At 46.1% G+C, this 128,506-nt stretch overlaps 2 protein-coding genes and 1 long non-coding RNA gene across 5 annotated transcripts; 1 reads left to right on the top strand and 2 right to left on the bottom strand.

The window, feature by feature from the left end:
- The first annotated feature begins 7,075 nt into the window (after positions 1 to 7,075).
- On the top strand, positions 7,076 to 66,746 carry CDCP1 (CUB domain containing protein 1). Its single transcript, XM_003894558.5, has 9 exons — positions 7,076 to 9,398; positions 38,026 to 38,235; positions 41,023 to 41,385; positions 42,590 to 42,958; positions 56,214 to 56,435; positions 58,113 to 58,493; positions 60,223 to 60,588; positions 62,611 to 62,698; positions 65,732 to 66,746. Exons 1-9 carry the CDS (start codon positions 9,317 to 9,319, stop codon positions 66,159 to 66,161), a joined length of 2,511 nt encoding a protein of 836 aa, XP_003894607.2. The 5' UTR covers positions 7,076 to 9,316; the 3' UTR covers positions 66,162 to 66,746.
- A 2,446-nt stretch (positions 66,747 to 69,192) lies between these two features.
- LOC103882097 lies at positions 69,193 to 97,113 on the bottom strand. Of its 3 annotated transcripts, none has more exons than XR_004182182.1 (5): positions 96,377 to 97,113; positions 94,190 to 94,288; positions 83,471 to 83,651; positions 81,723 to 81,809; positions 69,193 to 69,461 (listed from the first exon to the last, which is right to left on the bottom strand). It is a non-coding gene; the product is annotated as an uncharacterized LOC103882097 (long non-coding RNA). The 3 variants fall into 3 exon arrangements; XR_004182181.1 differs by lacking the exon at positions 96,377 to 97,113 and adding an exon at positions 94,975 to 94,989; XR_643786.4 differs by lacking the exons at positions 94,190 to 94,288; positions 96,377 to 97,113 and having other exon boundaries at positions 83,471 to 83,730.
- A 19,168-nt stretch (positions 97,114 to 116,281) lies between these two features.
- On the bottom strand, positions 116,282 to 126,044 carry CLEC3B (C-type lectin domain family 3 member B). Its single transcript, XM_003894564.2, has 3 exons — positions 125,761 to 126,044; positions 121,316 to 121,414; positions 116,282 to 116,825 (listed from the first exon to the last, which is right to left on the bottom strand). The coding sequence occupies exons 1-3, from the start codon at positions 125,867 to 125,869 to the stop codon at positions 116,425 to 116,427; spliced, it is 609 nt and encodes a 202-aa protein (XP_003894613.1). The 5' UTR covers positions 125,870 to 126,044; the 3' UTR covers positions 116,282 to 116,424.
- Positions 126,045 to 128,506: the final 2,462 nt, after the last annotated feature.

Here is a 128,506-nt window from a genome sequence, read left to right on the forward strand (position 1 = left end):
CTAAACTGCACACTTAAAAATGATTAAAATGCCAAATGTTATGTTATATACGTATTCTACCACAATTTTTAAAAAGGGGACCAGGCACACGCCTGGTGAATTTTTAAAATTTATTTGTAAAGACAGGATCTCACTATGTTGCCCAGGCTGGTCTCAAATTCCTAACATCAAGCTCTCCTCCTGCCTCAGCCTCCCAAAGTGCTAGGATTATAGGCAAGAGCCAGAGCACTCAGCCAGGAACCAAGATTTTTCAGAAAGGAAAGCTCATGAACTACTGGATGGACACCTGGCTTCTGCTCTGAAGGTCACCTTCTATTTGACTCAGCTGTGTCACCCTTCCCAGGCCTGCATCGATCAGGGAGGTGTCAACCAGATGAGTTCCAAGTCCTCCTGCTCAACAATGATATGACTCAATTCCCTCTCCAGGGGGAGGAAAATCCCTGAGATCCCTACTAAAGCTGTGTTCCTCCCAAATTTCAAGGAAACACATAGAAAAGAAACAAGCAAGGCTGGCAAGCAGAGGCCTGACATGGGGATGGATCATATCCGAGGGTGGTGCAGACTCCAGGGATGGGCAGGGTATGGCCCTCTCTACCCTGTGGGCAAGTGACTTACTGAGAGCTGGTTGCACAAGCTTAAGAAAAGAGTACACAGCTATACTCTTCCTCTCTTTTTGCCCCTGGGCATTTCAGCTTGACCTCTTAGATGGTATAGTTTGGGGAGGTGATGGTGCATGGATCCCAGGCCTCTGGTTGCTTTGGGGTGACCTCAGTAGGTGCTCAGCTGCCTGCTGCCGAGTTCCTGAGTCATGCAGAACTGAGTTCATTCAGACCCCATCCACGGCAGCATGACTAGCTGCTCTGCAAGGATTGTTCTTATTTGTCTTACTCATCCTAAGACTGAAATTATACCTTGTGGTTACCGTTGGGCAAATTACTTGGCAAAGTCAGTCATTCCCAAGGAACTTCTATCTCATTCTAAGACAATGGCAAACTCTTCTGTTTTGAGGCTCACAAAGAAGCTCTGCTCAAACTGTGAATGGGAAGTTTTCTCCTTCAAACAGTAGTTGACATTGACAGTGACACTAAGAGCTATTTGTGCACTGAAAGAACTTTAACTTTATTAATTTGCTTAATAACTGGAAAGCAAAGTTTCCAAGAAGTTACCTGATTTGGACAGATGTTTCTTCCACCCTCTGTTCAAACTGGATAAAGTCGTGGCCCACCGGACTCTGGCCCATCCTACAAGGCCAGGGAGGCTGCTAGACACCCAACAAGGCCACAATGACCTCATTCGACCAGGGGCCCTACCCCCTCTTTAAAATGAACTGTGCATTCATCTTTCCAGGGTCACAAGTTTCAAAGAGCTCCCTGGGCTCAGTGGCCCAATTGGTGGGGTAATCCACACATCCTTGGCTAATGAGTTCATTCATTCCCCAACTATTTGTTAAGCATTTACTCAATCCCTATCTTCAGCTCCAGAAATATAAAGATGAGTAAAACAGACACAGTTTCCTGCCTTGAGGAGCTGACACTTTCAGATTTGAATCAGACTGTGAAGAAATTTGTCTGTAGCCTTCTCTTTCCAGAACTCTGCACTCCACTTCCACAGCTTCCCTCCCCACTAAGCTGATACCCACTCCTTTCATCCTTTGCTCACGACACAGGCAATCTCAGCTAACTTTACTGTGCATTTACCATGTGCCAAGCACTGTGCTAAATGTGTTACATATATATAACACCTCATTAATCTTTACAACACCCTATTCATGGACCCAGTTCATGGATGAGGAAACTAAGGCACATATAGGTGAAAGGTGTTGGCATAAGCCAGTAAAGTTGCAGAGGCAGTATTTGTATTTGTTTTTGTTTGAGATGGAGTCTTGCTCTGTCACCCAGGCTGGAGTGCAGTGGTGCAATCTCAGCTCACCGCAACCTCCATCTCCTGGGTTCAAGTGATCCTCTGGCCTCATCCTCCTGAGTAGCTGGGACTACAGGACCATACCACCATGCCTGGCTAATTTTTGTATTTTTAGTAGAGAGGGAGTTTCACCATGTTGGCCAGGCTTGCCTCAGTCTCCCAAATCACTGGGATTACAGGCGTGAGCCACCGCGCCTGGCAAGAGACAGTGTTTGCATCCAGGACATCTGACTGCAGAATTCGCATTGACAGTCGCGGAGCCATTCCATCTCACCCATTTAGGTCAGGTCCTGTATCTGCAGTGAATCATATGGGTTTGCTCTCCCTTACATTTTCCACAGCACCAGAAAAATCTCCTATGCCTGCCTTAGGATGAGGTTCAGGCTGGAAACTGAAAAAAGAGACGTTTATTCTTCTCTCATGTAAAAAGCCAGGTAGGTATCCAGGGCTGGTGCAGGCTCCTTCTCTGTGGTTGCTCAGGTGTATGTGGCTCAAGGGTATTTGCAGAGCACAGGTTTGTGTCGGGGGCCGGGGGGTGGTCTTGACCAAGCAGCATTATTATTTGAGAATCTCATTACTAAAAGCAATGGCTCCATTTGATTTAACTCCGCCCATCTGTTCACCTGGGAGAGAAGGGTGGCTATGGAATTCTGGGCCCTGCATAGTTGGCCGTATGTTTATGGCTTGACTCAGTCTGGATGCTGGGCTCTCTAAGTCTGCAGCATATCACCCTGGGAGTTCTTTGACTCTCCCTTGGGCTGTATCTGTACTTCATATATCTAGAGGCAAATACACCAAGAAGCTAAATCTCCAATGTGCTTCCCTGGTCATAGGTCTTTGTCAAATTTGCAAAGGCACGTATTTTGACTGCAAAAAAGCCCTCCCTCCACTTTCTCTCCATCAAACTCCCCCTTATACAATGTAGCATTGAGTGGCTGTGGGCATTTTGGGATCCGGCTAAAGGGATGTTAACTCAGACACACATTAATTTTAATTAGGGTTTGGTGGGATATATTTACTTGATTCACGGTCACACTCATGTGTAGTTAAGCCATTGCTTGTTCTCACATTGTAGTAATGGCTTCCAGGAATACTCCTCCCAACCACTGGGCTGACTCACAAGGTGAGGTGACCAGAAGGAGCAAGACCAGAGGTGGTATTACATTATGAACCTGTGCTACAGTGTCCAACACCCAGAGTATGTGCATAGTGGAGGAAGAGGAATAAAGTGAAATGTACAGATCCAGAAGAAGCTAGTTTGTGGAAAACTTTTCCAATTATCAAAGCTAAAATTTTAAGCAGAACATGCAACTCATCATGGCTTATCAAAAATGATGGACTTTTTTTCTGTAAGAAACAAATTGGTAATCAGCAGTATTATTTTGAATGCACTATACTATTTTGATCTTTATAGTTAATAGGACTCACACAAATGGAATTTATAGGAATTTCTGTATTTATAGGGCACAAAACTATAATGGTTCTGTGGACAGTGAGTATTTCTGTGTGTGAACTCACATGTCTTACGCATCTCAACATATCAGTTGCATCTTATCTGATGCATCTGGCAAAATGACCTGGAGAATGACTTAGAGTTGAACCAGGCAATTAACAGTAAAAATACTGTGTTATTTTTTCTGGATTTTGGAACATTTTTTATATTTTTCCATTTGTAATTCATTAAGATTTCTTTCCTCTGTCTAAACACAGTAATCATTTTTCACACCTGATTTTCTTTTCTTTTCTTTCTCTCTCTCCTTTTTTTTTTTTTTTTTTTTTTTTTAAGACAGGAGTCTTGCCCTGTCACCCAGGCTGGAGTGCAGTGGTGCCATATCGGCTCACTGCAACCTCTGCCTCCCAGGTTCAAACCATTCTCCTGCCTCAGCCTCCCAAGTAGCTAGGATTACAGGCATGTGCCACCATGCCTGGCTAATTTTTGGAGTTTTAGTAGAGACACAGTTTTGTCATGTTGGCCAGGCTGGTCTTGAACTCCTGACCTCAGGTGATCTGCCCATCCCAGCCTCCCAAAGTGCTGGGAATACAGGTGTGATCCACCATGCCTGGCCCCACACTTGATTTTCTATTTGCAATTTTGTATTATTTTTCTTAAGGTGATTATGTTTATCCCCAAAAAACCTGTATCCACTCTTCCCTGTGTTGCATGCATTTTTTGATTTTAATGGAACACTTCTTCCAGTATATTCTTGAGAAGAGGTATGTAGGAGGTTTGGAGGTTTTTTAAGATCTTGAACGTTTAAAAGTGTCCTTTTTCTACCGTATTGTTTAATTGATAGTTTGGCTGGGTATAGAATTCTAATTTGGAAGTTATCTTTCTTCAGAATTTTGAAGGTATTGCTTCATTGTTTTCCAGATTCCAATGTTGTTCTCGAGAAATCCAAAACCACTTTGATTTTTGTTCTTTTCTGTGAGACCCTTTTCTTGCCTCTGGAAGCTACAGAATCTTCTTTTTTGTTGTTTGTTGTTTGTTTTTTGAGACAGAGTCTCATTCCATCACCCAGGCTGGAGTACAGTGCTGCAATCTTGGCTCACTGCAACCTCCGCCCCCCAAGTTCAAGTGATTCTCGTGTCTCAGCCTCATGAATAGTTGGGATTACCCAGGCGTGAGACACCACGCCCAGCCTAGAATCTTCTTTTTGTTATTGGTTTCTGATATTTCACCATGATGTGCCTTGACGTGAGTCTGCCTATATTATCCATTGTGCAGGACACTCCATGAGTCTTTTAATCTGGAAACTCATGTCATTCAGGCCTGGAGAATTTCTTGAATTACATTATTGATGATGTCACCTCCTCTGTTTCATCTGCTCTCTCTTTCTAGGAAACATATTTTTCAGATATTGGATCTTCTCAACTGGACTGCAAATTTTCTTTACTTTTCCCTCTACTTTTTATGTCTTTTGTCTTTTTGCTTTACTTTCTGGGAACACTTCTAACTCTTCTGTGTATTTATTATTATTATTTTTATCTACAATCACTTTTTTCATTTCCAAGAATTCTTTTGTGGTTCTCTGAATTGGTTTTTGTTTGTTTGTTTTGTTTTGTTCTGTTTTTGAGACAGAGTTTCGCTCTTGTTGCCCAGGCTGGAGTGCAATGGAGCGATCCCGGCTCACCACAACCTCCACCTCCTGGGTTCTAGAGATTCTCCTGCCTCAGCCTCCCAAGTAACTGGAATTACAGGCATGTGCCACCACACCGGCTAATTCTTTGTGTTTTTAGTAGAGACAGGGTTTCTCCATATTGGTTAGGCTGGTCTCGAACTCCCAACCTCAGGTGATCCGCCCACCTCGGCCTCCCAAAGTGCTGGGAATACAGCCATGAGCCACCACGCTCGGCCTTGCTTTTGTTTTTTATAACATGCTGTTCCTGCTTCATAAAGAGAATGTTGTCTGGCACCAAATTATAGTTGCCAACATCACTCTAAGAGTTAGTAATTGTTTTGTTTTGCTTCCTTTTATTTTCTTCTCTTTGTATAGTCTCTTTCAGGTTACTTCTTTCTTTTTTTTTTTCCAGTTTGGTTACTTGGTTGGCTTTGACTCTATTATATTAGAAGCTCTCCTCAGATATCCTGAAATCCTGATTGCTCATGTTTAAAAGTGAGATATTGGCCAGGCACAGTGGCTCATGCCTGTAATCCCAGCACTATGGGAGGCTGAGATGGGTGGATCACATGAGGTCAGGAGTTCAAGAACAGCCTGGCCAATATGGTGAAACCCCATCTCTACTAAAAATACAAAACTTAGCCAGGCATGGTGGTGTGTACCTGTAGTCCCAGCTACTTGGGAGGCTGAGGCAGGAGAATCACTTGAACCCAGGAGGCGGAGTTTGCAGTGAGCCAAGATCGTGTCATTGCACTCCAGTCTGGGTGACAGAGCGAGACTCCATCTCAAAAAAATAAATAAATAGAAATTAAAATTAAAATGAGATATTAAAAAGCTAAATTGGTGGGGCTTAATCAATTGAAAGCTTCATGGTAGGAAGCTGGTTGGCCTGTTTATGAGGGTCAAATGTCCATATGTTTGGGTCTTTCCTCCTGTGCTGGTCAGACTCCCCAGAAGAAGACTTTTTCCATCCCCAATATGGATAATAAAGCCCTTTTGTCTCATCCTCGGAGGCAGGTGGGGCCAGACAGCTGGGGATATCAGGAAGATATCAGAATGCATATATTCCCTTTATTTACCTACTTTTACAATGTTTCCTATACCTTCAGCTATGCCTGGCATCCCTCAGCCCACATCCCTAGGTTTTAATCTCTCCAGAAAACGACACTAAAGTTGTTAAACTTACCAACCCTCTAACTTGTCAAGATCTAAAGATGGATAATATAGGCAGACTCATGTCAAGGCACATTATGGTGAAATTTCAGCAACCAATGACCAAAAAGAAGATTCTACAGCTTTAGAGGCAAGAAAAGGGTCTCACAGAAAATAACAAAAATGGGAATGGTTTTGGATTTCTCAGGAACAACACTGGAAGCTGGATGGATGAGGGACTGTTGCCCAGACAGGGGTAATGGTGGATGGGTTCTGGGATCTAACTACAGTACTTCTCAAACAGCTTTCTCCCAGCCTTTCTTGTTGTAACTCCTCTTTCACCCTCCAGTTCCAGAATACCTTGTGCTGCCATTTCCTGAGGATCTTTTTTGAGGATTTCCATGTTAATCATGTTATTTCTCAGTTTCCCCACTACTGGCTTAGGGTTCTGCCATCTCCAGGCTTCTAAGGCAGAGACCACTAGTCCAACTGCTGTCTAGCTTCCAGGGTGATTTTTGCTGTTGTCTTCTCTCTGTTCTTCTCACCTTTGTGGGCTTATGTAATTTTTTTTAAATCCCTATTTTATAGCCTTTGCAGGGTTTCAGAAGAGGTCGAAATTAGATGGAACAGTCTGTTTTAAGACTCACCTTCTTACCTTCTTCTTCTTTTTTTTTTTTTTTTTTTTTTTTTTTGAGAGAGAGTCTTACTCTGTCGCCCAGGCTGGAGTGGAATAGTGCAATCTCAGCTCTGTGCAACCTCCACCTCCCAGATTCAAGCAATTCTCCTGTCTCAGTCTCCTGAGTAGCTGGGACTACAGGAGCCCACCACCACACCCGGCTAATTTTTCTATTTTTAGTAGAGATGCGGTTTCACCATGTTGGCCAGGCTGGTCTCCAACTCCTGACCTCAAGTTATCCACCCACCTCGGCCTCTCAAAGTGCTGGGATTACAGGCATAAGCTACTGAACCCAGCTGAAAATTTACCTTTCAATCTGGCATTTTTCTCTAGCACTAGATTATAGTTACCTACACTGCTTTCCAGTTCAGACATAACCTTTTAAAATTTACTCCTTCCATTCAGCCATGTTTGTAAAGACAAAACATGTCCATCCTTGGCAATGCTTTGTTCACACTCCACTTGGAGGACCAGGACAGTATGTCAGGACATCTGTACTTCAATTATATAGTTGGGTTGTCACGCAAAGGATGCTGAAGTGCCTCCCTGTTTTTCTTCTTTCTTGTTGCTGCTACTTTCTGGAACCCTCGCTAATACTTCATATTTGGGAATTAGTGACCCTCATTCCATTTTTACAAAGCTGGTGTCAACTATCCCAAGAAAGACAGCTAAGCAAACTTCAGAGAGATGAAATAGTAATGAAATAACTTGCTCCTTAGGCTTAACTTGTCAAGCAATATTTCTGATATTTTGCATTCAATACACTGCCATTCTAGTACTGTTGTGGGTGTTACTCTATGTGGGAAACAATGGTGTTATGGATGCTAGGAAAAGATGCTGGGATATACATACCTGCTTAGAATGAGGAGAAAAGACAAATCTGCTTTCACCCTCCTGGTCAGCATAAATATTTTTAAAGAGTGTTTAGATTTTTGTCAAGATTTCTTTCTCTTGATGAATTTGTCCTTGATTCAGTGGGGGAGAACCAAGAGCCTCCCTTTGTTTCTCATCCTCTCCCTTCCCTCTAGTTCTCAGTTTTCCCATCTGTCTGCACAAGGACAGAAGTGGACTAGAAGATTAAATCTCAGGTCCCCTTTAGCTCACACTACAGGCCCTCCCAGAGGTGGGGGTGTGAGCAGGGTCATGTTCCAAGTTCTGCCTCCCTTGATGGACTGTGGGCTCCCAGAGGGCAGAGCTACCTCTATTCTCATGATTAAGGACACAGAGAAAGAAGGTGTGACGCTCCTAGGAGATGATTTCCCACTCTTGTCCACAAGAAGGATTGGGGCAGCCTGGACAGGCTCAGCCTCCCCAAGAATTAAGCAGAAGTTGGGACTGGACTGTAAACTGATGCTGTCGCACGTGCTTTGGTTCCTGTCCCAAGCCTCCCAGGTTGCTCTGGGTGACTCTGGCCCAGCTTCTGGCTATCCATGAACACAAATAGTCCCAGGGAGTCATTTTGGCAGAACCCAGGTCTGCTAGCTAAGAACTCCTGAACCATCGGTAATCTCTCCCTGTGGCCTGGACTTGGTGTATGGCCTGCAGGGTGGAAGGAGAACCCACAGGGCCTCTGGAGACAGGCAGGTGGCACACCTGCGGCTGGAAGGATTTGGAAAAGGAGTCCAGCGCCATTCATTTTTCATTCATTTTCCAGCCCAACGTTTGACCTGAATGCTTCACGCCCACACTGCAGACACTACTCTGTTTATAATACAACTCGAGAAGGGCATATACTATTCCATCCACAGCTCAGGGAAAGCATACATACGACTCTACTCACAATTCAACAAAGTGGTGCATCTGCCTCCAATTTTCTAGCTACCCTGGGGACCTTGGGCACGTTGTATGTCTGGAAATACTGCAGGTGATGTGTGTGGAGTAGGCTGCAGGCTCAACGTCCTGCAAAGACTAGCTGTACCACCACCGGCTTTAAAGTCCAATAGACCTCTGGCCCAAGTCAGGTAGCAGAGGATTCAGGGCTTGGGTAGCCCACAAATAGGATTCTCCTCCAAAACGAGGCGCATAATGACCTTTGTCTCCTGGGCAGAAAAGGGAAGGTAGACTGGCTTCCTCTATGGGCGACCTTCGCGACTCTGGACAAAAAGACTTGATCGTTCTCAGACTTGGGGAGGAGGACTAAGCCCGGAAAGGTGGGGACAAGTCCGCCCCAACGCCGCAATGGTGAGTAGTAGGGACCCAGCAACCCGGTGCCGGGAGCCCTGCACCCTGGGCAGCAGAGGCGGTCGCTGACGCAGGAAGAGGAGGAGGAGAGAGAGGAGGGACGCACCGGGTCAGCTCGCGCTCCTGCTGCGCAGGGCGGGGCTCGGGCCGGTCCGCCCGCGCGCAGGTGAGCGAGGCAGGGCGGAGCGCAGCTGCGCCGGGCTTGGGCGCCTGCGGCCGCCGCTCCCCACCGTCGCTTTCCCCACCGAGGCCGAGGCGTCCCGAAGTCATGGCCGGTCTGAACTGCGGGGTCACTATCGCCCTGCTAGGGGTTCTGCTGCTGGGTGCGGCGCGCCTGCCGCGCGCTGCAGGTAAGTGCCGGGCTTTGGAGGCGGGTGGCGCGGAGTGGTGAGCGAGCCAGCCAGCCTACGCCGGGCGGAGATGCGGCGGAGGGACGCTGGGCGCGGAGGCTGCGGAGGGAGCGGAGGGAGGGCGGGGGCGGCATAATCAAAATGCGCCTGTGGCTCTGGGTCCCCCTGACTGTCCGGTTCCTGCGCGCGCCGCGTCGGGTGCGTGGGCCTTGCCCTCCTGGAGTCAACCTTGCCCTCGGCACGTGAGAGTATCCCCAATCCGGGAGCCTCCCGGTCCGGGAAGATGAGCCCGGTGCTGGCCGAGAAGGCGGGAAAAGGAGCGCCCTGTAGCCGATCCCAGGCGACATGTCCAAGGTGGCGCGCCGTGGGTCCCGGGGTCTTTGCCGGGATTCTTGAAGACACCCAGGCAGGGTGTAGGAAGAGATCTTTCCTCTCCAGACTCGCCCTCTACCTCCTCGCCTAGTCCAGAGAGAAGGTGCAAGAAAAGTGCTTTCATGTCGGCATTTCCCACCAGATCCCCTTTTTCCCGTCCGCACGCTGCATCCCCCCTCTCCTAAAGCTGAAGAGCAAAAATGAAATTAGTGCAAAAATGAGAGCGCCCGGATTTCTTTTCGGGGTCCCAGAGAAAGCCGCCAGGCATCTGCGCCGCCGCAGAGACTGGAGATTCCCGCGCCCCTCGCACTTCTTGGCAGTGGACTTTGACGACAGGAGGCTGTTGTTCCGGGGATGTGTGTGAATTTCGAGTTGTTTCGGTTGGGGAAGGGACCGCCACGTCCCAGCAACCTGTGCCAGCCAGGAAATGCCCTGTGGGCCCTAGATGTATTAGAACATAGTAAATAACTTGGTTTCTTCATGTAAGAACTTGATGTGAGGCTAGTACAGGTTTCGCGAGATTAGTACAGGTTTTGTGTTTTTTAAATAGAGCTCTCCAGGAAGTCGTGTGGGTTTGATTCTGCTTGCTGCATCTAAGGTGGGTTTGTGTTTGGCAGGTGTAAATTAGATTAAGGAATAAAAGGACACAAGTGAGGTTGAATTTGGGCCTCCCGGTGACTACCATCATTACAAATACAAGACAGGAGCTTGTAAAATATCAATATAAGCTCCAGGAATACTTCCTGGTTCATTCTCCAACATCAGGCGACATATCGCTACATAGTAGATAGAAAATTTAAAACTTCATTTAAACCATGGCATGGATTTATATATATATGTATATATAAATTATATATATAAAAGTAGGGACAGGGTTTCACTATGTTGCCCAGGCTGGTCTCGAACTCCTGAGCTCAAGTGATCCTCACACCTGGGCCTCCCAAAGTGCTGGGATTACAGATGTGAGCCACTGTGCCCGGCTGATGAATATTTACTATAATTTCTTAGGACTGAATTTTCAAGATTCCCTTTGAAGAAAAAGAATTAGTTTAAGAATAAAAAGGAAGTGAAAATATGTGTAAATGTGTGCTGAGAAAAATGTGCGCCTGCCAATCTTGGAACTATATTGAAACTCTGAGAATTGTTTGAGATGTTTTTGGCTTTCTGTGATAACAGTGGGGGAACTCCTCCAGTAAGAATAGGGTGTAAATCAACGTATTGCTAATAATGAGAGCCTCTGTTTCTGGTCTCATTTCTTCCTGTGATCTGGGGTAGCTGCCATTTTGGTCGAGTAGCTCCAATGGAGTCCCTTCCAGGAAGTCCTTGACTGGCTGAGCCCTGTCTCATGGTTCAATGTATAAATACGTAGAAGCCTAGGAACTTTCCCTTTCACTTTCTTAAGTTCCTCCCTATGGTCTCAGGAACTGGCCCTTTGAGGCTACATCAGGCTGAACTGAGAGCTTTTGTGGTTGGAGCAGTTGCCTATATAGTCTTGAGGATCTAACTGGCAAAGGCCTTTGAGAAATTCCTGGAGACTGTCCTGAAAGGATGCAGAAAGCCAGAGCCCCGGCACAGTGGATTTGTTTTATAAATCTGTGAAGTCTCTTAACAAAGAAAGATTCAGCAGCAGTAAAAATGAATTTGGTGTCACTGCAGAGATGAAGAGTAAAGGAAAGTTTGTGTCTTGGTGTCGTGTGTTTTTGTGACTTTGGTATCCCCACCAACGCCCCCATTTCCAAGAGTGAAACACTGGTTACATTGGGACCATAGCCTTTTGAAAACCTCAATTTGGTTGCTTTCTAAGAACCACTCAGATACCAGAGTCTGGGTCAGTGACCCCAATCTTGCCACCGTTGTCTCTTGCCAAAAATGTGAGCAGACAGATCAAATGATGTGTACACACTCCCTGGGCGAGTGTGGGTGTTCATTCTGTTTCCGATTCAAATGAGGAGCTACTGGCTGTTGTCTGGAATGTGTAACTGGCAGGGCTGATGAGTCTCCCCCAGCTCCACCCCCACATCCCCACAGATTTGCATGACTTGGAGTCAGACCTGCTAGCCCTAGGGCTCACTTCAGATGCTGCCATTTCATCTGTGATGGTTGCACGCCTTGCATGTGCACACACACACTCTTCTGGGCGTTCTCCCTGACTATCAGTGTGGGGGAAGGAAATTAATAATTAAGATGGTTTAAGTAGCATATAGTTATTGTAGAAAAAGTGGCAATAAATATAACCAAAATGAAAAAAATTATCTATAGGCAAGCTGCCTTATTCACTTTGATGCAGTCTTCTTCCCGTGTATGCATGCACGCTCATGGGCGCAGACCAAACATGGGATCATCCCATTGTATGGCTTTAACCAGTCCCCAGTTGTTGGACATTTAGGTTGCTTCCAGTTTTTCTTATTAAAAATAGAATATGTCCAACAATAGTCAGCTGCTTGTATCAATTTTAATAGGTCTATTCAGGGAAAAGGCACTTGAAATTACATAGCGCAGACTAGAAAATGACATGAAAGGATGAACCATTATCCTCATGTTGCTGAGGTTATAAAACAGTATGAACTGGATTATCCCATTTTGATATATCTGAGAATGTGTTCTTTGGCTGTGTTGTTCTGCACACTCTTTTTTTAAATTTTTGAGACAGAGTTTCACTCTTGTTGCCCAAGCTGGAATGCAATGGCGCAATTTCGGCTCACTGCAACCTCCATCTCCCAGGTTCAAGCGATTCTCCTGCCTCAGCCTCCCAGGTAGCTGGGATTACAGGCGCACACCACCACACCTGGCTAATTTTTTGTATTTTTAGTAGAAACGGGGTTTCACCATGTTAGTCAGGCTGGTCTTGAACTCCTGACCTCAGGTGATCTGCCCACCTCGGCCCCCCAAAGTGCTGGGATTACAGGCATGAGCCACCGCGCCCATGTTCTGCACATTCTTAGCTATTTTGTCCAGCTACAGTTCTGGAAATAGAGTTGCTGGTATGAAGAGTAGAGGCTCTTAGGGCTTTGGACATGTATTTCCGTATTCTGGAAGCAGAGTTGCTGGGATGAAGAGTAGAGAGGTTCTTAGGGCTTTGGAAGTGTATTTCCGTGTTCTGGAAGCAGAGTTGCTGGGATGAAGAGCAGAGAGACTCTTAGGGCTTTAGATGCGTATTTCCCTGTTCTGAAAGCAGAGTTGCTAGGATGAAGAGTAGAGCGGCTCTTAGGGCTTTGGATGCGTATTTCCGTGTCGCCTGTGGAGAGCCTGTCCTGGTGTACCTTCCAGCCATCAGTTTGTTAGTGCCTGTTTCTCACATTCTCCCAGGCTCACTGTTGTTTCACCAGCATCTACAGAGGAAGTATTTTTCTGCCTCCAATTTGGCAAATAGGATCTGGACAGCGTTGGTAGAGACTCAAGAGTCTTAGAAGCACCACCCTAGCTGGATGGTACTAATGGCTCACCAGTGCTTTTTTGCCGAAAGAAAACAGAACTGGGTCCCTTGGCTTATAGCACAAGCCTCACCTGCGTTTTTGCCTGGCAGTGCTGACTTGGGTTTGGATGGGATGGGGTGAGGTGGAAAGTGGGTAGGGAGAGAAGTCTGCTGGTCAGAAAGACCCCTGATTGAGGTCAGGGTGGGTAAGACAGTGGGAGATAATAAGACCACTGATGTGGGGGACCGGTGGTTAGGGTTCTCTGCCTTGGTGGTTAAGAAAAGTTTATACCCGGCCGGGTGCGGTGGCTCACGCCTGTAATCCCAACACTTTGGGATGCTGAGGGGGGAGGATCACCTGAGGTTAGGAGTTCAAGACCAGCCCGGCCAACATGGCAAAACACCGTCTGTACTAAAAAATACAAAAATTAGCCAGACATGGTGGTACACGCCTGTAATCCCAGCTACACAGGATGCTGAGGCTTGAAAATCGCTTGAACCCAGGGGACAGAGGTTGCAGTAAGCCTAGATCATGCCACTGCACTCCAGCCTGAGCGACAGAACAAGACTTTGTCTCAAAAGAAAGAAAGGAAGGAAGGGAGGGAGGGAGGGAGGGAGGAAGGAAGGAAGGAGAAAAGAAAAGTTTATACCCCTTAATTATCATTCTAAATTATGAAAAGTATGCCACAATGAAATTATTTCAAACTATTTCACAAAACCTTGTAATTTGCCCATCATCTCCCGGGCAGCTGGCAGCATTCTAGACAACCAGGTAAGGAGAGCCAAGTTCCTTTCCTCACCTCTTTGTAGCCTTGGGTTTGTATCTGGTCCATCAGTTCTTAAAAGTATTAACTACTACTGCTGCTTGTAATAGCCAATACATTGAGCATTTGCTGTGCCAGCCACTCCTCTGAGGATTTTACACATAAGCATCTGATTAACATCAGTAATCCATTCCTGAAAACCAGACATTCTGCATGAAGACACTAAGCAACACTATACATCTCATTATTTTGTGTGGGAAAAATTATAACAATCCACTGCACAGCAATACAAAACCTCTAACAGTTTCTGAAGGCGTGATAAAACACAGAAAGATACCTGTATATAATTAACCAATCCTGTTAAGCATAAAGTGCATAAGACATCACTTGAGGACTACCAAACCATTTACATGGTTGTTTGCAAACAGTTGCTTTGTGTGCAGTAACGTAGGGCACCTCCCTTTGTTGACATTTTTGACACTTGGGGTGTCCTCACTTGATCCTGGCATTCTTTTTTTATTTTATTTATTTTTATTTATTTATTTATTTTTTTTTTTTTGAGATGGAATCTCACTCTGTCGCCCAGGCTGGAGTGCAGTGGCATGATCTTGGCTCACTGCAACCCCTACCTCCTGGGTTCAAGTGATTCGCATGCCTCAGCCTCCCGAGTAGCTAGGATTACAGACGTGCACCACCATGCACAGCTAATTTTTGTATTTTTAGTAGAGGTGGGGTTTTACCATGTTGGCCAGGCTGGCCTCAAACTCCTAGCCTCAAGCAGCCCACCCACCTCGCTCTGCCAAAGTGCTGGGATTATAGGCGTGAGCCACCACACCCAGCCATACCTGACATTCTTGATCCTAGTGTATTTGGAATATAAGTTAAGATTTTTTGCACATAATTTTGTTTAGAATGTGTTGAGGTTAGAGATGTAAATATACACATTTCTGAAATAGACCTTGGCCAAAAATAACTTTGATAGATGAAACATAAGTTCTACAGTGTTCAACGATAAAAATGAAGCTATTTTCTCCTAAGAGAATGTAAATGGGGGAAGTGGTCTTGAGTAGGTCTGCATGTCATTTAATTCTCCATCCTCAAACAAGTACTCTTACTAACTTCCTGTTAGTAGGCACAGAGAGGTGACGTGACTTGCCAGGGCTCCCTGGCTGGTGTGTAATGATGCTGAACTGGCAGCCCCAGGAGTATGACTCCAGAACCCAGCTCAGTAATAGGACTACAAGGCCAGTAAATGCCTCCCCTCAGGGTGTGAATATTCTTAAATCATAAATTTGAGAATGTCTTGAAAAAGGAAATTAAAAGTGTTCCCTGAGCACAGATGGCATAGCTTTCTTTAAGTTTTAAATGAAATCAAATGATCCTACCCTCAATGACAGAAGATCATAGGGTTCCAGATGAAATGTGCCAAATGCAAAAATGTACAAGGTGACAATCTGCTGCCTTTCCTGGGTAAATACAGTCTCCAGAAATGAGTTTTATCAACTCCCTGAGTCCAAAGATTATATAGAGTTGAAGTCGGGCTGTTGTCTTTATTTTGGGTCTGCCTAATTCCTTGGCATCTGCCATGTCACAAAACCCTTGGAGCCATGAGAGGGCTTCTTCAATTCTTGACAATGTGTGGTCCAGCTGGGAGCTGAGCTAGAATGGTGTACATCCAGGCACATGCCATGTGCATCCAAAGAGATGCCTTATCTTCTGTTACTGATCTGAAGGCAGGAACATCTGGCCATCTCAAACAAGGACATTTGGCTAAAGCAATGTTTAACCCCAAGAACAGCTCAGAGCAGGCAAGCAGTTTCTGGGACATCACAGAGAATGCAGAGGTGGTAAGATGAAGCCTCTGAGTTTGAAGGACTCACGGCATCTCTTGGACACAGGTAGATACTCAACTCCTACACAGAGTGACCACCAGCCACAGTGGAGAGGTACACACCAAAAACCAAACAACATAGTGGGACGAGTTATTACACACTGCTGCTCATACTGGAAGTCTGTGCTCTGCTGGAGTCTGCCCAGGGACACTGTGTCAGGAGGGTTCAGCCTGTGCTGATGGGCTATTTTCACATCAACTGCCCTGCTGACAAGTCTCACTGGAGTTGCATCCTGGGCCACCTTCAAGGATACAAACACCAGGCTCTCTTTTGCCTCTGAGTTCTTGCTTACTGCTACATTTCCCATGTCCTCAGACTGTACATCCCAAAGGGCTCAGCTTCCCAGCTGGAAATTGGTGGAGGGAGGAGGGCAGAGAAATGGAAGGACTGGAGCCAAAGACCTCACTGGACTCAGAGTTGCCTTTCCAGCTTTTTGGAGATAGCGTCACTCAAACAAGCTTTGGAGTTGGTCAAAGCTTGGTTCAAATCCTGCCTCCACTGCTTATTAACCAGGTGAGCTGGGCAAGTTGTGTAACCTGTAGGGACAGCAGCACCCTGAGGCTGGCTGGCGGTCTGAATGAAATGATGTGTGCACTAGTCTGGCCTAGAACAAATTCCCCAGTTAGTGAGAACTGTCATGACTTTGTGCTATAGTTTGGATGATTGTTTCTTCCAAATCTCATGTTGAAATTTGATCCCCAGTGCTGGAGGTGGGGCAAAATGGGAAGTGTTGGGTCATGGGGGTGGATCCCTCAGGAGTGAGTGAGTTCTTAACTCTATTAGTTCCCTAGAGGGCTGGTTGTTAAAAAGAGCCCAGCACGAACCCCCTGCCCTTGCTTCTTCTCTCGCCATGTGATCTCTACACACCAGATCCCCTTTGCCTTCTGCCATGAGTGGAAGCAGCCTGAGGCCCTCACCAGATGCTCAATCTTCAACCTTTTAGCCAGCAGAACCATGAGCTAAATAAACCTCTTTTCTTTTCTTTTCTTTCTTTCTTTCTTTCTTTCTTTCTTTTTTTTTTTTTTTGAGATGGAGTTTTTGCTCTGTTGCCCAGGCTAGAATACAATGCCACGATCTCAGCTCACTGCAACTTCCGCCTCCGAGGAAGCGATTCTCTTGCCTCAACCTCCCGAGTAGCTGGGATTACAGGCGCCTGCCACCACCCCCAGCTAAGTTTTGTATTTTTAGTAGAGATGAGGTTTCACCACGTTGGCCAGGCTGGTCTTGAACTCTTGACCTCAGGTGATCCACCCGCCTTGGCCTCAGCCTCCCAAAGTGTCAGGATTTCAGGCATGAGCCACTGCACCCAGCCAAACCTCTTTTTCTTTATCAATTACCCAGCTTTAAGTATTCCTTTATAGCAGCACAAAACAAACTAAGACACTTTGATTATTTGAGTCAGGTCCAGGAAGAACATTTAGATATTCAACAGGCAGACAACCTGGGCCAAAATTAATAGGCTATCGTAGTCTGTATAACCAGGTCTGCAGTGGGAGACATTAAGATTGTTTTCAGACTTTTGCCACCTACACATTGTGCTTTGGTTATTATCCCAGTGCAGTCGACTTTGGGGATGTGTAAGGATATCTGTGGAAGAAATTCCTAGAAGTGAAGCTGCTCGTTGAAAAGCTGTATGAAGTTATTCTAAAACACACTAGAACAAGTTTTAAAAAATATTTTGTGAGCAAGTGCCTGCACACACATGAATTTCCTGTTAGCCAAGGAACTGACTGGACCAGTTTTATAACAACTTAAGTATCATGCTCAATTACACCTGAGATGGGAATGAGAATACCCAAGTGGTCTCCTGGGGATTGCAGCTATCTTCCTGACCAGGTCTTATTAGACAAGACTGGGCTGGAGTTTGCCAGTCTGTGAAACCAGAGCTAGATCTCCGTGGAGGGAAACCTGGCAGGGCTCTGGCCTTTAATCTCTGCTGAGAGATGGAGGATTATTCTGGAACTGGCTCGGAAGTTTCAGACAGTCTTATCAGGCACTTCAGCCTTGGGCTACATCTATCAGGGCCACATTCTTATCTTCGTAGAACATAGAAGACTTTTTTTTTTTTTTTTTGAAGCAGTCTTGCTCTGTCGCCCAGGCTGGAGTGCAGTGGCACGATCTCTACTCACTGCAGCCTCTGCCTCCCAGATTCCAGCAATTCTCCTACCTCAGCCTCCCGAGTAACTGGGATTACAGGCACGTGCCACCATGCCCAGCTGAATTTTTTTCTTTTTTTTTTTTTTTTTTTGTATTTTTAGTAGAGATGGGGTTTCACCATGTTGGCCAGGCTGGTCTCGAACTCCTGACCTCAGGTGATCTGCTCACCTCAGCCTCCCAAAGTGCTAGGATTATAGGAGTGAGCCACCGTGCCCAGCCTAAAAGACATTTTTCAAGTTGTAAACAATGCTTGGATCATCTTGCAGAAGCTCACCACAACCTGAATGGTGCCAAACCCTCAATATAACTTCTTCTAGCCTCACTGGCCTCTGCCTCTATGGGGAATACAACTCAAGTTCCAAGAAGGAACCTGGAATGCTGGTGGGAAGGTATGTCCCACTGGCATCTTCCCCTCCTTGCCCTAGTCGCTAGAGACTGGAAACAACCCAAATACTCATCATTAGAAGCAGGTTAGGTAAATTATGCTACATCCAAACAATGAGATGTTAGGCAACCATTTAAAAGAATGACGTAGCTCTCTGTAAACTAATGTGGAGTAACCTCCAAGATATATTATGGAGAGAAAAACACAAGAATCAGAACAGTATGTATGACATGCAACCTTTTGGCAAAATAAAATGAAATAGGGATGGTATATAAATACACACTTACATATTCATAGATTACTTCTGGAAGAGTGCACAAAATCTGGTAATAGTGGTTGCCTATAGGAACAGAACCAGATTCAAGGGTGAGAGAATGACTTTTTACATTTTATTTTACTTTATTTTGTGCTTCATGTATTATTTATCTAAATGTAAAAGTATTTTTCAGCTCTACTGAGATACAATATACATACCATCAAATTTACCAGTATCAATTGTATAATTCAATGGGTCTTATCAAGTGCATGGTATAACATTTCTATCACCCTGCAAAGTTCCTCCAGATTCCTTTGCAATAAACCCATACCCCTTAGCCCCTGGAAACCACTGATTTGCCTTCTATCATGGTAGTTTTGCCTTTAAAATATTTTAAAAATAAAAACAGTTTAAAGCCAGGTATGAATATAGTACTCACTGTTTTTGTTGCATTAAAACAAATTTCTCAAGTATAGACCCCATCTTCAAAAAAGCCTGAAGTTACTTCCTGCAGGAATTTGGTTGTATAGAAGGGATGGAGTAGAAGTGTTAAGTTGCTAGGAATCGAGGAGCTGATGACCAAAAAACTGCCTTCTCGACTTGCAGCAGTTTTTCATGAAGAGCAACTTGCTGTGATTTGTTTTGTTTTGTTTTTTCCCTATCTACTTTTAGGGCCTAGCACTGAGCAGGCCTAGAAAATTTGATTTATTATTTGATTGATAACTGGAGATCATCTATAAGAGCAAAGCAGAATATAGTGGAATGAGAATTAATGCTTCATTGCCCCAAATTTTCTAGCTGAGTTTTGTTCCCATCCTCCTCTTTCTTCCTTAGCAATACTCTTAGCAGTAGGGCTAACTTGTACTGTAAGGAAGGAATATGGTTCATGAAAAGGAAAGTACTTTGACCCACAGTCTTTCTCCCTTTCAGGAAGAACCATCTGCTTTTTTTCTTCCACCCACCTACACAATGTGCTTTGGAGCCAGGCTTCTTAAAACCCCCAACTCAGCATTCTTGGTTCCTCAACTTAGTTTTTCACATCCCTGAATTCTTAGAAGGTCTTGAAAAGATCTAGCCCAGTCCAAGGTCATTTTGGTAACAAATTCTGTTCATTCTGGAGATATTGGAGGCCCCTTGTGCATCTAGCTCTGTGCACCCTTATCCCTTGCTCTCCAAGGACTCACCATCTGGAAGGGATTCTAACATGTAAACCAGGGGCTACAAATTGATGGCCTGGGGGGCTTGGCCTAGTTCTGTTTTGTATGTTTTGAAAAAACCTAAATTACAAAGTATTTGGTAGAGCTGGCACTCTCTGATTCAACAAAGACTCTCTTCCCTATGTTGCCTTTCATATTTGGGTTTGCGACACTTTCCAGTGTAATAAGTACAGCAAAAGATGTAGGTATTAGAATTGCAATATAAGCTTCTATAGGCAAGACAAGAGAAAGAGGAGGACAAGATATTCTCCTGGTCGCCTGAGGTCTGTGGGACATCCTTAACAAAACCCTGAGTTTGGCCCTGGAGCAGAAGTATAGCTCTGTTATTAATTACCAATAACCTCACAATTTTTCTTTTTTAATATTTAAAATGGCATCTCCCACCATCTCTGAAATGACAACTTGCTAAGTGATCCACTATCTGGAAAGAAGCAATTCAGAGTTAATTCTTCAATATCTGATTTATAACTAGAGATCACCTACAAAAGCAAGCAGAATATAGTCTAATGAGGATTAAATTCTTGATTACTCTAAATTTTCTAGCTTGGGTTTTGTTCCAAGCCTCCTTTTTCTCCCTTGGCAATAGCTGTTAGCAGTAGGGCCAACTTCTACTGTAAGGAAGGAACGTAGAAAGTGCTCTGCCCCACAATCGCTCTCCCTTTCAGGAAGAACCATCTGTTTTTTTTCTTCCATCCACCCACACAATGTGCTTTGGAGCCAAGCTTCTCAAACCCATCTCAGCATTGTTGGTGCCTCAACTTAGTTTTTCATATCCCTGAATTTTTGGCGTATTCATCTTAAGATCACTGGCTGGTCCCAACGTTGACACTGTCTTGTTGCCAATAATGACCATCCTAGTTGATGTAACACCTTCCATAATGACTGTCCTTGTTCCTGTAACTTCATTATGATGCCCAAACACCTTTTATAATAGCTGTCCTCATTGACTTAACACCTTCCACATCAGTACCTTTTACTGCAGTCACCCTTGTGGATGTATCTTCCACCATGACTATCCTTGTTGATATAGTATCTTCCATAATGGCCTTCCTCATTGACATAACACCTTCCAAAGGTACTTCTGATGTAGGTTATTTTGGAGAATGGTCTGTAATGGCCATCCTCATTGACATAACACCTCCTGGAGGCTGCCCTGGGCCCTCTGGGTGAGGAAGGCATGTGTCTGACTGGCCCCGAAGATCTCCTGGAGTATGCTGCATTGTGTTGCTGATCTGTTTATCCTGGGCTGCCTGGTTTGCTGTGGAATCATGTTATTGACCTGACTTGTGGTCGCTTGCAAGGGCTTCATTCAGAAACCTGTTTGCCGTCTCAGGCTGTGTGGTTTGCTCTCCCATTCCCCACTTTAAGATTGCTGGACATGACAACAGCAACAACAGAAATGGTGTTAATCCCTAGTCCCTAAAACAGAAGGTTTAAACTGAGGGATGTATTCCTGGTTGGCTGCCCTGGCCCCTGGGATGGCAATACACCCACACTCCCCAATCAAGTCCCCTGGAATGATCAAGAGGTTGGGGCTTTGCAGTTAAGAAAGAAGTAGATCTAGGCTGGGCATGGTGGCTCACTCCTGTAATCCTAGCACTTTGGGAGGCCGAGGCAGGCGGATCACGAGGTCAGGAGATGGAGACCATCCTGGCTAACACAGTGAAACCCTGTCTCTACTGAAAATACAAAAAATTAGCCAGGTGTGGTGGCAGGCACCTGTAGTCCCAGCTACTCGGGAGGCTGAGGCAGGAGAATGACGTGAACCCAGGAGGCAGCGCTTGCAGTGAGCCGAGATCGCACCACTGCACTCCAGCCTGGGCGACCAAGCGAGACTCTGTCCCCCAAAAAAAGAAGAAGTAGCGCTAAGGCCTCAAAAACATGGGGTTTCTCCCCTTGCTCAGCGGGTACTTGGTGGAAGCTGACATCCCAAATGGTCACTTCCTCTCACATCCTGGCTGCCGTGGGTGGGTGCTGCAATCTGTCTTTCCAGGACAGCAAGAAAGGAGCAGGGAGTGAGTCAGCTGGTGGTCATCTTTCAGACCACAGTGAAGCAGAGGATGGATTGCTGCCAAAGTATCGGAAGTAAAGTCAGTGACGGAGGTGGTGAGGACAACAGAGATGGGGGAGGAGCAGATGCTGTTCCTGATTGATTGCCCAGGGCTTGTGATAATGAGGAAGAGTTCCGGGGACTCAGAGGCAAGATTATAGGCCAAGGGAAGGGCCCACGCTAGGGAGAGACTCTCATCTTGGAGGGTTGCTAGCCTCTTTCCTACCTACAGAACATTTTCTGGAGCCACTGCAGCCCCCTCACTAGTGTAAAGGGAAAGGCGGACTGTCAGAGTGGCGTTTAGGACAGAAATCTCCAGCACTCCTCTGCTGCTGGTGTTGAATGGTACAAGCTGAAATGCGTCTCTAACCACTGCTCTTCTCTAGCTGGGGTTCAGAGCAAACACTTGGTCCCAGGCTGCCCAGCTTGTGACCTTAAAGGAGCAGAAGGTGCATGGGCTTTGGAATCAGGCAGGCCTGGGTTTGAAGCTCAGCTGTGTGTCTTCCCAGTGTGAATTTAAGCAGTTTACCTAAAGAAAATATATAGAAAGTGCCTGGCACATGGCAGAGGCTGAACAAATGGGAGCTGCTAAATTATTGCCGTCATTCCTAGTCGCCCTCTCCCACCTGCCTTCAGCCTTGGCCGGTGCCTACACAGCCTACCTTTTCTGGATTCTGGATTTTAAAGCCAGGCTCCCCACCGGGTTGCCCTTTGATCTCTGGTTTTTGTCTGGGGCTCTTGCTCAGCCCACAGGTCTAGGTGAGATGACCAGCCATAAACTCTCTTGGCCATATCGTCACCTCTCTGACCCACTCATTTGCCTCCCTCCTGTCACCTTCCAGTATCTGGATGTTAAAGTTTTACAGTAAATCCAATGTTTTAGACATCCTTGTTGATCTAATATTTTCATAAAGGCTGGCTTATCTATATAACACCTTCCATCTGGTAATTCAGCTCAGAAGGGGAGGCTCAGCATCCCAAACAATACCTTGTATTTGTCCAAACTTCTTTCCTTGAGCAGCTCGGCAGGTCCATAAAAACAACCCCATCTTTCCCTGCCTGGTACCCCATCTAATTAAGAGTTCTGTATTGGTTTTCTTCTTTTAAAAAGTATATATTTTTTTTCTTTTTTTTTTTTTTAGACGGAGTTTCACTCTTGTTGCCCAGGCTGGAGTGCAATAATACGATTTCAGCTCACTGCAACCTCCGTCTCCTGGGTTCAAGTGATTCTCCTGCCTCAGCCTCCCATGTAGGTGGGATTACAGGCATGCACCACCACGCCCAGCTAATTGTGTATTTTTAGTAGAGATGGGGTTTCTCCATGTTGGTCAGCTGGTCTCGAACTCCTGACCTCAGGTGATCCACCACCTCGGCCTTCCGAAGTGCTGGGATTACAGGTGTGAGCCACCGTGCCTGGCCAAGAGTTCTGTATTGGTTTTCTATTGCTGCATAACAAATTGCCAGAAACTTGGTGTCATAAAAACAACACCTGTTAGCTCACAGTTCTCTAGGTCTTCTGACGACAACATGGGTGGGTTCTCTGCGCAAGGTCTCAAAAGGCTAAGATCAAGATGTTGGCCAGGCTACATTATCAACAGGAGCTTGTGGTTCTCTTCTAAGCATGTTGGTTGTAGCAGAATTCAGTTCCTGTGGCTGCAGGTCTGATGTCCCCCTTTCCTTGCTGCTTTTCAACCAACACTGCTCTCAGCTTTAAGAGACCACCTGCATTCCTTGTCATGTGGACCCATCTTCAACACTAGCTACAGAGACTCTCCCTTATGTTGAATTCCTTTCACATGTCAACTCCTTTTCTCCAGGAAAAGTCCAGCCTCTTTTAAGAGTTCAGCTGATTAGGCCACACCCACCCAGGATAGTCTCCCTTTCCTAAAGTTAACAGTACCGTTCAACATAGCCTAATCAGGCGAGTGATATCCCATCCCTCCCACACTCAAGTGGAAGAGATTCTACAAGGATGTGAGTCACTGGAGGGCATCTTAGAATTCTGGCAGCCCCTGGGTGCCGTGGCACAGAGGCTCTGCCCCCTCTGCCAGAATGGTAATGATCATGGCCATCACTCTTTGAGGGCCGGCCATGTGCCTGGCTTTGCACATGTGGTCTCATTCCAATGCTTGTAAAAGCCCTGCACAGTTGATGTTTTTAGCCAAATGCTGCAGATGAGAAACTTGTGGTTCAGAGAGGTCAGGTGGCTTCTAGTGGCCCAGCCAAGTGACTGAAGTGATGAGGCACACAAGACAGGGAGTATTACACATGTGAGGTCAGGTGATGGGGGCCACAGAACAGGTCTCTGTCTTAATAGAACCTCTTCCCCTGCTGCCTTTTGCTCCTCCCCAGTGAGTGGATTTTCAAAACTACAGGCTGAACTAACCTAGAGCTGAACATTTTGGTAGTGAAGTGTTTCCCTGCTACCACGTCTCTAGTGTTATCCTTTGAGGGATGATGAATGGTAAGGTAGAAATAGCCAGATATAACCTTCTGGAAAAGCTCATTTTAAACTGAACTTTATTTTTAGTTTAAGCAGCTCATGGCTTATGTTCAGACAAGTAAGAACGTTTTCTTTTATATGGCTCTTTTTTTTTTTTTTTTTTTTTTAGACGGAGTCTTGCCGTGTCGCCAGGCTGTAGTGCAGTGTGATGTCGGCTCACTGCAACCTCTACCTCCTGGACTCAAGTGATTCTCCTGCCTCAGCCTCCCGAGTAGCTGGGATTACAGGCATGCGCCACCACACCTGGCTAATTTTTGTGTGTTTTTTTTTAAGTAGAGACAGAGTTTTACCATGTTGGCCAGGCTGGTCTCGAACTCCTGACCTCAGATGATCCACCTGCCCTGGCCTCCCAAAGTGCTGGGATTACAGGCGTGAGCCACCACACCCAGCCTTACATGGCTTTTAATCACCAAAAAAGTGCAGTCCTATCAGAACATTTTTCGCAGGCCTGCCCCCAGCAGTGTCCCTCATTCAGTGCGTGGCCTACAGAGACCAAAGTAAGGTCTCTGAATGCAGTGGTCAATGGGCTGCATGAAGTGCTAACCAGTTTTTCACTTATCAGGGAAATCCTTCTTATTTTTCATGACCTTTTGCCATCTTTTGAGTTTTCTAGTTATGACATCATTTTTGTTTAAACAAGTTTCTCTCCCTCCCTTCCACAGTAATCTGGGGGATTACTGTGAATATATATGAATTTCAGGCTATGCAGTTTCAGTCAGCTTTTCATTGGCATGCAAATTAGTAATTAGCAATTAATTCTCACCTACATTATGCTAAATGAACTAAGCCAGATACGAAAGGACAAGGACTGTCTGATTCCACTTAGATTAGTAGTCAAATTCATAGAGACGAAGTAGGATGCTAGTTACCAGGGCTGAGGGGAGACATGGGAGTTATTATTTAATGGACATAGGGTTTCTGTTTAGGATAATGAAAACATTCCAGAGGTGGATGGTGGTAACTGTTGCACAACAATGTGAATGTGCTTAATGCTTCTGAACTACACACTTAAAAATGGTTGAAATGATAAAGTGTGTGTATGTATGTTTTACTATAATAAAAAAGCAAAAAGAAATATTTGCAGGGTTTATTCATAGGTGTTTTTTCCCTTTTCTATTTTATCGAGTTGGGTTTTTTTTTTTTTTACCACAATAAAAAAAAATGTTTTTTTTTAAAGAAGTGAAGCATAGGCCAGGCATGATGGCATGCACCTGTCATCCCAGCATTTGGGGAGGCTAAAGCTTGAGCCTAGGAGTTCAAGACCAACCAGGGCAACATAGGAAGACCCCCGTCTCTACAAAAATAAAAACAAAAAAATTAGCCAGGCATAGTGGCATGCGCTGGTGGTCCCACCTACTCAGGAGGCTGAGATGGGAGGATTGCTTGAGCCCGGGAGGTCAAGGCTGCAGTGAGCTGTGATTGTGCCATTGCACTCCAGCCTGAGCAACAAAGCAAGGCCCTGTCACCAAAAGAAAAAAAAAATGAAACATACCTTCCAATTATATGGCTAGCTTTGTAAATGTACTATTGGTTTCTAATGCTAGACTCTGTCTCTGCTAAAAAGGAAGGCTTGACACACTTAGGAGGCTCCTCCCCTTACAAGGCCCAGGGACAACACTTGTAAGCAACTGCCCCAAGCATAACTCACTGCACTTAGGGTTCAGATCATGAGGAAGGACCAACAGGTTTTTCTCCTCAATTTTCAGAGTTGTGCAAACAACAATTTGTTGTAACAAGAACTGTGAAGCCCTGTAAGAACCTAGTACCTTGAGGGCAGAGACTTTGAATCATCTGTGGATGAGACCTTATGCCCAGGACCTTACAGGCACAAAGAGCGACTCAGAAGGGGTTTGGTGTATGCCCAGAAGGATGGCGGGAGAGGAGCTTCTCAGCATACAAGAAAGTTTCACATAGCTAGCAATGGTTTTTCTGAGTTTTAAGAATTGTTTTATTGTGGCTGGACACAGCCTCAAGCCTGTAATCCCAGCACTTTGGGAGGCCAAGGCAGGAGGATTACTTGAGCCCAGAAGTTCAACACCTAAGCAACATAGTGATACCTTGTCTCTACAAAAATTAAAAAATTAGTCTGGCATGGTGGCCTGCGCTGGTGATCCCAGCTACCCAGGAGACTGAGGTGGGAGGATTGCTTGAGCTGGGAGGCCGAAGCTGCAATGAGCCAAGATCACACCACTGCTCTACAGCCTGGGTGACAGAATGAGACTATGTCTCAAAAAAAAAAAAATTGTTTTATTGAGACTAAAGTATACAAATCTTAAGTGTATAGCTGGATAATTTTTAGGGGTGTGTGTGTGTGTCATGCGTGTGTGTCTAGTACTGCAGAATTTTCTCTCTTGCCCCTTTCTAATCACCTGCCCACCGTCCCCACCCCAGGTTCACTATTCTGACTTACACAAGCACAGATTGGTTTTGTCTGTGTGGATTCTTGTTTAACCACCCCTCTGCTGACTTTTTGTCAGAAGAACTTGAACAACTATTTAATCTCTGATGGCAAGGTTGGACCATTGGAATGAGGTACTCTGCGGGGAATACTAAAGACACTGGAAATTCAGTAACTTCTAAACATTTAGCAGGTGAGGGAGGGGCTGTGGGCCTTTGCATGTGTGTCCCTGAGTGTACATACAGATGGGTTTTTAAATCTACTCCTTTGATTCTTCTCCAGCCATCCTTGTGATCCTCAGTGACTTTCATGGTCCTCGTGACTCACACTTCAAGGTCTAACAAAATAAATCTTGTTAACATTTCATAAAATGTTAATGTGATTTAAAGTAGCCTTGTGGCATTTTAGCATCTTGCATGAATTATTTACAGTGGTCATAAGCTGAGTTATATTTGTTATTTAATTCTGCAATTCCCATGTTCAAAGTCTGTTATTATGCAGCTTTCTTACCTCTGTGGTCCTCTTGGAAACCGTTCGTCCACTGATACGGTGTGATTCAATCTGGAATTAAATGTTAACCTCCATGTTTTGGACTGACAAGGAGCCTTAAGATGGCCTCAGTCTCAGAGGGGTTTATATGCAGATGTGTCTGTTCGCTACAGACTGTGACCCAGACAGGGCCACCTCTTTCCTATGGCATGTCTTTGATCATAAAAGGGAAAAACGCAACAGAAGAGTTTGGACGGTTCTATGCAAACCTGTCACCACTTTAGAAAAATGATTCAAAGCATAAGCTCTGGAGACAGTGAACTGCTAGCATTGCTTTTGGGAAATGGTTCAGTTACTTTAGAAAATGAATAACTTGGCTGGGTGCGGTGGTTCACGCCTGTGATCCCAGCACTTTGGGAGGCCAAGGCAGGCGGATCACCTGAGGTCAGGAGTTTCAGACCAGTCTGGCCAATATGGTGAAACCCCATTCTACTAAAAATACAAAAATTAGCTGGGCGTGGTGGTGGGCACCTGTAATCCCAGCTACTCGGGTGGCTGAGGCAGGAGAATTGCTTGAACCTGGAAGGCAGAGCCAAGACAGTACCACTGCACTCTAGCCTGGGCAAAAGAGTGAAACTCCATCTCAAAAAAGTAAAAGAAATAAATGAAATAACTTGCATCATTGCATGTAATTTTCTTCCCTGAGGACCTTGAGAATTAAGAGTCAGGAGTGAATGAATGTACACAGCAGTCCCCTGTGTTGATAAACTGTTCCAACAAGTTGAATTGACTAAGCTGCACATGGTTCTTTTTAACATTGCTATTGGAACTTAATTTTACTCTTTTCCGTAATTAATCTAAGAGCTGTGGAAATAGTAAACTATTTTAATGGGAACTATGTGTGTCTCTCACTGAGGGGGTGGGACCCTGATGTCTCTTGAGCCCTGAGGTCCCTGGATGTAAGTCTGAAAGTCGGAGCCCAGCCTTGTTCATCTTTGTATGCCAGCACCTGGCCTGGAGGGTAACTCATGGCAAAATGATCTTGAGAGATGTGGCCAGAGTCGGCCTTCATCAACATTTTGCAGCACGTTGTCTCTGCACTTCCCACCTGCACTGTGCATGCCCTTGTCCGATTCCCTCGGGCCTTCTTCCCTGCCCTGACCTCCCAGTGCAGTCCTGTGTCCCAGTCCCACTGTGGGTGGGAGGTTGTGCTTGATCACTCCCCAGGTCCTTTACTGATAACTAGGGTCTGTGTCCAGTCCTTCCTGGGTGTTGACTGATCACTGCAGTGTTTAATGTGGTCCTTTCCTTTGGAGAGCCTATAATGGTAGAATGGCAGGCAAGTTCTTGTAGCCACCTGTGGCACAGTATCTTTAGTTGGGAGGTGCACCTGCCATTAGGGTTGGGGAATGGGATGGTTACCTGCCCTGCCACCCATCCCTTTCTCCAGACATGCAACAGTAGCCTGAAGGCATTTCCTCAGCTTGGCCTGACTGCTGTACCTTGCCCCAGCTTCTTTCTAGGGACGTCTGGTAAGCAGCCATCATTTCACATCTCTTTACTTCTCAGAAGGTGAATGAGAGATTTGCCCTGCTATCTTGACAGGCTCTTCCCTGAAACCAGCCATGGGAATAGGTGGAAGGAGTGGGGTGGGGAAAGGGGATTGGCAGGTCTTGGCAGGTCCTACTTGACTTCCAAACCAGTGGATGGAAGGCTTTATAGCCAGATACCCAGAACGACAGGTCGGGGTCTCTTTTAGGAAGAAGCATTTCCTGCCAAGCCAAGCAGAAGCCTGGTTGAAATTGACTCAAACTTGATCGGATTTTCCCATGAGTCTCACTGACAGCTGTCTAGAGAAGTGAGTCCTGCAGGCCAGGGCTTCTACAGCATGCTTTTCTGCTAAAACTTGGCGCTGGCCTTTCATTCTCAGTACTTTGTTCTAGAATCATGGCTGCTTTTCTTTTGCCACCAACTCGGCCACATTAACCTCCCATGCCCACACCCCCTGGGCAGACCTGATGAAGCTGTGGAGCCATCAGCAGCAGAACCATGCCAGTTCCCTTTCTTAGAACCTTACACCTGGCACTGCCAAAAAAGAACAATACTAAAGAACAACCATGCCGCAAACATTTCAAATTCTGTGGAATTTAAATATTAAGCTTAAATTCCAACTATACTTTCAAATTACTTTGACATGAAGGAGGATTTGCAGTAATGCAGTATGTTTGTTGGACCATCTCGAACAAATATGTTTTCCTTTTGATATCCTGGAGAGCCAGCAGCTTGGAAATACTTTATTCTACCTTGATTGACTTTGTTGGTAAGAACAACCCACCACCATCAGAAAGTTCCTCGTTGTGTATGGAATTCTTCAGGTGGGGCTAGCTCTGCTGAATAGTCATTTATCATGCCCCGGGCACCGGTGTCAGAGCTGAGCTGGGGCACAAAACTTGTCCCTACCTCTTATTAATCATATATGCCTGGGCACATTACTTAAACTGCCCAAGCCTCAGTTTCTTCATCTGTATAATGGGGATTAATATTAGAACCTACTTTATGGAGTGGTTGTGGGGATTTATAAATACTTATAAACATATGCAGGGAGGCTGCCTCGTATTAAGGAATCATTAAATGTTTGTTGTTTTTGCTATTTAGACAGGCCTGGTGTCTAGATTCCAATGGTTTTTCTCCCATCCAAGAGAGAATGGTTAGCCCTTGAAATGGCAATTCATGTTCTAGTTCTTTCTTATGTGAAGGTGGAAATGAACTATTTCCAGGTAGGCAGATCAGTGGTCTTCCTGTTGTTGGCAAGACTTACACCTCAATTTACCAGTCTGTAAATGGACCAGGCCAAGTCAATGACACATGGATTTTGAGTGTCTAAACCAGTTGTCTCTCTATTCCTTTAGGCCTCACTGCTTCAGGTCCACTGGACTAGGAAGACTCCAAGTTAGGCGATGTGACAGTCTGGCACCCCCACCCCTCACACAGCAGGCACTGTTAGAATGAATTCTGTTGGAAGTGACCCCCTACTTCTTGGAATCAGCCAACAACTGCATTCACTTAATAAGAATGGCAGTTTCTGTCACCTCCAGGGTAGACAAAAAAAAGAAAGAGAGAGAGAGAGACAGACAGAGACAGAGGAAGGAAGGAAGGAAGGAAGGAAGGAAGGAAGGAAGGAAGGAAGGAAGGAAGGAAGGAAGGAAGGAAGGAAGGAAGGAAGGAAGGAAATAAAGAATGGCAGCAGTTCCTCCTCTTCTGCTGGGTGACTTGACCAGTCTTGGCAGCTTCTATGAGGGCAGCTCAGTGTGGTACCCTGGATGGGTGGAGACTGCAGAGGTGCCAGGGTTGAACCAGAATGTCCCAGTTGCCTCCTGAGCTCAGCAAACTTGGAGAAGTGAGGTCACTTCTCTGAGTCTCAGTGAAGGTGCTGGAGTCACATGAGTCAACAAGTAGAAGGGCCTATTAATAGCCAATGATCAGGGCCAGGGCCATGGCTAGGTGAGGCAGATAAGGTGTGCAGTATTTAAGGAGGCACTCACTCTTGCCTCCTTAAGTGGCACCACCCTGACAGTGAGTGCCTCCTTAAGGTTTGCCTGTTCGGTGCCTTGCCTGCCTTACCTAGTCCCCACCCAGCCAGACAGGACTGTAGGCTTTAGACTCAGAGCCAAACTGCTGCTATCGTTGTCTGCTTAACACCCTTCAATGGTGCCCCATCACTGCTAGTAGTAGTTGTAATATGCTATCATTGATAATATGAACAATACTAACAGCCAATATCGATTGACCACCTGGCACCATTCTAAGCACTTTGTAGGTATTAACTCATTTAGGCCTTACAAGGAATCTCATTATTATCCTATTTGCAGATGAGGAAAGTGAGGCACCGAGAAGCTAAGGAATTTGCCCAAGGGGGGGCACATCTGGGTGAGTGGTAGAGCCAGTAATTGACCCTAGACAGTCTGATTCTAGAATCTGTACTCTTCACCACCACACCAAGCTACTAAGGTGTGCTGGTCCCAGTGGGTGAAGCCCAAACTCCATGGCCAACAACCAAGCCCTTTCCCACTTCTCCAGCCTCCTCTACCCACCCAAACAAAACTCTGGCCAAATCAAACTCTCCAGAGTGGCTCCAAGGAAGCCACGATTTTCATATTTTGGCATCTTTGCACCTGCTATTCCTTCCATCTATCCTTCCTGACACTCATCTCACTGTTCCTGGTTGGCACACTCATATCCATTCTATAAGACCCATCTTAAGTCATGCCCCTTCTGTGAAGCCTTCCTTGACTACCACCCCCAGGTGGTTGATAGCAGACCCTCAATGTCTTCAGAGTACCTTGAACTTCCCTGGTGTCCTAAAATTACTATCTGGGTCTAATGAACAGGTAGACAAGCAAATGTACATTCAATGTATGTGAATTCAACACTTGCTCCCTGCAGGGAATAAAGGTTGGGAGAAATCATTTCAATGGTGTGTGTGTCCCCTCGGGGTGGATATGAGGTAGGGTATACATTTGCCAGTCTGCTGGACATCCTGAGGCTCTCATGGTGTGCACATCCACAATTTAATGAAATATGTTTTGCAAACCTGGCCCCTAAAAGCAAATTATGACTTACCTGATGCTCAGTCTGAAAAGCAGGGATCTGCCCCATGGATGGAAGAAACACCAGTTGCTGGACTTGTTGAGAGTGGAATGTTGGTCTGCAATGTGACCTCTTCCTAAGAGAGGACAGGGCTATTTTGGCCAAAAGTGGAACCTGACTCGCATGCAAGCCGTGACGGATCAGCCACAAACTTCTTGGTTTGAGTCTGCCTCCCTTGGCATCCTGGGCACTCCTCCAGGGCACCATGCATCTTAATATGTATCTCCTGGTGCCCAGGCTGAGCCCAGCGCTGGCTGGGAGCTGCTCAGTCCATCTTCCTTGGATGGAGAAAGTGAATGAGAGCCAAGTCCCACAGGCAACCACACCCAGAATTGAGGCAACTTGTTCCAATTCATCTACAAATTTTAGATGGGTTGCCAGTACTTTGCCAGTCTTTTAAACTGTATTCGACAGATCTGGGAGAAAAATGACTTCCTGGTGTTTATCACATGGAATTCCCTCCCCTACAGTAGTTTCCCTTACTAGAATCAAGAATTGCAAAGAAATAGAATGGCAGGGAGAACAAATAACAGGGATGTGTGATATGGTGATTAATGAATGGTGAATCATGAATGATGATTAAAACAAATGGAAATTCTTCCCCCATCCCTGCCTGCCCAGGAAGGAGCTGGTGAGGCAGATACTCACAAAGGTGTCCTAATAAGGAAAGGTCAGGAGGCAGGAGAGCTGAAGAAAAGAGCTGTGTGTGACTCAGGAGCCCAAGCCTGTGCCTTGTAAGCTTTTCCAAATGCGCCAAGCCCAGGAGCCCACGCACTGCTATAGTGAAAGCTTGGATGTCTTTCAGCCCATAAGACCTCAAAGTCACACCAGAATCTGGAGCATTTCTGAGTTTCTCTGAACCTGGGTAATGATTTTCTGAAATATTAGACCAATGAAATACCAAATTCCTGGGGAGGCAAAAGAAAGAGATGTGATCCAAGCATTTGTGATCAAATGAGCTGACAAGTTACTCTACTTAAGCAGTGGGGATTTTACCACTGTTTCTATTGCAGTGAAATAAGTGCCTCTAGAGTGGTAGACTTGGTGGGGGTCAGGAGAGAGCCCATATTTCAAGTGTGTACAAGGTTGAATCATTCTCTTCTTGCTCCTGTTCACCCCTTCTGGCTAACTTATTTATCATTTAGGATGAGGGGCACCATTAAAAATGACAGCCATGTGGATGATGAGTCCTTGGCTGTGACCCTAGAAAAGAGCCTATAAGTCATCTCCTGATGGAAAGGTAGCTAAATTCAGCTTTGCCTATCATGTGTCTTTAGCTTAGTTGTTTCCTCTGAACTATGAGCTGGACACCAGGTGGGGATTACTCAAGCCCAAATTCTCTGGTCTGGTACACCAAAGAATAGTTACAAACTACAGCTGGACAGTAGAACGTGCTGGGTTGATCATCTCAGCCAGGGCAAAGAAACATATTAAGATGTTAAACGTCTACCAGGAGTGAGTCATTTAACCTTCATAAGGTTTCATCTTCCTTGATTGCAAAATGAGTTTGCATGAAAATCTGGGTTATTTAGACCCTAAATAAAAAATATAAACAACAGAAGTAGCATTAGTAATTCATGAAGGAGGGACTGGTATATTCAATGCTGAGAGTTGGAACATTGGGCTCTCCATATGGAAAAAAAATAGAAGTGAATCCCTACTTCTCACCATAGACCAAAAAAAAAAAAAAAAAAAAAAAAAATCCCTACGTCTCACCATAGACTAGTACAGATTCCCAGAGTCCTTGTTACACCTGCTGGGGCTTAGAACTTTATCACAGACCATTCGTAAGCCCTTAGTCTAGGCTATTAATTCCCTAAGGGCAGGGACTCTGGCTGTTTTTATCATTAAGGCATTTGCACCAAGTGTGTCACTAGAATAGATTATAAACCCAGAAAATGTTTGTTGAATGAATACATAATTTCCAAAATTCTTTAAAAAATGAATTTCTAGGCCAGGCGTGGTGGCTCACACCTGTAATCCCAGCACTTCGGGAGACCGAGGTGGGCAAATCACTTGAGGCCAGGAGTTCAAGACCAGCCCGGCCAACATGGTGAAACCCCCTCTTTACTACAGAATACAAAAATTAGCCAGGTTTGGGCACACCTATAGTCCCAGCTACTTGGGAGACTGAGGCACGAGAATCACTTGAGTCCCAAAGGCAGAGGTTGCCAAGATCACGCCATTGCACTCCAGCCTGGGCAACAGAGGATAACTCTGTCTCAAAAAAAAAAAAAAAAAGAAAAAGAAAAGAAAAGAAAAGAAAAGAAAAAAAATTCTAAAAGAGATTATATATTTTTCTGGCTGGTCACAATGGCTCACGCCTGTAATCCCAGCACTTTGGGAGGCCGAGGCAGGTGGATCACCTGAGGTCAGGAGTTCAAGACCAGCCTGGCCAACATGGTGAAACCCCATCTCTACTAAAAATACAAAAATTAGCTGGGCATGGTGGCACGTGCCTTTAGTCCCAGCTACTCAGGAGGCTGAGGCAGGAGAATAGCTTGAGCTCAGAAGGCGGAGGTTACAGTGAGCCAAGGTTGCGCCACTGCACTCCAGCCTGGGCAGCAGAGTGAGATTCCATCTCAAAAAAAAGAGAGAGAGATTATACATTTTTCTTTGGCTGTTATTATAATAGAATAACTTGCTGTATACCCAGAATTATTTTGGGTACTAACCTGGCTAAACAACACAGAAGAACTGAGTGGAGAGATTTTGGTGAGATCGACTTTGGTCTTCTCTGAATCTAAGTTAAAGAGATTTAAAATATTACATATACCTAGGCCCCCCCCCCCCAGTTATTATTAAACCATATTTTAACTGTGGTAATGATTATTCTTTTATTAATTTATTACATGCCTACTTTGTGTAAAAACATGATCTTTTGAACACTTTTTTTCTTTTTATTAAAGTATAGCTTACATAAAATAAACATCATCAATTTTAAGTGTACAGTTTGATGAATTTTGGCATTTGTATACAAGGTGTAATCACTGCTATAGTCAAGATACAAAACAGTCCCCTCACCCTACACAGTCTGCTTGGCCCCCTGGTGCTCCATCTCCTCTCCCCATCTCTAGCTTCAGGCAGTGCAGCTCTGCTTAGTGTCTAGCACTGATTTAAAATAATGATCATGGGGGCAGGAATGTTTAAATAAAGGGTAAAAAAGCTGACAGAAGGGGAAATGGGAATGAGAAAGAAATTGGTAACATAGCTAGGCGGGCTGTAGCCTCAGATTGGACTCAGCTTCACTCGATGGTAAATTAGCCCGACTTGGAGAGACTGGGTGCTCCAACAATTTTTTTTACAAATAACACAGACGTTTTCATGATTACAGAAAAAGAACACAAGAGTTGTAATATACAGCTCAGATCTAAATCTGGCAACTGGGTTTCTGAACATAAATCTGGATTCATTTTTAATCTGACGTCTTAAAGAACTCCTCAGCCTCAGAAGATTCTAAATGACCACACTGCTTGAAGACCAAGCATTTGAGTAAATAAAACTTCTGCCTCGGAGAATGTATTCTCTCTCAAGCTATTAATTAAAAGATTCATAGTTCCTTGTTCTTGCCAGGATTTATTAGCCCAAAGTAAAATATGGGAATGGTGGTATGTCTATGAGAAATTAAATGCAGTGAAGACAAGAACACAGGGACTAATAGTTTTATATGGAGCTGTTTTGGGGCTTGAAATGTTTTGCCTCCTCGTGGGGATCAGGCACTGTCTAGGTCCTGGGGCTACCACTAAAAAATACAGGCAAGTTCCTGCCGCCTCCTGTAGGAGCTCACGGACATGAAGCACAGGGTTCAGGAGGACTGAGGTGGTGAGGGGAGGAGCATTTTAGGTCTGGTCAGGGAAGGCCTCTCGGAAAATGCGACCTTTGTGCTAAGACCGGAATGACAAAAAGGAGCCAGCTTTTTCTAGAGAAAGCACTTTTGGTGTCAGGACCAGCATGTGCAAAGGCCCTGAGGTGGGAAAGAGGTTGGTGTGTTCAAGAAAGAAGGCAAAGGTGGCCTGAACACAGCGATTAAGGTGGAGAGGGTTACACGCAGAAGCCAGAAAGACAAGAAGTTTTGCTCCAAAAATGGAAACCTAAGCATTCCTGCAGTCATAAAACTGTCCATGACGGTGCCCTAGTGCCCAGAGAGATATGTCACTTCTGAGCAGTAGTTGGGAATGCTTCCAGTTACAAAGTTGCTTCCTACTTACTCAGGTGCTGGTCATAGACTCAAAGCCGGCAGGGAGTGTAAAGTTATTCTAGCCCCACCCCTTCATTTTACAATGAAGGAACAGAGGCCCAAAGTTCGTACCTGAAAAACCATTCTAAGTGAGGTCAAAAGGCAAATGATAAACTGGGGGAAATATTTACAGTTCATATCACTCATATCACAGGTTGGGAGATCAATTTCCATACTATGTAAGGAGCAGCTGGCCAGCGGGGCTGGAGCAGAGTGTAGGATAGAGAGAGAGGCACAAGAGGAGGGTGACAGAAATCCACATGTGTGATCACATACAGCTGCTGAGCTGTGGGAATACAGCATGCTCACTCATGGCGGCTGGCAGAAGTCCATCCAGTCTTGTGCAGGCTAGCAGTTATGGTAAAATTATAGCGCATGGCTGGTCCAACACTGAAGAGGACTCAGATGTCAATCAGTAGGTGCATGGATAAATAAATCATGGCCTAGTCTGTCAATGGAATAGTACTCAGCAATAAAAAGGAGGACACTACTGTCCCATGCAGCAGCGTGGGTGAATCTCACAAGCATACTGAGCAGAAGCAGCCAGCTACAAAAGGGAAAGTACTATAGGCTTCCATTTGCATTTGTTCCAGAGCAGGACAAACTCATTGACAGTTTTCGAGGACTTAGAGTGGAGGTCGACTGCAGAGGGGCACTGAGGGAACTTTTGAGGGTGAGGAAAATATTTGTATATCTTGATTGTGGTGGTCACATGAGTGTATACATTTGTCAAAACTCTTAAAATGAGTGGGTCCTTTTTAATGTGTGTAAATTACTGTCAATAAGGTTGATTTTTTAAAAATAAATTTTTAAAGAGGGAAAAAAGAATAGATGGGAAACAAAAGCTTCTGATTAGATTGCTATTCATTCACCAACTGCTTATCAAGCACCATTTGTGTGCCAGCACGATAACAGATCCTGACCAGCTGTTTGTACCAGAACATGGTACTACAGAGGCACTGTGAGCCCCTAGGCTCCCTCCACAGGATTCACCTACAGACGATCCTCCCATCACCTGCTGTTCCCAGGCCATCAGCTGCCCGGAGACTCAGAATCAGAATCCAAGATAGGGCAGGGGCAGTGGCTGCTAAGGAGAAAGTGGCTCTCCCTTCTTGAGCACTTAATCGATCAAGCAAAGCAAATGGGAAGGAGATTGAGCTTGTTTGTGAACCAGAGCCCTACCCTGACATTTGTACAATTCTGTTTAATAATCAACCCCCACCTCACTTGCTTGATATTGTTTGCTCAGGTGTTTTTACTAAACCCCAATCTGAGATAATAGCATTGTTTTGCTCTAACTTTCTGAGTTCATCGATACAATATGATTATATCTAATTTCTGCAAATGTTTTTCTAGCCCCCACTACCGTACGTACATACATATGTATGTATGTGCTGGGCATATAAAGCACCCAGGTCAAGGGACAGCAGCCCTTTGCAGATAAATGTGTCTCCCTCTGACGGATGGTTTCTGTGTGTAGACTTTGTTCTACAGTCATGTTGAGAAAAGGTGTGGTGGTTACTCTGGTTGTTATTTAATACTGCTCAGATGGGATATCTAACAGCATACTGCTCAAGACGTCTAGAACGCAGTATTCTGTTTTCAATTTGTAGCAAAATTGATAGCGCAAACAAGAAACACATGTCAGTGACCAGCCGGCAGCGTCATGGTTCTTTTTGATTGCTAAGGTCAGGACTGTCATTTTGTACCATCCTCCTTCTCAGAAAAGGAGGGAAAGAACAAAGTGGTCAGAGAGGGCATCTTCTCTAAATCAGACTGGGGTCGGGGGCCACAGCAGTTTGCAGACCTAAATCATCCTGCTCACTTCATTTTCCTTCCTTCCTTCAGAAGCTTTTGAGATTGCTCTGCCACGAGAAAGCAACATTACAGTTCTTATAAAGCTGGGGACCCCGACTCTGCTGGCAAAACCCTGTTACATCGTCATTTCTAAAAGACATACAACCATGTTGTCCATCAAGCCTGGAGAAAGAATAGTCTTTACCTTTAGCTGCCAGAGTCCTGAGAATCACTTTGTCATAGAGATCCAGAAAAATATTGGTAAGTAGGCACTCGTGAGCTGTTTGACAATGTCTTTTAAATGTCTACACCTCCCTCCTGTCTTTCCCATGCTAAGTCAGTCTCTAATGCTAGAGAGGTAAGATCTATTCTGAAACTCGGCAGTTTTTTAATTTAGCTCCGATGTGGCCAGTTAGGGTTCTAAATGCTTTACACAGCTTAATTTGTTTAATCTTTAAAACCGCCCTATGAGAAGTTCACAGAGAGAGGAACTTGCCTAAGTGGGCACAACTAGTAAGCAGCAGCTCAGGAGAAGAACCCAGGTACTCTGGCTTTTGAGTCTTTGCACTTAGCCACTGTGCACATGGGCTCTTCAGGCCACACTACAGAAGCCCATAAGCTGCAGATCTTCAGGTCTGTGATGCTCGTCTTGTGTGTTAAAAACATCTGGCTGATATGGAAGACAAAAGAATCAGAAGGTTGAGGAGAGGCCGGGCGTGGTGGTTCACACCTGTAATCCCAGCACTGAGGAGGCTGAGGTAGGTGGATCTCTTGAGGTCAGGGGTTCAAGACCAACCTGGCCAACACAGTGAAACCCCATCTCTACTAAAAATACAAAAATTAACTGGGCATCAAGACCAGCCTGGCCAACACCGTGAAACCCCATCTCTACTAAAAATACAAAAAAAAAAAAAAATTACTCAGGCATGGTGGCACATGCGTATAGTCTCAGCTACTTGGGAGGCTGAGGCAGGAGGATCACTTGAACCTGGGAGACAGATTGCAGTGAGCCAAGATGGTGCCACTGCATTGCAGCTTGGGTGACAGAGCAAGACTCCATCTCCAAAAAGAAAAAAAAAAGAAGAAAAATGAGTTAATGAAAGTAGAAATCTGCTGGGAAAAATGAGTTGTGAATCACTTCAGAAATAATACTTCTCCATCCTCTGGACAGGAATCTTTTTAGTTATTTAAAATGTTTGCACCAGACAGAGTACAGGAGAAGATTCCGAGACATGCCGCTCATTTCGACTACTCTTACCTGTGCGTTCATCCTAAAAAACAAAGCTCTTAGCATCACATGAAAAATTACTTTCATAACCTGATCTTGCAGTGTCACAGGGCTGTTGACAGAGCTGAGGCTGGCAGATGGGGCTTTTTGACTCCAGATTTTGCTATAGAATTAAATCAGAATCCCTGGGATGGCCCATGTGTAGTTTTTAAATCGCCCGCAGGTGAGTTGTAGGTAGAACCAGAGCTAAGAGTCACTGCCTTACTAGAGTTAAGTGTTCCCACAAGAGTACAGAACCTAGCCAGAGCCAACTGATGTTGCCCTGGGCACACTGGAGGTGTGAGTGGAAAATCACTTGAGGCCAGCTTTTGAAAGAAAGAGGTGGCTTGATATAAACATCGAAGTTTCCATGAGGTCCTAAAATAGGTACTACCTTTACCAACATACAAAGTCTAATTTTAGTCACGTTAGTCACCATGTTATCTAACCCTGTGTTATTGGTTAGACAGCATAGTGCATTGACAAGAAAAGGTTGACCAAACACAGCCTGAGCTTTCGTCCTGGGATCTGGGATTGCCGTGTACTTGCTGCAAGTGCCAGCCCAAGTCACCTGGATCCACAACTGCTTTGCAAAAATCAGAGGTCTGGATGACCTCAGAGATCTAAGACTGATCTGAAATTCTCCATAATTCTATTTTGAGGGGACAGTACTTTCAAATACCCCAATAGAACAGCAGTAAAGATTCACAAATTATTATTACGGAGGCCAGAGTCCCTCACACCTTTGAGGTGCCCCCTGCTCAAGACAACAAAACCTTAATGTTACATTACCTACTTTCTATTTCTTCCCCTCGCCTTCCTCTTGTTTCCTCTTTGATGACAATGTTTCTTGCTTTGTTTTAAAAGGCTGAGGAAACAAATATATCAAAGGATGTCATTAGCTGTTAGCCTTAAAAAAAGAAATTCAACTACAGTGGTTATAAAATACCAGCATTAAAGCAGCGCAGGAAGAGAAATGGCGCCGCCAGGTTCCAGCCGTCCAGGGGAGTTGCATGTTCAGAATGTATTCGCTATGTTGATGAATGTGTTGATGGGAAAACCAGTTTTAAAGGATGGATCTTGGCACTGTGCTCTACAAATTGTGAAATCGTGACTCTCTCAGTACAGGAGAAGTAGGAGATCCCAAAGCATAGACTCTGCTGCAAATGCCCTCCTTCTGGCTTCACCCACTGGACCCCAGGAACTTAATCTGGAAATCACAGTAGTTAAGAGATGTCTCAAGTCTGGTGACCTGGAAGCAGAGCCTGAGACAGGGATTTTTTGTTTAAGTCATTGATCAAGAAAGTGGTCTCAGAAGTGAGGAAAGCAGGATAGAGCAGGGCATGTAGCTGAGTTTAGATGTGGTTTTAGCTGAAGGGTAGCCTCAGCCTGACCCCATGGGGGCTCCAGAGTATGAATGGCATACCCAGGTTATTTCACTTGAAGCAAGGAGGTCAGACTTTTTAATTCCTGCAGGAGGCCATTATTGACTATAGACAGCACCTCTCCCTTGGGATGGGCATGAGGGGCTGCAATACCTCTCAGGCTTTTTTGGTTCAAGGCAGCTCCCCCCAGCTGAGGCACTTCCCTGAAGGAGGGTACATCTGTGAGCCATTGGCCACTAAGACTCACGGAACCTGGAGCCTGGGTGCCCCTGCCTGGTAAAGGCCACCTGAGCAGAGCCCCAGAGAGTCTACTACAGGGGGCTGAGTGGTGGAGGAGGAGTGGTGTGGGGCCTTGGAGCATCTGTGATCAAAATTGCTTTTGTGACTGTTTTTCAGACTGTATGTCGGGCCCATGTCCTTTTGGGGAGGTTCAGCTTCAGCCCTCAACATCGTTGTTGCCTACCCTCAACAGAACTTTCATCTGGGACGTCAAAGCCCATAAGAGCATCGGTTTAGAGCTGCAGTTTTCCATCCCTCGCCTGAGGCAGATTGGTCCGGGTGAGAGCTGCCCAGACGGAGTCACTTACTCCATCAGTGGCCGAATCGATGCCACTGTGGTCAGGATCGGAACCTTCTGCAGCAATGGCACTGTGTCCCGGATCAAGATGCAAGAAGGAGTGAAAATGGCCTTACACCTACCATGGTTCCACCCCAGAAATGTCTCCGGCTTCAGCATTGCAAACCGCTCATCTATAAAACGTGAGCAAGCCCCTCCCCACTATCTGATTAGATTAAAACACACAAAATCATCATTGTTCTAGGTCAGAAATGGCCAAATGTCAGCAAATCTCTAAGACTCGATCTAAATACCATAAAGGAAGATCCTGCTCTTCTATAAATGACATGGGTCACTCATTCCTAGTGTGAACCCCCTCTTCTCTGTTAAACAAACAGGGTGATTCTCTTTATCCTTTTTGCATGTGATACTTGTTTTCAAAAAAATGATGAAGGATTGGTTCACAGACCCACCTTGATTGCTTCATTTCTAACTTCTTTGTCTTCCATCTCTTTCACATTTTCTGTAAACGTATCAGTGATGTGCAGAGCTCACTCACACTGGCTCATCAAAGCTGTTTTTTGTTTTTGTTTATTTTGAGACAGAGTCTCGCTCTGTTGCTCAGGCTGGAGTGTAGTGGCACTGTCTTGGCTCACTGCAGTCTCTACCTCCAGGTTCAAGCAGCTCTCCTACAGGCATGCGCCACCACGCCCAGCTAATTTTTGTATTTTTATTAGAGACAGGATTTCACCATGTTGGCCAGGCTGGTCTTGAACTCCTGACCTGACCTCAGGTGATCCTCCTGCCTTGGCCTCCCACAGTACTAGGATTACAGGCATGAGCCACTGTGCCTGGCAGAGAGCTGACTATTAAGTGTTCAGGCATTTTGTGAGCTGATGTGAAACAGATCCGTTATAAAAAATAGAATTAAATTAACTTATGATTAAATAAATTATTTTAAAAACAAAGATAAATACTCAAAACTCATCACTTCCTAATTATTTTAATGTTGCCTGTGCTGTCAGGGTTATTTGTATCATCGTATCTATATAGAGGGAATAACATAAAGGTGTGCTACTACCCAACTCCACATTCAGTCACCTGGTGTTGGTAGTTTGAAATCAGCCATGGTGGGAGTATTTACATCCATTATGGAAGTGGGCAGATGCTATAAGTCAGGGCTTTCCCCTTTACCACTGGACCGCTTATTAAATATTTACTCGCACACCACGATGTGTCTGCATTCCCAATCTCTGCCTTGAGTCCAAATATACCATATCCAGACCCTCTGCTCAGGATCTGAGAACTGCAGTCATTTTTCCTGTATCCCCACCCCTCGGCTGCAGACAACCAGGACAGGGTCTAATTGCCCCCTATTCTTTCTGGTTTGGGTTCCACTCCCAATAGGTCTGTGCATCATCGAGTCTGTGTTTGAGGGTGAAGGCTCAGCAACCCTGATGTCTGCCAACTACCCAGAAGGCTTCCCTGAGGATGAGCTCATGACGTGGCAGTTTGTCATTCCTGCACACCTGCGGGCCAGCGTCTCCTTCCTCAACTTCAATCTTTCCAACTGCGAGAGGAAGGAGGAGCGGGTTGAGTACTACATCCCAGGCTCCACCACCAACCCCGAGGTGTTCAAGCTGGAGGACAAGCAGCCTGGGAACATGGCGGGGAACTTCAACCTCTCCCTGCAAGGCTGTGACCAAGATGCCCAAAACCCAGGGATCCTCCGGCTGCAGTTCCAAGTTTTGGTCCAACATCCACAAAATGAAAGCAGTGAGTGAGCCCTACTTTCCTTTTTCTTCCTCCTCCAGCACCTTTGTTGTTTACTGGGTAGTCCGCCTGGGGTGAGGCTCCCTTCCTGTTTCTCGCCTGTGGCTTCTGAAACACTTAGACTCTGGACCCGGGAAGAGTTTCAGGAAGTGGGTTGCTAGGCAGTAAGACAGGCTCGTTGGTGAACACCTGGTATGTAGTTCCATTTCAGCACAATAAAAAGCAGTCTTGCATTCAAGATGCTAAATTGTTTTTAACCAAGGCATTGAAAGGTCATGTTCTAGATCTTATGTCTTGACCCCGCAATGTGAATAAGGATGTACCCGCACCATCAGCAATGATGATGGGAACTTACAGTTTTATGGCTCAGCGCCCCTACTATGGACACATACTCTGCATGTCATCTTGGGTTAAGCATGCCACTTACACAATCTCAGCTAATCTTTATTGCAACTCTGTAGGGGAGGTGGGAATTATCTTCATTTACTAATGAGAAACCAGAAAGTTCAGAGAGGTTATGGAACTGGCCTGACATCACACAGCTTGTCAAGAGCAGAGCAAGCTCTGAGCCCTGAGCCTGTGCTCTGGCCCATACTGAAGCCCAGTTAAGGTGATGAGAATTAGGTTGGACATCATTCCACAAACGTTGCTGAGATGCCATGAACATAGAGGAGCGGAGTTAAGGCCAGGACTAGGGTGAGGCAAAGTGCCCAGGGTGCAATATTTAAGGAGGTACCCACTCCCGGGGTTATGTAACTGCAAGGTCAGCCCCTGAGAGTGAGCACCTCCTTAAACTTTGCTTCCTAGGTGCCTGGCTTGCCTCACCCCAGTCTTGGCCCTGAGGGGTGTAGTACAGATTTTGAGATAAAAGATACAAAATGAACTCAGAGTGGCTCTTCCTGGGGCTCATGTATGATGTGAAGGAGTGAGTTGTGGCAAGTGGTCTTGAACCAGGACATGTCTGATGTGTGCTGAGGATGGGCGCTGTCCAGAGCACTGATTCTCATTGTTGCTTTTACTATTATTTACTTCTAGGAAGTAGGCAGAGCCAGCCAGAAAAATTAAGTGGGAGTGTGGAGTGGCATGCTGCTGATTTTTGTAGGGCTGATAAGCATCAGAAAAATGGCAGTGTGGGATCCACTAGAGGGACTGCCCAACTGGTGCTGCCCTGGAAACGTCCATATGTATGTATGTATATGTATGTATAGATATGTATACATGGGGCCAGGCACGGTGGCTCACACCTGTAATCCCAGAACTTTGGCAAGAGACCAAGGCAGGCAAATCACTTGAGGTCAGGAGTCCCAGACCAGCCATGGTCATGGTGGAATGCTGCTTAGAAGCTCAGATTAATTCTGTTAACTGTAACATCAGCTGGGTTGATTTCTAAAACTAATCAAATTGTTAAACGTGCTATAAACAGTGTCAAGAAGGATATGGATTTAGCGCTGAGATTAAAGGGCAGTAACTGCCGTTGAGAGGTGTTTAGCGGTGTCAAGGCCTCTAACTTTGCACTGTTTCTAGAGGAGTGAGTGGACTTGGTGGCAGAAATACCTTTGGGGATAAACTTAGGTTGGGCTGGACTGCCTGAGAACTCTGATCTCTGGGCAGCTTCATCTTGATCTTCTGAACCCCCATGTGGACCCTAAATTTCAAGGGCTAGCCCAAGGAAACCAGTCCTGTGCCCCTACGTTTGTCTGACCCATTCTCTTTTTTTTAGGCAGTCTTGCTCTGTCACCCAGGCTGGAGTGCAGTGGTATGACCTTGGCTCTTAGCTGACTGCAACCTCCACCTCCTGGGTTCAGGTGATTCTCCTGTCTCAGCTTCTTGAGTAGCTGGGATTACAGGCACCTGCCACCACACCCAACTAATTTTTTGTATTTTTAGTAGAGATGGGGTTTCACCATGTTGGCTAGGCTGGTCTTGAACTCCTGGCCTCAAGTGATCTGCCTGCCTTGGCCTCCCAAAGTGCTGGGATTACAGGTGTGAGCCACCACTCCCAGCTCCCATTCTTTATTCTCTCTCATTCGCTAAGTTTGTTGTGGGCAGCTTGTACTGCAGGCAGCATAGCCCCATGGTTAAGGGCAATGACCTGGAGTTGGCCTGCGTGGATTTGAATCTGGTTCCCCCACTTACTTTGACCATGAGCAAGTCACTTCACCTCTTTGTGACCCAGTTGCTCATCTGTAAAGTGGAAGTGGTAAGACTGTCCTCATCGGGGTGTTGTGAGGACAGTGTGAGGTAGTACAGTGCCTGGCAGGTAGTGAGCGCTCTTTAAATGTTTCCTGCAGGGTTCTAAGTCAAGGCAGGCATGCAGGGTTAGAAAAGACACAACACGGGCCGGGCGCGGTGGCTCACGACTGTAATCCCAGCACTTTCGGAGGCCAAGGTGGGCAGCTCATAAGGTCAGGAGTTTGAGACCAGCCTGGCCAATATGGTGAAACCCCGTCTCTACTAAAAATACAAAAAATTAGCCGGGCGTGGTGGCAGATGTCTGTAGTCCCAGCTACTCAGGAGGCTGAGTCAGGAGAATCGCTTGAACGCGGGAGGCGGAGGTTGTGGTGAGCTGAGATTGGGCCACCGCACTCCAACCTGGGCAATAGAGCAAGACTCTGTCTTAAAAAAAAAAAAAAGAAAGAAAGAAAGAGAGAGAGAGAGAAAGAGAGGAAGAGAGAGAAGAAAAGAAAGATACAACACTTGTCCAAACAAAGAGATTAGGCTGTGGCCCAGAGATGACTGGTAGGATGCAGCAAATCACTCATGGAGGGAGTTCCAGTGGTGTATGGTGAAGTTGGAAGGACCGCAGGCTGGTAGGAATACCAAGGGGAGACTCTGGGCGGAGTCTGGCCCTTCTCAGGCTGCGCAGGAGGCCCCATCTATGCTGATGGTGTATGCCACTCATGACTGCTAGAAGAGCTCTATGTGCTGCTCCTGCTTTCTTAGCCTTGGAACTGAGAAAGAAGCTGGGAGAGGGGACTGAGTTTTGGGTCAGAGCGTCTGCCCTTGCTTCTCCTGTGAGAGCTAGAGGAAACCTCTTGGGGCTAGTCTCCCCCTCGACTCCTTCACTGCTGCACCTCTCTGAGTCCTACCCAGGCTTTGCCCTAACTTGACCTTCCTTTGTCCCCAGAAGCAGGGGAACAACTACCCAGACCAAAGCCACTACCCCAGGAGTACACACATGGGTGGTTTGCATTCTTCACACAACATGGGTTTATCTGTCCCCATGTCTACATCTCACCAAACTCCTCCAGTCAAGAATCTTATCTTATTGCTCTTTCTATTCCCACCACAGCTTCTGGTACATTCCAGGCCCTGCATAAATCCGTGTTGCACCAATCTCAGGAGTCAGCATCTTGTCCAAAGTGGCTTAAGAGCCAGATGTGCCATAAGAATCCACAGCCCATCTGAAGGGGCAAGGCAGATACAGTGAAGTGGGGTACCCGTGGGAGCAGCTGCTTGGGGGGTTGCAGACAAGGAGAAGAGCATCAGAAATAATAACAAAGGCAGAGCTTCAAGACCTTCTCAAGCCAAAGAGCAATCATAGAAACCCCGAGCCTCAGCAGGGGTGGAGAAAGCTGTAAGAGGCAACAGCCAGCCCAAACCCCTCATTATCCACAGCAGGACCTGAGCACAGTGGGCCCAGGCTACAAAAAAAACAGACAGATGTTACCTTGACCCTAATTGTCCAAAAAACAAAATAAAAATATCTACTATCCGTCCTCTCTCTACGTAGCTGAGAAACATCAGGTAGGTTCAAACTAGACCCAGAGAACTCCTGTAGGGAATATTTTTCCATGGCTTGACCACAGACATCTTGTGTTTTAAGTTGAGTCATGTACGATTACCCAGGAACTGAGGAATAACTGATGTGGCCATCTGTGACCACATCTGTAAGCAGTGATGGCTTCAGCTCCCCACAATGTGCAAACCAGGGATGTCTGAGAGCTCAGTTCACGTTCACCAAACAAATCTTGTTTTTAAGTGTTCCACAATGCACCCTTTCCTTTCTTTTTTGATAGCACAATATTACCATGTCATGCCTGATGTTATTACCACTTTCACCAGGCAGCCTGTTTCTCTCTTTGTGTAATTTCTAAAGGTTCAAGGGGCCCTGCTGATAATGATTATATGAGTTATGACACAGTATTCTACCCATCTATATTATGCTGTTTAGGGAGAGCCTTCTAGCCTACTAGCCTACTGTTTTATGCATCCTCTTCTAGCTTTTGGAAACTCTGTTTGCTTTCCTGAATATACCAAACAAACAATTATCTTCAAAACCGGTGTGTTTCTGGGTGACCATGAGTCACATATGAAAAGCAGATGTGCATTTCCAGTGTGTTACACAGGATACTTTGTTAACCACTCTGGGTAAATGCTGGTTGTAGAAGCAGATACATTGCTCCTTTTTTGGCTTTTATAACCTCCAGAAGCCACCTGGAACCTTAAATAATTATTGGATTTGTTTTTGCTTCTTGTTTTTTGTTGTTGTTGGGTAACTTGTGCTCCATGAATTTGTCCTGCCAGAGCTGACAGGTATTATGGCCTTTGACTTATTCCCATGGAGTCCATTAAAAAAAAAAAGTCTATCTATAGATACCACAAAAATGGTTAGGGGCCTTTATGAAACATCAGTCAGTAACCTAATCCCTTCAAAGGTCCCCAGTGTGGCTTTTAAAACAGTGTCCATAACTATTAAATAGTGAAGGGTTTTCTTTTGGTGGGGGTTGGGCGTTAAATGTCAGGCTCAAATGTTTTTGTTTGTTTATTTGTTTGTTTTTTGAGATGGAGTTTTGCTCCTATTGCCCAGGCTGGAGTGCAATGGCACGATCTCAGCTCACCACAACCTGTGCCTCCTGGGTTCAAGCGATTCTCCTGCCTCAGCCTCCCGAGTAGCTGGGATTACAGGCATGCACCACCACGCCCAGCCAATTTTGTATTTTCAGTAGAGATGGGGTTTCTCCATGTTGGTCAGGCTAGTCTCAAACTCCTGACCTCAGGTGATCTGCCCGCCTCAGCCTCCCAAAGTGCCAGGATTACAGGTGTGAGCCATCATGCCCAGCCTCAAATGTTTTTTATATGAAGGCATCTGCAATGTTGTAGAAAAACTATGGGATTCTTTCAAGGCAGGAAACTGTGTCCAGATCACAGATCTGCCCCTTTATTAGGGAACATTGAGCGGTTAATTTGCAACCTTCTCAGCTGTAAAATAACAATAGTCATTCCTCCTTCCCCCCATGTTGTGAGGGTAAGATAAGGCAACTTGTCAAAGCACACAGAGCACACTGAGTAAAGATCTGTCTTGTCTTTCCATAGGTTTATGAATGCTAATAGGTAATTTTACATTTAAAACACCCATCTATGAGAGGCGAGGGCTGCATATTTCCACCCTGTTTTGCCTGCTGAAGCCACATATGAAAACATTCTGTAGGCAGCAGGGAAATTAACTGCGTCTACCCCTCAGGTTCCTCAGGTTATTTTGAGCTCCAACCAAAAGAAGTGTGGAAAGAACATGTGTAAAATGACTAATGAATGAGGTGCAAATGCAAAGTAGAAAGTGGAGTGAAGTGTGATTATTACGGAGAGCCTCCTCATAACAGGAGGTCTGTCTTGCCCCCAGAATCAATAAACTGCACTTCTGTTTTAGCTGGGACATGAGGTGTCTCACCACAGTCCACCTGATTATTATACAAAAATTTTCAAAAGAAACATAAACTGTAAAACCACAATAGCATTTCACACCCACTGGAATAGCTAAAACAAGAAAGGTTGAGAACATCAAATGATGGTGAGAATGGAGGGCAACAGAGCTCTTATGGAGTGCTCGTGGGAGTGTCAAATGGTGTGACCACCTGGGAGAATTGGCTGGCAGATTCTTATGAAGTTAAATATACCTACTCTCATAGTCCATTTAGTGTTGCCATAACAGAATACCCGAGACTAGGTAATTTATAAAGAAAAGAGGTTTATTCGGCTCACGATTCTGGTGACTGGAAAGTCCAAGAAGCATGGCACCAGCATCTGCTCAGCTTCTGATGAGAGCCTCTTGCTGTGCCATAATGTAGCAGAGGAGTGGCAAGGGAAGCGGGCACGTGTGAAAAAGAGGAAAACATGAGAGGCAGCCTAGCTTTATAGCAGCCCACTCTTGTGAAAACTAATCTACTCCCATGGAACTAACCTAGTCTTGTGAGAAAGAGATTAATCTATTTTAACAACCTAATCACCTCTTAAAGGCACCACCTCCCAACATTGCCCCATTGGGGACCGACCACACCTCAGTATGAATTTGGGTGGGGAAAAGCCATATTCAAAGCATAGTGCCTACCTATGACCCACCTAGGTATTTACTCAAGAGAAAGGAAACTATGTGTCTACTGAAACACTTGTAAAAGGATATTCATAGCAGTCTTATCCATAAAAGTCAAAAACTGAAAACAATCTAAATCACCAGTAGAAGAATGGATAAACAAATGTGATATGCTCATTCATGGAGTACTGCTCAGGAATAACAAGGGAAAGGATGACCAATATCCAGAACAACATGGATGAACCCTAAAAACATCATTCTGCAGAGAGAAAAAAAGCCATAGACAAAAGAGTATGTACTGTACAATTCCATTTCTGTGAAGTTCCAGGGCAGCCAGAATCTGCAGTGATAGAAATGAGAAAATGCTTGCCTTTTAGGGGATGGGAAGTTGGGGGAAACTGACTAGAAAAGAGCACAAAGGAAACTCTCAGATGATAAGAATGTTCTAGATCTTTCTTTGGGTGATCGATACAATGGATATTACAAAATTGTACAAATTCATCACACTGAACACTTAAGATCCGTGTATTTTATTATGTGTAATTTATTTGTTAAAAAAAAAAAAAAAAATTCCAGGTGTGGTGGCTCACGCCTGTAATCCCAACACTTTGGGAGGCCGAGGCAGGCACATTTGGTTGAGCCCAAAGGAGTTTGAAACAAGCCTGGGCAACATGGCAAAACCCTGTCTCTACAAAAAATAGCTGGGTGGGGTGGTGTGCGCTACTGGGGAGTGGTCCCAGCTACTTGGGAGACTGAAGTGAGAGAATCACTCGAGCCCAGGAGGCGGAGGCTGCAGTGAGCCATGAACTCCAGCCTGGGTGACAGAGTTGACAGTGAAAATGTCTCAAAATAATAATAATTTATTTTTTTTTTTAAGTAGAGACAGGGTTTCACCATACTGGCCAGGTTGGTCTCGAATTCCTAACCTCAAGTGATCTGCCTACCTCAGCCTCCCAAAGTGCTAAGATTACAGTTATGAGCCACCATGCCCAGCAAATAATTTTTTTTTTTTAAATCAAGGGAAGATATTAAAAGGAAAGGTTTAGATGGTATGTTTGGATGTTGGGTACTACCCACTAGCTAGCTGTGTAAGTTGGGCAAATTACTTAACCTTTCTAAGCTTTAAATTTGTATTTTATAAAATGAAGATGTGCCAGACATGGTGGCTCATGCCTGTAATCCCAGCACTTTGGGAGGCCGAGGCGGCGGATCACCTGAAGTCAGGAGTTCAAAGCCAACCTGGCCAACATGGTGAAACCCTGTCTCTACAAAAGTACAAAACTTAGCCAGGCATGATGGCGAGTGCCTATAATCACAGCTACTCGGGAGGCTGAGGCGGGGGGTCACTTGAACCTGGGAGGCAGAGGTTGCAGTAAGCCGATATCGCGCCACTGCACCCCAGCCTGGGTGACAGAGCAAGACTCTATCCCCAAAAAAAAAAAAAAAAAGAAGATAATAAAAACAGTATTACCTAATGCACATTTAAATTGCAACCTTCTCTAAGGAAAAGTCTATTTATTGTGTGTACCTACACTGGAGCATAGTGTTGAAAGTAGAAACAGGCCCTCTGTACATATTTGATGAATGGTTGTTGAACAAAAGCAAGCATCACCACATTTTTTTTTTCTTTTTTTTTGAGATGGAGTCTTGCTCTGTCACCCAGGCTGGAGTACAATGGCGCGATCTCGGCTCACTGCAACCTCCGCCTCCCGGGTTCAAGTGATTCTCCTGCCTCAGCCTCCTGAGTAGCTGGGATTACAGGCATGTGCCACCACGCCCGGCTGATTTTGTATTTTTGGTAGAGACGGGGTTTCTCCGTGTTGGGCAGGCTGATCTCGAACTCCTGACCTCAGGTTCTGCCCACTTCGGCCTCCCAAAGTGCTGGGATTACAGGCATGAACCACTGCACCCGGCACATGACCACATTTAATACACTTCTACAGCACATCAAGGAACAGCTTCACTATCGTCTTGAAACTGGATGGCAGTTGGCAGAGTTTTTCCATGAGTGTGTCATCTATAAGTGAGCTGCATGAAGCCAGTCCCAGGGCCCACACAATTTCTTGTCTCCTCAGTGCAGCCACCAGGCTAGAGGAGAGGCAGTTGGGTCTCAGGAAGCAGTGAGCATCGTAGAAAGAGCACAGGCTTTGTAATCAGGAAGATGTCAACTTCAATGCCAGTCTTACCACTTCCTAGCCTTAGTTTCTCTGTCTGCGAAATGGTAGTGATAATGCCTACTATGCTAGATTGCATTTTTGTTCTAAAATATTCACTACCCCTCCTGAGGGAGGATTAGACTTGATACTGCATTGACCACAGCCTTGGCCAGGTGAGTTTGCTTTGGCCAATGAGATGTGAACAGAGGTGAGCCTGCCACTTCTGAGAGAAGCCTCAGCACTCATCATGTGGTTCACGTTTTCAAACTCTGTCACAAGACTGCTGTGTCACAAATAGAGGCTTCTTCAACTTGGATCTGGAATTCAGAAGACATAAGCCAGAGCTGCAACCAACTCACAATGAATATGTAAAGTGAACAAGAAATAAACCGTTGTTATTCTAACCATTCAGATTTGGGGATCATTTGTTGTTGCAGCATAATTTAGTCTCAGCTGATTTACACACTCCCTCTCAAGCATATCATGAGGATGAACAGCCTAACATTGTAATTGATCCTCTACCATATACCAGTTATGTGGAGCCATGTAGTTCACATTCTGGTGGGAAAGATGAACAAGTAAAAGGAAAATCATGACTTCCCGTTAAAGACGGCTTTACCCCCTTCATACACCCTACAATAATGGGTTTTCTTAGAACATTTTTAAAGCATTTTAAAACATTTTTAAGGTACAGTTTTTTTTATATTTTTAAAAGCATAAAATTCAAGGAAAAAGAGAAATGGAAAGGAAATAATATAACATTTCGTAAAGTAGAAAGGTGATAACTGATCCAGCAGACGTGAAAGGGCAACAGTGGGAAAAACCAAGAAGAAATCTGCTTTATCCTGCAAAGCCTCAAGAATTGGCAGCAAGTCTCCTCCAGAACTGGGGGCAAATGTGGGGCTAAGGTGGGAAGAGCCACTGGAGCCCCAGAGGGTCTCCTTGACAACAAGCAGCCAAACAACTGTTCTTCCTTTAGCTGACAGAAGAGAGAAGTTTCTTTTTCTGAGATGAGAGTCCCTGAACCAAAGATCCCAGTCACACTGAAGGTGGAGGTACTAAGCTGATCACGGGGAATTGAGTAAAATTGAAGTACTGAGCATGGGGCTTCATCCTTCACCCCTGGTACCCATGGGTGTGTTTCTTCCCTTTGGTAGAGAATGACTTCTTCTCTGAGGGCATCCGACCAACCTAAGAGAAGAGACCCAAAGATATTGATGTTCTGGGCTCCCCAGGAAGCAATCTGGCCATATCACTCTATTGAGAAGCCCAGTCAACAAGCAGAGCTATTCCAAATAGCATTAGTGCCTCACTTTAAGTAAGAGCAGTGTATAGATCCCCAGACATCTGATGAAGGCTAATGAAAAATACAAAGACTAAAACAAATGAATAGAAGAAAAGCCACTTGCAGGAAACAGAGACTAAGGGAGAAAAAACTAAAACAAAATCAGCTATCAAGACTCTCAATAAGAAGAGATGCTGCATTTATGTAAAAGGAACAGGTTGTAATTTTTAAAAAGGGCTTGCAGGAGAAAGCTCCTTTTTAATCTCCAAGAGTTCAAAAGAACTCTTGGAGATTAAAAATATGTTAGCGGAAATGAAAGAGTCAAAAGGGCTGAAAGATAAAGATGAGGATATCTCCTAGAAAGTAGAGTGAAGAAAAAGCCAACAAGATAGAAAGGAAGAGAAAATATAAAACTCAAGGACCAATCAAGGAGGCCCAATATCCAAATAGTTGGAGTTTTAGACAGAAAAAATAGAAGGAAGGGAATCATCACAAAGTATTTCAGGAACATTTGCCAGGACTGATGGATATCAGTTGCCAACTGGAAGGGACCACCAAACGCAATGGATATAAGCAGACCCACACCAAGGCACAGTTTTGTAAAATTTCCGAACATCAGGGACACAGAGACCCCACAAGCTTCTAGAGAAGAGGTAAAAAAGTTTTATACAGAAGAAGAAGAAACCACATGGCAATAAAGTTTATCAGCAACACTGAGTATTACAAAACAATGGAGCAAGATCTTCAAGTTCTGAAGGAATATTATTTCCAACCTAGAATTTTATACCAAGCCAAACAATTAAGTGTGAAGGTGGAATAAAGACATTTTTAGACCTACAAGATCTAAAAAAATTGACCCCCATATATACTTTCTCAAGAAGCACCTGAAGGCTGTAATCCACCTAAAAAGAAAGTAAACATTTTTTAAAAAAAAGAAAGAAAAGATGGATCCAGGAAGCCCAGGATCTAGTCCAAGGGAGAAGCAAAGGACATCCCACGATGACAGTGAAAGAGATCCAGGACCACATCTGGGCACCAGGCGTCGAGAGCAGCCCCTTTAGATTAGAGCATTGAAAAGACTCTGGAGAGAGTTCTTCAGAAGTTGAGGAAGTACCTAATGTTTTCAAATTTATTGAAAGGCGATGTATTCAAGTGGGAGAGAGTTTGGGTATCAAGTTACTGATAAGTACATAGAAACTAAGGAAATGATTAAAATGACAATAATTCACCCAGGGAACACAAAATTGTATGCAGAAAGGAAAAATAATTATAGTATGCAATATAGTCTGACTACCTAAACACTGTTAATATTATTACATAGTCACGATTACACAAACACAGAATGAAGATCTAGCTGAAAATATGACGCTATCAGGAGGATGGGGAAATGGGAATGGGAATTGTGTGGTGTGAGTGTTCGCTAGTCTGTGCTGGGTTGTGGGGGTGTGGGGTGTGGAGGGGGTGTGGGGTAAGGAGGGGAAATCCACATCTTCCTGAGTAGGAAGCCTGAAACTGAAAGATCCATAGGCAGCAATGGAACAGAGCGTGTTTTATTGTGGTTATCCCAGGCTCCTCCCCTGGGGTAACCACAGTCACGGATTTGTCATATTTCTCTCCAGATCTTTTTCCTCTTCATCTGCATACATAAGTCTGTACATATAAATAGCTGTTTTGTTTCGCAGATACTCAGGAGGCTAAATCAGGAGAATGGCTTGAACCTGGGAGGTTGAGGCCTCAGTGAGCCATGATCAAGCCACCGCACTCCAGCTTGGGTGACAGGGTGGGACTTTGTCCCCCAGAATAATAATAATAATAATAATAAAGGCTGAGAATCTCTGCTTTAAAGTATGTGCATGCGTGCCTTTGGTAAGATGGAAATGAGGGAAGAGCGGGTGGGGAGACTGCTGCCTTGTGTGGCTGGGCCTTGGTAAAGGTAAGCTGGGACTGCAGAAGCAGAGGGGCTCCTAACACAGCTTTGGGGTGGGGAGGTGTCCTGGAGGTAACAATGAAGGTGAGTTTTGAAAGACAGTAGAAATGAGCTGGATATGGGGCTAGGTGATTGAAAAGCTGACTATTTTCTAAATCGAATTATATTTTAAGTTAGCAGCATTAGAATATATACTTCAGCTCTAGACATGGCATCTCTCTAATTAAAGCACTATTGGATATGATGTCAAAATTTACATGGGAAATAGTAAGAACTACAGCAGGTAATTAACAGATATGACAGCCATAAAACATTTTCCTAATTGTGCTTCTAATTTGACCCCGAGCTTCCCTGCAGCCAGTTCAAAAGGAGCAATTCCATCATAATAATACACATAAATAGCTATTTTTGTTTCACAGAGAGATTTTACCATCTGCATTGTATCATACTCTACATATTATCTACAACTTGCTGTTCTGCTCAATATTATGTTTAGGTTTTCAAATCTCCCTCTTTTTTTTTTTTTTTTTGAGACGGAGTCTTACTCTGTCACCAGGCTGGAGTGCAGTGGCGCAATCCTGGCTCACGGCAACCTCCGCCTCCTGGGTTCAAGCGATTCTCCTGTCTCAGCCTCCCAGGTAGCTGGGATTACAGGCGTGTGCCACCACACCTGGCTAATTTTTGTATTTTTAGTAGAGGTGGGTTTTCAACATGTTACCCAGGCTGATCTTGAACTCCTGACCTCAGGTGATCCGCCCGCCTCAACCTCCCAAAGTACTAGGATTACAACTGTGAACCATTGTGCCCTGCCTCCCTCATTCTTCTTAACAGCTGTGTAATATTCCATTTGTGAATGTCCCCATAGTTTATCTATTCCAGTATAAGGTGGTCTCTAGTTTTCCACAATCACAGTGCTGCAGTTAAACGTGGGCACACATGGCCATGTCACACTGTTTGGTTCCCAGAAAGGGCAAGAGTTCATTCTTTTACTAATTCCCGTGTTTCTGTAACAGGCTGTTCCAGGCTCCCACCGGCCGGGTACAAAAGGGCCTGTTTCCTGTAGCCTCCCCGGCTTTCAGTATTGCCAGACAGCTACCTTTCCCCCAGATCTGAGGAGTGGGATACAGTAACACTTCGTTTTAACTTGCATTTTCTGATTGCAAGTGACATTAAGAACTTTCTATATTTTAAATATTTGGTCATTTATGTCTCCTTTTCCGAGAGCTGCTCGATCCTTCTATATTGCAAACACTTTCTCCCGTTGTGTCCCTTGTCCTTTTTATTTAGTAGTAGCACCTATCATCAGATATTTTAATCTTTTTTTCACTTTTATAGTTTGTCTTTATTCCACATTTATGATGATTTTCTCTTTGTTTTTATTGCAGTGAAGTCTGTTATTTTTCTTTTTAATTTTATTTTGTAGTTATTGTAATGTTGCTTTAATAATATGTTTTTCCAGCATTATCCATCCATGATCTGATATGCCATTTTCTTCCTCAGGAGAGGTTTTCTACCAATTTTAGCCGTTTCCCGTGGTTGCTGCTGATCCATGCTTCATACCTGTTTTCTGTTTGTGGTTTCAGATAAAATCTACGTGGTTGACTTGAGTAATGAGCGAGCCACGTCACTTACCATCGAGCCACGGCCCGTCAAACAGAGCCGCAAGTTTGTCCCGGGCTGTTTCGTGTGTCTAGAATCTCGGACCTGCAGCACCAACCTCACCCTGACATCTGGCTCCAAACACAAAATCTCCTTCCTTTGTGATAATCTGACACGTCTGTGGATGAATGTGGAAAAAAACATAAGTACGCCCCTGAATTAGTGCATTTGTCCTGGGCTGTGGACAGCTCTTCTCTCCCTGCCTTGCCTTAGTGGGGTTCCCTCGGTACATTGTAAATCATATGATCAAAAAGGCCCATCTGGCCGGGCACGATGGCTCACGCCTGTAATCCCAGCACTTTGGGAGGCTGAGGCTGGTGGATGACTTGAGGTCAGGAGTTCAAGACCAGCTGGCCAACATGGTGAAACCCCTTCTCTACTAAAAATACAAAAATTAGCTGGACGTAGTGGCAGGCGCCTGTAATCTCAGCTGCTCAGGAGGCTGAAGCAGGAGAATCGCCTGAACCTGGGAGGCAGAGGTTGCAGTGAGCCGAGATTGCACCACTGCACTGTAGCATGGGCAACAGAGTAAGACTCAAAAAAAAAAAAAAAAAAAAAAAAAAAACAACCCACCCACAGTGCAGGTGAGCAAGAGTGACCAACAGGCAAGCAGAGTGAGTGTCAACACATGCCTTTGGGACTAGCCTCAGGTGGAGCCTGCAGCCCTCAGAAGTGTGTCACACTGCCCCATTTTCAGGCTTATGTCTCTCTGCCCAGCCTTCCAATCTTCCTCTTGTGAGATCCTCTCCTCTTTTGCTCAGATTTCCCCAGCCTCTCCCATCCCCATCCCCCTACACCCCACACCCCCACTTCCATACTCACTGCCCTCTTGTCTTCTCTCACACAAGACTGCGATTCCTGAGGTCAAGAACTTTGGCTCGTTCTGTTTTTCATTCAGGTAGCCCCTCCCGGTGCTAGACATGCACTAGTCACTTAAAAAATGTTTGATCGGCCAGGCTCAGTGGCTCACGCCTGTAATCCCAGCACTTTGGGAGGCCGAGGCAGGCAGATAACCTGAGGTCAGGAGTTCCGGACCAGCCTGCCCAACATGGCGAAACCCCATCTCTACTAAAAATACAAAAAATTAGCCGGGCATGGTGGCGGGTGCCTGTAATCCCAGCTACTCGGGAGGCTGAGGCAGGAGAGTCGCTTGAACCTGGGAGATGGAGGTTGCAGTGAGCCAAGATTGCACAACTTCACTCCAGCCCGGGCAACAGAGCGAGACTCCATCTCAAAAAAACAAAAAATGTTTGATGACTGAAGGCCAGTAAACCAACAGCCACCTCCCTGCTGGGCTACCGTGACTTCTGATGTGTGCTCTTAGCATCTCTACAAATGCAGGAACTAAGGCCACAAGAGGCGAAGTAACCTGCCCGAGAACACCCTGTTAGGAAGTGGCAGAGTCAGAAGACGAACTGACATCTCCCCAACACCACTCACAGCTCCAACCACTGCCCAGAACTGCCTCCTGGGCAACATGTCTGGGTGGAGTGAAACCTGTGCCCCGCCCCGTGACACTTAGCATCTGAGACACAAGTACACAGAAGAAAGAACTTAAGCAAAAAAGGAGAGGAAATTTCAACCCTGAGTACTACCCAGAAGTTTGTTTGCCAGCTTAGTAAACAGTAAGAATGAGAGAGAGCAGTGGGACCGCTAGAAAAGGTACACAGAGGAGCCAGAAGTGGAGGGCAAGGTGGGAAAAGAGAGATGGAAGGGAAACGCAGGGCAGCATGCAGACCCCCAACCTCGGGCTGACAGGAGAGCTGGGGAGGGTGCACTTGTGGTCTCCTGTGTCCATGGCTAGCATGCCCCACTTCTTCCAGGCTGCACAGACCACCGATACTGCCAAAGGAAGTCCTACTCACTCCAGGTGCCCAGTGACATCCTCCACCTGCCTGTGGAGCTGCATGACTTCTCCTGGAAGTTGCTGGTGCCCAAAGACAGGCTCAGCCTGGTGCTGGTGCCAGCCCAGAAGCTGCAGCAGCATACGCATGAGAAGCCCTGCAACACCAGCTTCAGCTACCTCGTGGCCAGTGCCATACCCAGCCAGGACCTGTACTTCGGCTCTTTCTGCCCGGGAGGCTCTATCGAGCAGATCCAGGTGAAGCAGAACATCTCGGTGACCCTTCGCACCTTTGCCCCCAGCTTCCGACAAGAGGCCTCCAGGCAGGGCCTGACAGTGTCCTTTATACCTTATTTCAAAGGTAAGGGGGGTCTCCCCCATCTCCATGCCCCCTTAGTTTAAGTGTTCGTTTTATTTTAGTTTTGTGATCACCTTAATTAAGTTACGAGTTTGGAGAGAAGGAATAGCTCAGTATGCTGGTCCTTGCACAGGAAATTTGAAAGATAGTGAGTCCTAATCCTGACTTTACCATTAACCTAGCATGGAAAATTCCTGAGATTAGAAATAAAAAATGTTTCTGACAGTGGGAGGCGATGGTTGGTAGGCAGCAAAACACATAATCAGGTTTGAGTCTTTTTTGGAAGCAGGCAGGACATAAATGAGAAATAGCCAAATATTCCCCAGTCCCGGATTTTTAAGGTAGTGACATAAAAATCCTTAGGCAGACATTTTTATGACTCTGCTTTTACAATTCAGAATGCAGTGCAGAGAGCCCAGAAGGTGGAGCGTTGGGAGGGAGGTGAGTCTCCGGAGCCAGAGTCCAGCAGCATGGCTGGGCAGACGCGACCCTCCTGGGAGGCTGGCATGTGGTCTCCATGTTCTGAGGCAATAAATGAGGTCTAAATGGCTCACAATGTGACTTCTACATGGTTGACTTTAAAAGTCACAGTCACCATTACAAGTTGCTCCAAGCGCATGAAGTTAGAGGCCATTTTAAAATTGACCAAGACCTTCGTTTGATGTTTATTTCATACTCTTATTCTCCGAGGTGTGAGTGGGAGGGAGAAGAATCTTTGGTCATAAGGTCAAAGTGGGTCCAGGCTGCCTGATATCTCCAAGGTTAGCAGAGAAACTCCTTCCAAGGAGTCTTTGCAAATAAGACACATTCTCATCAGTGTGGAATGTGTGGGTTTTATCTCTCCTGAAGGTAAGGAAGGGATTAGTTGACATGTCAGGAGCTCTTTCAGCTTTGCAGTTCCAGAACTCTTCCCAGAACCTGAAGATATTTTAATCTCTGAAACAGAAATCAGTCTATACCAGCCCCACCCTGGAGCAGGGCAGTAGATGAACGTAGTAGCTACGTTGAGAGCATTTCTGAAGGGAAGCTGAGATAACCACCAGTTTGGGAAACTAGCCTGGTTTTTGTTTGCCTGTTTTGTTTTTTTCAAAAGTCCTGAGTACCTACTCTGACTGAGACTGATCCAGCACTGACCAATACAGTGGTGCTAGCCACATGTAACTATTTGAATTTAAATGAATATGAGGCTGGGCACAGTGGCTCATGCCTGTAATCCCAGCTCTTTGGGAGGCCAAGGCAGGCAGATCACTTGAGCTCAGGAGTTCAAGACCAGCCTGGCCAACATGGTGAAACCCCATCTCTACTAAAAGTACATAAAATTAGCCAGGCATGGTGGCTCATGCCTGTAGTCTTAGCTACTCAGGAGGCTGAGGCTGGAGAACTGCTTGAACCTGAGAGGTGGAGGTTACAGTGAGCTGAGATTGTGCCACTGCACTCTAGCCTGGGCAACAGAGTGAGACTGCATCTCAAAAATAACTAATAATAATACATTAACATGAAACAAATTTAAAATGCAGTTCTTTGGTCATGCTGGGCACATTTCAAGGCTCAGCAGACGTGTAGCTGGTGGCTACCCTATCAGACGGTGCAGATCCAGAAAATTTCCATCATCGCAGAAAGTTGTTAGACAGCACCAGTCTGGACAGTTGGACTTCATCTCCCCCACCGCTCCCTTTCCTCTCCATGTTGACTGAATGAAACATCTGTCTGGATCTCCCTCCCTTTCCTGCAGAGGAAGGCGTTTTCACGGTGACCCCCGACACAAAAAGCAAGGTCTATCTAAGGACCCCCAACTGGGACCGGGGCCTGCCATCCCTCACCTCAGTGTCCTGGAACATCAGCGTGCCCAGAGACCAGGTGGCCTGCCTGACTTTCTTTAAGGAGCGGACCGGCGTGGTGTGCCAGACAGGGCGTGCATTCATGATCATCCAGGAGCAGCGGACCCGGGCTGAGGAGATCTTCAGCCTGGACGAGGATGCGCTCCCCAAGCCGAGATTCCACCATCACAGCTTCTGGGTCAACATTTCTAACTGCAGCCCCGCGAGCGGCAAGCAGCTAGACCTGCTCTTCTGGGTGACACTTACCCCAAGGACTGTGGGTAAGGGCCTTCAGGGTCTTTGGGGATAGTGATAAACAGGAAATTGTCAGCTGGAGGATAGGGAGCAAGCCTGGAGACAAGTCAGAAACACAGATTGAGTCCTGGCTGTCCATGTATCAGTCAGCTATTGCATCACTAGTGCTGAGTAACAAACCATCCCAGAACATAGTGGCTTAATAGCAGCCATCTGTTATTGCTCCAGCGTTATCTGGGCCCAGTTTTGGTCTGAGCTGGACTTATCTGGGCTCTGTCATTCATGCACCTGCTGGCAGCTGCAGGTTGGCTAGAGGACTTTGCTGATCTTAGCTTGGTGCTTTCAAAAAGCTGAGGCTCAGCTAAGATCATCTGAGACAACTGAGATTACTTGGCTTGACACTTCATGGTCTCTTATCCTTCAGCCTGGGCTGTTTTCATGGCAGAGGCAGAGAGATCCACAAGAGACTGGAGGAGGCATATAAGGTCTTTTGATACTCTAAAGGAACTTACGCCATCCCTTCGACTGCATTCTTTTGGCCAGCCTAGATTTTTTTTAGTCAGTCTGCCAGCATCCTTTACCATTCATCTCTCTTTTGCATAGGGGAAGTCTCTCCACACCTGTGGTCTTCCTCATCCACAGAGAGTAGATAATAGCCACCTCATAAAAGTACCATGGGATTCAGTGTCATGAATTAAAATATGGGGACCTGAAAAGTCTGACAGGTACATGATTTTTTATTGAGTCTCAGTGAAACGTTGGAATCCATGAAATACCCTCCATGGGAGGCCTTGAAGCCAGGATGATGAGTTTGCCTCTGTTCCTCAAAGTCCTGGGCACCACTGAAGGGTATCAAGCAACGGAATGCAGGTGTGGCAAGACAGGCTGTGGTGAGGCCGTGTCTGCCCTTTACTCGGTGAAGGCACAGAGCATCACAGTGTCAGAACCAGAAGGGACCGTGGAGGCTGCTTTTTTCCCTTTCCCTTTCTGGGGGTCAGTGTGATTGAGGATCCATCCAAGCCGCACAACTGGTTAGCCTCAAAAGAACTGGTGGGAGCCAAATGCCACAAGTGAAAACCTCTCCACACTCATAGGTTACCTCCTGGGTTTTTTTCATCTCTTAGATTCACTTTCTGTCATTTCTTTCCATTCCTCTTTCCTTTGGATCTCACCTTTTGCTTTCTTGGTGAACAAGCAAGATATTCTAAATCTCTGTTTGGTACAGGGTTCCCCCTCTGATTTATTTTCTTTTTCGTTTGTGAAGCTGCAGGAAAAGGACAGCACAAAGGAAACAACCCTCCCTTTAGCTGCCTCACTTCTGACTTTTGACTCCCTGCTTTCTCCTATCCTCCTCTGCTCTTCTCTTCTCCAAGACAGACTGTGGCAATCGGTGGAACACACCTGGTGTAGGCCAGGAGTAGCCTTTGGAGTCGATCTGGTAGGTCCCTCAGTTTGTTTCAGTTGTTCATTGCTATAAACGAACTACCGCAAAATGTGGTGGCTTAGGCAATAGCCATTTTGTTTACCCACAATTTGTGGATCAGGAATTCAGACAGGGCATAGCAGTGTGTCTTATCTGTGCTCCAGGGTATCTGGGGCCCCAACCAGAAGCCTTGAACACATAGAGAGGAAGGCTTGGAGAATTACTAGAGACATATGTCTAGGGCCTTTGGTTCTCACCAGATTGGTTTTTTTCCCCAGTGGGGTCTGTATATGGCTAGCTTGGGCTTCCTTACAGCATGGTGGTCTCAGTATCGTCAGACTTCTTACATAATGGCTGGCTGTCTCTCAGAGAGAAAGTGCAAGCTGTCATCCTCTTAAAAGTTAGGCCCAGAACTGGCACAGTTGCCTTCTATTGGCTGACCCAGATCCAAAAGGACAGGAAATAAGCACTTCGTGATGTGAGGCAACCCAAATGCACACAAGGAGCCACATGTGTGGCGTTCCACCTTCGGAAAGATGACAGCTGCTTTTGGAGATGCCTCAAATTCGTTGTAGAGCTAACCCCAGCTGCCTCTTCATCTGTCTCTTCATGTCTCTGCTCACAGACTTGACTGTCATCCTCATCACAGTGGTGGGAGGTGGAGCCTTACTGCTGTCTGCCCTCGGACTCATCATTTGCTGTGTGAAAAAGAAGTAGGTGGAATCTCTTACTCTCTTTATCTGATTTGACGCCTCCTCAGATCACACAGACTGGGTGGATTGTTAATTATTGACTTTGTTTTCTTGCTTCCCATTTTTTCCCCCAAAGATCAATGTTAAACAGTATTGCCAGATGTGAGTCATGCTTTCAGGAGAAAAAAAAAATCCCATGCCTGGGATTTTTATCCACGCCTGGGGGTGAGGCGGGGATAAAAATCACATGTGACATTTTCACCTGTAGTTCATGGTGCAGCTGTCTCAGCACAAGTCCCCTGCGAGCAGTGTGCTGTTTGCTTAGTAGATTGATCAAGCAGGGGTGGTCTTGGCAAGAAAATGCTCACTAGGCTCTGCCAGACTGTGCCTCTTAAACCACTCCCTCCGTCACCTTAAGGAGAATGAATGTGTGTTGTCCCAGCTTGTTCTCCTGCAGTTTCTTAAGCAAACTGCTTTATCCTCGTCTATTGGGCTCCAGGTATATTACAGACGGCAGGCCTGTGGCCAAGAGGAAGGAAGGCCTAGTTAACTGCCTCAGTCTCTCTTTCCATCCCCTCAGGAGGACAACTTCTGTTTTATTTATTATATTTTATTTTATATATATATAATTTATTATAAGCTCTGTTGCCAGTGGCGTGATCTCATTTCACTGCAGCCTCCACCTCCTGGGTTCAAATGATTCTCCTTCCTCAGCCTTCCAAGTAGCTGGGACTATAGGCACACACCACCACGCCCAGCTAATTTTTTTGTATTTTTTTGTAGAGACAGGATTTCACCTTGTTGGCCAGGTTGGTCTTGAACTCCTGACCTCAAGTGATCCACCCGCCTTGGCCTCCCAAAGTGCTGGGATTACAGGCATGAGCCACCGCACCAGGCCAAGCTTCTATTTTATAAAAGGAAAATGTTGACCTTTTTAAACAGAGTCCATGGTGCCACCAAACTGTATAAATTCTGCTCATATTTCTGACTAAAGTCATGGGAGAGAGAGCTATTTTCCTTAGCATGATTTCACTTTCCAAAAAGCCAACGTCAAAAAATTCTTTTTTTTTTTTTTTCTTTTTTTTTTTTTAAAGACAGAGTCTCACTCTGTCGCCAGGCTGGAGTGCAGTGGCACAATCTCAGCTCACTGCAACCTCCGCCTCCTGGGTTCAAGCGATTCCCCTGCCTCAGCCTCCTGAGTAGCTAGGACTACAGGCACCTGCCACCACGCCCAGCTAATTTTTGTTTGTGTGTGTGTGTGTGTGTATTTTTAGTAGAGACGGGGTTTCATCATGTTGACGAGGATGGTCTCAATCTCTTGACCTTGTGATCCGCCCGCCTCAGCCTCCCAAAGTGCTGGGATTACAGGTGTGAGCCACCATGCCCAGCCAAAAAATTCTTTTTCAAAAATTAACTGTGGACCTGAGCAGACAACTGAAATTCCTGGTCTACAATAAGAGTGTCTACAAATGTCTCTGCTGATGAGGAAGGACTGGCTTGCAGGAGTCTTTTCTCCGTGAGAAGTGGCTGTACCTATAACACATGGGGAAAAAGGACTGCTTTTAAGGAAGCATCATGTTACTGTTTCTCTCAGGGAATTTTCCCATCTGGGGTGCATGGAATAGCCCACCCAGCTGGGGAAGCGTGGCATTAACACTGGGCCCCAGCTTCCTTATCAGGAGGGAATTGGACAAGGAAAGAGATCCAGCACTTGCCTCATCTTGAAATAGCTCCAGTTTAAGCCAGAGAATCATCAGCCCAGCCTTGCTACAGGCCTTGTTGTGTGAGGCTGCTGGCTGGCAGGTTTGCATAAGGCCTATCCATGCCCAAGCTGGTATAGGAGGACGGACAGGTTGTATAGTGAGAATGAGGAGAGACGATGCTATCCAACTTGTTCTCTAAGTGGGTACTTCCTGAGTGTCTCCTGGGCACTAGGATTCATTGAGGTACTGGGGACAGTGATGAGCAAGACAATCTCTTCTATGGGGGTGGGGGGACTGAAGAGACAGGCAAATAAACAGTCGGTTTCAGGATAGCATGAGAAGAGTTTTAGTGGGGACAAACATTACAGAGCTTCAGGCAGGAGCCTTAGGAACCCATCATCCTGGCCAGGGGCTCAGTGTTACAAGCTAAAGGTACCAGGTTTATTTTTATCTCAGCAAACTACAGAGAGCCTGTCCACAACCATGAACTGCCAGCCTGTGCCTTATATGGTCCATTACACTAATTGAGCTAATCTCCTCCATTTGCATCACTGGTCAGCTAAAAAGTCAGCATTCCTTGCTGTTTGGTTCATGAAGATGGGGAGCAAAGCTTTGTTTTCTGTGGCAGCAAGCACTAATGCCCGTGCAGGTCCAAGTACCAAAGAACATTAAAATCCAAATGCTAATGGTGTTATTGAGGAACTCTGGCATTGCAGCCTGAATTTTGTCTTCTTTTTAGCTCTTTCCTTTGTTGGGGGTGACTGCTGAGGCACTGGGTCTCTCTGCTAATGCTGAGTTTTCCTCTTCCCAACTCATGCTGAAAACTAAGATACAACCTGGACTCCTGAGTCTCTTGTGTCACCATTTAGAATCTAGATGGTCAGAGCTTTTCCCAGGCAAAACAGAGAGAAAGCATGAGCTACAGGAAAGTGCTAAGATTGTGGGAAAGTTGACCTGGGCATGACTGAGCCTGATGTGGTTGAGATGGGCTGGGACACTGCCTATTTCTGGTAGAAAGGAGGGGAAAGGGATTGTCAGATGTTTCCACCATTGGATACCACATATCTATCAAAAACGAATTGAGCACAGATAGTGTTGGAGGTGCCCTCTCTAAACCACTCTTCTGCCACCTGTGATCTCTGTTTCCACTTGGAAAACTGGAGACAAAATCAGGTCCCTTCTAAATGTTCACTGAGGACAGAGTTTCAGTTTCAAGTGCTGAGTAATTTGAGGGATTTGGGGAAGACATGGTCAGAACCCTAAAGAATCCAAGCTCTAGCAGGGCCATAGCAATGGTACCCATCTAAGATTCTTTCCTTTCTGACTTCTGTCTTGTTCCTTTTCCAAATAGGAAAAAGAAGACAAACAAGGGCCCCGCCGTGGGTGTCTATAATGGCAACATCAATACCGAGATGCCAAGACAGCCAAAAAAGTTTCAGAAAGGGCGAAAGGACAATGATTCCCACGTATATGCGGTCATCGAGGATACCATGGTGTATGGGCATCTGCTACAGGATTCCGGCGGGTCCTTCCTGCAGCCCGAGGTGGACACCTACCGGCCGTTCCAGGGCACCATGGGGGTCTGCCCTCCCTCCCCACCCACTATATGCTCCAGGGCCCCAACTGCAAAGTTCGCCGCTGAAGAGCTGCCTCCTTGCTCCCCTCCTGAGTCCGAGAGTGAACCGTACACCTTCTCCCACCCCAACAACGGGGATGTAAACAGCAAGGACACAGACATTCCCTTGCTGAACACTCAGGAGCCTGTGGAGCCAGCAGAATAACTTGATCCCTTCCAGGGAATTTGCTGAGTTTCATAAAGCAGGGCACTGAGACACCCGTCCGTGTTCCTAACTAGAAATCCTAAAGAAGAGGAATTATACAGAAGGAACAGCAGGAGGTTTTCCTGGACACCACCAACTTCACATTGCTCAGTGGACTCATTCTAAGCACAAGACATTGAAAATGATGAATTCTCATCTGGATACAGTCATGACAGCTCATGTCCTTCTCAACTCAGGCTGTGTGGTTAGCCAGCCTGTAATGAGAGGAGAGAGGCCTGAGTCACCTAGCATAGGGTTGCAGCAAGCCCTGGATTCAGAGTGTTAAACAGAGGCTTGCCCTCTTCAGGACAACAGTTCCAATTCCAAGGAGCCTACCTGAGATCCCTACTCTCACTGGGGTCCCCAGGATGAAAATGACAATGTGCCTTTTTATTATTATTTATTTGGTGGTCCTGTGCATTTAAGAGATCAAATGTATAACCACCTAGCTTTCTTCACCTGACTTAGTAACAACTCATGCTAACTGGTTTGGATGTCTTCATTATGACTTCTATCGACCACTAGATAAACGTGTGCCAGTCCCCCGGGAGGTGGGAATAATTTATAATCTGTCCAGCCAGAAAAGGGTGTGTGTGTTTGAGCAGCATTGACACATATCTGCTTTGATAAGAGACTTCCTGATTCTCTAGGTCGGCTTGTGGTTATCCCATTGTGGAAATTCATCTTGAATCCCATTGTCCTGTAGTCCTAGCAATTAGAGAAATTTCCTTAAGTTTCCATGTGCGATTCTCCCAGCTGCAGCAATACTTTGACATTTAAAGAAAAATTTAGAGAATATTCTCGTCCTCTAAAAATGTTTAAATATATACTGGACAGTGGCCCCCTGCATTAGCTGTCTGTTGCCACTGCAACCCATCACTTGGTAACTTAAAAACAACACATTGTCTTACAGTCCTGGGGATCAGAATTCTAAAATGGATGTCCTTGAATGAAAATCAAGGTGTCAGCAGAGCTGTGCTCCTTCTGAAGGCTCTAAGGAGAAGCCAGTTCCTTGCCGTTTCCAGCTTCTAGAAACTGGCTGCATTCCCAGGCTCCAGTGGCTGGTCAAGCTTTTCTCACATGTCTTCACTGTGTCACTGACCCTCCCATTTCCCTCTTTGACTTACAAAGCCCACCAGGAAGATCCAGGATAATCTCTCCATCTCAACATCCTTCCTCACACTGGAAGAGCCTTTTACCATGCAAGACAACATAGCTACAGATGGGGATTAGGACCAGGACATCTTTGGGGTGCTGTTATTCTGCCTACCACACCTTCCTGCCACTGACTCCCACAGGAGAGGCTACAAAATGATCTGGCCCACAGGGATGTTCTGTTTATCTTGCAGAATCTAACACTTAAAATTAAAAAATTCCCATAACAATCCAGATCAGAAGAACCGGCCATTCTGAGGCTCACATTCTCACCCAGCAACAACTGGCTGGAGCTGGGCACCAGCTCTGCCTTTAGATTGGGTGTCTACTTCACCAGGTCACCACAGCCCACACTACTCCCTATCACCTCCCACAATGAGGCTGAGTGTTTGTTTCTACTGATCAATGCCCCTGCAGGTTGCATTTCTTGTAATGAAAAGGAACCCCTGGCATTAATCTGATCAGGTGAGTAGACCATGAGACCAATGTGTGCTCACATTCCTCTTTTTTCTTTAATTTGAGACAGGGTCTCATTCTGTTGCCTAGGGGGTAGTACAGTGGCACAATCTCAGCTCACTACAACCTCTGCCTCCTGGGCTCAAGTGATTCTCCCACCTCAGCCTCCCAAGTAGCTGGGATCACAGGCGCAAACCACCATGCCCAGCTAATTTTGTAATTTTTGTAGAGACGGGGTTTCACCATGTTGCCCAGGCTGGTCTCAAACTCCTGGGCTCCTGCCTTGGCCTCCCAAAGTGCTGGGATTACAGATGTGAGCCACCACATCCTGCCCCACACCCTCATTTACACCAGTTATCTACCCAGTGCCTGTGGACTTTTGCTTTGCCACCCCTGCTCCAATCTGGAAGGAGAGGGATTGTGCTATAGCTTGTCAGCACAGTCCCAAGTTCAATATTTCTGTGGCAAAAACGTCCTTCAAAAAATAAATGTACTTCATTGTATTCAATGAATTCACCTTGAAAACGCACTGCCTCAACTTGTTCACATGGCGTGAATGAAAGGAATTTTATAATCTCCTAAATGATGTGTACTGCAAGACCTCTTGAACACTTTCCAGAGGACAGGATATTTAAATTATGCCCTTGGCGTTGCCTATAGCACCTTTCCCTTCTGAAAGTCTGCTTCCTGCCCAGTGACCCTTGTGCTTGTGAGCTCAGGTGCTGACCCTCCATAAAGGGCCAAAGGAGGGCTGCAGCTTCCTTCCCTCACCAAGGAGTCCTTATTTGAATTCACTGTGTGGAGCCCTGGCCCTCCGTTCTCGACTTTCCCCAACCTCCTAGCCCCTTCCAAGCAGGACTAGGTGACCTGCATTCCACCCAAGGTGGGGTTGGCCTTCTTTGGGCTGGCTACTTGTCACCATCACCGACATCACTGTTGCCTGCAAGGACACCACATGGCCATTTTCCTTCAACTGAGGGCTCAAAACTCCTGGACAAGTTGCTGGCTCCTGAGACCAGTATTTTCTGAAGCTGTGCCTCAGTGAAGGGGCCCAGCCTGAGGAACCCTGGCTCTTTTCTTTAAAGCCCAGGCCCTACTTATATAAAACATTTCAGGGTCACTGGAAACAGTGAAGTGCGTTTGTTGAAGCCTATTGCATGCCGGCCCAGTGCCCATCCGTGTGGTCTGCCATGCCTACATGGAAGGCCAGCACATGCAGGACTGGCCTCCAATGCTGTGGTCATTGCACAGAAGGGAAAGGTCTCAAGGAAGAGTCAGCTGAGACAAGCACAAGCCCACCAGACATGGCCTCGGTAAAGGTTAGAGGACTGGTGTGTGTGGATCTGCAGTGCTTCACTGGAAATAATTTATTCATTGCAGATACTTTTTAGTGGCATTTTATTCATTTCCTATGCTTTTTTAAATAAACAAATGTACCAAAAAACAAGTATCAAGCTGTTCAAGTGCTTCGGCTACTTGTCCCCTGGTTCAGCAGAGGCCCCAGTTTCCCAGTTGTTGACTGTGACAGGCTCAGCGTGGGCTCAGCAGATGCTGTCTTTATTTGTGGATGGTGGGGAAAGTTGGGCTTTGGGAAACAGGCTCTTTCCTCTTCATGTGATGCCGCTCTGTGTGTGAAGCAGATGTTTTTGTCTGGAAATAAAAATAATAGTCTTGGAGTCTTGCCACCACTGATTTTCAAGTCTCCCCGTATGCAAGTGGAAGGAATGGAAGCTATTGCCAATGGGTAGCTGAGAGGCCAGGGCTAGTTCTGTTCTGTTCCTGTGGGGCAACATGGGCCCCACCCTGTGTGACCTTTCCCAATACCTAACCCCCATAGAGGCCCAGGGCCACCCTAATCACTGACCACAGTTGATCTCTAAGCCCCGTGCGGGTCACCAGCCATCAGAACAAAAGTAAAGGGAGGGCAGTGAGAGAGGAAAGTTCCCATGGCTCCCACCATCTGCCACGCACTTGGAGGGGAGACTCAAGCACACCGGATTGAATCCACCGAGAAAACCAGATACTGTGTAATGAGCCACCCCAAAATTTAGTTAAAAATTAGTAGTTTTGCTCACAGATCTATAATTAGAGCAGGGCTCAGCAGGGACTGAATATCTCTGCTCCACGTGGTCTCAGCTTGGGCAGCACAATTAGAATCCTCTTTCAATTGGGCTCTTTGACACAGCTGACAAGTTAGTGCTGGCTGTTGACTGGGAGCTTTGACTCCTGGTCACTTGGACTACTGCACAGAGCTTCTTCACAACATGGTGGCTGGGTTCCACGACTGAGCACTCCCAGATTCTAAAGGTCAGAACAGCCAGTCTCTCAGAGGCTGGACCTGGACACTGGCATGACATTACTTCCATTCTATTCCTTTTTTAGTTTTGTTTTGTTTGTTTTTTTGTGTTTTTGAGACAGGGTCTCACTCTGTTGACCCAGCTGGAGTGTAGCGGTAAGATCATAGCTCACTGCAACCTTGAACTCCTGGGCTTAAAGCGATCCTCCCACTTCAGCCTCCTGAGTAGCTGGGACTACAGCCATGCACTACCATGCCCAGCTAAACTTCCATTCTATTCTATGGGGGCATTAGTCACAGAACCTACTCAGATTTACGTGGAGGAAGCAAAGATTCCCCCTCCCCATCTCAGTGGGAGAGGTGTCAAAGAATTTGCAGCCATCTGTAATAGGCTTCATGGGGGCTGGGGAGATGAGAGCTGTCCAGGTCATGCCCTTGGACAGCACTGACCACCTTCACCACTGCGTCCCTGATCACCATGACCACATCTGGGCTGCATCCCACCTCTGACTGCCCCTTCTCCTGGATCCTGTTCTCACGACTCAAGGTTCAGTCTTTGGTCTTCTGGTCTTTTCTCTCTGCACACTGCCCCATAGGGAGGGTACTGTCTTAGTCCATTTATGTTGCTATAAGGGAATACATAAGCATGAAGAATTTAAGAAGAAAAGAGGTTTATTTGGCTCATGGTTCTGCAGTCTGTACAGGAAGCATGAAACCCAGCATCTGCAACCAATAAGGGCCTCAGGCTACTTCCCCTCATGGCAGAAGACAGAGGGGAGCCTGCACGTGCAGAAATCACATGGTGAGAGAGGAAGCGAGAGAATGACAGGGGAAGGGGTGGTGCCAGGCTGTTTCCAACAACCAGCTCTTGACAGAACTAAGAGAGGAAGAACTTGCCATGGACCCAGGAAGGGCATTAATCTATTCTGAATGGCTATACAAGATTACATCTTCTAAGGTCACTTTCAGCTCTAGAACGCTTTGATTCCTCCAGTCACCCAGGCCCAGAATATTGGACCTAACTTCATTTCATCCCTGCCACTCACCCTGATTGTTCTAGATTCTCCTCCCATCCAACATCCCCCTCTATTCCACCAGTCCTTTTTCATCATGTGACTCCGTCGCTCTGAAATCTGTGCCTCCAGACTTGGTTGGCCCTTAGAACAGAATCCTTGGTCTTTTGCTGGTGGTGTGGCACTTCCAGTCCACTGCCTGGCCCTCCTTACCTCTTCAGACTTCTCTCCGCCCACTTCACCCATGACCTCAGAACTCTATTCCAGTGGGGTTCTGAATCCACTCCTGCCCACACCTTGTTCATGCCATTGTTCCTGGACAACTCACAGCAAAAGCTGCCCACCTTCCATGTCTTACCAGCACTTCAAAGTCTATCACAGAGCCCATTTTCTCCAGGAAGCCCTCCAACTCTGCTAAGCGCTCCTTCTAAATCCCAGTAGGCCTTTTGATTCATAATTCTTCTGCATGTAGCTGTATTAGTTTCATTATTTAAAAAGCTTGTGCTTGCTTGTCTTTGCTTAACCAAGATGCTACTTTTTTCAGAGGTAGGGGCCCATGTCTTGTACTTGGTCCATCTGCCTCACATTGTCCAACACAGTTGGTGCCCTAGAAATTATGTCTGTTACATTTAATTATCAGAGACATGTCGTACTTCAGCAGTGACTTCAGGCAGGTGTTATACTGGAGGCTTCCAGATGGCAAGGAGGAAGTAGATGTCAGGCAAGTGCTCTGTGTTTTACAAACCTTATCTCATGTCATCCTCTAATATCCTAGCAGCAAAGCTTATCTTCAGCTTACTGGTGAGAGGAGAAGGCCCAGCAAGGTGAAGTCACGAGCCCAAGGTCACAGAGCAGCAAGAGGCAGGGCAGCAATCATACAGCCTTTCCACAGTGCTCTGCTACTCAGCTAGGCCATGAGACTGGGTTCTCCTGGGATCCACAGTCAGGAGAGGGGCTGCTGAGGAGTCTGGCGGACCCCAGGGCTTCCTAGATAGTGTTTGTCTCCTCTTTTGCTTTCCTTCAAGAGGCCACAAGTTTGAGGTGGAGGAGGCCTCAGGGACACTGAAGCATAATACCTAGTCCTGGGCACAAGATTAAATCTTCTAAGCCCACTTCTAACTCTAGAATGCTTTGATTCCTCCAGTCACCCTGGTCCAGAATATTGAACCCAACTTTGGTTCATCCCTGTCACTCACCCTGATTGGCATTTCTGCTTCCACCTATATACCCTGCCTTGTCTGGACTTTGTGTAGGCAGCTCCTCCCCCAAGTCAGGGATACTTGGGGATCTGATGTTAAAACCACAGGGCAAAGCACCTATAGCCCTCCAGGCTGCTGCCAAACCTGTCTCCTTTACCCTCGCCCTGCCCTTCAGACCCAGCCTCTCATGGACTTCTGTTCCCCAGGGAAGAGGGGAGTCCTGTTCACATCTGTGTGGTCTCTGGGATCATATCTAATCAGTGCCACATCAAGGCATCCTCAGCCAGTCCTAGGGAACCTACAAACAACACCCAACCCCATAGCTCACTGTTCTGTTTGGGGGGTTCACAAGGCTATTTCTTGGCTTTAAATGTGCTTGTGACGAAATGAGAAAGGTGGAACTCAGCCTCCTGCTGGCCAATTCTCTCCTAGCCTCAGGCTTCCTAAGAACTTTTTTTTTTTTTGAGACAGTCTTGCTCTATTGCCCAGGCCGAAGTGCAGTGGCATGATCTTGGCTCACTGCAACCTCCATCTCCCAGGTTCAAGCGATTCTCATGCCTCAGCCTCCTGAATAGCTGGGATTACAGGTGTGCCCAACCACACCTGGCTAATTTTTGTATTTTTAGTAGAGACAGGCTTCACCATGTTGGCCAGGCTGGTCTCGAACTCCTGACCTCAGGTGATCTTCCCGCTTTCACCCAGCAAAGTGCTGGGATTACAGGCGCGAGCCGCTGCACCCAGCCTTAAGAACCTCCTAATGATCCCATGAGTTATATGGATGAACCAGCACGGCCTCTTCTCTACCCTTGAGTGTAGGTGTATTAGTCCATTTTCATGCTGCTGATAAAGACATACCTGAGACTGGGAAGAAAAAGAGGTTTAATTGGACTTGCAGTTCCACATGGCTGGGGAGGCCTCAGAATCATGGCGGGAGGTGAAAGGCACTTCTTACATGAGAGTGGCAACAGAAAAATGATGATGATGCAAAAGCAGAAACCCCTGACAAAGTCATCAGGTCTGGTAAGACTTACTCACTACCATGAGAACATTATAGGGAAAACCATCCCCATGATTCAAATTATCTCCCACCAGGTCCCTCCCACAACATGTGGGAATTATGGGAGTACAATTCAAGATAAGATCTAGGTGGGGACACAGAGCCAAACCATATCATTCCACCCCTGGGCCCTCGAAATCTCATGTCCTCACATTTCAAAACCAATCATGCCTTCCCAGCAGTCCCCCAAAGTCTTAACTCATTTCAGCATTAACCCAAAAGTCCACAGTCCAAAGTCTCATCTGAGACAAGGCAAGTCCCTTCTGCCTATGAGCCTGTAAAATCAAAAGCAAGTTAGTTGCTTCCTAGACACAATGGGGGCACAGGTATTGAGTAAATACAACCATTTCAAATGGGAGAAATTGGTAAAAACAAAGGGATTGTAGGCCCCATGCACATCTGAAATCAAATGGGGCAGTCAAATCTTAAAGCTCCAAAATGATCTTCTTTGACTCCATGTCTGACGTCCAGAAACAAGAGGTGGGTCCTCATGGTCTTGGACAGCTCTGCCCTTGTGGCTTTGCAGGATACAGCCTCCCTCCTGGCTGCTTTCATGGGTGAGCGTTGAGGCTGTGGTCTGCAGCTTTTCCAGGTGCACAGTGCAGGCTGTCAGTAGGTCTACCATTTTGGGGTCTGGAGGACAGTGGCCCTCTTCTCACAGCTCCACTAGGCAGTGCCCCAGTAGGGACTCTGTGTTGGGGCTCCAACCCCACATTTCCCTTCCACACTGCTCTAGCAGAGGTTCTCCATGACAGCCCCGCCCCTGCAGCAAACTTCTGCCTGGACATCCAGGCATTGCCATACATCCTCTGAAATCTAGGCTGAGGTTCCCAAACCTCAGTTATTGACTTCTGTGTACTTGCAGGCTCAACACCATGTGGAAGCTGCCAAGGCTTGGGGCTTGCACTCTTTGAAGTCATGGCCCGAGCTCTACATTGGCCCCTTTCAGCCATAGCTGAAGTGGCTGGGATGCAGGACACCAAGTCCCTAGACTGCACACAGCATGGGTACCCTGGACCTGGCCCTCAAAACCATTTTTTCCCTCCTAAGCCTCTGGGCCTGTGATGGGAGGGGCTGCCATAAAGACCCTTGATATGCTCTGGAGACATTTCCCCATTTTCTTGGGGATTAACATTCGGTTCCTCATTACTTATGCAAATTTCTACAGCTGGCTTCAATTTCTTCTCAGAAAATAGATTTTTCTTTTATACTGCATTGTCAGGTTGAAGACTTTCCGAACTTTTATGCTCTGCTTCCTTATTAAAACTGAATGCCTTAAATAGCACTGAAGTTACCTCTTGAATGCTTGCTGCTTAGACATTTCTTCCACCAGATACCCTAAATTACCTCTCTCAAGTTCAAAATTCCACAGATCTCTACAGCAGGGGCAAAATGCCACCAGTCTCTTTGCTAAAACATAACAAGAGTCATCTTTGCTCCACTTCCCAACAAGTTCTTCATCTCTATCTGAGACTACCTCAGCCTGGACTTTATTGTCCATATTGCTATCAGCATTTTGGGCAAAGCCATTCAACAAGTCTCTAGAAAGTTCCAAACTTTCCCACATTTTCTTGTCTTTTTCTGAACCCTCCAAACTGTTCCAACCTCTGCCTATTACCCAGTTCCAAAGTCACTTCCACATTTTCAGGTATCTTTTCAGCAGTGCCCCCTCTACTGGTACCAAGTTACCGTATTAGTCCATTTTCATGCTGCTGATAAAGACATACTCGAGACTGGGAAGAAAAGGAGGTTTAATTGGACGTACAGTTCTACATGGCTGGGGAGGCCTCAATCATGGTGGGAGGCAAAAGGTACTTCTTACATGGTGGTGGCAAGAGAAAAATGAGGAAGATGCAAAAGCAGAACCCCCTGATGAAACCATCAGATCTCATGAGACTTATTCACTAACACGAGAACAGTATGGGAGAAACCGCCCCCATGATTCAAATTATCTCCCACCAAGTCCCTCCCACAACACGTTGGAATTATGGGAGTACAATTCAAGATGAGATCTGGTGAGGACACAGAGCTAAATCATGTCAGTAGGTAACTGCAAGAGCTAGACTATGGTCATTTAAGACCCAGCCAACAAACAAGCCTAGGAAAAGATTAGCTATAGTCTACAAGGACTCAGAAAGAGATCCTATAGCTCTCTTTCTGATCTACAGGAAAATCTGAAACTGATGTAAGAAAAGAGCTCCCCACCCCAGCCTTCTGCCCAGCCCAGGCCAGCAGCAGTGCAGCAGCAGCAAACACTCTCGCCTTTGTTCCCTCTCCCATTTTCAACACTCTGACTGCCCAGCCCGCATCCTCAAGACCCAGGAGGCAGCTTCGTGGTCATGTAACCTATGCGTTACACAGAACCTACAACTTGGAAGGGCCCACACTTGGTCTCTGCTGTTGCCAGTTCAAAATTCTTAATAATTTTTGAACAAGGGACCCAGTGTTTTTATTTTGCACTGGGCTCTGGCAAATTAAGTAGCCAGGCCTTTTCAGAGGATGAGGCAGTTTCTGAGAGGTTAAACAACCTGTCTGGGGATTCACAACTAAATGACAGACCAAGATTTGAGTCCTAGTGTGTCTTAAACTCCATCAGCCTCTTTCTTCAGGGTGCTGGCCTCTGCTTGCTCACCCACTTTCCACACCTGTGCACATGATTTTTAAACTCTATCAAAGGGCCTTCTGTGCCACACCTTTATAAGCTGGCTAAAACTCATTAGGCTGATCATCTAAAAAAAGAACATTTGTAAATTGGCCTATAGACAGAATAGGTCTATTTAGACAGAATGGACTATAGAACTGCCTATGTTCCAGACAGTAGCCAGCAGCTACATGTGGCTATTTAGACTTTAGTATTTATTCAATTAAAATTTCGTTAAATTTGGTGCTAAAGAATACATCAAAATACACTGGGTTTCCTTTTTCAAATTAAGTGTGCATGATTGTATATGGAAGAGACTAAGGTCCCAGGGTAGGAAACCTAGGAAAAGGGATATGGAGTTCTTACTTGACTTGAATGTGCACCTGAGGGTGCTTTGTGTGAATATATTGCACACTACAGCATTGTATTTCTTTTTTTGAGTTGAGTTTCAGTAAAATACAATTCTTCCCCCTTCTAAAAAAATGTAGTTCCTCAGTTGCACTAGCCACATGTTTAAGCTTTCAGTAGCTATATGTGGCTAAGTGGCTACTGTATTGGACAGAACAAATATAGAACATCTCCATCATCACAGAAAATGCGATTGAACAGGGCTAATATAGCAAGTGTGTGTGTGTGTGTGTGTGTGTGTGTGTGTGTGTGTGTGTAATGCCACCTTCTATGTATTGAATGATTACTATTTACCAAGAACTCTTCTAAAATGTTTATATGAACAGTTTTATTGAATCCTCATATTTAATTTTCAGTCCTTATCTTACTTGACACAGTATTTAACACCATCTCTCTCTCTCCCCTCCATGAGACATTTCCTTCTCTTGGCCACCACAGCCTCAGATTTGCTGGTTTTCCTCCTTCCCCTCTGGCTTCTCCTTATCAGTCTCCATGGCTGGTTCCCCCTTTTCTCCCAATCTCTAAACATCAGAGGGCCCCGTGTTTCAGTGCCCAGATTCTTCTCTTTTCTCTCCACACTTACTCATTTGGTGACTTTCTCCAGTCCCATGATGTTAAATACCATCCATGTCTCAATGGCTCCCAAAGTGGACCTATGCCCTGAATTCTGACCATGTATCCATCTCTGCTCAAGATTTCCAGTTGGTATCTAATGGCCATCTCTGATTTGAAATATCCACAACTGACCTTCTGATGTTCCCCTCAAACCTGTTCCTCCGATTGGTGGGGAGGCTAGAGGAAACAAGCTTGCTCCAAATGGAGTTGACGGCAGCTCCGTCCTTCCAAAAACTTTAGAGTTCTCTCTGACTCCTCTCTTTCTCTCACATCCTATATCCAGTCCATAGGGGACCTTAATGGTTCTCCCTTATATGATGAATCCCCCTTCTTCCTGCTTCCACTACTTTCACTTGGTTCACACCAACATCCTCTCTCACTTAGATGATGCAGTCACCTCCTAAATCAGTCTCTGTACTTCCACCTTCACCCTCCTCAGCCTCATCTCAAGACACTAGCACAGTGTTTCTGTTTGTATATAAAGCAGATCTTGCAACTTCCCTGCCTAGAACCTGCCTGTGGCCCCACCTTACTCAGAGTAGAAGCCAAAGTTCTTCCTATGGTCCACAAGGCCTTGCTAGTCCTGGTTCCATCACCTGTTTCACAACAGTTCCTGCCAGGTACTCTGTCAACCATCCTGCTCCACTCAGTCCAAGCCCTTGGCTATCCTTGAACACTCTGACCTCACAGCCTTTGCATTTGCTGTTCTCTCCACCTGGAACGCTTGTCCACCAGACACCCCCTGACTCTCTCTCTTACTAGGTCTTTACACAAATGTTACCTTAATTTCCCCCAATGAAATCCCATGTGGCTTCCCTGGTGACACTCTCTAAAATGTCAAGCCTTTCCCTGACCTCCACACTTCATATCCATCTTCCCTGCTTTATTTTTACTGCTTAGTACTTATTACCATGTAACAAACTATCTATTTTATTTATTTATCTTACTTATTGTTGGTCTTCCAGCTAAGTTACAAGCTTCATGAGGCAGGAACTGTTGGTACGTTTTGCTCATCCCCGTCCCCAGGATTTGTAATAGTACCTGGCACATGGATAGGTTCAGCTTCACGCAACAAAAACCAATAGTGACATAAACAAGACAGAGGCTTTTTTTTTTTTTAACATATATGCCATTCAACAGTGGAACCTAGGACCCTATCTCTTTCTCCTTCAGCATTCTGACTGTGACTTCTACTATCATATTTGCCTCATGATCTCATTATTGATGCCAGAGCTCCAGCTGTCACACACACATTCCAGGAAGGAAGAAGAGAGGTAGGGCAAAAGGACTCTTACTTTTCAACTGAAGCTGTCTCCATTAAAAGTTTTCTTGTAGTCCAGGCATGGTGGCTCACTTCTGTAACCAGCACTTTGGGAGCCAAAGTGAACCAGAATCTCGTGAGCCCAGGAGTTCAAGACCAGCCTGAGCAACATGGTGAAACCCCATCTCTACAAAAAATTAAAAAATCAGGAGGGCATGATGGCGCACGGTAGTCACAGCTACTCAGAAACTGAGGTGGGAAGATCACCTGAGCCCAGGGAGGTTGAGACTGCAGTGAGCCATGATCGTGCCACTGCACTCCAGCCTAGGTGACAGAGTGAGATGAGATCCTGTCTCAAAAAAAAAAGAACTTTCTTGTAAGCCCCACTCAGCAACTTTGAATTACACCTCACCTCTATCAATGTTATCTCTAGGTACACTGGAAAGACTCTGCCAATATAAAGGTCAGTTGCAGGAGGGGAATGAGAGAAGAGATGAAAGGATACGGGCAGGCAACTTGGCATCTTTGCTTCAGTCCCTGTTTCTTATGTGTTTGTTTGTTTATATTTAAATGTGATTGTAAATCCTTCCAAAGCGTGCAGCATTTGTTTCCAGCATAATGCAAAAATCATGTTTGCTTAGATGTCTAAATTCTCTTCATTCAAACATGTTTTCATACAACTAATTTTGTTTTCTCAGTTGCCTGCCTTGTCAACTGAAAGAGCCTCTAAAGAGATTTGCCCCATCATCTCACTCTTCTAAGCTGATTAGAGACCACTCTAAATGTCACTGTGTGGTTTTGATAGTTTTGTCCTGTTTTTTATGTACTAGTGAAATGTCTCCCCTAAAAGATAGTGTCATTCAGCATTTAAAAATTTTTTCAGGCTGGGCGCGGTGGCTCACACCTGTACTCCCAACACTTTTTGGTGGCCGAGGTGGGCAGAACACTTGAGGTCAGGAGTTCGAGACCAGCCTGGTCAACATGGTGAAACCCCATCTCTACTAAAAAATATATATATGAATTAGCCAGGCATGGTGGCAGAGCCTGTAATCCCAACTATTTGGGAGGCTGAGGCAGGAGAATCACTTGAACCCGGGAAGCAGAGGTCACAGTGACCCAAGATTGTGCCACTGTACTCCAGCCTAGGTGACAGAGTGAAGCTCTGTCTCAAAAAAATAAAAATAAAAATAAAAATTTTTTCAAACATGAAAATAAGCTTCAAATGAGGGCCCTCATTTAATACAAACACAGTTCATCAAAACATCATCAAATGATCTTGAGTCTCATTGTAACATGGTGCTATTTCATTTTGTTTTGTTTTGTTTTATTATTTTATGAGCATTAACTAACCACAAAGTACAATTTGTCACTGAAAGTCTATGGATGATCAAAAAGAGCCATGGTCACCAATGAGACCCAAGTGAGCTCATTGGACAATGAACAAGCTAATGAGAACTGTTTATCCACATGAGAGCTTTCATCAGATTACTGAGTTAACCTTTATTTTACTCAACACTGAGCAGGGCCTGAGTCCGTGGAGACTCAAGGCCTCTTCAAGGCTTACTTGAGTGCAATGTTTGTCCTTCTGGCCTCAGTGGGAAAGAACAGCTTCTAGATGTTTTCTGCCCTACACCAGCTGGTATCTCATTCCATGGCCTGGAGTATCTCAGTGTCGTTTCTCAAACCTGTGTCCAAATTACCTGGGTTTCTTATATAAAAGGCAAATTCCTGGGCCCCACAAAGAGGCAGGATCTCTGGACTGGAGTCCAGACATTTCCAACAAGCTTCCTATCTTTGGACAACTTTCTTCAGAAAGGGGACCCTATAGGGGGTGCCCATCCAGGATCTCGTTTCTCGTCTGAAACTATCCCAGGCACTCCTAGGGCAAGAGCTGAAGCTACTCAGACCAAATCCAGAGCCACCTGGTGCCTCTGCAGGGACTCAGTGTCACCCACTAAAACTGCAAATGCTAAATTAGGGACCACTCCTCAGAGAGCAGAGGATCAGTTTCATATTCATTCTGTAAGTGTCTCCTGACATTGGCCTAAAGCGAAGTCCTGGGATGCAGATAATGGCCTCGAGTGCAGACCTGGAACTCTCATAGCCAAACAGTGAGGGCTGCTCCAAGCACTCAAACCATCTTTGTGCAGGTGATTGAAAAAGAGATTGGACTACAAGAAAGACTTTTAATTGAGACAGCTTCAGTTGAAAAGTAGGTGTCCTTTTGCCCCACCTCTCTTCTTCCTTCCTGGAATGTGTGTGACAGCTGGAGCTCTGGCATCAATAATGAGATCATGAGGCAATTTTGATGGTAGAAGTCACAGTCAGGACGGTGAAGGAGAAAGAGATAGGGGCCTAGGTTCCACTGTTGAGTGGCATATATTTATGTTTAAAAAAAAAAAAAAAGCCTCTATCTTGTTTATGTCACTATTGGTTTCTGTTGCGTGAAGCTGAACCTATCCATGTGCCAGGTACTATTACTATTGCAAGTCCTGGGGATGGGGATGAGCAAAACGTACCAATAGTTCCTGCCTCATGAAGCTTGTAACTTAGCTGGAAGACCAACAATAAGTAAGATAAATAAATAAAATATATAGTTTGTTACATGGTAATAAGTACTAAGGAGTAAAAATAAAGCAGGGAAGGGGCTGGACAATACCCCGAGGTTTGCCTGAGATCAGTCACTTTTCCGAAGTTTTACCACTTAAATATGACCCTATAAGATCTTCAAAGTGCCCTTTTCTTTCCTTTTTCTTTTCTTCTTAAAAAAAAAAAAGTTTTCCAGCCGGGCATGGTAACTCATGCCTGTCTGTAATCCCAGCACTTTGGGAGATTGAAATGGGTGGATCGCTTGAACCCAGGAGTTTGAGACCAGCCTGGGCAACATGGCGAAACCCCATCTCTATAAAAAATACAAGCCAGGTGTGGTGGTGCAGCCTGTGGTCCCAGCTACTCGGGAGGCTGAGGCTGGGGGAGGCCTGGGCTGGAGCCAGGTTGCAGTGAGTCAAGATCACATCACTGCACTCCAGCCTGGGCAATAGAGTGAGCCCCTGTCTCAAAAAAAATTTTTTTTTAAATTTTTTTAAATAATAAAAATTTAGAAAAGCTTTTTTCAACCTTTCAAAAATTGTTTGACATTCGAGTATGGAAATCTTCTAACATACACTAAAGTAGAGGAAAGAGTAAAATGAACAGTAATATATCCATCACTCGGCCTCAACAATGATCAGCACTTTACTATCCTTGATTCACCTGAGGTTCTTTTTCTTTTTTTTTTCAGAATGAATACAGTCTAATTCCATTTATACAGGGTTCAAAACCAGTTAAAACTAAAAAAGTATATTGTAAAAATAACAGTGTATGGTTTAGGGAATCACTCACATGCGGTAAAACTATAAAAGAAGAGCAAGGGAACACTTACTGCGACAGTAAGAATGGTCCACCTGGGCAGATGAAGAAGCCAGATGCAAGCAGGGAGGGGCACACAGGCGTCTTCTAAAGTTGTTTCCTAAAGGTTTATGGGTAAATGTGGTTCATTTTGTTCTTCAAATACTACATATACATTATACATTCTTCTGCATAATTATACATTTCATGGTAAAGCAAACGAAAAAACATATCAAATATCTACTCTATGGAAAGGCACTGTGGATGTTAAAATGACTCAGACTCCACCTCCACTCTGCTAAAATTACTTTCACTGAGGTCAAAGACTTCAATGTCACTAAAGGGAATGAACATTTTCAATTCTCATTTTCTTTAGTGTCTCAGCAGCATTCAACTCTGCTGACCATTCTTCTCCTTGAAACAGTATATTCCGTTGGTTTTCATAAAACCATATTCTCCTGACCATTCCTTCTCAGTCTCCTTCAAAGGCTTGTCTGCTACCACCTAAACCTTAAATACTGGAGCTCCCTAAGGTACATCCATGAAATCCCATTTTTTAATAAGCTATTTTTTCTCTCTAGACACTCACATCCATGCCTATGGCTTCAATTATCATCCACACATCAAAGATTTAGATCTCCAGCTCAGATCTCTCCTCTGAGTGATGTATCACATTATCTTGTCAACACCTCTACTTGAATATTTCAAAATATCTAAATTTTGACCTGTTAAAAATGAAACTTGTGATTTCCCCGCAAAACACTTCTAGTATTCTTTCTCAGTGAATGGCACTGCCAGTCATCCTTGACAATTTCACTTGATGAAAACAAATAGGCTTTTGTTTTTCTTTCTATAGACTAAAAGAACTCACTTTCTTTTCTTTCTAAGAAAAGGTTGAAAATGAGGAAAGTAATTTTGGTGATGACTCTAAGTTGAAATAAAATCTTTCCAAAAACAAACAAACAAATCAAAAATCCCACATCATCTGGTAATTTAGGTTTCCTGCATAGAGGGAGCTCAATAAAGTTAGTTCCTTTCCCTCTAAATTAAGAGTTTTTCCAAAACACAACAGTGATTTATTTTTCCTCTCTCCTTCTTTTAACCCCTTTATGTATGCCTTCTTGTCACTTCATTTTTACACACAATAGAGTATTAAATTGTTTCTGATTTTCTTCATTTCCTGTTTCTACTTTTTTCTTTATTTCCCTCATGGCCCAACTCTCTGTGACTGAATCAGAAGACGGTCCTTCAATCAACAAATATTTATTGAGCACTCTGGGATACAGCAATGAGCAAGATAAGGTTCCTGCTCTGATGTGTTTTATATCTGGAGTGGGGAACAAACAATTACAAAATAAATAGCATGAGCTAATTAAGGAATTAAAACTGAATGATATAGAGAATAACTGGGTGGCTATCTTAGATTGAGTGGTCAGGAAAGGCCTTTCTGAGGAGGTTCTATTTAAATCTTTTTTAAAATTATTTTATTTTATTTTTCCATGAGTTATTGGGGTACAGGTGGTATTTGGTTACATGAGTAAGTTCTTTAGTGGTGATTTGTGAGATTTTGGTGCACCCATCACCTGAGCAATATACACTGCACCAAATTTGTAGTCTTTTATCCCTTGCCCCCATCCACTATTCCCCCAAGTCCCCAAAGTCCATTGTATCATTCTTATGCCATCTGATATTCTTTTAATCACAACTCCATGCCTGGAATTGACTGGAATCTCAGAGGGCGGAAAGACCTTGGCGCACCGGTCATTGGTCACCTCTACTCACCTCTTGCCCCAACTCCTACCATAGAGCTTAGTAATCACGGCATCCCTGGGACCTCAGGAAAATGTAGAGAACACAAATTACAATAGGCTTCCAGAATCTTGGAAAAGTTCATTCACCTATGATGTCAGCAAGCAATGTGGATTCAAACTATGTGACACTTCATCCTAGGCAACAGGATGACCTGTGACAAAGGATGACATAGATTAAACCTTCATTCACAGTGTGCACCCAGCCTGGTTTCCCCCAGCTCTCATCACCATAACAACCAGCATTCTATAATAAGTATCCAGTCACCTAGAGACATGGGAAAACAACGCAGCAAATGTTGCTATGTTCCAATTATGAAGCCTTGGGTTCCAAGAGGTCTTACATGGCAATCTCATCCTCTGCTTTTGGGTTCTTGATCTCATGACATGTAACACCCACCCATGAGCACAGAAAAATTCCCAGGCAGGTTTTTAGGTGCCCCTGACATCTTGCAAGAAAGATAGTACCCAGAGCCACATGTGATTTGCCGAATAATCAGCATCAAAAGAGAAAGAGAGTACCAAAATCACATAGGTCTTACAACCTCTGTAGAAGGAGGATAAGGAATCCTAGCTCTAACTCTTGGGATTATATTATTGTCATAAACTGAATAGAAAATAGCCTATGGCTTTATTACCCCACAGAACATTAACCAGGTTTGCGTACAACTTAAAATGTTTATTTTGGTGTGCCTTTCCCAATTCTTCATACGCTCTCAGAACCAGCTTTCCATCTTACTGCTTCCCTCATTAACTAATGAATTAAATAAGCTCTGTGACTCATGTCCATCCTATTTTGTATGAGTTGTGTTTTTAACTTTTTTTACTTACACTTTGACATAAGAACTGTCCACTGGACCTGCTGCCACGGTAATGAATGAGCCTTGTCCTCAGCCCAAGTCTCCCAAGAGGATGTCTTGTTGGCTGAGTCTAGCTCATAGGGTCCACCCCTGATTGTGCCGGACTGGGAAGAGGGGCGATCCAACCCCTTTAGCACTCATAGTGGGAAACAGGTGTAAATGCCCCCAAATAAGCCAGAATGCCATTAGGAAATGGGAAGAGTTACTAAACAATCCAAAATGACAAACGTCAGTGTTCCTTCCTTAGGCCTCTGGTTTACAGAGTGGGGCGCTAAGGCTCAGTCCTAGTCCAGCTGTGTCACAGTCACCAGTTTGCTGCTCCTTGAGAGGCCGCAGAGAACCAGTGTGAGGGGGCTGACCTTTGGGGGCATCACTGCTGGTGGGTGGCTTGGCCCCTCATCTAAGAGTGTTCCAGGAGCAAACCCACAGAAATGGGCATCAGACACTCATCCACCATTGTGTCAAGGAGTTTGTGGGGTGGGGGGCCCATGATGCTTGTGTACATGGGTACATACTGTTGGGGCTCAGAAAATGATACCCCAAAGCATGGTGCTTTGGCATGCTGAGCACTTTGAATTGAAATAAATTGGAAGGCCTTAGAAGTTGCCCCAGAATCAAGGTCTCTGATCTTCCCTTGTGTCTCCCCACAAGCACAGGGACGGTTCTCTCTGAAGCTCCCTCACCTCACTGAGGGAAGTCCTTCCAAAAGAAACATAATTGCCTTCAATTTCCTGTCTGAAATCTCATTAACCAGTGAAGATTAATCACCAAAGAAGAAGCTAAAGGTCACCACCACACTTAACTGGACAGATTTTTTTTTGCTGTTCTGAGAGATGCTACCTGAGAGATTTTACAGTTGGCTTGCCATAGCCACAGGTTCCACATTCACAGATTCAACAACCATAGATTGAAAACCACAGATACAAAGGGTCAGCTGTACGTATTTTCCATCCACAGTTGGTTGAATCCGAGATGCAGAACCCACAGATACAGAGGGCCAACTGTACTACACCATTTTATATCTGGGACTTGAGCATCCGGTGACTGTGGTATCTGCAGGGGGTCCTGGAGCCAATCCTCTGCAGATATGGAGGGCTGACTATATCTGCATAACAAGGCAATCTTTGCTCACAGTGCAGTTCCACCCTTTACCTTCTCATGACTTGTCACCACCACCCCCAGAGCCCAGAGGAACTTTGTTCCAGGTCATTGTCTGTCTTTCAGGCCTATTAATCTCCCCTAAAAATCATTTACTCTTTGTCTAAAAGTGCCTACACCCTCCGCTTTCCTCTTCTCTGTGAAGAGGGTATTTAAGCTTCAACCCTCTGGCCCTCCTTTGGGTTTTATACTTTGTATGGTTCCTGTGCACTTGTATGTTAATAAATTTGTTTACTTTTCTCCTGTCAATCTATTGTCAGTTTGTTTTACAGACTCAAATTCTCTAACTTTCAATGGGTAGAAGGACAGTTCCTCTTGCCCCACCAGTATATGAAGGCCAGCCTGCCCTCATTTTTAGGAAACATATGTCCCCAGACTAAAGAAGATCGCAGAATTGCTGAGACGCAGCTGTAATACTAGCTGTGTGATCACACAAGCAATCTAACTTTGCTGGGCCAAAAGTTCCTCAATTATAGAATGTGAATGCTAGCACCTACCTGAGAAGATCATTTCAAGGATGAGGAGAAGTGATTTTATACATGACAATGTCTGAATTTAGTAGCTGCTATTAGTTAAGTCTGCACTGAGCAGGAAAAACCACCACCAACAGTCTGCTTTTGGGGTCTTGGTCTCTTCATCTTCAGCAAGCTGACTGTCTTTTCCTGTGAGGTGACAGTTCTCTAGATAGTTTTGTCAAACTCAGAGATGCTGTCCTCCTCATCATCTCTAAACTCACTTAGCTGTCCACTCCAGCAAGCTGGCATATAATCCTGTGGCATTTGTGCAGCCCTAGATGCTCCTGGGAGAAGCAGTATCACAGTGTGAGCCATGTGGGCTCAGCAGCTAGGGAATAGGAAAGTGCAGAGAAGCCCTGGGCATTTGTGCCTGCCTGGCCAGGGGAGCCAGACCAGAGGTCACTTGGGCTGGGGCTGGACATGCATCTGAGTATAGTGAAGGGATGTAATGTTCCCAGTATGGTGGCTGGAAATAACCATAACAACTGTGCTTTTTGTCAGAGGCGTTTGAACCAGAGTGACTCCATCTTGAATAGGGAATGGGTAAAATAAGGCTGAGACCTACTGGGCTGCATTCCCAAAAGGTTAGACATTCTTAGTCACAGGATGAGATAGGAAGTTAGCACAAGAAACAGGTCACAAAGACCTTGTGATAAAACAGGATGTGGTAAAGAAGCCAGCCAAAACCAAGACGATGATGAAAGTGACCGCTGGTCATCCTCACTGCTCATTATACTCTAGTTATAATGCATTAGCTGCTAAAAGACATTCCCACTGGCACCATGACAGTTTACAAATGCCATGGCAACATGAGGAAGTTACCCTATATGATCTAAAAAGGGGAGGAACTCTCAGTTCTGGGAATTGCCTGCCTCTTCCTGGAAAAGTCATAAATAATCCACGCCTTGTTTAGCATATGATGAAGAAATAACTATAAGTATACTCCATCGAACAGCCCACGCTGCTGCTCTGCCTATGGAGTAGCCATTCTTTATTCTCTTACTTTCTTAATAAATGTGCTTTCACTTTATTTCATGGACTCACCTCGAATTCTTTCTTGCACAAGGTCCAAGAACCCTCTCTTGGGGTCTGCGTTGGGACCCCTTCCCAGTAACATTTTCTCCCTGCTCCACCCCCACCTTCCCCAAGGACACCTTCCTCAGTGACCCCAGGCTGGACAAACAGCACCAGTCCTTTAAAGGAACTCATCACTTCGTCTCCACTGTAGAGTTAAGTTGGAGCAAAGTCAGTATCTCCAAATAGCTTCTAAGAATTTGGGAAGGTTTTTATTTTATTTTTATTTTTTAAGTTTGAAAAAAATCTTGTTAAATAGAAACTATGAATAGCGTGTGACTTCAGGGAAGAAGTCTGTGTGGCTGAAAAACTTTTCACAGTATACCCTTTTGCAACTTTTGAATTTGAACCTTGAGAATGTATCTCCAATTTTAAAATAAAATGAAAATTAAAACCTCATTTAAAAACTTGTTAAAACTCAGCTGGGCACAGTGGCTCACTCCTGTAAGCCCAGCACTTTGGTAGGCTGAGGCCGGTGGATCACGAGGTCAGAAATTCAAGACCAACCTGGCCAAGATGGTGAAACCCCATCTCTACTAAAAATACAAAAAAAATTAGCCAGGCGTGGTGGTGGGCGCCTGCAATCCCAGCTACTCGGGAGGCTGAGGCAGGTAATTACTTGAACCCAGGAAGTGGAGGTTGCAGTGAGCCAAGATCACACTGCTGCACTCCAGCTTGGGCGACAGAGCTAGACTCTGTCTGAAACAAACAAACAAAAAAAAACTTGTTAAAACTCAGCGGGGCATGGTGGCTTATACCTGTAATCCCAGCATTTGAGGAGGCCAAGGTAGGTGGATCACTTGAGGCCAGGAGTTTGAGACCAGCCTAGGTAACATGGTAAAACCCTGTCTCTACTAAACATACAAAAAATTAGCCAGACGTGGTGGTATGCACCTGCAGTCCCAGCTACTTGGGAGGCTGAGGTGTGAGGATCACCTGAGCTTGGGAAGTCAAGGCTGCGGCGAGCTGAGATTGCGCCACTGCACTCCAACCTGGGCAACAGAGTGAGAACCTGTCTCAAGAAAACAAAAAAACAAAACGGAAAAACCTTATTAAGACTCAAGATTCTGTGGTTAATAAATGTTCCCACAAAGTATTTCAGTCTTGCCAGCGTCTACCAAGTCTATTGTTTTCCGAGCCTCTCTAACAGGCTCATGGATAGAACGGATTGGAAGATGTGCTGTAGAAATGGTAAACCAAGTGGTGCGCAGTGGCTCATGCCAGTAATCCCAGCACTTTGGGAGGCTGAGGTGGGCGGATCACTTGAGGTAAGGAGGTCAAGACCAGCCAGACCAACATGGAAAAACCCCGTCTCTACTAAAACTACAAAATTAGCCGGGCGTGGTAGTGCACACCTGTAATCCCAGCTACTCGGGAGGCTGAGTCAGGAGAATCACTTGAACCTGGGAGGCAGAGGTCACAGTGAGCTGAGATGGCACCACTGCACTCCAGCCTGGGCAACAAGAGTGAAACTCCATCTCAAAAATAAATAAATAAATAAATAAATAAATAAATAAAATAATTAATTAATAAATAAAAAAAGAAAAGAAATTGTAAACCAAAAAGTATCTGAGACAGGTCTGAATCAGTGTAGAAGTTTATTTTGCCGAGGTTAAGGATGGGTGCTCGGCAGGCAGGTCTCTGCCTTTCTCCGAAGATGACTTTGAAGGCTTTGATATTTAAAGGAAGAAAGCAGGCTGGAGGAGAAAAAGGGAGGATATGGTCACATTACTGAATCCATATGTTGTGAGAGAAAGGGAGCAGGTAGGGGAATAGCCAATTATATATTCATCTTTTGCTCAGTAAATCTGCACTTTACATAAGATAAGGTGAACTTAGAATACCTACCAGTGAAAATTTTTTAACATTTTATCTGTAGCTGTCTGCTTAGAAATGAAAGGAAAGGCAGCTTCTTCCATGACTCAGCTTTCAGCTTAATTTTTTTTTCCTTTGCCATAGTTGTTACCAGAAAGGGGTCCCAATCCAGACTCCAAGAGAGGGTTCTTGGATCTTGCTCAGGAAAGAATTCGGGGCAAGTTCATAAAGTAAAGGCAAGTTTATTAAGAAAGTGAAGGAGTAGGCCGTGCATGATGGCTCCCACCTGTAATCCCAGCACTTTGGGAACCCAACCAAGGCAGATGGATCACCTGAGGTCAGGAGTTCCAGACCAGCCTGGTCAACATGGTGAAACCCCGTCTCTACTAAAAATACAAAAATTAGCAGGGTGTGGTGGTACACGCCTGTAGTCCCAGCTACTTGGGAGGCTGAAGCAGCAGAATCGCTTAGGAGTCAGAGGTTGCAGTGAGTCGAGATTGTGCACTCCAGCCTGGGCAATAGAGTGAGACTCTGTCTCAAAAAAAAAAAAAAGAGTAAGTAAGTAAAGCAATAAAGAATGGCTACTCCATAGGCAGAGCAGTGGTGTGGGCTGCTCAGCTGCTTATGCTTACTTATTTCTTGATCATATGCTAAACAAGGGATGGATTATTCATGACTTTCTGGGAAAGGGACCGGCAATTCCCAGAACTGAGGGTTCCTCCCGCTTTTATACCATACAGGGTAACTTCCTGATATTGCCATGGCATTCGTAAACTGTTATGGTGTTACAGGAAAGAGGTCCCATCCAGACCCCAAGAGAGGATTCTTGGATCTCACACAAGAAAGAATTTAGGGCAAGTTCATAGAGTAAAGTGAAAGCAAGTTTATTAAGAAAGTAAAGGAATATGGCCGGGCACAGTGGCTCACGCCTTTAATCCCAGCACTCTGGGAGGCTGAGACAGGCGGATCACGAGGTCAGGACATCGAGACCATCCTGGCTAACACAGTGAAACTCCGTCTCTACTAAACAAAATACAAAAAATTAACCGGGCATAGTGGCGGGCGCCTGTAGTCCCAGCTACTCGGGAGGCTGAGGCAGGAGAATGGCGTGAACCCGGGAGGCAGAGCTTGTAGTGAGCTGAGATCGTGCCACTGCACTCCAGCACTCCAGCCTGGGCAACAGAGCAAGACTCTGTCTCAAAAAAAAAAAAGAAAGTAAAGGAATAAAAGAATAGCTACTCCAGCCAGTCATGGTGGCTCACACCTGTAATCCCAACACTTTGGGAGGCCGAGGAGGGTGGATCACTTGAGATCAGGAGTTCGAGACCAGCCTGGCCAACATGATGAAACCCCGTCTCTACTAAAAATACAAAAATTAGCCAGGCGTGGTGGCCCGCGCCTGTAATCCCAGCTACTCTGGAGACTGTGGCAGGAGAATCGCTTGAACCCAGGAAGCAGAGGTTGCAGTGAGCCAAGATCGCACCACTGCACTCCAGTCTAGGTGACAGAGCAAGACTCCATAGACAGAGTAGCCCCTAGGGCTGCTGATTGCCCACTTTTTTGTGGTTATTTCTTGATGAAATTATAAGCAAGGGTTGGATTATATATGCCTCCCCGTTTTACATTATATATGGTAACTCCCTGACATTGCCATGGCATTTGTAAAATGTCATGGCACTAGTGGGAACATAGCAGTGAGGATGACCAGAGGTCCGCCTCGTCACCATGTTGGTTTTGGTGGGTTTTAGCTGGCTCCTTTACTGCAACCTGTTTCGTCAGCAGGGTCTTTATGACCTGTATCATGTGCCAACCTCCTATGTCATTCTGTGACTTAGAATGCCTTAGCCATCTGGAAATGTAGCCCAGTAGGTCTCAGCCTCATTTTACCCAGCCCCTATTCAAGCTGGAGTTGCTCTGGTTCAAATGCCTCTGATATAGTGAATTGGGGTACCAAGTTTTTATTTTCCTTTCACAAAATACTGCAAGCTCTGCTGGAAGCCTCTTCCACACCACCACCGGGTGATTCTGGAGCTCCCACCCTCTACCCAACACTCAGAACTTGGTACCCCCAGGCCTTGATACCCCCATCCTCAGGGGCTGACAACCAGCCCTGGGAGAAGAGGTGCTGGGCTCCCTCTGTCTGGAAAGAGGAGTCCTGGCACCAGCTGGTGAAATGATTTCAGGCCCTTTCCCAGCCTCTTCACATTGCCCAGGACTTTCCTATCTGAGCCCTCCAGGATCCAGGCTGGAGATGCAAGAAACTACCCTGACTAGGGACTGGGGTCTAGGGCCTGGGGTTGTGAGGGATCCAGCTGCTCCTTGGAGTTCAGAGAAAGAAGCCCAGCATGTGAGAGGGACTACTCAGAAAATTCTTTTGTGGTTGCTATGTAATTTGAGGGGAAAAAATATTTTTAGCCAAAATCCACATCCGTGGCTCTGCAGGAGAAAGCAAAGAAGCACTCTGCCACAGACGAGGATTCAGTCTGTACTGTGGACCCCGGGCTGGCTCACTGGCTCTCAGAATACCAGCAGGGGCCAATCTGATTCTTGATTCCTTTCTTTCACAAAACACTAATTAGTTGGCTGCCTGCCACCCACAGCATTGCCTGAGCTTGTTTGCAGTCCTAGCAGTGGCAAGATTATTTTATATTCCTGGGTTAAGTCTTCTCCCTCACCTTCCACCTGAGGGACTGTCCCCCTACCCCTCTATTAAGACTTCCACCCCCCACCCCACCCCATGCCCACCCCTGGTCACTGCAGCCACCATGAGGCCAGCCTGCAGGCTTAGTTTCATGGGTCTTTGATCTCAATGGTATCAATAATGTGATCGATTATACCTTCTCTTTTGATTCGCAAAGCACTTTCACAAGCACTCTTTTACCCTCCTCGTCACTGTGCTGGGCACACAACTCAATAAACTCTGAATTGAATCGGTCCTTATTTATTGAGTGAGGCAAGTGCAGTAGAACTAATTATCTTCTTCCTCCTCTCTCTCTCTCACTTCCTCTCTCTCTCTCTTTCTCTCTTTTTCTTTCTTTCTTTCTTTTTTGATCCATTATAAGGAAATCCAAAGAATGTGTGATTCTGACACTAAGGCCACACAGCAAGAAAATGGCAAACTGATGGGAGAAGTCCAGCTTCCTGCTGCCCGGTGTGAGGGAAGGGGGCCCTTCCGCTACACCCATGTGACTCCAAGGTGTATTCATGAAACTTCTGTGGCTGCTGATCTGTGTGTGTGTGTGTGTGTGTGTGTGAGACAGAGTCTCGCTCTGTCACTCAGGCTGGAGTGCAGTGGTGCGATCTCGGCTCACTGCAACCTTCACCTCCTGGGTTCAAGTGATTCTCCTACCTCAGCCTCCCAAGTAGCTGGGGTTACAGGCACCCACTGCCACGCCTCGCTAATTTTTGTATTTTTAATAGAGACAGGGTTTCGCCATGTTGGCCAGGCTGGTCTCGAGCTCCTGACCTCAAGGGATCCACCCACCGTGGCCTCCCAAAGTACTGGGATTACAGGTGTGAGCCATCACACCAAGTCTGATCTCTTGATCAGTATTTCAGTGCTCCTGGTGGCATAGGCCCTTCAGAGCTAGCACAGGTGCTCTCCCAGGCCTTTGGTGTAGGGATTGATGTGATCTACAATCCCATCTGTTTCCTTTCTTTTGCTCAGATGTCTTTCTGTAAGTAAAGTCGCTCATGGGTCAAAAAGCACAAATTAAAATTGCCAGAGGAAAACAAATCAGTCTTTTCACTCTGAGATCCCCTCTGGGAAAGCCAAGCGTTCCTAATAAATGATTATTTCTATCCCAGAAAGACACCAAAAAGGGAACTGCAAAAACAACTCATTCATCAAAATATCAGTTTGGCAGATAGTTCTGCGATATCACCAACACTCCCTCTCCAGGTTACTGAGAAATCTGGGGACAAAGAGAACTTACATAGCAGTGGTGCCATCAGCGGCAACAGTTCAACTAGCCATGAAGGAGCCACTTGTCCCTTTGGTCTAAGCAGGTTTGGCTATTATTTTGCAGGAGTATGGTTAATCATATTAAGAAAAATTATCCAGAACTTCAAAGTTAGACAAAATTATGACTAAAAGTTCTCTCTGAGTCTCCTTGAGCACTGTCCTAACAATCATCTGAGGGCCAGTTAATGACCTGGGGAAATGAAACTTTTGGTTGACTTATAATTGATTGGGACTTAGACTCTAAGAGCATAGGTTCATTTGTAGACAATTTGATAAGTTGCTGTGATGATTAATTTTATGTGTTAACCTGACTAAGCCATAGGGTGCTCAGATATTTGACCAGACATTATTTCTGGCTGGGAGGGTGTTTCTGGGAGATTAATATTTGAATCCATAGACTGAGTAAAGCAGATGGCCCTCCCAGTGTGGGTGGGCCTCATCCAATCCATTAAATGTCTGAGTAGAATAAAAGGCTAAGTAAGAAAGAATTCTGTCTCTCTCTGCCTGTCTTTGAGCTGGAACATTGGTGTTCTGCCTTCAGACTCAGATTCAGACTGGAAGTTATGCCATCAGCTCTTCTGGGCCTGGACTTCTCAGCCTTCATAATCATGGGAGTCAATCTCTCTTTTTTTTTTTTTTGTTTTGAGACAGAGTCTCGCTCTGTTACCCAGGCTGGAGTGCAGTGGCATGATATCGGCTCACTGCAGCCTCTGCCTCCCGGGTTCAAGCGATTCTCCTGCCTCAGCCTCCCAAGTAGCTGGGACTACAGGCACACGCCACCACGCCCAGCTTATCTTTGCATTTTTAGTAGAGACGGGGTTTTACCATGTTGGTCAGATGGTCTTAAACTCCTGACCTCGTGATCCACCTGCCTTGGCCTCCCAAAGTGCTGGGATTACAGGCGTGAGCCATCATGCCTGGCCGAGTCAATCTCTTTTAATCAATCAATCAATCTCTCTCTGTCTCTCTCTCTCTCTCTCTCTCTGTGGGGGTGTGTGTGTGTGTGTGTACACACATCCCATTGCTCTGTTTCTCTGTTGAACCCTAATACAATTACAAATAAATTTTGTCAGAGATGCCCATGACATCTGTCCAATAGAAGAAATTATGGTTTTATTGTCCTCTAGGACATGTGAAAAGAAAATGTCTTGGGCCCCTCCAAGCTGAGAACTGCTCAGGGCAAACCTGTCTCCCATTCTATTCAAAGTCATCCCTCTGCTTTCTGAGATAGATTCATATTCTGATTGCCTCCTTTGGACAGGCTTATCAGAAACTCAAAAAAATGTGACCATTTGTCTCTCACTTACCTGTGACCTGGAAACCCCCTTTCTGCTTCCAGTTGTCCCCGCCTTTCTGGACAGAACCAATGTACTTCTTACATATATTGATTGATGACTCATGTCTCCCTAAAATGTATAAAACCAAGCTGTGTCCCGACCACCTTGGGCACATGTCGTCAGGACTTCCTGAGGCTGTGTCATAGGTACGCATCATTGACTTTGGCAAATAAACTTCCTAAAATGATTAAGACTTGGCTCATCATTTTTCTCAATTGACAAACATCAACCAGTTTTGCATCTAATTTTGCCATCTTATTCTATCATTATTTTTCCCAGTAAGTAAACATTTATTATGGCTCTTCAGAAAAATAAGTAAATAATTCTCTTTGATTTTGTTGTTGTTGTTGTTGTTGTTGTTTTGAGACAGGGTCTCTCTCTGTCATTCATGCTAGAGTGCAGTGGTGGATCTCAGCTCACTGCAGCCTCAACCTCCCAAGCTCAAACAATCCTCCCACCTCAGCCTCCCAAGTAGCTGGGACCACAAGTGCATGCCATCATGCTGGGCTAATTTTTGTATTTTTAGTAGAGACAGTTTCGCCATGTTGCTCAGGCTGGTCTCGAACTCCCGAGCTCAAACAATCCGCCTGTCTTGGCCTCCCAGAGTGCTGGGAATACAGACATGAGCCACTGTGCCAGGACATAAATAATTCTTGTGCACTGGATGTTCTTTCTAAAACAAACTACTGCTGTCTAGAGAAGGAGAACAAAGGAATCCGAAGCACTCAGCAACTCTATTCCTCACTGTCACTCACTTGGAGCTCCAGGGCTGGCACCCCACGCTGTAGCAGAAAAAAAACTGGAACAGAGGAGGACTCCCTTAACGCTGAACTGCAGCCAGGCACAGCAGGAACTTCCTCACTGGCGGGAGAGTGATCTATTCTAAGGGAAGGATTAGAGACACAGGCTGTGGAGGCCTTAAAAAGACCCACGGGAAGGCATAAGGAGTTTGAGGGAAGTAGGAAGTCCCCATGTGGGATATCCTCTAAAGGTCCAAACAGAGTCTCGTTATCCAGTAGCAGAGATGAGTTAGCTAAAGTGGAGCTTGAAGGAGCTAAAGGATTGCTTACACCCCCAGCACTAGCATGGAAGCCCATGACCACAGGGACCCCTGGTCACCTCTGTATCTTTAGGAGAGGCAGCAAATGAGCGGCTAAAGGAAAGTGAATCTATACTGTAGAGCCAACCTGATGAGGATGAACTACAGAAGGACATGAGGGAACTTTCTGGGTTGATAGAAATGCTCTGTACCTTGATGAGGGCTCTGGGGTGATGGAAATGTTCTGTATCTTGATGAAGGTAAACGTTTGTCAAAACTCATCAACTGGGTCACGCGCAGTGGCTCATGCCTGTAATCTCAGCACTTTGGGAAGCCAAGGCAGACAGATTGCTTGAGCCCAGGAGCTCCAGGCCAGCCTGGGCAATATGGTGAAACCCCATCTTTACAAAAAAAATACAAAAGTGGCACATGCCTCTGGTCCCAGCTGCTCTGGAGGTTGAGACAGGAGGATCACCTGAGCCCAGGAAGGTTGAGGCTGCAGTAAGCTGTGTTCATGCCACTGCACTCCAGCCTGGGCAACAGAGTGAGACCCTGTCTCAAAACAACAACAACAAAAATCTGATCAGCTGTATACTTAAAATGGATACATTTTATTGTATGAAAATTATAATTCAATAAAACTGATTTAAGAAGAAAAAACTATTTGATAAATTAGTTCCTAATTTCCTACATTTTTAAGATGGTTTGTGACTCATTCTGAGCAATTCCTGGCTTACAGAAGCCTGACTTCACTCTCTTACCACATTCAGAGGTAACATTTTCATTTCAAATGCAGAAGCTGACATAAGTGCAAATACTTTGGGAGACCCAGTGGAGGCAGAGTCTTTCCTTATGTGGGAGACCAGAATTTGTCACCCCAAAATATGCCTCTTTGGCATAAGGATTGTTGAGCTGAAGATAAGACGAAGCAGATGCAGGAAAGCTCTTTGCCCTTCCTCTATTTGCCTAAGAGCTACACAAATTTACAAAGACAAATGGGATCCCACCCCCACCCCCTTCTCCCGGGGAGCACAAAGGTCTCCCACTGATGACAACGTTAGACCCTCAGTGACCTGAAGATGGCACCAGAGGAATCTACATGAACAAACTTTACTCACCAGCCTTCATCTCACTTGCCTTTCCACAAGTTGCTGCCCTTAGAGATTCAAAATCCTCTTCCTGTGTCTTGTCATGTCTGTAAAAATCTACTGTTCTTTGTTGAAGATGCTATATAAGCTGGAATTCAAAGCCACCACTCTGAGAATTACTCATTCCCTGGGTACCGCCCGTGTATATATGAAAGGCACATGTCAATAAACTTTGGTTTTTCTCGTTAATCTGACTTTTGTTACAAGGGTCTGTTCCAGCTAAGAATTCGTGAGGATTGAGGGAAAAGTTATGTTTCCTCTTCAACACTTATATAAAATCACCTTTAAAATTAAATAAAACTGAGATAAATGTACAATTTGACATTAGCTGACCAAGTGCTCCTCACTTCAGCTGGCAAAAAACAAAGAACTGTGAAAAATTAGAATTAGAGGGAACATTAGAGATCATCTAGCGGCCAACTCACTCACTGATGACTCATACAGGTGAGGTCACTGAGGCCCGGTTGAAGAAAGAATAGTTGGGAAATACCTTCCTTTTCCTTCAGAATCACGTCTCTTAGAAATCTCCCTCACTTCCTCTTAAAAAGCAACACAGTGACATTTCTGCAGATGAGAGTCAGAAACACCTGCAGCACAGGTCCGTCTGATAATGAAGATTAAAATGCCTTATACTTAAAAAAAAAAGTCTAGTGTCAAATCACTCCAATATATCCAGTATGAAGTTGTATTTTTAACTATGTTTTCCTCAAGTAACATGGATAATAAGTCCTTTTGAGATAATAAAGCCTTTGTCTTCGGTGTAAAAAAAAAAAAAAAAAAATCTAATTTATTTTCTCCAAGTCGGGGACATTGATTTTTAAGATGAAAATCTGCAGTTTTGCTACAGCTGCTGCCGGCATAGCCTTCTTGCACGAATACATCAAGATGTTTCTATTTGTCTTCAGATCCTTGCCAAGAGTTGAGCAATGGCTGAACACGGCATCACATCTGCTTTGGCCTGCGTGAAGAATTTTAGTGTTGGTAGCAGTAACATGTGTGGTATTTACTTCACTGGACATCCATTTCAATTCACTCTGATTGAATACCTGCTATGTGCAAGACACTGTGCTGTGTGCCGATGGAGAAGTTACCATGTAAAGTGCTAGGAGGGAGAGTTAGACACATAGTGAGAGGAGATAGAAACCTCAGGTAGTAGCATTCACTCATTCATTCAATGAACATGGCACCAAGCCAGGGCCTGATGTCTCCATTCCAATAGTTGCTTTCTTGAGCTATTAAGACACCTCTAAACTGAAACTGCCTTTGCAAAATTATGACTGAGACAGTGAAAGAGATCTAATCTAACTGATTCCATCTTGCTTCTAGACTCCAAGCTGTCCTTCTTCATTCCTGGGCGTAAGCTGAACTAACTTTGGGAGAAACTTATAGTTTATAGTTTAAATAAAGACAGTAACAGATCTTTCCCAAAGCAGACCTCCTTCTTGCCTGGGGACTAGATTGCCTTTGCGGGACTAACATTAGCCACAAGATTAGAAATTACGGTTTAGGAGTCATGCAGCTGGAGGTTACAAGATTCTGACCCTCCCTAAACTTCTCCTAAGATCAGTGCTTGAGCTATTTTGCAGACCCTGCACTTGATGGATTAGCTGGCACAACCCAGATCAATAAACTGGCTCATCCGATCTTGTGGCCCCCACCCAGAAACTGACTCAGCACAAGAAGACAGCTCTGACTCTCTATGATTTCATCTCTGACCAATCAGCACTCCTGGCTCACTGGCTTCCCCCAACCCACCAAGTTATCCTTAAAAACTTTGCTCTGCAAATGCTGTGAGAGACTTCTTTGAGTAATAATAAAACTCCTGTCTCCCACACAGCCGGCTCTGCGTGAATTACTCTTTCTCTATTGCAATTCCCCTGTCCTGATGAATCAGCTCTGTCTAGGCAATGGGCAAGCTGAACCCCTTGGGCAGTTACAAAACTAGAAGAGAAATGAATGTGGGGCTGTGGCTATCAGGGCAGTAATAAAAATGTGATGCGAGTCCTTTGCCAATCTTTATTCAGTTTACCTAACTGTGAGCTTTCGTTTCTGGCTCTGCTCCCAAGGCAACAGACCATATTACAAGTTTCTTACGTTAGCAAACAAACTACATTAATCTATAAACTAATTAAAATATACTATAATGATTTCCCAGTGATATTTTTTAATAACGTTCATTTTGGATACTGAAAATGAAAATCATGCACTCCACTCAGCCCTTCAGGAATGCTGAAGGCCAGAGCAGCTCACAGGTTATAGATTTTGCATCTGTAAGAGACAGGCACACCTCAACATTCATCTTCAGCCCAAACCTCTGCATAGAGAACTAGCAGACCTTTAGCAACAGCAACCTAATATATTCTCACCTGAAAGAGAGAGAAAACCCATATTCAGGGCATCGGAGAATAAAGAGAACCAAACGGGTTCCGCTGGGGATGGTGGCACTTTGGGGCTTTCTTGATCCATCTCATCATAGCCATGGTTTAGGATGGAGAGGAACAGGCTGGTATGTGCTGTTTTAGTCCCACTTTAAGTATCCAAAGTGACATTTTCCAGGTCTTCCCTCCCAAGTTCTTTGAGGACCCCAAGAGTCAAGAGGAGGGTTTTGAAGATAACAGTTGTGCTAGGGATGGGATTCTGCACAACAAATGCTGTCTACTGCACTTGAACCCCTCTGGACAGCCACTCTGAGTTGGTAAGGATGTGATGAGGCAAGGAAGCGGGAGAGGAAGCAATGAGCAAGGGTTTGAGTTGGTCAAATCCTTCCAGCAAGTTCCCATGCAAGGGTTCTTGCCACAGAGGCCCGTTACAGGCCTGCTGGTGCTCAGGGGACATTGCCTCCCAGACATCTCCAAGGGATACCCCAAAAACCCGTAGCCAAAGATCCCGGCTCACCTCAGCCCCCAGTCTCTCCCAGATCTGGTTTCTAGTTTATAAGGTAAGGCTCTCATCCTGGGCTGTCAGGTAGGGCCCCCAAGAGAAGACTCACCTGGGCCCTTCCCTCCCCCTCATTTCCCAGGGAAGGATGGGGTATGGGGTAGGTCTTGAAGCATATTTTGCTTTTGTTTCTGTTTTTGTTTTTTTGTTTGTGGTTTTTTTTTTTTGAGATGTCGACTCACTCTGTCGCCAGGCTCGAGTGCAGTGTTGCAATCTCGGTTCACTGCACTCTCCGCCTCCTTGGTTCAAGCGATTCCCCTGACTCAGCCTCCCAAGTAGCTGGGACTACAGGAGTGCACCACCACACTGGGCTAATTTTTTGTATTTTTAGTTGAGACAGGGTTTCACCATGTTGGCCGGGATGGTCTCGATCTCCTGACGTCGTAATCCGCCCACCTCGGCCTCCCAAAGTGCTGGGATTACAGGCGCGAGCCACCATGCCCAGCCTGAGGCATATTTTTTAATCAACTGTCACCTCTCTTCATCCTGCCTTCCACTTCCAAGCCATGATTTTAAACTATAGACAACCAGGGGAAAAGATACCTAGGCCAGAGTGGGTACAAAATCCTCCAACAGTGAGTGACAAAGACCCTTCAGAAAGAAGAGCCTGGAGAAGCAGGAGGCCGCAGAGGGTGATGCCTGGGATAGGGGTGAGGAAGAGAAGGGAGGGGAAGGGGAGAAGGGATGGGACGGAGTCCCCAGGGACCAGGTGCAGTCATTGGACAGTGGGGATGGGGGTCCTGAGGCATGGTTGGGTCCATGGTTAGTCTCAGGATGGCAGTTCAAGCTCAGCCCTGCAGGCACCAGCCCAGCCCCACACACAGCCCAAGGGTGGGGCAGCTGGGCTATAGGAGGCTGTGAGCTGAGGCCTTGCCTCCTCCCCCGGGGCCTTCTGCAGAGTCCTGGGGAGAGGCGAGGCACTCATCAGTGGGGAAACTGTGATTCTAATTAGGGCTCAGAAACCCCTTATAACCAGGTTCAAGACCATCAGCCTGTGAGTGAGGAAGGGGCTAGGACTCCAACTGAGGACAAAGGGGAGTGGCAAATGAGCCCCGTTTACCCATGAGACTGTACTAAGGGCTTTGCCAAGTGAGTTGCTAAGTGAGACATTTTCACCAACGAGAGCAAAAATAGTTTGTGCCGTCAGACACCCCTACATCCTAGTTTTGACCAGCTTTTTCTTTCGCAGCATACATTTCCCCACCTGGGACCCGACAGTCCTCCCACAGGTAAAGTACACAGCTAAAAATGTGAGCAGTGTGACGGGGTAGCGTGGCTTAAAGGCCTAGAGCTAGGCCCATTCTTCACTAAGTTGGCCCAGAGGTACCAAAAACCTTCCAAGCACCTTTCTGTTTTCTCCTCTTTGAGTTCACAGTTCCATTAGGTCTAGTCTCTCCTGGAAGCATTGGTTTTCCTAACTGGTACTCTTTATTTCCGCCTGCTAGTTAGAAGTGGAGATGTTGACTTTGGTCTCCTGCATTTCTGGAAGGTGACCCTAGGGATTGTTCTACTCTCCTGAAAGACCTGTGTGTTTCTGACTTTGTGACTGTTCAGGAGACCCAAGGTTGAGTCTTGGGAAGAGCATCATGAAGGCCACTGGGAGGCTGGGACCTGGCCCCTGCTGTGGAGTCCTTACCTGATTCGCTTCCTTCTAATGCACAAAGGAAGGTAAGGGGAGCACTGTTCAGCTGTGGCTCCCTCTGAGCCCACTCTCCAGGCTTGTGGACTTGTGGACCTCATTCCCAGGGATAGATGTCCCTCTCCTGTTTTTCTTGGCCTCTCTCTCAACACTCATCTATCCAATGTTGCTCCTTATCCGCTACCACTATTTCTCTGCTGCAGTTCCCAGTGGCTCCCCAGATCTCTTTTCCCCTAGCAAGACGGTCGTAAGCTGAGGTACCCTTCAAGGGCAAGGAATTCCCAGTTGGGATAAAGCTGGTCACCACTTTCCTCTGTCTCTGTGTTAGTCCATTTGCAGTGCTATAAAGGAACACCTGAGGCTGGGTAGTTTGTAAAGAAAAGAGGGTCATTTGGCTCATGGTTCTGCAAGCTGTACACAAAGCATGGTGCCAGCATCTGCGTCTGGTGAGGGCATCAGGAAGCTTTCTGTCATGGCAGAAGGTGAAAGAGAGGCAGCGTGCCACATGGCGAGAGAGGGAGCAAGAGAGAGCAGGAGGTGCCAGGCTCCTTTTAAACAACAAGTTCTTGGGTGAATTCATAAAGTGAGAACTCACTCATCACCAAGAGAATTAGGTGACAGCGCTAAGCCATTCATGAGGGGTCCACCCCTCATGATCCAACCACCTCCCACCAGGCCCCACCCCCAACACTGGAGATCACATTTCAACGTGAGATTTGGAGGGAACGACCAAAACCATATCAGTGTCCGAAATTCCTATTTCCAGCTTTGTTTCCCCTTGATGTTCTTAGCTCTTCTCTCTTCCAAAATGACCAGATTTTCACTCTCTCTCCGTTCATCTCCTCCTTAGTTCTCAGGACCATCGGTCTTCTCCTCAGCTCACCAGTGTCTCCCACCTGTGCAGCATGGGTTTTCTGTAGGCTGGCCACTGTACACGGCTTGGTGTTGGTCTTGGTTGGTTTGGAGCTTATTTTACAGCCCTGTGAAGGTTAAGTGTATTGCCACTTTACCAATGAGGAAGAATTGGTGTGAATTGTTCAAGGTCGCAGGGCAACTAAAGTTGGAGTGAGAACTCTGGTCAGAAGATTCATACCCACCTGAGCTGTCTGTCCTGAAATCCTTTTCCTCTGCATTGTCTTGTACTCTTTAATTTCTTATCCTTTTCTTTCATAGGCAGAATCTAGCACCTTGGGAGCCGGAGTCATAGAACCGGCCAGGACCTAACCAACTACTGCCTGTGCCCTGTAGCCAGAGCTCCCCAGGAACAAAATTGACTTTTTTTAATTTGTTGGAATGGGGGAGTCTGTCTGTGATGAGGAACCATGGGGTGTCTCGGTCAGACGGTGTTAGAAGGGACTTCTAATATATATGGGCTCGTGTTAAGTGATTTGAGAGACGTCTTAAGGAAGCAGGGATTTGCTCTGGATTGAATGCTATCAGGAGCAATACTAGGAGAGGGCATCTTAATTTTTATGTTGAAGGTGGAATGCGTGCAGCAGGGCTAAAGCTATGATTGGTTAAAAAAACAGCAAGCAGTCAGTTGTATTAACTGGAGTGGGAGGTGTTTGGTGATTCTTGTGATTCACACAGTGACCTTGTTTTTGTCTCTACTCAGACATGATTACAGAATGGTCTTGTTCTTGCCAGCCCCTGTCTGACGCTGGCAATCTGTGAGATAGGCTGTGGTTCAGCAGGAAAACATTACAGCCCAGCCGTGAGCACCTGGCCTGTAAGGGTCAGCTGTCAGGGACTACTTTTCTGTCTCTGGCTACGAAGGCAAAGCCTCAGTCCTCAAGTTTCAGCCTGCTCTATATCCCAGACTCATATCTTCATGTTGGATAATGATCATCACATGTGAAGAGGAAGAGGAGGAGGGATGGACAAGAACAAGGAAGCAGGTTTGTTTGGGGGTGAGGGTGAAATGACATCTTAGCTTAGAGGATTCGTGTCTCTGTGAACTGAATGGATCCAGGGTTCCATTCCTCTATCTGGGTAGAAGGGAATCCAAAGCCATGTCAGGAAAAAAGGATTACGATACCATTGGTGTGCAGGTGTCTTCTGTATTATTAGAGAAAGTTCCAGGTGGAGGGGTGGGGAAGGCAATTATGGAGTGGCTGTTCCTTAGCACAGATAATTCTCTTAGGAATGCAATCCTTTCCTAAGAGAACACGTCTAAGGGAAGAAAAGCTAGGGTAATTGTACATGCCGATTTTCTGGTACATCTCTGATTTTAATAGTATAATTATTCCATTACCTTGTTATCGCTTGTATAATTTTATTATACATATTATATTTTGCATAATTTTGTTTTAGTGAAGGGAATTCATTACTTGTCTGTCCTCTGAGAAGCAGACAGGATAGACGTAGAAGAGATGTTTTGGGGGCAACACCTGTGAAGGATCCAGGGTTCAAGGGAGTGGGAGTAGGCAGGGAGAGCCCTCCACAACACAGGTCCCACACCTGTGTAAAAGAGGGAGCAGGAAAGGCTGGGTAGGAAGAACCTCAGACTGCAGTACAGTTATGAGAACATCTTGGCCAGATTGCTGGGGAGTTCCCAAGCTAAAATCCTTCATGAGAGGAGTCACCCTCGTTGGGCGGGAATGGATCAGCACAAACTATGTATTCAGTCACTGCCCAGAGGCAGCCAGGGTAAGTCTAATCTAGTGTCCTTAGGGGTGGCAGCCAAGGCTGTCAGTCAACTCTGCTCCTTGCAGCAGGTTCTATTAAAGCGATCTGAGTGGTGCCCTCCACACCCCTATTGGCTTCAGCTGCCACTACCACTTGTTTTGAGTCTTTGAATCCATTTAAGTTCTCCTAGAAGCAGAGGCCAAGAAGGAAGTAAACATATAAGAGATTGATTAAGGGAAATACCTGTGAAGGATAAAGGGGGAAGAGAGCAGAAAAAAAAATCCCTATACAAATGTGACTTAAATTGTATAGTGGTGATGAGTAAATACATTCGTACAAGAGTTTTTGTTTTGGTTTTTTTAAAAAAGCTTTTGTTGTGCATTCTGAATTTTGCTTTGGGAAATATGGTTTCCTTATGTGATGTTAAGTAACAGAATTGCAATTAGAAGCATCAAAAAAAATAAATTCTACTTCAACTACTACATTTTGCATGGCATCTTTCTGTGAGGAACTTTGCAGCTACCGTCTACCTCAGTGGTTCTCAGCTTCTCAAATGGGGGTAATTTTGCCCCCCAGGGGACATTTGGACTTGTCTGCGGACATTTTTGGTTATCACAGCTGAAGCAGGGTATTGCTGGCGTCTAGCAGGCAGGGGCCAGGGATGCTGGAAAACATCCTACAATGCACAGGACAGCCCCCACAACAAAGAATTATCCAGCCCCAAATGCCAATAGTGGCAAGGTTTTGAAACGCTGCCCGGCTGATCCTCTTAGTCCTCTTGCAAGGAAACCAGCAGCACAGGTGACTTAAGTGGGCACTGAGGGGCATTGTAGATAGGCTTAGTGGGGAGACTTCTGAGCCTGGGAGCTCCCATATGGAAAGGATTATCCCTGAACCAGCCCCAGAGCAACATGGCAACATACAGCCATCTCCTAATGGTAGACCATTCATGGAAATCAAGTGTTCTGCAGAACAGCACCCTCTTTCCGATTTAAATGATAAACTCTGGCTTAATGAGTGCCCCAAATCCCCAGTAGATTTCCAAATATGTAACTAAAACACACACACACACACACACACACACACACAAATCCCTTATATAAGTTACAGAAACTATCATGTCAGAAAGTAAAATACCATAAACCTCAATTCCAAGCACTACACTTCCTATACAGCAACATCTGAGAGAGGTGCACCCACACCTGCCCTGTCATTCTAACCATTGTCTTTAGGATGTAATCTGAACTTTTCCCAGCCTATCTTGATTAAAATCTACTGAGTTTTGTGGACTGTCAATAGAAATTTTTCTTAAAACACTGGATGAAAACACTGAGAGATACATTTTGTGGGGCTTGAGTATTAAAACTCCAGAAGCAACACAGCTTGCCAGGAATAAAAGAAAACAAATCCAGAGTTATATTTGACATGGAAAATGTTCATTGGAAACATTTGAAGCATATGCTTGTATTTTAGAGCCCCAAAACACTTCTGGGGGGCCAGGAAGAAAGATTTTGTTGACTTTTTTCTCTCCCCATTCACCTCTAACTCTGTGTGTTGTCCTAGTCAAGCTGACAAGCAGCTCCAAGGGGATGCTGGAGCACCGGGGATGTTAGGAGCCCCACACTGAGAGCATGGAAACCTGGATTCCACCTCTGCTTACTTTGTCTTTATCAGTGGTACTCAGAGATGCAGACGGCTTTGTCCTCAACTGCAGGACATGGACATAAACATGAAGGCACGGCCAGGCGCGGTGGCTCACTCCTGTAATCCCAGCCCTTTGGGAGGCAGGCGGATCACCTGAGGTCAGCAGTTCAAAACCAGCCTGGACAACATGGTGAAATGCTATCTCTACTAAAACTACAAAAATTAGCCAGGTGTGGTGGCCCATGCCTGTAATCTCAGCTACTTGGGAGGCTAAGGCAGAAGAATTGCTTGAATCTGGGAGGTGGAGGTTGCAGTGAGCCAAGATTGCACCATTGCACTCCAGCCTGGGTGACAGAGTAAGACTGTCTAAAAAAAAAGTACAATGTTAAGTGTATGTAAGCCCGCAACTGGGCTCCATCCATCTCCACTCAGCTCTGTGCCCTAGGAGTCTGACCAGACCGCATTGCCAGGACCCACGGCTACCTGGCTTCGAGCTGGGTTCCCCCAGTGGAAAGCACCTACAAAAGTTAAGAGGTTGTACAGAGGCAGGTGCTGGACTGTTTCCTCCCAGTCTCCTCTGTGGGCTTTGCTGCATTTTCTGTCTATGGCTCTGTCCTCCACTGAGAGATCTCTTATTGTGTGGACCGGCTATGGCTCCAGCAGCATTATTTGCTCCTGTGGCCTTCTGCCTGACAGTGTACTTCCCGCTGTTGCTAGCTTCTGAATGCCTCAATATCGCTTGTCGTTTCACTGAATAGTACCCAGAGCTGTGTAAGTATGGGAAACCCTCACTTTGCACAGTGGTGTGGGACTGTAAAATGGCCATGCAAGCTGAAACCGTGCAAAACAATCTTAATAATCAATGGGGAAGATGACGATTGTCCTCTGACCTTTCAAAAATATTTGCCAAACATTAAACTTTCTTACTGTCAGTAGGAGAAAAAGTCGCAAAAATTGACATTAAATACACTAATTGAAAACATGAGAACCATTGGAAATTAAAGTGTTTTCTTTGTAAAAATCTTACTGAGAACAGTTTGGACAGTGCTTGCCACTTCCTTCCCATCATATATAGATTTTGGTTCAGTGAGTATCTTTTCTGTTCCCAGAAAATGGTCATCGTCCTTTCTCAAGCTTGGATTCGTTCTTACATTTTATCTTTTTTGCTTTCAATTCACAAAATATCTCAAAGAATTCCTTTACGTGGTTTTTTGTTGACATCATTTCCTCCAGGACATCTTCATCCTTTTTACCACAGGCATTTTTCTCGTTTACGTAGCTAAGCTCACAGTCACTACATTCCTCTGGTTGCATATCCAGAACTTCAAACAGCAGCAGCATCCACCTTCCCACAGTCAGCTTTTTCTTTTCTAACTCCGTTTATATTCTACACAAACCTCACTTCCATCATTCTCATTTTGCATTTCTTTGCTGCATTTTTATATTTATTAGTCAGTTCCCTCTTTCAATTATCCATTTTTGTAAACTGTCACATGAATTTCTCACCAGAAGACAAAGTGCAACACAAGTACACACTTTGCTGTCAGTGGATGAACTGAATAACAGGTACATGGTGCCCAGTCACCAATACACTTTGAAAGAAGTGATGTGGTGGGTCACTGATCATGCAGCACATCTGTTAGTGATGTGTGGCCTGAAGAGTTAGCAGTGAAATTATACTTTAGCCAGGAGCCAGGTGCAGTGGCTCACACCTGTAATCCCAGCACTTTGGGAGGCCAAGGGGGGTAAATTACTTCAGGTTAGTAGTTCGAGACCAGCCTGGCCAACATGGTGAAACCCCATCTCTACTAAAAATACAAAAATTAGCCAGGTGTGGTGGCATGTGCCTGTAGTCCCAGCTATTCAGGAGGCTGGGGCTGGAGAATCGATTGAACCCAGGAGGCAGAGTTTGCAGTGAGCCAAGATCATGCCACTGCACTCCAGCCTGGGTGACACAGCAAGACTCCATCTCAATAAAAAAATAAATTAAAATAAAATAAAATTATACTTTACCAGTATAACAATGTAGCTGAAATTTGAACTATCTGGTTGGGACTTTGTTAAACTGTGATCATTGATATTTAAGCATATCAGAACTGTATAAATTGAGGACTGCCTATAATACCTTCAGTCTTTTTTTTTTTTTTTTTTTTTTTGAGACAGAGTCACACTCTGTCACCCACGCTGGAGTGCAGTGGTGTGATCTCGGCTCACTGCAACCTCTGTCTCCTGAGTCCAAGTGATTCTCCTGCCTCAGCCTCCCAAGTAGCTGGGATTACAGATACGTGCCACCATGCCCAGCTAATTTTTGTATTTTTAGTAAAGACGGGGTTTCAGCATGTTGGCCAGGCTTGTCTCGAACTCCTGACCTCAGGTGATCTGCCCACCTCTGCCTCCCAAAGTGCTGGGATTACAGGCTTGAGCCACTGCGCCCAGCCTCATTACAGTCTTATGAACTGAGTTGGATTCTGTCTCCTACTGGGACATGACTGGTAAAGGGTGCAACTAGCTCTCTAAGGGAGTGGGAGAATCAAAAGGCTGTGCAAAGTTTAGTCAAGCTCTGCCACAGAGTCACAGAGCCAGCCATCAATGATCCTACCATGCAAGAATAGGCAGGTAGGAAGGTACCTGGGGGCATAGCACTCTCCTAGGTTCATGCTCTTCAAGAATAGGCCTCTTGAGAGGGCTGATTCCAAAGCAAAGGTTGAGACAGCCATGCTTAGGAACCAGGAATTTGTTGAAAAGGAACTAGGATTTAACCCAGCCGCACAATTGAAAACATTCTTCCTCTACTGAAAGACTCATAGGAGCAAGCTTTTGGGAACCAGATGGATGAGTCATCATTTAGTCTTTAAGACCTTTTAATTCTCCTGCCCCCTGGTTTCCAGTTCCCTCCAACATTCAGGCTTTGGGTCTGCAATGGCTCCATGACACAAACTTCTAGTTGCTTCCCATTTGCCCTTTCCTTAAAGAGTTTAATTTAATTTGGGTGTCAAGGTAACTACCTAAAAGATTGCACTTCTCAGACTTCTCAGCCTTTCTTACAGCTACACACTGGGAAAAGTTCTGGCCTATGAGATAAATATAAGAAAAAGAGAAGGCTCCTTAAAGGAAGCTGACTGGAGGCCATGCACGGTGGCTCACGCCTGTAACCCCAGCACTTTGGGAGGCCGAACCGGGCAGATCACCTGAGGTTGGGGGTTCGAGACTAGCCTGACCAACATGGAGAAACCTCATCTCTACTAAAAATACAAAATTAGCTGGGTATGGTGGCGCATGCCTGTAATCCCAGCTACTCAGGAGGCTGAGGCAGGAGAATCTCTTGAACCTGGGAGGCAGAGGTTGTGGTGAGCTGAGATCACGCCATTGCACTCCAGCCTGGGCAACAAGAATGAAACTCCGTCTCAAGAAAAAAAAAAAAAAAGGAAGCTGACTAGACCTTTCTTATCCATTCTTCCTTTCTGAAGTGGGGATAATAATAGCTGGAGCTCCAGCAGCCATCATGGACCTTGAGGTGACCTCAAAGATGGAAGCTCCGTGCTAGGTTGGTAGAGTGGAAAAATAGAAGGAACTTTGATCTCCAATGACCACAAAGAGGCCAGATCAGCGCTGGACTACCTGGCTCAAGTTTTCTATCTTATTTAAGTCTCTGTTTTTATTTTTTTAATATATTTTATTTTATTATTATTCTTTTTAAAGATGAGGGTCTTGCTATATTGCTTAGGCTGATCTCAAACTGCTGGGCTCAAGCAATCATCCTGCTTTAGCCGCCTGAGTAGCTGGGATTACAGGAGAGGGCCATCATACCTGGCTAAGTCCCTGTTATTCTGGATTTTCAACCAAATCTAATCCTAGCTGATAAGCATGCCTACTTCCTACTGAAATTAACTGATTACACTAAGTTCTTCAACTCCAACCTCTGCTTCTTGTTAAAATCAATTTAAAACAACCAATCTGATTGTCACCAAACCTGGTTAGTGTGCATAGTACCATTGCTCAATAGCTAGAGTGGTAGGAATTTCTTGAGGAAGACCATGGGAAGAGATATTCTAGGGCTGATGAGTTCTTTCCAAAAGCCTAAACTAGGAGGCAGCTGGCTTCACGTAAGTCAGTGGTTCCCAACCACTACATCTTGGAATCACCTGGGGAGCTTTAAACACTACCAGTTTCTGATTCTGCTCCCCAGAGATTCTGATTTAACCAGTCTAGAGTGCAGCCAGGGTATTTGGTTTTCTAGAAACTACTTCAGGTGATTTTACTGTCTGGCATGGCCTGAGAACCACTGACCTAACTTTCAATTTGGCCAGATCCTTATTAGTTCAGAGCTAACTGCATTGCCAGACTATTTTCCCTAGAGAATTGTCTTTCTTGTATAATAAGGAACTAGGACACAGCTGAGCTCACTGTGGTTTTTTTCCTACCCAGGTAAAGGTCATGCTTTTTGTTATCTCTTATGTAGGGGAGTTTCATTTCTAAAGCTTTTCGTCGGTACTATTGTTCCACGATCTTCATAATTGTGTGCCAAGCAGCAGGGCAGAGCCTTCACACAGGTGTAGTCCACAACAGCAGTGTGAGGGAGGGAACAAGCCCACTTGCCAGATGGGAAAACTGGCTCAGAGAGAGTGATCCTAAGCCTGGGTCACTGTGCTTCCCAGTGGATGATCTGTTCTTCACCTCCCCGTGCACATCTCTCATTACAAAAAGCTGGCCTGGCTTGTGGAAGCAGGGTATGTGGCAGCTCAACAGATGTGGATTCCAGGCGCTTCTTTGCTGCCTTCGCCAATGACCTTGGAGAGAATCATTCATAGGTGATATGAAGTGATACAGTAACCACAGACAAACCAGCCATGACTGATTTGAGAGGCTAAGAAACTGGTCTTCAGCTTTCGTGTCTGTGAACTTGGCTCTACTGCTCTTCCCATTTCAAATCATGCAGATGAAGAAACCACGGTTCAAACAGTGTGACTTCTCCAAGGCCACAAGACTAGAAGGTGGCAGAGCTGGAATCTAAATCTAGAGTTTCTTTCTGACCTAGTGTCACTGCCACTGACAACCTGGTTTAAGAAAACCCTAGAGGTTAGAGAAAGCCCTAGTTTCCTAATTTGCCTTTGGCCCTGTTTGGCTTGCCTGTCCTCATCCAAAAAACATTTTCCTACCATATTGTCCAATTTTCTCAACAGTGCAAACCAGGAGAGCTACTCTCAAAAGCAGCTCCATCCATTTGTCTTTGAGCTCTTTAAAATGCTGAGTGTCCTGTCAGGTGGTAAACAACAACTCAAGAGCAGGCTCCAGGCAGAGTGCTCGCTGCATAGTAGGCACTCAATACTTACCAGGTGTTGATTTGGAGAAACGGTTTGCAAACACCCACTTAATGCTAAAAAAAGTGAGACTTCTGGGCTCATTCTCTAGCAAGGCACGTGACCATAGCTGGTCATTTAGCCTCCCTGTGCCTCAGTTTCTTCTTCTAAAGATTGCATTGGGCCAGACACAGTGGTTCATGCCTGTAATCCCAGCACTTTAGGAGGCCAAGGTGGGCGGATCACCTGAGGTCAGGAGTTCAAGACCAGCCTGCCAACATGGTGAGACCCTGTCTCTACTAAAAATACAAAAATTAGCCACGCATGGTGGAGCACACCTGTAATCCCCGCTACTAGGAAGGCTGAGGCAGGAGAATCCCTTGAAGCCAGGAGGCGGAGGTTGCAGTGAGCAGTGAGCTGAAATCGCATCACTGCACTCCAGCCTGGGCAACAGAGTGAGACTCCATCTCAAAAAAAATAAAAATAAAAATAAAAAAATAAAGATTGCATTGATGTTTCTCCTCTGGCTGTGTTCTCACATTGCATGAAACAACAGTGCCTCCTAGTGGAGAAAAAGGTTAGTTGTTTTGTGGGTTGTGCCATGATTTTCAGCCTGAAAGAAAGATTCATAAACCATGCTCACAAATGAGTCACCCATGAAACAGGTGAGGTAGAGCCTACCATTAGGCCTCAGAATAACCCTAGAAAATCTGAGTGGAAAATGTGTTTTTACAGGATGCTGTACCACCAATCGCAAATACACATCAATATACACCACTATCAACTCTCCTTTACAAATCTTTCACAATCGCATCAAGAAAATCTGAAAACTTTCTTCAAGATCCAGGAAGGACTTGATTTATATAGCAGATGGCATGTGGGCTTTGGAACGCAACAGACCTGTGCTGAAATTCCAGGCCCGTCACTAAATGTTCTCACAAAAGTTATCTTTATACTTCATTTTCCTCAATTATGAAATAAGTTTAGTAATACCTCCCTCCTAGGTTTATGAATATTAAATATTGCCCAGCTCATGGTGAGGGGCTTTGGGGTCAGTGCAAACGTTGTTAGCTTTGTTTTTATTAATGTCTCCTTTTTATCTGTGCAAAGCCAAAATCAAAGGAAAAAGTGTCACCTGGGGGTCTAAGGCATTAGGGCCACACCAGCAGAGCAGTGTTTTCAGATGAGGCAAAGAAGTGCATGTTTGTGCATGGAAGAGAAGATCGTTTTCCATGGGCCAGCTCTAACCAAGGCCTGAACCAGCCTTTCTCTCCCATACAACTAGTGGTTATGCAGCAAAGGTCATGGGTGGGAGAGACATAGGGGACTTATGGAAACAGTAAGAATGTTATTTGCAATGGTTCAAACAGGAGACTTGAGCCCCACAGCAATGGAATTGGAGGAGCGTGAACAGATCAGAGAGTTCCTTGGGAAGCAAAAATCATAGAGTCCTGGTAATTACTTGGATCTCAAGTGTCTTAAGACAGACAATGAGTCACCTACGATGCCCCACAGGTTTGGGGCTTGGGTAACTGGGTAGGTGACGATCTTCACAGAGATGGTAAACTAAGGAATAGGAGCAGACTTGAGTGGAAGGACACTGAGTTCTCTTTTGGACATGTTGACATAGGTGCCTAAGGGCTTCTAGGTGGTGATGTCTACCAGGCATCCTAAGATAATACACATTTTGGGATTAAAGAGATAGCAAATATTGAAGTAGTCACTGCAGACAATGAGATAAAAGCAGGAGTCTGCAGGGGACAGGCCTTGCATGAGCCAGAGGAAGCAGCCACCATTTCCATCCACCTAGAGCGCTTTCTTGGCACAGGCACGGTGGCTCAAGCCTATAATCCCAGCACTTTGGGAGGCCAAAGGCGGGTGGATCACGAGGTGGAGATGAGAGACCATCCCTGGCCTGTAGGTGAAACCCGTCTCTACTAAAAATACAAAAAATAGCCAGAAGGGCCGAGGAATTGGGCGAGAGCCTGCTCAGTCCCAGCTACTCCTTCCCGGAGGCTGGTAAGGAGAATATGGCGTGGGGAAAACCAGGAGGTGGGCTACAGTGAGCAGATGGCACAGCCACCTGCACTCCAGCCTGGGCGACACAAAAAGCGAGACTCCGTCTCAAAAAAAAAAACAAAAAAAAAAAATGAAAACACTTAACTGGAAAGGATTCTACAAAACATTCCTGAGAACAGAGCATACAATCTTGAACTCAGGGGTCTTACAGATTATCTAATCCAAACCTCATTTTGTGGGTGAAGAAACTGGGGGCCAAGATGTCCCACAGGCCTTCTCCAGGGTCCCACAGCCAGTACTGCCAGGACCAGCCCCAGGTCACCCATGCACCCCTTTCTCCACACGGAGGGTATCCATCTGTACTTCCTCCTTTCAGCTCTCCCTCCCCTTGGCTGGGATGGGCTAGGGTGAGGAAGGGTGAAGGAATGACCAGAAGGGAAAGGAGGAACAGGAACAGGCACGGCAGAGGTGGTGGGGCGAGGAGAAGAGAGTAAAACAGCCAGGTCTGTGCACATGGCTCCCACGCACTAGTGAAGACCGAGCTCACAGAAGGATCCTTCCCAGAAACCACCTCCTGCTTGGCTGTCTTCACAGATGCCGAGGGCAGCACTGTTCTCCAAGAAAGGGCTTAGGCCAGTGCCCCTCCCACTTAGTTTTCTAGCATTCCCCTAACACAATTATCGTTAGCACAATTGATCAAAGTATCACAGGTCTAGGACATATTTTTATAAGTATAATTAAACAATACTCTTAATCAGATGAATAGAGTTCTTAAAAATTGGATCACATATCCAGCAGAATACAGCAGGATTCAGCATCAATAAGGTTCCTATTTTTCACTTTTAGAGTTGTTAATGTTGAGAAACTTTGTTCAAATAAGTAAGTTGGTAAGACTGAAAGGAATTTTGTTATAGCAGTGTCACTTAGTACTTGAGCTTCCAAGGTAAAAGTCAAAAGTGTTCTGTCGGGAGGGAGAGCATTAGGCCAAATACCTAATGCATGTGGGGCTTAAAACCTAGATGACGGGTTGATAGGTGCAGCAAACCACCGTGGCACATGTATACCTATGTAACAAACCTGCACGTTCTGCACATGTAACCCAGAACTTAAAGTAAAATAAAATAAATTGTTAAAAAGAAAAAAGTGTTCTGTCATTGGAAATTACTTTATATGGTCTATCAGCTGAGAACTTGATTAAGCTCATCTCGGAGGTTAAAGGCAAAGGATTGGAAACCACTAAGTTTGTAAAAGGATTTTTCACACGGCCTTTTACTTAACACCTAAACCAATATTTCAAGTTGTCTTTTGCTTGGCATCCCCAAGATTTTTTACACACCAGGGCACACCCCATGGTAAGAGCAGGAAGGGTGAAGAGCCGGCCTTTCTTTTGCAAAAGGGAAAAGGGCAATTGCAAAAAAGGAGGTGGGAAAGAAAGCCTGCTCCCTAGGCCTGCGCCAAGGTAGCTCAATTCTAGTAAAGAGTAATTGAAAGGAAAAGAATAATAGAAACTGAGTCACGTACAACGATCATTTTTTTGTATAACCCCTGGGAAATGCCCCAAACTGTGTACCTCTGAGGCAGGGCAGGGACTAGTGAGATGAGTGAGGCATTCACCTGGGGCACAAAATTTAGGCGGATACCAACACTCAGTAAGCAAGAGAAATAATATTTGAATGCAAGGTTTTTTTTAATCAAAATTAATATCCAAAAATGGTGAACAACACGTCAGGTTTTTAAATGAAGACAAGATTGGAGGACAGGTATACTCGATTTGAAGTACACAGGTCTCAGCAGCCCAGATGTAAACACATGGGAGGGAAATGAAAGATGGGTGATGATACTCTTGCCCATACTGCCACCTGCTGCTGGAAGTGGAAAATGCCGACTGTCCTCCCAAAGAGCATCACAGCAGTCCGCCAGGTTCCACACTCACATGCAGAGGCATGGGTGCCCTCTTGTGGGCAGCCATCCAGTTCTGGAACTTTAAAAAACCCCTATTCAGCCGTGCCCGGTGGTGGTTCACGCCTGTAATCCCAGCACTTTGGGAGGCTGAGGCGGGCAGATCACAAGGTCAGGAGATCAAGACCATCCTGGATAACACGCTGAAACCCCGTCTCTACTAAAAATACAAAAAATTAGCTGGGTGTGGTGGTGGGCACCTGTAGTCCCAGCTGCTTGGCAGGCTGAGCCAGGAGAATGGCGTGAACCCAGGAGGCGGAGCTTGCAGTGAGCCGAGATCGCGCCACTGCACTCCAGTCTGGGCAAGAGAGGGAGACTCCGTCTCAAAAAACAAAAAAACGAAAAAGAACAACAACGACAAAAACCCTGTTCACCTATATCCCACTAGAAAGCTGAGTAGGGGATGAAAAGAATCCGAGACTCGGAGTTACAAGATGTAGATTTCAGTCTAAGCGTGGCCTCTCACTTGCTGAGGGGTCTGCAGCATATACCACACCACACCACTCTTCTGAATCAGTTTCTGGACTTATGCCAATGGATCTCATCACCTCCTGCAACAACTGTTGAATTTCAAGAGGTGCTTTCTGTGACAATGAGGAAGAGGCTGCCTGGCATGAAGTATGTACATAGTTCTCTGTAAGCTGCCTCCCCCAACCACCCCATCCCAATCGATGAAATCAAACTATCATCCACTTATTATTATTGAAGGCAAGACACACTAGAAGACAACCAGAGAGAAAAAGGTACTGCAGAAGCCCAGACAGTGGAGCACTGGCCATGGCTGAAGGCTAAGGAAGACTCCCCCAGGAGGGGTCACTAGAGCTGGGCCTACGATGGGTGGGTGGGCTAGGTCAGGCCAAGAGCTGGCCAACAGCCTCTGAGGACCACTGGGCCACTTCTCTGATGTTTTATTTCAGGGATGTTCCGGCCACATGAAGCATGCATTGCAGGGGTGGTGGGAAGGCCAAGGTCTGGAAACAGCCCTGGGTTAAATCCTGGCCCTGCTACTTACTAGCTTCAGGACCAGTGAAAGTCACCAAACCTCCCCGACGACTCACTTTGCTTATTTTAAATGGTGATAACAACACAGCTTTTCCTGGGTGGATCAGGTGAAATAAAACAACGTATTTAAAGTGCTTGCACCTGGACCCCTGAGCAGCTTTCCGTGAAGGTTGGGAAGGAAAAAGTCTCATGGGTGGGACAGTGCTGGCTGTGGTATTTGGCTCCCGGGATGTGCTGAGGAAGAAGGGGAACGCCCATCTCCCCTGTGGGCAGGCCCTGCTCCCCACTCCCGGCCGACCCCATAGCAAGACTCAGCATGTCAGTGTCTCCCAGAAATAGATCTACAGCAGGAGGGGTCAGCGGTGGGGCATCCCCCTAGAAATGGGGCAGGGCGTGGGGGCGATGCTGGATTCCAGCAGATGGAAATGATTCTACAAAAAGAAGCCTGCAGCTTTGAATAGGGCCGTAACGTAAATAAAATATCGTGTCAGTGTTCGTTTCCTGGCTTTGGTAACCGTGCTGTGCTTAGCAGCAGACCCGGGCGTTTTCATCTCCCTATTCTTTCCCGCTTTCCTCTCCTCAGTCCTCCGCTCATTCCCACCCTCCTGTGGCATGAAGTGCGTGTGGCTCCGCTCGCCCTCCTTCACCGCCTCCGTTCTCGCCTCCTTCACCACGGAGGGAATTTTCAGGCCTGCTCCTGGGGCCTCCTCCCCGCCCCACGGACCCAGCACAGACTGCAGCACCTCTTCCCTCCGCGAAGCTGCACCAACTTTATTTGCAAAAAGAGGCTCCAAGCGAACGGAGGGGATGGGGGCTGCAAGGTCTCCACCCTCCTCCCGGCCTCCCGCGGCCCCCGCCCTCCTCCAGGTCCCCCAAGGCCCCCGCCCCGCCGGTTACACGATCCCGAACTGGCAAATGTAGGGCAGTGGATCGCGGCAGCGCTTGTCGAACCACTTGCCATTGGCCGCGCCTGACAGGACCGCGCAGTTCTCGGTCTTGCCGCCGTCAGGCTGCGCGGTGATCTCGGTCTCCCAGTTCTTGTAGGCGATGCGGGCGCCGGTCATGTCCACCCAGATGCCCTCGGTCGCCATGTCGTTGAGGCCCAGCCAGATCTCGGCCTCGTTGCCCACGCTCTGGCGCAGGTACTCGTACAGGGCGTCATTCTCCGAGCCAGTCTGCGGAGTGCCCAAGGTGCCCCCGCGCGAGATGCAGTCCTCGCTGGCCTCGTGGAAGGTCTTCGCCTGGGTGAAGGCCAGAAAGCATTTCATGTGCACCTTGGTCCCCTTCAGGCAGACTGGGAGGGGGGAGAAATGGCTGTCACCAAAGGTCCCCCTGTTCCCCAGGCAAAGAGCCAACCGCCCAGACCAGGCCCACTATCCTCCATCCCATCCCGTTTATCCCATCAGTCCTGACAGCCCCTAGGCCCAGGCAAAAGGGGTCCTGATGGTGCCTGCACTTTGAGGACCTGGCTGTGGTGGTCACTGCGGTACAGATCCAGATCCCTACTCAGGAGGTCTTGGTGCTCCCCTGGCGGCTGGGAGCAAAGGCAGCCCTTGTGCTACAGAAACACCCAGCCCCAGCTCACACCCCTTCCCAGGCCTCCACCTCAGTCATCTCTGGCCTTTACCCACCCCATCTCCTGGGGTCACAGAGGCTGGCCTTGTGCCTGCACTGCAGCTCAGCTCTCCCTCTGCCCACTTCCTCTTCTCCCCACCCCCCACATGTGTGGCTCCCAGGGCTTGCCCTAACAAATTCACTCTGTCTCAAAGTCAGCTTCCCAGGGAGTCCAGCCACAGCCACCTGCTCTGGTTCTCCTTCCTCCATGCCCCTCCCTAAGATCAAGCAGCATGCAGGGCCAGGGCACCTGCCCACCTATAGCCTAGACCACACTTCAGGTACCCAGGGCCCCAAATCCCTATCCAAACAGCCCAAGCAAGCTTCCAGGGCCTGCCAAGTGCCTTTTGCAGGGTCAGTTCTCCTGAGGGCTGGTAGGGTGGGGCTGGGAGGATAGAGCTGAGACTGCAAGAGACAAGACAGGAAGGGCTGGGCACAGGCTGTGGTCAGGGGCCAGCAATCAGGCAAGGGACTCTGAGGTGTCCACAAATTCTCAGTTTGAGCCTGGCCCCAAAGGTTGTGAGGAAGGCACCTATTTGGTCAAGTTAGGAGGATAGAATCTGTTTTTGTTTTGCAGTTTGCATTGTCAGCTTGATTTCTAGCTGAAATATCTAGACATACTCTGATTTCTCTTGAGGTTGCATAAATCGTTCATCTTTTACTAAAGATTTATGTGGAGAGGAATACCTTGACAGACAAGTGTATGTCTGCATTTGTCCTCTTCCTGGTGACCCCACCACTTTTGGGGAGGTCTGCACTCTCCTCTACCCATTCCCATTCACTCAGTTACTTCCATTTCACTCAACAAATATCGATAGAACAGCATCCCAGTGTCCCCATGGGCATCTGACACCACACCTGACTTTAAACATGGCGCCTGAAGCATTACAGAGGTGTCTACCCACAGACTCTGCCCCAAGTCAGCTGCCCTACCTCGTGCTGTCCTGCAGCTTAGTCAAGTGGCCTTCATTGCCTTTCCTTCCTGCTGGGGACACTGATACGCTACCTAGACCTTTGTTGGGGATGAAGGACTCACTGCCCTGGCTGCCCGGAGTGCTGCAGGAAGACAGTCCTCAGCTCTCAGCCTCCTCCAGGGACTGCCTCAGCAGAAGACAGCCACCTCTTCCAAAGCCGTGCCCCTCCCTAGAGCAGCCTACACCCAAGACTGACCCATAAGCCCCCTTGCCCCAACTCAGGACAGTGCCAAAGGGTCATCTTGTCATCAGGGCTCCCTGTAGTCAGCTGGGGCTTTCATGGCACCACAGTGCAGCTTGACTTCTCCCTCTGCCCACTCCTGCTTCCTTCCATCCCTTCCCTAGCAGGGACTGATCCTGAGGGTGTCCCCTGATAAGCCTCCTGTGGGTTAAACTCCATCTCAGAGTTGCTTCCCAGGACCCTCACCTGAACCTCCCTCCAACACATAGGTAGTCCTCAGTCAATGCTACTTCTCTTGATATTATCATTGCTGCTAACATTTTGTTGTTCTGGTTTGGCTATTCATGATCCTGTCGATTTATGCTAGTCCTCCACGCCTCTGCTCCTGCCCTGCCATCTGCTTGGAATCAACCCTCTTTATCTTCTCTGATTTCTACACATCTTTCAACGGCTCAATTGATTCCATGAATATATTGAGGTTCCCAGGGAGCAGGGCCCTGGCTGGTTCACCTCTGCCTCCTTGTGCCTGGCAGAGATGCTCCTGGTGGGAACCTCCCATGTGTGTGCTGGTTGGAGGAGGGAAAGTTTGCCCCCTGATTCCTTCAACTCTTTGGTTAGGTCAACAGAGCTCTGGAATGCTTTAGGTGGGTTTATTGACAAGGTGATCTTTGGGTTGTGAGGACAATGAACAGGAGAAGGTCCCAAGGAGGCCAGGAGCTTCCTAGAAATCAGCAGACATGGGGGAGGTGCTTTGGGCCTCCATATGTCATGAACTTTTTGCAGGGAGGTCCCCACCTCATCACCTCACCCCAGGTGGCAATTGATGCCTGAGTTACATTGACTTTGCACAGCACAGAGCTTAGACATGAGAGAGACCTTACAGTTTACCCTGCCTACCTTACAGATGAGGAGACTGAGGCTCAGAGTGGCACTGGGCTCATTCTAAACATTCCCTCTATGCCAGGCACTGTTGCCTTCAAATCCCTTCTCTCTTGTCCACCTCCACTATAGAGGCTGGAAAAAGCTACATTCTTGCATTCTCAGATGCTCTTAAAGCTGTAGGTGGCCATATGATAGAGTTCTGGTCAATGAGATGGAAGTGGAAGACTTCTACTTTCCCGATAAATGAGACAGATGTGGTTGGGCTACTCTTCCTCCTTCTCGCCTTGAATGCACTCATGATGGCTGGAGTTGGGACCGCCATCTTGAGACCATGAGGTGAAACTTCTGAACAAAAACTTGTAACTACCTACTTGCAAACTTACTTTTTATTTAAGCCACTGATAGGTTTTCTATTACATGAAATCAAAAACATCTCTGGAGATGCTCCCTTTCTCGAGCACTCTCCTCCTACCTGCCATGCCGAGCAAGCTGTCCAAAGTCACGTGTTTGTCCTTCCTTCAACAGAGATTGACTGGGTGTTTCTATGTGGCAGGCACTATGCTGGGCAGGGTAGTGGGAGAGACAAGGGCAATGAAAAGCAAACATGGCCCCTGTGTTCTCAGGGCTTAATATAGTCTAGTGGAGGCAGCAGACACAAATCAGCAAATGAGTATATCATTACAGACTGCAGTCAATGTGATAAAAGAAAGGACACTGTTCTGGGAGAGCTTATAACTGAGGAACCTGACTGAGATGAGGGCTTAGTGACTCCTGAGAAGGTAATGCTGGAGGCATTTATTAGGTGGATCTTGGGGGAGCAATTCAGGTTGCCCAAACAGCACGTGCAAAGGCCCTGTGGTGGGAGTGCAGAAGGATGGCAGTGTGAATGCTGAAGGAAAGCGTGTGAGTGGGAGGGAGTGTGTAAAACTGCCCAGTGAGAAGGCTTTTGGGGGCTTCTGAGGAGGCAGGAGGGGAAGGGAGGGCCTTGCAGATGTATGGGCCTTGGTCACAAAAGCAACAGGTGAGAGAGTGGCTGTGGACACAGGGTGGTTTATAGATTTGCTGAGGAGTCAAGGTGATTCCCAACTGATAACTTGAGGGACAGCGTAGCAGAACTAAGTGAGGCTCTGCTCCTTTCGGCTGTCACAAGGTCCTCACTTCTCGGTGGAAAATGAGGGTGAGGAGGTAGTAACAGGAACACTGCATGGGTTTGCTGTGAATGAGTTAACGTGCATCAAGTACTCAAACAGTGCCAGAATGTAGTGGGCTCACATGTACATAGTCATCAGTATTGTGAGTCTGTATTCTCCATGGAATGGAAGGTGAGGTCACATAAAGGTAGGTAAATCTGAGGTATGTGGAAAATGCAGATGATATGACCGGAACATGGGGAGTGAGAAACAATAGGCTGCCAGGTAGGCTGGCCAGAGGGCATGACCTTACCATGCACCTGGGCCGTGTTCTTGGTGATTCTGTGCATCCTCCCTCAGCTGGCTAGTGCAGAGCCAGGAACACCAAGGCCCAGCTTGGCACTGGGCAGGCTGCCACCACTCAACTCTTGCTCTGCCACAAGTCAACTAACCAGCCAGGTGAGTATGAGCCGGGTTCAGGACCTGTCTATGCCTCAGTTGCTCCACCTTTAAAATGGAGCTGACAAATCCCACCTCAGCGTAGTTAGGATTAAGAGAGATGGTGTTAGCAAAGCTGCTGACACACAGGAGCGTGGCGCTCCCTGGGGCTGCAGAAGCCAGCTGAGTGAGGGGCTCCTGGGAGCTTTGTTAGGGTGGGCCACTACCTCTGCCCCATCGAGCACTCCGGGGTCACTTCTGGTGGGCAGTAGTGGATTCTTGTTGGAGAACTTTTTGTCCTCTTGGGACATCCTCACTTCCACACCACCCAGCTGTGGCCAGAGATTTGGCCATGCACATCCGGGTGCGTTTTGCAGACATGTGTCAGGGGATCTCCCCGAGAGAAAGAGGTGGGGCTCCCTGAACCTGGTGCCCTCACCCATAGGCCTGGACTAATGGAGCCAGGACCCTGATCCTGACCAGAGGTGAGAAGCGCATAGCTGGCTGTTGGCCTGAGCCCTTCTCTCAGGCACTCCTGCCCAGAGAGGCCACTGCCTGCACTCACCCGTCTGCAAGGCCTGCTGCTCCTTCAGCAGAGCCACCTCCTGGGCCAGGGTGTCCAGACGGCTTTTGAGCTCCTCAAACATCTTTGTGCTCACAACATCTAGGATGAAGCAGGAGGAAATATGTGAGGGTGGGGCAGGGACTGAGCGGGAAGGATCCTACCTTAGCTGCAGAGGGATGAGAGGAAAAGACTCCCCTCAACCTTGATATCTTGGGACACTTTCTCTCTATCCCCACTGGTGGTAGTCTAATTAACCACTTGTGACTTCTGCCGGGGGGTCCATCCTTCACTTGCTCCTGTGCTGCATTTGTTTGGGATTGTTGCTGGGGATCAGATGGGACTGGGGTTAGCAGAGGCTGGGGTGAGGGTGTAGGCACAGGCTTCAGTGGTCCCCCTGCACCCAGCTATCTTCTCAGCTCCAGGGAAGAACACAGCACAGGAAGCAGAACAGGAGCCCTCGAGAGGCCCCCAGGTTCATTTCCCCAGGCTGGAGGCATGCCACACAGACCAGCAGGCAGGCACTCCAGCCCGGGGCACGCATGTGCAGGGCTTGGAGGCCCCACAGACACGCGTGGCCTGGGCAAGCTGCTCTCTGGATTTGGTTTCCTCGTGTGCGAAGTGGATGATGATAGCCCCACCTCCTAGGACTCTGGAGAAGACCAAGAGAAATGAGGCGCAGAGCTGCCCACCTCAGTGCTTGGCTGAGTATGTGCCCACCACAGCTACTAATAAGGTGAGGACAGAAGGAACCCAGGTTTTCCACTCTTACAGAGGCCAGGTTCCAGGCTAAGCTGTTCTACACACCACCCCAGTGATGCTCACAATCAACCCTATGATACAGGTAACACGTCATTCTATACCACCACCATTTCACCACAAGGAAACCCAGGCCGCCCTGAACCAACTGGCCAAGGATGGCAAAGCCAACAGCTGGCAGGGTGGCCTGGAACCCAGGTGCACATGGCTCTGAAGCCATGCTCTTCCCCACCTTCCCCATGGCACACAAACGGATTCCTAACAGGAGCTGTCTTGCTGGCAGCCAGTCATGTAAGAGTCAGCAGGGGCAGGCGGGGAAGCATATTTCTATGTGTGTGTAAGTTGAGGGTGCGGGGAAGCATATTTCTACGTGTGTGTAAGTTTAGAGCTCCTGGGGCGGACCCTGGTCTTTCTGAAACACCAGGGCTTCAGGACAGGCTGCACTCAGCTTGGGGAAGTGGGTGGGGAAACACTTTAATGGTCCATTTGGCTGTGTCTGCATACATTCCACACTCATGAAGACTGAGATCGGAGCCTTCGTCCACCCGTAAGATGCCTTTGCAGAAGAATCACAGGCAAGACACATACTTGTGTATACAGAAATTAGTGATGTAACTTACCGAACAGAAGGAAAAACGCCCTGATGAGCAAGGCAGAAAAGGCAGAGTTTGGGGCTGGCCAACTAGCCTGAGGTCATGTGTGCCTCACACAGGGACTGCCTCAGCCAGTGACAGCAGCACTGTACCCCGTCACGTGATACACCAGCACAGGGTGCCATGTGAGGCTGTGCAAGTGGGCACTGAAGAAGGGCATTCCACTGAGGGACACATGAAGGCCCATTTGTCTCCTAAGCCTTGCCCTGGCTAGACCGGGTCAGACCAGAAAAAGGGATGCCTTTCTATAATTTGTCAGTTTAGAGGAGGTACCTTTTGTAATTTGCACCAAGGTACCTATATGTGCAAAGTTTCCTCCAGGGACTGTCCAAGGAACAGGAAGCTACTCTCATTAGGCTCCACCTGAGGAAGCTGTGGGAGTAGGTGTCTCTACAGCCCCGGGCAGAGTTAGGAGGCCTTTGTACTGGCCCACTCAGGTTCCCTCTGTGTGGTGTTGCAATGGATGCCCTCCAGGTTCCCCCATTCCCTGTTCTAAAGGCCTGTGACTCTTATGAGGCCATCCTTCCCTCCGGAGCTTCCCTGTCAGGTGTGACCATGTGGCCCCGCGAACAGATGAGCTCCCAGAAGTACTCTAGGCTCCCCGCTTCTCACCCACCCTGAGGGCCAGGACAAGGACTTAGTATATGCTGGAATTCCCTTCCTTTGCCAGTCCTGCCACTTGCTCTCTCCCTCTTGGTCCTGGCGCCAACTGGTCTCCTCTGGCATGACCGTCCCTTCTGTGGACTTTCTCCCCTACTTTTGGGCACCAGCGCTGCAACTAGATTGCTCCTGGGATTCTCATTCCTGGCTGCTCCTAGGAATCCCTGAAGACCTGTGGAAAAGGCAGATGCTAAATTCACCAAGACCCCTAAACCAGCATTTCCAGGGGTGGGGCCCAAGCACCTGAATTCTTAATTTTTATTTTATTGATTGATTTATTTTTGAGATGGAGTCTTACTTACTCTGTCACCCAGGCTGGAGTGCAGTGGTGCAACCTCGGCCCATTGCAACCTCGGCTTCCCAGGTTCAAGCAATTCTCCTGCCTCAGCCTCCCGAGTAGCTGGGACTACACATGCGCACTACCGCATTCAGCTAATTTTTGTATTTTTAGTAGAGACAGGGTTTCGCCATATTGGCCAGACTCGTCTTGAACTCCTGGCCTCAAGTGATCCTCCTGCCTTGGCCTCCTAAAGTGCTGGGATAACAGGCTTAAGCCACCGCGCCTAGCCAAGGCACCTGGATTCTAATGTATCTCCCAGATGATGTTGATGCCTGAGTGAGAACCACCATGGTTCATGTCTTAAGAGCAGGGACCATGTTTCTCTGCTGTGTGCCCAGCATATAGACTGGTCCCTACGTGGAGAAAGAGCTCCATAAGTGCCTGCCATGTAGGTGGGTGGGAGACGGCCATGGGTTTCAGCGAGAGGTAGGGCCTGGGTGGCCTGGGTTCTGTTGGCCTATAGCCTGGAACTCCAGGGGCCCCTTCTATGGAGACTACATAGGGTCAGGGTTCAAGTGTGACAGCTGGAGAGAACCAAGGCATCACGTGCTCTGACCCTCTTTTTCTTTTTTTTAAAACATGAGTGAATACAAGATTTATATAATTATATTAATACTGAATCTTTAGTAAACTTGAGAAGCTGGCAGTGGTTTTCCACATTCAAAAATTCTATGAGTTGCCTTTGGAGTTGCTTCTTTTACAAAGGCTGTCCCTTCGTGGCGATTTTGGCTGATGCTCATAGATATAACCATGTACGGTATTGTCTTCTCTTTTTAAATGAACATTTTATGGAAGGTAATACACACACATAATTTTTTAAAAACCAAACAGTTCAAAAAGCTGGTTTCTTTCCCAATTGAGGCTGCCCCCAGCCCCTGGTTTTTCTTCCCAGAGGTAATGACTGTTACTCACTCTTGTGGATCCTTCCAGAAAGAACTTATGCATATGCAAGTAAAAATTCTCATATAAATCCCTTTTTCAAAGCAAGTGTCAGCATCACATCCATTCTCTTTTGAACGTTTCTTTGTTCACTTTGTAAACTGAATCTTGAAGATGATTTTTTATCAGCAGCCAGATTTGCCCCATTCTTTGTCACAGTGTTGTGGGGCCCCATGGCCCCGATGTCCCTTTATGCACTGCATTAGTTCCTGGCCAGTAGGCAACTGTCCATTTATGAAGAGCCCCGGGAGGGCCTGAGAGAGGCTCCCATAGCCCCTTCTTTCCTTTTCTGTGCCCTTGGTCCTAGCTGCTTGTTTCTCTGCCTCAGTCCCCACCCTCATCCCCTTGGACTCTCTTCTAGCCTCTGCTCCCCGTGGGGGTGACAGCCCAGTCCATTGCCATGGCATTCCGCCGATGTTGTCTCAACACAGCCTGGGGTGACCTCATTGCAGGCGGGGCTGCAAGGGCAGGTCTTGCTGTAGCTAAAGCAACGGAGGGACACCCCAATCCCCAGAGGCTACAGAGGAGAGCAAAGCTGCTTCTGGTGGAGTAGTCTGAGTTACATTTTTATTTCCTGAAGGCTGTGATACGCTACGAAAATGATCATTCATTTCTTCCTTTTCTTTTCCCTGTGCATCAAGCAACAAGTGAGGTGCCTTTATATATTTTGTATCATCAAATCTTCATGAGAAGTCTTTGAACAAATACCACTGTCCCCATTTTACAGTTGAGAAAACAGTTTGGAAGACTCCATAGCCCAGCCTGTGCAGCTCTCCCTGGTAAGGGCTGAGCACCTCCAGACTCCCAGGCCAAAGGTTTGGTTTCTTTAAAATATTGGGGATGAGGGGAGAAGAGCAGAGCAAAGATCAGTTTGGATGATCTGGAAGGTTCTTCCCAACTCTAAGGGTCAGGGATTCTTATGATTCTGACAACCAACTCTGTTATGAGAGAACTCCCCCAAGCTCCAAAACCTACTTTACTCAAGTTCCCTAGATGACTCACAAAGGAGGAAAATGAAGGAAAGGAGCAGAGGACACACTAAGGAGAGGGGGGCCTGTTCCCTGGAAGATGGCATAGGGCCCTGTCCCCCTCCTTACCTTTCTTGGCATTTACAACCTTCTTGGGCTTCTGGGTTGGTGGCTCGGTGGTGACCTGGGTCAGGAGGGAGAAGAGGCAGAGGAGGAGGTAGGCCCCCCAGAGCTCCATGCTGCCGTGCCGGCGGGGGCTGCTGCTGCCTGCAGTGGGTCTGGGTCCGAACGCAGTGACAGCCACGGCCCAGGCTGCACGTCTTAAGGCAGCAGCCAAAGGACCTCTGTCCAGGAAACCCTCCCCAACTTGGCTGCAGGCGTGCCAAAAAAATAAAACAAACACAAAAGCCTGCAGAAGGACGAAGGCCTGAGAGCCACAGAGCCTCACTGCCCAGGGAACACCCACGCAGCATCCTGGCCCTGCCTTCTAGAAAGGGGCCCTTATTTCCTAGGATTCTGAGAAACGCACGGTGGTTGTCATCACATCTGTGGAGCAGCTCCCTTGGGTAGGGGCTGAGGCTGGCTGTTCACTGACATTAACTCACAGAGGCTTCACACCCAAACCATAAGGGAAGCACTGTCCTTTCCCCATTTTACCATTGAGGAAATTGAGGCTCAGTGATGTTAGGGAATTTGCCCAGGCTACCCAGCTCTCAAGGGGCAGCAATGCCCCCTTACGGAGCGATCAGGGGCTGGCTGTCTGATTGGTTTAGAATATTTGTTATGATGATTTTGTGGCTCTGTCTCCATGTACTTGATGCATTTTTTGGTTAAAAAATCCAAGGGCTTCCTTCCCTTCTTGTCTTCCCTTTCTCCTGAGTCCTGTCCTAAAGCCACAAAGTGGGGCATAGCAAAGGTGGGGGAAGGAGAAGCCATGATGCCCCAGAGGTACCAGAGAGGATGTGGGCAGAATGTGCCCTCAAGGGGTGAACTGGTGTGGGCTGTGGGAGCCCAGCAGGGTGGGGGGAGCATCCTGGGGAAAGCAAAGGCCCTGCCGGAGTCCAAGTGAGGCAAGGAGGGGATCCATATGGAAGAGAGACTGGTGGCAGAGACGGGAGATTGGTTACACACAGGGATACTGATCAGAGAAATCTACTGAAGACAGCAGGACTTAGGTTTCCTATTGTCAGAGAAGGGAGTCATGTATATGGAGAGAAAACTAGAATGAATCCTGTGGTGTAGGATTAAAATCGGAATGATCAGTGTACCCTTGTGGCCTTGAATACAGAAAGATAAATCAGTAAATATAAATGGAAATGTGTGTGTGTCTAGTCCCCATGGTCATTAGGGGGCCTGGAGCACTCCTAGCACCTGAATGTTGGCTTCTGAATACGACTTTCCACTAAAGGAACCAGAGCACCTTGGAGAAACGGTTGATTCTAGCACTGGGAAGTAGGAGTGGGGTGCAGAAAATGAGCCCGGAACTTGTTGTTTTGCCAGAAAACAAGGAAGTGCTTAATGAATAATGGTAACACATCATTAGGACACAGAGCCAGCTTGAAGGAGGCTTCAGTGGTCAGAATCAGGGACAATTTGAGCACCAACATAGTGACAGCAACAGATGGGAAACCACCAGTGCACACAGACATAAGTAAGTAAGAGAATGCATTGAAAGTCTGATGTTCTTCAATGGGATGTTTACATAGTCTCAAAGTATCTGCCCACAAAATACTTATTCATTCCAGAGAGAAAAAGAACAACTTCATGGTGGAGAAGGCTGGTAGACATCACCTCATCCGCGACCAAAGTAAACATCAACAACGGGGCCAATAAAAAGTTTGCAGCACCTGAGGGGCTGCAGTGAGCATGTGGCATCACTCCATAGGACTCCGGTCAGAGAGACATCAGACAACCCCAAACAGAGGCGTGTTCTGCAAAATGACTGCCAGTAATTTCCAAAGCTCCTGGCTGAGGAAGTGTTTCAGGTTGAAGGAGACTGAAGGCACAGAACAACTAAATGCAATGTATGTGATTCTGGACTGGACCCTCCATTCTCAAGGATGCAACTGGGACAACCAGAGAAACCTGATGGCATCTTAGGAGCACACGGTAGTGAAGAGTTGTCACATGCTGCATCATGACAGTTCAGTCAACAACAGGCCATATATACGATATGGTTCCATAAGATTATAATGGGGCAGAAAAATTCCTAACACCTAGTAATGTCATAAGGGGTTGTAAAGTCCTAGTGCAACTCATTACTCCCAAGTTTGTGGCGATGCTGGCATAAACAAACTTACTGCGCTGCCAGTCATACCAAAGTAGAGCATATACGCAGTCAATATCATTCTGCCTCACATGATTGTGCTTTGAAATGTGAGGACATGAGATTTGGGAGGGGCCAGGGGTGGAATGATATGGCTTGATGTGTCCCCACCCAAAATCTCACCTTGAATTGTAATCCTCATAATCCCTATGTGTCAAGGGAGAGACCAGGTGGAGGTCATTGAACCATGGGGACAAGTTTCCCCCATCCTGTTCTCGTGATAGTGAGTCTCACGAGATCTGATGGTTTTATAAGCATCTGGTGTTTCCCCTGCTTGTACTCACTCTGTCCTGCTGCCACGTGAAGAAGGTGTCTGCTTCTCCTTTGCCTTCCACCATAGTTATAAGTTTCCTGAGGCCTTCCCAGCCATGCAGAACTGTGAGTCAATTAAACCTCTTTCCTTCCTAAATTACCCCTTCTTGGGCAGTTCTTTATAGCAGTGTGAGAACAAACTAATACAGTGATAATAAATCACCATGTCACTGGTTTATGTATTTATTGTGTTATACTTTTAATCATTATTTTAGAGTGTACTCCTTCTACTTATTT

Source organism: Papio anubis, chromosome 2 (assembly GCF_008728515.1).
Source record: "Papio anubis isolate 15944 chromosome 2, Panubis1.0, whole genome shotgun sequence".
Lineage (NCBI taxonomy): Eukaryota > Metazoa > Chordata > Mammalia > Primates > Cercopithecidae > Papio > Papio anubis.

Coding starts and splice junctions, on each gene's coding strand:
- CDCP1 (XM_003894558.5), top strand. CDS start 9,317: ATGGCCGGTCTGAACTGCGGGGTCACTATCGCCCTGCTAGGGGTTCTG. Junction 38,236..41,022: donor AGAGATCCAGAAAAATATTG/GTAAGTAGGCAC, acceptor ACTGTTTTTCAG/ACTGTATGTCGGGCCCATGT. Junction 56,436..58,112: donor GAATGTGGAAAAAAACATAA/GTACGCCCCTGA, acceptor CACTTCTTCCAG/GCTGCACAGACCACCGATAC.
- CLEC3B (XM_003894564.2), bottom strand. CDS start 125,869: ATGGAGCTCTGGGGGGCCTACCTCCTCCTCTGCCTCTTCTCCCTCCTG. Junction 121,415..125,760: donor GGTTGTAAATGCCAAGAAAG/GTAAGGAGGGGG, acceptor GCTTCATCCTAG/ATGTTGTGAGCACAAAGATG. Junction 116,826..121,315: donor GCAGCAGGCCTTGCAGACGG/GTGAGTGCAGGC, acceptor CCCCCCTCCCAG/TCTGCCTGAAGGGGACCAAG.